Consider the following 144,179-nt stretch of genomic DNA (forward strand, 5'->3'; position numbering starts at 1 on the left):
GCCAGATGAAACCAATCAATTAGCTAAACTTAAGCATGCCTTAAGGACATAACAACTTGGATGTCCAGCAACCTTTTGATGTTAAACAAAACAAAACTGAAGTTATTATACTTGGCTCCGAACGCCTTCAAAATAGTAACTCTGAATGGCATTAATATGGCCTCCAGCATCACCGTAAGGAATCTCGGCGTTATCTTTGATAATACTAATAATACACTTTATTTGTATAGCACCTTTCATACAATAATTGCAGCCCAAAGTGCTTCACAGCAAAAACATAAAAACAATTGATAAGGATCTGTCCTTTAACTCTCACATGAAATACATTTCAAGGACTGCCTTCTTTCATCTTGTACGTAACATTGCAAAAATAAGACACATCCTGTCTCAAAATGATACAAAAAAACTAGTCCATGCATTTGTTACTTCAAGGCTAGATTACTGCAATTTATTATTATTATTATTAGGTTGTCCCAAAAAAGAGTCATAAGAGTCTTGTTGATTCAAAATGCTGCGGCACGTGTATTGACAAGAACTAGGAAACGGGATCATATTACTCCTGTGTTGCCTCCTCTGCACTGGCTCCCAGTAAAATACAGAATATAATTAAAAATCCTTCTCTTGACATACAAAGCAATAAATGTTCAGGCTCCAGTTTATCTTTATTAAGATATCATAGTACCTTATAACCCAACTAGAGCATTGCGCTCCCAGAATGCAGAGTTACTTGTGGTTCCTAGAATTCCTAAAAGTACAATGGGAGCCAGAGCCTCCAGTTATCAAGCTCCTCTCTTGTGGAAGCAGCTCCCAGTTTGTGTTCGGGAGGCAGACACCCTCTCTACATTTAAGAGCAGGCTAAAGACTTTCCTCTTTGATAAAGCTCATACTTAGGGCTGGCTCAGGCTTGCCTTGGTCCAGCCCCTAGTTATGATGCTTATATATGATGCCTAGATATGGGCTTAGACTGGCGGGGGACTTACACCTCTCTTGTCCTCCTTTCCCCATCTCTCTCTCTTCTATCTGTATGCATTCATGTCCCTTAGATGTGTAGCCGGTCTGTAGCTGACACCACGATCGACTCTGCGTTGTGTTGTGTGGAACCAGGAAATAACGATGAGGAGAACTTCTGCCTTTTCAACCAGCATTTATTGTCTCAAGGCTCGGAGAGAGGCCTCATCCAGCACCGAGCAACTCTTTACCCACATGCCTCCTCTCCTCCGCGGAACCCAAAAACAGTCTCCCGAAAGTGGCGTGAACACAGAAAGTGCCAGTTTTAGGAGTATCAAAATAAAAGCATATTTAACAAAATAAGACTCCTCGAAATAAATATACAAAAAAGGAGTATTATTACAATAAAATATGAACAAATGGATGTTTGTGAAATATAAAACATGTTATCATTTATACATCGGTTACACATGCATGTTACTATCTCAGCATCCGGAGCATCATCCCCAGAGTTTATGTGTCTCTCATCTGGCAGGTTGCCACTATTAAAGCTTACGTCTGCCCTGGTCCTGCCTGACGGCAATACGTCAATATTTATTTTTTAGAGGCACCAGGAAACTTTTTTGACATTCTCCTGGATCCATCTTTTTAATATATGATTACATCATAGTTTCTGTCACATCGATGTTGTATTTTACAATGTTGTTTTTTCTGTACACCTGCCATCTATTGCACGTCTGTCCGTCCTGGGGTAGGGATTCCTCCTCAGTTGCTCTCTCTGAGTTTTTTTCCATTTTCCCCCCTTTAATTGTGGCGTTCTTTTAGGGAGTTTTTCCTTGTGCTGTGCGAGGGTCTAAGGACAGAGGGACAAAGACATATCCTGTACAGTCTGTAAAACCCACTGAGATAAATGTGTAATTTGTGATATTGGGCTATATGAATACATTTGATTTGATTTAATAACAAAATGTCTAGTGTTCAACAGACACCATAATCATATTCTGGATTAGTAAATAATAAGTTCACAATCATAATATTGATACATATTAACGCAAATAATTCATAAATAATATAAATGCATTCTGCCTGTAGAACAGGTCCCTGGGCCTCTAAGCAGGACACAGTAATCCGTATAAAGACGGAATGCAGGTTGTTATTCATAGGCAGGTGTTTGTTGGACAGGTAACAGGCTGCTGCTGCTCTGGCAGTGATAACTGTGTGCTTTTTTAAAATGAATACAAGCACAGTGCAGATGTGAGCAGACACAAACGCTGTCAAAAAGTCTCTACATATGTTAAAGCAGACTAACAGCTGATCCAGCTGTGATCGCCGACATCAGAAACGGACGAGGCTTCACGTGACGCTTCACGTGACGCTTCACGTGACGCTTCAGAGGAGGGGGTGTCTCATTTCTCTAAAACCACATTTCCTAGTTTCCTCTCTTCGTATGGTTTCCTTGCGTCTCTCTATGCATCCCCCAAAAGTACGCAAGTGAGAGAAACGTGGATGCAATTCAAGAGACTTGGGATGTACTGCATGTTTCTACCGACAATTTCATATATTATCAAAAAAGGGAAATGAGATGTGAAAAAAAAACATGTTGTCCAATCTGAAATATGTCTATATGAGATATGAGTTGTTCTAAAGTAGCTTGACGAGTGTACAGAAAGAAAGAAATCCCATAATGGACGTAATGATGGGTAAATGCAGTTGTGTCAGACTCAGGCATTGTGAGGAGAAATCTGGTTCGTTTTCACATACACATTTTATTTTGCATCAAAGGATTGAAAAAGGGCCCAACTGTGTGTGGCTGCGTATTCCTGAGGGCAAACCAATCTGGCGGGTAAAGATTCTTCAAAGGGAGAGCCATTACCAGAACAATGATCAGAACAAAACCATCCAAACAAGTGGAAAAACATCGCATAGTGAATCTCATTGGCAGAAAATGCTAATTAACTGCAATTTAAAACTGGTTTTCAAAAAGATCTTCAGATTTGGCAGTTGTCAAGTCTATATATCTTTGTAAGGTGATCGTGTAAATCCATAACCATTCAACAGTGTAATAAATAAGAACAAATCTAGTTTATTTGATGTTTAACATCATATATACTTATCGTTAAACTCTGCATCCCATTTGTCTTCAGGTGACATGAGGACATTTTGGCCTGGACATTTCCCTTTTACTGTCATATTGTCCTTTCAATATTGCAGCGTCACTATGTCACTGTATGTCATTGGAAAAGAATTACCAAAACAAATATATATATATATATTTTTATTAACATACTCTTTTTTTGTGAATGGCAGGAAAAAGACACACCTATTTTCCTATGTCTTTGCTTTGGATATCACAACTGATGTGTTGCTTTGTCACCATAAAATAATGTTGTGGCAACCATTTGTTGAGAACCATTGTTAGTATAATGCATAATAGGATTCCCAGCAAGAAGTGTGAAACACAGCTTGTTATATTGGCATATTATTTCCAAGTCGTTATGTATTTTTAGCTCTCATAAATGAGTTTTTCTCAAAACAATTACAGCGCAGCCAAGTATAGTATATCTTCTGTTTAGGTTCTGTTTAACATAGACGTCCCTCTTTGCCATTATGATTCTCCTCCTCAGCTCAGCTGACAATGGGGTTTGTGCTTATTTTCACCAAAACGCTCTGTGCAAAGTACAACGATACAGTAGCTTCATCAAAATAAGCTAACAGTTTGAGCATTAATGAAAAATCATTCACAGTAATAAATCACAAAAGAGACAACATTGGGTTTGGCTTGCATAGCAAAGCAAAAGGAAGAGAAAAAACATTAAAAAATATATTTACAAATTATGCAAGTCCTTCTTCATTTTAGTCATTTTGTTGTGATTTATCTTCTTCATCTCCACTGTGTGATTCTTTGTACACGCTGTGACAGAAAAAAAGAAGCGGACATACATCATACGGTTTACTCTTTTGAAGAGGGGGATGAAAGTAACACTGTGAGACTGGTGTCTGTGTCTGTACATGACATTTACAGCTCTGCATTTTTATCGCGCACTCTGTTCCTTTGTCTTCACTCTGTCTCCTCTCCGTCTTCCAAACATCACTCTGTGTCACTCGCAGAGAGAAAATCTCATAGCGCTTACAAACAAGGTGTCCTGGGATCAGGGAGCAACTGCAGGGAATGATGCTTCACAAAGACTCTGGAAGAGCAGACACAACAAAAACAACAATTTAAAATTTGGATGACATTAAATTGAAAAAACTCTCAATGACTGCATTTCTTTTTTGCACAATCCCAGGAAATAACTGGATTTAAGATTAAGAAATTGTTGAGGTTCTGCAACTTTCCTTACTGAAAATGGTGGAGCATAATTCTACATTTTTGGTGTTGTTTTTCTTTGCATTTATCTCTATTGAGACTTATACCATTATATATCTGTACTGTGATGCTGTTACAACTGACTAAGATAGGCAATATCTGCCTCTCTTAGTCAGTTGTGACAGCATCGTCTTTCTTTACAAATTGTTAAAGAAGTGACAGCCACACATTTCAATTTATTACGTGCTCTATAATTATTAAATTGCATGGCTTCTCTGTTATTCTCTGTCAATCAGGGTAAATCAAAATCAAACTACAACATGTATTCTAATAATAGCAAAGCTTTTAGTAAAGTCTGCAGATTATTTCTCTCTGCAGATATAGGTGATATTTGCTTGCTTAGATTACTGTATATTATTCCGCAAACTCTATCCAGCCAGCCTTTGATAATCTGAAACTTGTATGAGATACCTTTCAGTAAGCAATTCTAAACTTTAAACCTGTTTTAAAACTAAAACTTTGATTTTCTCTAGAGTGAGGAACAATTGACTTCAGATATCCGCTTTAAATGGTACATTTGAACAATCCCTTATTTTAATACTTCTGGATTAATGATGGATTGAAGTTTACTTTTAAAACCGCTATATAGACAATTCATGTCGCAAATTGAGGATGCAACATTTGTGTAGGAACAGGTCCTACTGGTATTTACCATTTGATTGTAGAAGAAAGACCTGTGGAAGGGATCTTTCTCTCTGTATTGGATAATGGTGAGATTATTTATAGACATGCTCCTAACTCAAGTTTAACCGTACGAAAATGGACCTCCCGTGGGCGGCCATGAGAGATTGCTATATGAATGATCCTGTTTAAATCACTCTAAAATAAAAACCATTACAGCTAAAGCATTCATTCTTTTTGCAGCGGTACGTTACGGCTTCTGTCTTTCGATCCGTCACGTGGATCAAAAAACAGAGCGTTCGTGATGACGTTGTTACGTTTCGTGTGGTTTGATGTTTTGTGTGTTTATTTAGTAAAATTGTGTCCAATTAATATATATCTTTTCATTTATGATCAGATTGTAATACTTTTATCAATTATTATGGTATATAAGACTTAACTTTTTAGCTCAGGTTGCACAGATTTGAGTGATGTGAGGCATTTGAAGATACTCCAATAAATGACAACACAATAAGGAAAAAATACCAATGTAGGCACGGGGGAAATCTTTTCTATTGCAGAGTTTATACATCGAGATGCTTTCTATCAGCTCAGCTCTTGGATTTATTACTGGCTACCCACAGGGCACCCATCATTGTGTCTTGTATCAGAAGCTGGGCTGGCCCTCCCAGGCGAGATCAGCACTTTTATCTATTCATCTGCTTAAAAAATGACCATCTTATTTATTGTCACCCTGTGCCTAAGACATTATAGATATAACACCCGTTCTCAGGACTTATTTACAGAGTAAACTGAAACTTGACACACTGATATTGATAGGGCAGTTCAAAAATGTGGTTGTATTGATTTTAGGTTTGGCTATTTTTAATAACATGCTTGTCTTCTTATTTCCTTTTTTATACCTATGCCAAGGATATTTCAGAAATATTTTATTTAGAATTTGTCATGCTGTTCTCTAAATGTATGTATATTTAAATCTCACTATTTAATCACCATATTGTCATGTCGTTACCATCATTTAAAATGTTTTATTGTGTGACCTCCTGATTAAATTAAGTATATTTAAAACATTCATTATGTGTAATGTGCACATGAATATGTCCTCAGGGAGGATTAACACATACAGTGTTCCCTTTTCTCTGTGCTGTTTGTGGAAGGATGCCCGTTGTGGGAGGGATCTGTGCCAGGTCTCTTGTGGGAGCCCCTAGTCAGGGTGGCCCTGTTGGATGTTGCTGTGCCACTCCAGGAAGCCATATGTTGCCGCTCCAGCGTCGACACGGTCACCATGCACTCCTCAGAGGGGTCTGAGGCCGCAGCTGCCCACGAGCTGTGCATGCGGGAACCCACGCTGTGCAGGGAATTCATGGCCGGTGTGTGGGCTGCTGAGTGGATGGTAGATGAGGGTATTTGGCAAAGGATACAAATGAGACATCATGATAGAGGCACTCCTTTCTGGATTTACTATAACAGAGGATTCTCTGGCAAATATTGGCTGAGAGTGTAAAAGACTTCACTTACCGTCTGTGTTGATGTCTCTTCGTCTGGGCAGAGTCCCGATCTTTCCCGTCTGCGGTTTGAGGCCAGTCAACGGAGCCCTCTTGTGGCCAAGGCTATGTGTGCTCTGTGTGTGCTCTGCTGAGCCAGAGCTGTCTGAGCGACACTGCTGCGAGCTTTTACCTACACAGAAGGAAATAAAGGGGACATATAATGCTAATCTTTAGGTTCATACATGTATTTGGGGTTTATACTAGAATATGTTGAAATGCTTTAATGTTCAAAAAACTCTTTAAATACTGTCTCTCTGAATATACCTGTATTCACCTTCTCCCTTAAATGCTCCGTTTTAGCGTCTGTCTCTTTAAGACCATGTCCAGAAAAAGCCCAGTATACTCGGATTGGCTTGTGAGAAAAATAGGGCGCTTATTGAATCCCATGTTTTATAAGCTGGGCAGCCCACAAAAAAAATTGACTTGTCCTATTTCTCAGTTTGTGAGTTGGTAGGCACTCCAGATACACAAATGTATGTGCACAAGCACTGACAAAGTGAGTTTAGTCTCCTTTTGATGAAGATTTGATTAAGCGTGTCTGGAGTATTCAGCGTGTGATGTGGTTGTACAAAATCATCCAGTAGAAATTGTGTCAACATTTAAATCAACAGAACTAGATCATTACTAGATATTGTGTCTTGTGTTAAACATACAAGTCTGAATGTGACGTCTTGAAAGAAGGTGTGAAGATGATTCACACTGTTTCCATCACTTGTGGAACTAACTCCTTCATACAACTTAGTATAAATTCTAAGATAATAAAATTACTGAACGCTTTAATCAGAAGGCCCCAGTAATATTTTTTCTTTGTTGAAGCAATATAAGCAACCTGTTGTATGAAGTTCAAAACCTAAAACAGCATTTGAAAGTTTTGTTCAAATCAGACATCATAGACATGTATTAACAAACATCCTATTTAAAGCATTAATCCACAACTACACGATGGCACCCCCTGTGGAAATACTGCCACAACACTGGCTTTGTTCATGATTTGTTTCACTGGACTGAATATATTTTTTTCAATCTGCCTTAAAATATGTGACAGTTAAAAATGACAAGATAAAAATGTTTGCATTGCTAATGTTTGTAAATATTTTTAGTCACGCCGACCTGTTTTGCCCTGCAACGCTGTTATTAAAAGTGTTGAAAACACATATTCTCAATGCTCAAGTCAATCTCTTAACCTATCAAACAATGGAGTCTAAAAATGGTACACTTCTGTCCCTGTGGGAGAAGCCTTCAAGTTTCTCTCTAAAGAAATGCTTTCAGACAGAACCCTATTTATAAATGCATCAAATCTTAAATGTTAGACGTGTGGCTTTTCTGCAGAGCACTACTAAAGTTTTTAAAATATTCTATGTTTTGCATTTGATGTCTATGCAAGAATGGCTTCAAGTAACTTTTCACAGACTGTCTGAATATCTCTTTGAAAAAAAGTGTATATGATTAAGAATAGGATATCTGAATATTTATTAAGCCTATAAAACTTTTTACTTTACACAAACTATGGTTTCTACATTACCTTTGAGTGTCAATCACGATCCCTGCTGGCTACATCAACGTATGCCTGATCTACAACCCCTACACTAGTGTGTGTGTGTGTGTGTGTGTGTGTGTGTGTGTGATTATATGTGCTATTGTATGCCTTGGTCTTTGTACTCTGCAGTGTGTCCGTAGGTGATAGTTCAGCCAGCCAACAGACTGCACAGTGTTTGCTACCTCAGTGGTCCAAACCCTATTGGCAGTCAAAAACGTTGATATTGGACGTTATGGGTTATGTTAAAATTTGACGTTTTTGAACATTCCATGCCATGTTTCACATTATTTTTCTCCTGAAATATCTGTGCACGGCAGCTAAAAGGCTTTGTTAGGGAAAGCTTGTAGTCATTAGAGCGGCAACGATTAGTGGATTTATCAATGAGTCTATCGACAGAAAAACGATTCCCAAATATTTTTGATAATCCATTAATCGTTAAAGTAACATTTCATGCAAAAATGTCAATAAATGCTGTTTTCAGCCTCTCAGATATGGATATTTTCTGCTTTTCTCTGTTTTATATCATACACTGACAAAACACCACATTTGAAGACATCATCTTGGACTTTGAGAATTATTTTCCACTATTTTCTGACATCATATAGGCCAAACAATTAGTCCATTAATCCAGAAAATATTCGGCAGATTAATCGATAATGAAAAAGATATCGTTAGTTGCAGCCCTAGCAGTCATGGTTAAAAGAAACGCTATCATTATTGTTCAGATACATGTGCATCTACTACCCAGACCTCACCACAAAAACCTTACTGCATTAAAAACCCACTTCTTCCTGCACTGGCACTGTCATGGGAATCGCGTACTCCAAAATTGTCTAATATTAATGCAATTTCTTGGGCCGAGTGGCTGCAGCCTCTTCAGCTTCAATGTAGGAGGGAGGGAAAAAAGCAGCATGTCTGCACTTGATCTTTCCACAGTTATTTTACATCTGCATAATAACACATTTTCAGATACGAACATAGTTTAATATTGTTAAATTAAAAACTATATCATTGGACATATGTTTGCTCCATTTGTTAGTGATAATGAGAATATAAAACAATCCATGTGAGGTGCAAAGATATCGATAAATATGTCTAAATCTGCATATTCTGTACCTCCAACTAAATATAAGTGATGAGGTGAAGACTTTTATAAATACATCCTTAGATAGATAGCCATGTTCTTAAACGCATTGTCCTTTTAATAACAACATATCAAACTACAGCTGTTAATTAAAGCTGCAAGCTTGGCAGCCGTGGTGGAAGGAGTCAAATACCACACGATGTTAATTTCATGTAAATTGGATGATTCTTGACACATGAGGCTAATTATGACTTGATTTTGAAATGTAGATGTCCTCAGGTCTGTTCTTTTTATCATGCATGAGAAAGTTGGAAGAGATTGGACAATGTGTATTCCAGTTACAACAACTTCCTGTTTCATGGTGAACCAAAATGGCTGCCTGAACTTTTACTTTTTTTTTTTTACTTACAATTTATCATCTTTAGATTTTTCTGACCAAATTTGAAGTTGATATCATTCTTTCTCTAGGTAAAGTTGCTAAAGTACAGCGCCTTTTTAAATGGTAAAAAAGCACAGTAAATTCAAAATGGCTGACTTCCTGTTGCGTTTACGGTATTCCTTCAAGAGGCTTTTTTGTACTTCTCCACATGTTAAATCTGCCTAACAAATTCCATATCTAGGTGAAACGTACCGCGAGGGCTACTTTTATAGGGGACGCTATCGAGCCATTTTGCCACAACCATTTTCACCACTTCTGATGGGTGTGCAAAGTTTCATAACTTTTCAAGCACCTTTTAAAATAATAAAATAACTTCTTGCATTACACAAGGTTCCTCGCACCTGTATCTGCTCAGGCCTTAATTAAAAACAGTATGATATTTATTTTATGGTAAATGTACTTGTACTTCTGTAATCCACAACATCTTACCTACTTTTAAGGAATATGTTCTGTTGTTGGTGTTGTAGGTTGTAGGTATTGGTATATATTTATACATAATATATTTACACATTCCCATATCTGCTATGTTTGCTCCATCACGCCATCTATGGCCTTATTATTTATGTAATCTGCAGCTGCACAGGCCACTTTTCTCAAGGTTTCCTCATATTTTGTGTAGCAGAAAAGATGTGGTGATGGAGCCAGTCAATTGTGAGCCTGCCTATTTACCGGTAACGCCCCGGTGGTCTCCTCATTTAAAAGCAATGACTTCCATCAAATTCGTTCTTCCACATGTAAAACATACCTGAGCCCTCAAGGTTATCCACGCTGTGACCAGGAGTGTATTCAAAGCCACACAAATTCTTTGACACCATCGCATATCTTTCCTCCTCCTCCACTGTCCTCGTCATCTTCGGAAAGGAGAGTTGCTCCCAAATCAGATCCTAGTGTGGTGGACAGGAAGTCCATCGGAGGGACAGGGGTGGTGGAGACGTTTGGACTGCCCTTCATGTGCCTAATTAATTGTGGAGAAAATGTGTATTAATGAACTAAAAAACATTTTAAAGAAGCAATGGAGGTCAGATAATGGAGCGTAAATACTGTATAGCAGAATCAGTGCATATTCAGAAAGGTAAAGATGCAACGTGCAGACTATGAATGCCTGCAATGATTTCACTGATTACTTTCTCAGCACTGGTGTGTGTTGTGCTAACACAATTGAGTTGTAATTGGGCTGGATAAAGGATATCTGGATGGGCAAGGCTGTCACCAACATGCCTGTTATCTCCGCCACAGCTGTCCTCCATGATGGCTCACATCCCGCCATAGAGGAGATAGCATGCATAATTACCAACTCTATTTATCGATGTCAGAACAGCATGTTAGACTAAACCCAGTCATTACCCTCCAACACGTGTCGCCTCTGACTTGTCAAGTTTTCCAATGCTCCATCAAAGGTGCAATCAATGGAGAGCTGTGTTTATTGCTCGCAAGAAACGTGGACTGCAGGTTTGGCTGACACATGTAAATACCAGTATTATAAGACGCTCAAACATTGGCTATTGATATGCAAAACCCAAACTATCAACAGAATACAATGAATAAAATTACAGGTATCTCCACTACTAGTGCGCAGCAAAATTGCGATGCATACACACAAGATCATTTGAAAGCTTTATACTAAGAGTGCCACTAAAAGTTTTTTTTCTCAAAATATAATTAACTTGGCGCTTTGAAAGTTCCTTACCATGACTGCTTGGCCACCTCATATTGGTAAGCTCTGGTCAACTCATCCAAGTGGGCCTGCAATATCGATTGCATTTCATCATGGTGGGCCGAGCTGAGAGAGGAAGATGAGGGTTGGCTGAAGGAAGCTGCCGCTGGTGAGGAGGATCTGCCTCTCAGGGGAGGAGTGGGACCTCTCTCTTCCTCTACCTCATTGTCCAAACCTTGGTGGCGGTAGGTCTGGACAGACATTGGTGGGGCCCAAATGTTGCTGTCATATCTGGCATGTGGACAAAATGTTTTATGTATTAATAATCATCATTGACTTTGCTTAACAACTGATTGCATAGTTGAAGAGGATAGGAAATATGTAAAGATTTAAGAGTGACTTGACTTGGGACACGACTTGCTTTAAGTAAGGGCTTGAATGGACATAACCTAGGACTTGGATTGCCTTGCCCAAGAAAATATGACTTGGGATTTGAGACATGGACCTAATGACTTGAGTCAAATTTTTGATTTAAATCTTACTTTAGTAAATGGATCAAAACAATTATTTTCATTTTTTATTAATCACTTTATTATGATATAAAACAGAGAAAAGCAGGAAATCTTCATATTTGAGAGGATAAAAACAGCATTTTCTGAAATCTTTGCATGAAAAATGACTAACGATTGATCGTCAAAATAGTTTGTGATTGTTTCTTAGTCGATTGACTAATCGATTAGTCGACTAAACATTGCACCTCTACTTAATACAAACCTATTTTATTTAGTTTTTCTATATATAGACAGGTAGAGATCTATTTCAACATTGTATGAACTATTATGTGAAGCTCTTGTCCAAGCTCTCTCTCTCACACACACACACACACACACACACACACACACACACACACACACACACACACACACACACACACACACACACACACAGACTGTGGCCACAGGTGCAGGATATTGTGACCTCTATGCTTGCATGTGTTTCTTCTGTCGACGTGGGTTTTCTGTGTTTGTGTGCATCAGTTCCAGGGGCAGAGATTGATGAGATATGAATGTATCTTACCCTCCTCCGTGGTTTTCCTGGGGGTAACGGTCAAGGTCAACCTCGGTACCAGGGAGAGGGTGCATGGGTGGTGGAGGCAGGGGCATGTTAGCCCAGCACGTCCCATTTGATTTAGAGGCCTTTGTCCCACCCTTCACCTTCTTTTTCTTCCCAACCTTTGTACCTGGGGGGAGGTAAAGAGGGAATGAAGTTAAGTCTCCTCTACACAATGTGAAGAAATCCCTGTACACACAAACAGTATTCTACACCGAAAACACAAACACATACCTAGAAAACTATCTTTTATCTGAACTTTTTCTAGCCTGCCTCGCACCCAGTGTTCATTATTTCTCTCTTTTGTGTGTGTTGACAGCGCATTAGGACTTTTTATAAATGTTGACATTTCTTAAAGAGCCACCAAAACCTGCAGCAAATCACTTTTAAGTCGCTTCCCCACTTGCTCTACTTTATCTTCGGTAAGCCTGACATTTAGCTGAGCACACAGACTATTGTGCAAAGCCACAAAACGTACAGACAGAAATGCCTCTGTGACTTCACTAAATGTATATACACTGCATGAAATAACTTGGAACACTGAGGGATTTTCCGCCATCACTAATCAAGTTAACCCGAAGAAATGTGTCATGATTGGGTGACATTTCTGGGCTAGATGAGCTCCTGGGGTAGAATTGTGATCAAGACAGAACAGTAATTAAGAACATTATCCTAGGGGTCCATTTTCAGTGAATATGTAAATAAAATTCCTCCTTTTCATTTAGCTCTTTCTCTGGTTTAGTTTGCCAAATCCCTTCCAGTAATTTCACAGAAATAAACTACCTGTCATTTTATTGCTTGTACTGCTGCTGCTGCCGTCCACCCAGCACCCAAGAAACATACACAAGAGTGCAAACATCACACCACAAATAAATTAAAATTGATCTTCAACATGGCACGTACCATTGCCAGGGCGTCTGTCAGTTAGCGAGTACCCCAGGTTTGCCATTTCCTGCTGGGCTTGGAGAGAAGCCTTCCAGCGGGGATCTGGCCTGTCCACAGCCAGCTCATGGAAGCTGTTGGACTGGAGTATCTGAGTGGTGGCATAGGGGGTGGGCTGAATGCCTCGTGCTGGGCTGCTGTAGCCCGCTTTCCCCATGAAGTCAATACTGCTGTAAATGGCTCCATCAGACAACATGGTGCCAGTCTTTTCCACGGCCGCGGACGGTAAAACATCTGAGACAAAAGAGGAGCGCGACAAACAAGAACGGGGAAAAAGAGATCATGGAGAGATAAGTTGACATGAAGTTAACGATCTTTAAGGTCATTAACACTCCCTGCTGCTCTGGCACTCTGTATTAGTTAAATACAGATCTCAAATGGACTTGATATAAATGAAAGTGATTATATTCTACCGCAATTAGCATGCAACACGCTGTGGGAGCCCTGTGGGAGTGTTCACGAGAGGGATATTCAAACAGCGCTAACCTTCAGCTCTACTGTCCTGTACACATAGAGCCCGCAGCTCACCGGGGTTCCAATGAGCCGAGAGGACATGCAGATACACAATAAACACATAAACTTTGATCTCATGAAACCTTGAATAAAATTCACAATGGCAGGGCCTGAGAAAGAACGAAAAGTATATGAGAAACACCGCAAACTTAAGCAAAATATCAAGCTTGTCAAATCAAATTAGTGAGATATAGCCCTCAAAGGCTTTTTTTAATTTGCGTGCGTGTGTTTGTTTGTGTGTGCGTGCTTATGTGTGATGTCCTGTCACTGCGCTTCCCAATGGATGAGCATCAAAACTGTCTGACCAGGCATTGCTAAAACGGTATTTTCCAGACACACCAGCCTGTTTATGTTTCTTACCTCCTCGGCCAAAGTTGCTGCCGCCCTTGGGACTCCCTAAGCCCCCGTTAGCTGGGAGGCTCGTGGAGGGCCAGGAGTCAGCCAACCAGGGGAGGCCTTGGTCACCCGCTTTCAACAGCCCTGGACGGCTGTGAGAGTTGTGAGTTTGTAAAGAGAGATAAAGAGAAGAACATAGTTAAATATCCAGTCTGCACCGTAACAGCATTGCTCATTTTCTTCCTGCTGCATCGACAACAAATTTATTTGAAAACTCATTCAGCATATTCTCGCCTGTGGAGCAGCCCGGTGCACGGGCGACAATTAACAACAGAGAGACATAAAATGGCAAGTCTATAAATCAGACTTCTTTCTCCCCTTAACTCCACCACTCCTAACTCTCCCTGGAGAAACAAGGCAGGCCTAAATACACACTAAATCCACTTTAGAGCCTTAGCACAACAGAAATTTACATTTTAAATTGAGAATCATGGACAGCCTCTGGCAGATAGGCTACACTAGTGCACCGTCTCCATAGCAACAGAGACAGCAAAAGCCCATTAAGTGGTTTTGGAAAGCTACCGTGTCATTTTGTTTTAGTGAAATACAACGGTCGTGAATGCTGGCTTTGACTTCAAGGTAGGAAAGTTGTAGGCGGCAATTCAGGGAGGTGAAGAAAAAAAAAAGGCAATTCGTATCAGCTGCTGTAAAAACGGCAAAACATTCACATGCCTCGTGCATCCTGTCCGCATATGTTTGCTTAATGTGGAGCTACACAAGGAATTTTCCACTAAGGCTGATTCACCAAGTGCCAAGGGAATTGTTTCACAGCTGACTTGGTGATGGCTCAAAGGTGTTCAAACAATTACATCAATCATTTCCATTTTAGAATACACAAGCGTGTACATACATTTACATACATTTGTTTGGAAACACGTGCCAACATCAACACATGTGGGGAAGCACGCTCATGCACACAAAAGGAGCAAGAAACTGTTTATTTTTAGTCCATTATTTGCAACATTTGTTCTAGCTCTGGGCTTATCTGCCTGCTTAGGTGTGACAAAACGGAAAGAGGGAACAGGGAGACAAAGATAAATATATATATTTCTTCATTCACTTGCAAAGAAAATTTGCCCCCTTCTCTTGTACACTTTGATACTCTGTGGATACAAATGCAGCCTTCGGGCATCTTTTGAGACTGCTCATGGCCGCCAATTAGAGTCTCAAGGTCCAGCACTTTGTTACTCCATGCCCACATGCGCCCCATCGCAGTGTACTGGATACGCCAAGCTTTTTCAAACAGCACATTTATGTCCAACTCTCCCCTCCTCCCACAACCCCTTGCTCTGCCAACAACCTCTGATGAACTGACAGAGAGCCAGTGAATACAACCTTCACCTGTGGTAATCGGTGGGGCTCACTTCAAAGGGATGATTAATGATTTCATCAAGTGTACATCAGTGCAAATCGTACGCTGAAATTAGACAGCAGCGGTAATATTGAAATGTGTATGCAAATTACGTTCATTGTGAAAGAACTCTTCATTACAGGTATTACAATAGGCTCTCGTCATTGAGATGGCAGACCGAGCATTGCGCTGCGTGGCAGTGAAATGCCAGAGGGAAAGCTCTCGCTGTAGGTATTCTTGGTTTTAAAAAGTTAATTTAGATTCTTACCTTCCATTTCGGATCAGGCCTCTGTCTCTTTGGAATGTAACTTGCAGAGAAAAGAGAGAAGAGAGAGAAAATATATTTCAATTATTTTGTCTAAAAATTTCCTGGACCACCATCAGTTTGAATGACTGATGCATTATTGCTGTCATTAATGGGATATTGTATATGTGCAATGTAAAGACATACCTGCACGGGTAAAGGTGAAGGACTGAACTGTGAATTTAAAAAGAAGAAGAATAAAGTGTCAAACATTATACATGTTTATATCAAAAAAGATGCTGCCATACTGTAATGCTCAAGAACATTCAGCAGGTGCAGCCCTTTCATCTTTGCTTTGCTTGTTCATTAATCACTGAAGGTATGTCAGCACCGATCACTTTTAGACATTCCAGCATTTTCTGAATTACGCTGATTTGCCCTGAGGGATAAAGTTGAAATGAAGGTGACATAGTTGACCCCGCTTTGCCCTGGGGCATCTGCATTATCATGCATGTTATTTATTCATTTCTTCCAAAATACAAAATGGAGCATGAAGGCTGTCTTAAAAAGAGAAAAGAACAAGGGTTTTATTCTCAAGTTAAATATTTCAAATGTGACACCTCAGAAGACAACAACAAGAAAAAAGCAATTAATGCCATGTTTAGGAATTTCATCTCAAAAAGATTTAGCATTTTAAAAGAAGTCATAGAATATTTAGTATCTTTACCATTCCTGTAAAAAGATTACTATATTCTTCTTTAAAATGGAAATGTGGTGTTTTGGAATTAAACTCTTGAATTTGTTTTGAGAGAAGGGATCAGAGAAGCAGCACTCAATCATGTAAATCCCTATTGAATTTGGAAATCACAGCGCTCTCTCCCTGAGTCACTGCAACGGAAGCTGCAATACACATTATGATAATAGCAAACAGCTATATGCTTGACTCACGGAGGGATAAAAGAATATTCCATACGTAAACCCAGACGTGCCTCGTGTTAAAGTGCAAACAACACCAGCCGTGGACTAGTAATGGAAGGTGATGTTAAATTACTTATCTCGCATGAATGTATTAGACTTTGGAGGTGCGCTGCTGATGGAACTCACAGTTGATGCACATCAGTGCACAGTGAATTAAAGGCTTTTTTTTCCCATTTGTGCTGAATGTATTCCCCATTGTTCTGCATTTTAGCCAACTCAAATGGAGTCGCATGTGGGATGACTTCGGCTTTCGTTGAAGAGAGAGAGAAAGAGAAACACCGATTGTGCTTTGAGATTCTGTGTTGGTGCAGAACCATGCAAATTGTTTGTTTTCTTTACCTGCATAGTTGCTGAGTCCCTTCCTCTTCTTTCTCCTCCAGTAGAGCCAGGCACTGAAGCCCATGAGGACAATCCAGCAGGCCCCTCCCAAACCAGCGATGAACGCCGGCTGCTTCACCACGTCTGAGATGCTATTGTTGCCCTCCGATCCCGTCATAACATCCCTCAGTTCTGCACCTGGGGGCACCGCACACAAACACACAGACACAGACACAGACACAGACACACGAACACGCACATGCACACACACACACACACACACACACACAGGAGACACACATGAACAAATATTATATTTCAGTAGTTGGTGCACGTGAAAATTATTTGGGATGAATATGAAATCGATTTCATTTCCATTGTTGTCTACATGCCTGAAATGTGAACAAGAAAACAAAAGCATATGAGTATCTGATAGAAGAGGATATATGAAAGGAAAACAAACTGTTTGTCTCACTGTGTGTATGGGTTCATTGTTTTGGAAACTCAATATAGGAAAATATATTTTCAATAAAAAGCAAAATAAGCATTGCTCAAGTCAAATTATGAGCATGTATTAAAGACACATGGACCACAGGAACAGCTAAAAGATGAGGAAAAAAAGAAAACACGCAGGGGTTAAAACAAAAAAAAGAAAACACAATGGAAAAAAAAACAGCATCAGTGCATCCAATATGTAGGCAGAGTAAATCAATTCAGCAGTGCACTTATCAACTTGAGCTGCAAGACACGAGATTGACAGAGCAGCTCTGACAGAGTTTGATTTTCCTGTTGCGGCTACTGTGCTGTGAAATTAGATTCACAGTCTCGAGCAGGACCTATCCCCCCCCCCCCCCTCCCATCATTAAGCTTCAGCCCACCGGCCTGTGTTTCCCTTTCTCTGTGTGTTAAGGGTGTTATTATATATCAGTCAAAAGTCACAGATGAAGAGCATCTGGCCAGGGCTCCGATATTGATTCTGGGTTTATATACTCTGGGCATCCTTTAGGTATTTGATAAGATGTGATAGGCTGATAAGCTCGTACAAAAACACTGTCTCCTTTGTTAGCGCCAGCTGCACACATTTTGAAGAGGATTATTGATATGGCTAACAGTACTTGGCACAGTGTTACCAGACACTACACTTAATGAACCACAATTGATTTCTCAGAAGACGTCTACGTTGTAAAGCGCAATCTTCTTTCTTCAAGTGCAGTAAATTGATAAATCATTTTTCCAGACCCCCCAGTCTGTGATGGAGACCTAGGTCCCCTATTATGAGGTCATTTCAATTGACTCCAGGTTTGGTGTGTGTGTGTGTGTGTGTGTGTGTGTGTGTGTGTGTGTGTGTGTGTGTGCGTGTGTGTGTGTGTGTGTGTGTGGATTACCCAAGATGATGAGCTGGGGTTTGCTCTTGACCCCCACCCCTGCGCTGGTACCGGCAGCCACCTCCACATGGTACTGCACTCCAGTCTGCAGCCCCCCAACTACCACTGAACGGATGGTTGCATCCACAGACTTATTGACATGAAAGCGGGTTTCGTTGGCCAGACACCAGATCTGACAAAGACAGACACGCCAGACAGAATTCATTGTAACATTGCACAGTACATGACTAAAATATTCAGTTTGGTACAGCGTATCAGGTGCAGTTTGATCCTACCTTGTACTCCTGGATGATGCCGTTCTGTTGGTCGGAGGGAGGAGGGTCCCATGACACGCTGATAGACGTGCTGTTGTGGTTCCCTACTGTCAACACTGTCACTTGCTGTGGAGGCGCACCAGGTGCTGATGGGACAAGAGGGGGATCAAATGATTTAAAGAAACAAAAGAAATAAAGGAGACAAAAGAATAAACTGATTTAGCATAAGTTTTTTTAACAGAAGCTTTTGTCTTTTTATTTTTTTTACCTCAGCTGAGGAGGTCATATTTGTTAATCAGCATAGCATTTTCATGAAACAAGGAAGAACCCATTTAATTTTGGAGAGCATCCGTACCACAGGGCGGATACACAAGTTATGTTTCACTTTTGTTTACATTGAGAGACAGGACATTTGTGCTGGATGGATGTGGTGTCGGAATATATAGAAACAGCGATCAACGTGTTGTTTCAACACTCTGAGCAATACAATACAACACATTTTCTTTGTAGACTTAAAGCTCATGAACACACCAAAGTCGGAAAAACGACCTCCCAAATCAGGTAATGGGACCATCCTAGGAACCCATGAATGCACCATTGGCCTTGGCCGTGCCATTCTAGTTTTATCATGTTACAGAAGGATTTGTCTCACTCACTACCTCAACTTATATTCATACAGCAAGCCATACAACACGGCATTTTCTAAGCCAGCGTGGCAGATGGCTACCAGAGCACTTCATCTCAATTTCATATCTTAATGGTAGGATTAGTTTTTTCTTTGGGAGTTGTACTGGGACCTAAACATTTTTTGCCATTCTTTCATTATACTGAGTTTAATATTCTATTATCTAACTGGCATCATAAGTTATACCCACCAAGCATTTGATGTCCAAATTGTGCTTTACTAATGTGCTCATACAATGACCATTCCAAGCAGGCCAGCCAGTTAGAAATTCCTCAGCCAAAGAGAAATGCCCAGTAGCTAACATCACTCCCATAATGGACTAGAACTATTCAGACCACATATAAATGAATTCAAAGTAGCTGTAGTCAATTTTGCATATCATATCTGAATGAAAATGGTCAGTCTCCATGTCCTATAATGAGGCTTCTGAGATGGCCTGTCAACAGAAATGTAGCGCTCTGCCTCACGCTGCCAAATTCAAACTCCCTCTTTTAATGGGTCATATTTGTGTGTACCAAACTGGCCTAATAACCTGCAGGGACAGATTGCCGATTTGACGAGACTGCAGGCAGCGGGAGGCAAACACCATGTCTATGCAACTGAGCAAATCATCATCATCTCTCACTGAACGGACTACACAACCGCTCCAGGCACAGTTTCTCATGATTCCCATTAAAACTATCATTATGTTTTGACTGAGTGGATGAAATAACTACTCCGAACCCAATTAAGAAACGGAAAAAAAAGCGAACGCACTATCTTCAGTGGAGCCATGTAAGCAAGGCAGTGAATGCCACGGCAGTGCAGAGAAGCCAAAGCAGGTGGGCCATGACGGGATTGTCTGGTTTGCCACCTGGCCAGAGAGCAACATGGCTACTGTGACTTCTCCAGATGGGATTAGTTCTGTAAAGGGTTGGAGTGAAATGCAACGCACAGTGTCTCAGAGAGGCAAGCAATTGATTGTATTGGTAGATCAGAGAAATACAACCAGGCCATATTAGGAGTATGAGAAAGAGTGTCTGTGCCAGACCTGAGACTGACCTCTGCCAGTCTTCTGACAGCTGGAAAGCTCTCAACATCTGGCTCAGTTAATACATGATGGCAAAACAATAGATGTTTCTTTTTACGATGAAAAGATGAAACAACCCTCCCTGAATGATTTAACTTGTGCTTAAAAGAGAGGCTCTAAACAGATATGGCATGTCGGCAAAATATTTGACAGCCTCGCAATACAAAGGAATTTAATCTGCCATATGAGAGGCATTTTATTTCTATTACATTTAACAAATTGACTCAACCCAGTTTGAGGATATCTATATTCAGCCATTTGGACTGTATTGACTTTCTGAGGTAATTACTGTTAAACGGACTTGCGCAGATGTACTGTCACAATATAGTGAGGATGATACTTTTCAGAAAGCAAAATGATTATTTTAATGATAGGACAGCCAAATATAAAACTCCTACACTTATGATATATATTTATGCTGAGAAACCATCTGCCATGGACAAAAAATATCTTTGCTTAGCATTAGCCTGTATAAATGCAGGTGGACTGTAGTGGAGGAAAATCAACCTTTACACATATTTGGATTGCCTACCAACTCAGACTGTCTTTGGGGCTTTCTGACTCATAATTTCTAAGGCAATCCATCATATCTGTTGGCCACATTTCACAAAATCAAATTATAATCATAAATCTATTGAAAACACCCAATAGAGCACAAACTGCCACCAGTGTTGGAGCATTGTCCAGTTTAATAAAACTTTAGCCAGGAACAGCTCATTTACCATTTGTCTTCATTTGATTTTCTGAAAGAAAAGAAACCCACATACTGTACATTTTAAGCTTTTCAGCTGTTGGACTTTTGCACTAGCACATGGACACAGAAGAATAGCCATGACCACATTGACGACAAAACTATGCATTCAGTTTCGCATAGTTCTTCACACGATTACATTTTACTTTAAACTATGTATACATAAATGTTTTGGTTGGCTAAAGTCAGTAGAGCATCAAACAAGTAGGCTGTTATTTCAGTGGTGCCGTTTCAGCGAAATGATGGAGCTTTCCCGGCCAGACAAAGGTTTACATTAGGAGAAGACGGGAACCATTAAATGTAGTTCCGCTATTTCCGTTATGTAGAACAATCCCTGAGGATGATTAATGGCTACAATACCAGGAATGACTCAGGATAACATTACAATAAATAGTCACAACAGCGAAAAATGGTCAAAGAGTATGCTCTTAATAATGTGACTAATACTGATATTAAGACGGAGGAACATAGTTATTTAAAGCATTTAATGCTTCCAATGTCTGAGGGAATGTTTCAGTTTTTACTCACAGCTGTGCAATTAAACAAAAGGCACTTAAGCTGCTTAATGTCGTGCTAGGCAGAGTATAAAGTGGTAAACATAACCTGTTATGCAAATGAGTGCATCAATTAAGGTAATTAATTCATGAATTAGCAAACATTTCTATGTCAACATACCTGTCTCCATATAACACACGTGTAATGTAAAATATACCTCTCGTTGGATCGGGGAGTTCTATTCTACACAGGATGGCCTTGTCTTTTCTCGTCACTGACCCTCATGCCAAGTTCTCATAATATCAGTGCATCCCATAGACCAGGGGTAGCCAACGCGGTGCGCCGCGGGCACTTGGTCTATTTAATTGTTTTGCTGTTTTAAAAAAAATCAATAACACTTGAATTATTAAGTGTAATTTAACATTTAAAATGACAATATTGAATATAGAACTTAAAATCAAAAACGTTTGATGTATATATGAACTCTGACCCTGTAAGCTAAATCTCCATTTCCCTTTTCGCTGAGACAAGCTAGTGGGAGCAGCTACGATGGGGCGCTAGGTGTGTTTTTTACGCTAAACATGGCAGAAGAAAACAAACTATTTTCACAATGATTGGGAGGAAGAATTATTTTTTGCAACAGTGAAAGAAAAGTGTGTACGTCTCATTTGCGGGGCGACGGCAAAGCGGCACAATGTGGAGAGACACTTCTGTACGTGTCACAGAAGCTACCATGCTAACTAACTAACTACCCACCTGCAGCACTGCGGGCAGAACAAGCCGAGAGTTAAAGGCAGCTTTGGGCAGCAGCATCTCTTTTCACAAGGTCGGTGAACAAGTCACAAAAAGCATCGGAAGCTTCATTTAGAGCTGCACAATTTATGTTAATAGAGAACAAGAAAGCCTTTTCGGACGGAGAGGTCTTGAAAGGTGCAATGATGTTATTGAAAACACTGTTCAAAGATGAGAAGAAAGGTTCTGAAGTCATCTCCACTCTCTCTGATGTTACAAAGTTAGTGGTTTGTACAAACAGGATATGATTTGAATATGTGACAGTTAATGATTTCTTAATTTTTTTACAGAAGTGATACTTTGTAATAAAATATAACCAGACAGTCTCTTCACATATATTAATATTTATTATGATTATTATTATTAATGATAATATTATCATTAAAGGTGCAACTATGTTGTTCAGGAAGTTTGTATCAAACAAGTAGCCCTTCGTATTATTCAATACCCTTGAAGTAGCTCTCAGTATCACAAAGGTTGGTGACCGCTGCCATAGACTGTATAAAATATGGAAATAGTATCCGTAACTATGTCACCCATAGGTTTCTGAAGGGCCGTTGTGAAGCTTGATGTGGGTGGCGGTGACCTTCACCATCTTGGCAGTGCCGATGGCGATTCCGCTTAACTCCCAGCTAACCCAAAATTGGGCAAATAAGTAGATTGTCGGTGGAGCTGAGGCGGGCCGGACTAGCAATCTGTGACGGCACCCACCTGTCATTCAAAGTGGACATGCACTTAATTATGCATAACTTTCAGTCTTAATATAATGTGATGGGTGAGTTATATAAAAATGACGTCCCCTTACAGCTGTCATGAGCGGGGAAAGTAGCTATACAAAGACCAAAACCTTTTTTTTGTACCAGGCTGTAAACATGTTTATTTCAGCTGTAAAGTTGGGTATTTTAACATAAGGGGCTATGGGGATTGACTTGCTTTTGGAGCCAGCCTGAAGGGGCCATTTGAGAACCAGAGCATCTTCATCTTAACAGCTATATCTGCCTGGGACTTTGGCACACCATAGCATTTTCTTTGTTGGGAAGCCCAGAGATCCTATGGATGACAGTGTTGATGGTGACATCACAGAGTCCACTGCCTCTGGCCACATTACTCACAACAACAACTCATCGAAGGGATGTGAGGATCATTAATCTTGATGCACAATTCTCCTCTTGTATGCAGTGGGAGACACAAGCTGTTTGACCTCAGAGACCCCTAATATACCCTTTGCTTGGGTTTCACAAAGGCAGTGGCACATTCCCAATGTGCTTTTTGATGGATAGAGTGTTTTCTCTTAATTCTGCAGAGCAGCAAATTTCAAGGCTCACGAGTATCAGTAGATCAAGCCAATTTTTCCTGTTCCACGACACCTTGTTTCCAGGATACCAAGTAACGAGTGCATGCACCCCAGTGCACAACTCTAGTGATCCTTTGTGGCCATTTTAGTTGGGCTACAGTTGGGTGAATTTCTCTTTATATCCCCAGTTCATGGCCATCCTTATCATCCTACTGTGAGGAAGATGCATTAATGGCCTCATCATGACTCACTCTGAGTTCAGTACAAGCCACGTTCCACACAGTCCAGCTGGTGCAACACATAAATGCAATAAACTACATGAAGAGATCCCTCTGCCCAGCCAGCAGGCACAACACAACATTTGAAAAGTGAGTCTGCAAGTTTCCTCTTGACCTTGGAAATGGTAGTTTAAGAAAACTATCTCATCTCATCTCAATCTCTTTATCTCTCTTTCCTGAGCTTTCAACCTTGTCAAATGGAGCTCAGTTGTTATAGTGATGGTTCGGTTGCCATGAGAGTTGTTATGATGTCATCCATAGCACATTTAAGACCTTTTTTGACTTTGTATTTACTGGCTTTTTAGCATATTTGAGACCACATTTTTCTTGATGTTGGTAAACTGGCACCATTAAAGGCATGCCAAATAAGCGATTAGCAGTTCCTGCTTCCAATGTACCCATGGACAGACGGAAAACTATCATTGCATTACTTTGATACTGAATTACACTTAAAAAATGTGATGATTCTCAGGCAGGTTTTGGAGTTATAAGCAGCGTCTTTCTTTCATGGAAGTTTATTCATAGAAGAATGCAATTATTTGATGCAAACTGTATCATTTATAAAAATAAAGCATTTCTTGGCACAAACAGTTAAACTAAGAAGAATAAGTAGCTGATCATTCCACTTGCATGATAGAAGTACACCAAAAATGATGTGTGTGTTGGTAAAGGGGGGGGGGGGGGCATATCAGGCAGTTCTGGTTGGTGTGTGACGGAGACATGGCAGCAGGGGTCCACAGAGGAGCAGAGAGAGAGTTGAGCTTATGTCAAAGGAGACAGTTTGTGCCCTCCCTCCTATGCCCACCAACCCACAGAGGCCCAGGCTTGTCACAGACCTACTGCTGTGCTGTCTGCAAGACCTGTTTTCACACACACAGGGGACATGGCACTGCAGCAGCATGCATGTGTGGGTGGGTCTACTTGAAATGCCATTATCCATTACTATCTAGCCATGAAGCTATTACTAGCGGCAACTAAATATAAAAGTAGGCAGAACAATTTACACAAGAGCATCCGCTCAAGCACAAGTAACTAAATCTTACATTTCTTGCAGCATAAATTCGGCAGAGAAATTGATTCTTTTGTCAAAAATGTGAATTCATTTGTCGCTTACCTTCTTCCATGGTACGTGCTGTCATGGATTCACTGTCTGCACCCTGGAACTCATTGAAGTATGGCCGCACTTTAATTTCATAGACGATGCCTTTCTTCAGAGCGGAGAGAGTTATGTCCCTCTCCGAGGCGACCTTCAAGTCCTGTATCTGCCATGGCCCGGGGGAGGGCAGCCCTGACGTCTGCCGGTACAGAACGCGGTAGCCTTGAATGAACTGGGATGGATTCTCTACCTGAGAGGAGAAAAGAAGGAGAGAGAAAGTGGGATGAACACATGGTGTATTGTAATGCTGTGGGAGGTGACGTACATCTGTGTGTGGACTCTGTTGGAGCTGCGGATCAGCATTCAGTTTGTGTCCCCTCGTCGTCGGTGACAATGCACGCTTAGTTAATCATACAGTTTAATTAGCAGCAGAGGAGCAAGAAACCTCACGAAGAGAGTTGTAGTCTATTTGTCAAAGCTGAACAGCACCCCTGAGCCAGACCTTCAGCACAATTTGAACTCAAAATAATGCATCATAACAGTCTGACTTTCTTTTTCTTTTTTTGCTGGTGCATTTCAGGGGAAGAGTAAAATATTTAACACATACAACTCATTGTAATGGATTGTTAACAAGGCCGGAAGCAACAAAAGGCTTTTATAAGTGATATAAAGCAGCTGTTTATTATCCGACCAGTCAAAATATATTAGGATGGATCTTTCTCTCTCTCTATCTCTGTCCCCAGTCATTAACGGAAATGATTTGTGAATCTAAAAGCCTTATAAACACGAGATGTAGGGACACTTGTGTTTTTGTTCCTCTATAGCCACTTTCACACATGCACTGCAACGCTGAAAGTATCTAGAAATTACCCAGAGGAGCTGTACAGTATGTGGGAACGCAAATGTCCGAATCCAATGGACTTTACCCTGCCAGCTCCGTCGTACAAAGTCCATGAAACGTCTGATTGAGCCCATGTGTGAATAGAGTAGGTCATTTTCAGGAGGAAATGGGCATGTTAATGAGGCCTCTATCGCGGCTGGGTGAAACCGGAAGAAAACAAACATCCAAGGGTGAAGCAGAAGAGTCATTTAGATAAAAGACGCCATGGAAATGTCTAACTAGAGAGACGACATCTTTTTTCACCTGACATTTAGAGGTGTAACAGATTGTCCAACTCATTTGTGCAACTGTTCCCACAGGACATGCACAAGGCAACAAATACTTAAGACCAAACCCAACAGTGCAAACAAAACACTTTATTACAGACACCTTTTGCTTGACATTGGGTAGTCAATGAGAGTGTTTCCCTCAAATGGAGCCTGGTAGAATAACATCCGCATACCCATTCAGATCGACCGCAAACGCAGGTTTATCCTGTCACTGTCAGCCTGCAAGCAGCATTACAGCACATGGCTGTCCGACAGACAAGCATGAAATAGCAGACTAGTGTAAGCCCATCCGCGGTGTGTCATTAACCTACAGCAGCAGGCAGGAGGAACACCTTGCCAACAGACAGAAATAACATTTCCCAGATAAGGGGCTGACTGCAAACTGCCTCCAGAAGTGACACATGTAGCACCTAATGGTGATGCATTTGTCCTGAATAGAAACATCAGTCTTGATTCCTGCATCACCTCAAACCATTCTAAATTGATGGAGCACCAGCTGCTCAGACTATGAATGTGTAGCCGATGCCTCAATGTTTACTCTGTGTGTGTGCCAACTAATCCAAAACATGCCAAGTATAAAGTTCCCAAACAAGCTTAGGCAAGTTTAGTTTTTCTGCTCTGACGGTAAATCTACTATAAATCACCGTTCATTTAAAGAAGAAAATATTTTTTACTCACAGTCCAAGTGACCTGCACTGAAGTGGAACTAAGGACCACAGGGTTATGCATGCTGACCACCACATCTCCCAACTCCTTCTGCACGCGACGATGGTCCACTCCCTGTGCTGTGGGACTGATGTCTGGGGGGGAGACAAAGAAATGTCATGTGAAGTGGAATAGTGGTGCTTATCGCTAAGAAGTCATGACAATTCATTCTTATTTCTGTACCTTGAGTCCGGACAGGCTCAGACATGGGGCTGGGGTCCCCGAGCCCTTGAGCATTGACTGCCCTGATGATGAACAGGTATACAGTATTGGGCCGTAGGTCCTTCACTGTGAACTCGGTGGTCTTCACATGATCTGCCACTGTCTGCCAGCTGTTACTCACTGACTGACTGCAGATAGAGCAGGATTAAATGGAGACACTACAGGTTAATAGTGTAAACATTTGAACTAATATATATCAGCATGAAACTTCCCCTGTTGATTGTTTAAATTATGACTTTTTTTTGCATTACAAGTTTCCTGACATTTTATGTTTAACTATGAAAATGAGGCATTATCTAATTCTAACATTTTGGTGAACAAAAGGGTGTGGTAAAATAATGTTTTCTTTCCACTAGTCTGAAAGAAGAAGAATAAGCAAAACAGCCCAAAATGGACCAGTGCATGATATAAAACATGTTTTTGCCTCTAGTCTCTTGCCTTAAATCGAAGATTATTTGGAAGCATATTTTTTATTTCTATAGAAGTAATCTACAAAGTTTATTTGGGGGCAACACTGGTAGGCTGTGCTCCTAGAGACTGGAAGCAAAAATCACATGTCACACAGAAATGACATGCCAAACTCACTTATGAAATCTTTAGAAATATTTTCTGTCATCATCAAAAAGTGTAATTAGGGTAACAACTATGACACACGCTACGCCTTTGTAATGCTTTTAACAGGAAAGAAAAAAAGCAAATGCTCAAGTGCCAATCATTTTCTGCTTGAAGTGAGCTTCTATTTGCCAAATAATTAGCATTCAAATTTATATACAAGAACCTTTTTCACTCTCTCTCAGAATATCTAGCTTGAATATGTCCTGGCTTGATTGAGTGCTCACAGAAACACCCACAACTATTGCAGCCATGAAAGTTTGGGGTCACTAAATGTAGCTGGAGGCCATAGGTCACAGACGTACCCAAAGGCCTCGATGACATAGGAGGACACTGGGGAGCCAGCCTCTGGCCCCGGTTCCCATGACAACGAGATACTGCTCTTGGTAACATCAGTGACCTCTGGCTTGGAGGGCGGCCCAGGGAGGGCCGTCTCGTTGTGAGACATGAAGTCTAAGAGGTCAGTAGAGTCTGACAAAGGACGAAACGTAGAGAGATGAACAAATTAATACCTGCAAATGCAAAGCAATTCAAGCAATGCCATCCTTCATATGCATAAATGTTAATGTTTCATATTCATTATTTTTACTGAAACAGACCTCTGACATCCAAGTAGGCACTCCACGATGTTTCTCCGCTGGAACTGGTGGCGACACAGGTGTACAACCCTAAATCAGACAGCTGAGGAAGACACATTATGATGTCATTATTAAGGCTCAAACTATCTTGACAACTTAAACACTGATTTCAGAGTCGTAACAGAAACCAAATTCAACACTAAAAACAAAAGAGTTAGCTGAAGCTGTATGAACTTGACCCATAAAGACTTTCTGTGTTATACAGATAATACAGATTCTTCCAGTTTGAATCCAATAGTCTTTGTAAGTCTGATCCCTGATGGTTTCTACACGCTCTTACGTCACTCTGGGCTTTTGAAGGAGGTTCACAGTGTTAGTGGTAAGGAAAAATGCATTAACCTCCACTGGCCTGCATTTGGCTCGAGTAAAGCTAGAGTGGATGAGGAAACTTTAACGCCAGCCAATGAAAGAAAGAGCCCAGTAAGAGCTTACATTAATTTTCTTAATTGATTTTCCCCAATAATAGTCACCGCCTATTCCCAGAGCCATCAACATTATCATCATCAGTGCTGACACAGGGAATAAGAGATATGACATTCTATTTTATATTGCCAATGCCTTAGGAGCCACTCACAACTATGTTATCTCTCAAGAGAGCAGAAGAGAGAGTGACACAGGAAGAGCACTTTGACAGGACACTGTATATTGCACTTCCTCCATTATATTACCCCCTTTAGACTCCACTCACTTGTCCCTGTCCTTAAGTGTAACTGCTGCCTCAGAGATTCAGAGTAAATATTAGCGTTTAACAACTTATACAAATCGATACTTGCTATTCATCTTTTAAAAGCAACCTGACTGCACTTCCATTTGAATTACATTCTATTTTCCTTCAGGGCTTTCTCTCAAAGAGGAACCAACAATCCTTTATGTTATTGTTTCCTCTGTACCTGGTAACTGTGCATGGTTAGAACCATTGGCTGTGAAACTGCAATTGCTTGGATGATTTCAGGTACAGCAAAAATCTTGGTAAAAGCTTTAAGGTATAATATGCAATATCCTGCCACTAGGGGTCTCTCAATCAAAACAATAACGAACAACGTAGTTTGGTGTCGTCGTGTGGGATCATGGCAGTTTGTTATTGCAGTCGGCTATTCCCGGTTAGGATTCTTACATTGTTCATCATTCAGGAGGTTTTTACCAAACAAACGGACATGGAGAGTAGAGCAGTACAAATCTGTGTTTCTCATCTTAAGATCAGATAACTTGAGATCCAGATGTCCGATGACTAAAATCCTCCATCCGGTTGAAATATGTACCTAAAAAATGACCAAGATCTAAAAGTTGTATTAAAAAAAATGTCGCATAAAACTGGATAAAGTCAAATAATAACAGCTTCTGGCAGACAACCACAACAGTGGTGCATGTGCAAAGGGAATATGTCACCATTACAGGTTACCAAATTAAATGGACTTTTAATGGGTTAAAATGACTTTTTTCTCTAGATTTGAAAAATATTGGAACCATTGGGGATAATGAAGGTACACAACGCAACAACATACCGTGTATAACATTGGTCTAGTCGTTTTTAGACATTTTAATGTGGAAATGTTACAACGTTTAAGCTTTAAAGTAGCAAAGCTACCGTGTTTCCAGTTCTCAGTAATTACTTACAGTGTTATCAAATGCAATAGCAAAAAAATAACAATAATAAGGTTCAAATTGCAATAAACTAATCCTTTAATTCTATACAGTATATAGAGTATATTCTAGAAGGCCATTGTTGCACATCATGCTACATGTACAATGCTGCATGCTAACTCCTATATGTACGCACTTTCTGTAATCCACTATAACCCACCCTGGTACTCTGGATCTGAAGGCTGCCGTGCTCCAGCAGGGAAAATCGCGGGTCCTTTTCAAGCAGACTGGCCCCATTCTTTCGCCAGGTGACCGTGGGCTCTGGGTCCCCCGACGCCTGACACATAAATAGGGAAATACCTCCCAATGCCTGCGTTTGGTTGGATGGGCCTTGACGAATGATGGGTGGAGGGCGGTCCTTCAGGGCTAAGGATAATAATCAAGGAACAGGTGTTATTTTCTTCGAACATTTCTTGCACTGCAATTTTGATGTCACGGTCTTGGCATGAAGCAATGCCTCTCAATTCCAAATAGTTAGATTTTGCCTGATTTGTCGGAAGAAAAAAATAAACATATGACCTTATCACAAGTTGTTAATTCCTGATTGCAGTAATTGCATTAGTGACTGCAGGCCCAAGATGTTCAGGTTCAATCTGATGGATTTGTTGTGAGCGGAAGTGACTGTTTTGTGAAGCTTTTTCACAGCATGGCAGTGTGCTCATGGCACTGCATCACACCTTTGAGCTTTAATTACTAGGTGAGGATTAACGATGCTTCACCCGTGGTGCTAATTACCATACTTTCTTTATAACACCCCTCAACACATTTGTTCCTGTCCTCTCTCTTCCTACTCTGACTCATGGCTGTACCTCCCCCCCCCCAACACACACACATACAAAACTAAACTCTTAACATGTCAAGCAGAACAACAATACATCTCTTTTAAAGCTTTTTAAAGCATGTTATATCATCCAGAAAACAGCCTCTGCACTCTGCAACAGTAATTTCTGGAGTGTTGAAGCTCTCTCGGCCTTGTAACTACCACCCGCTTCCAATTTCCTCACTGCTGCTCTTCACTGTTATCAGGTCTGTCTCCATTTGTACAAGTGTTTACAGCAGATTCCCCCTGCCTTATCTTTCATCACACCTCCTTCAGCACAATGAGGAACACGGCAACTTAAGCAAAATGGCAGAGAAATCAAGTACAAGTAGGTGCAGGTACAGTAAGTCGAAATACATGTTATATTCAAGTGATTATGGAGTTTGTTTTATCATTCATGCGGCAATATAAACAACATCTATATTGTGTTGTCGACACGCATTTGTTAGGATTTCACGAGTGTTCTTAACATGAAATAAATGCTTCCCCAATCAGTCTTTCATGGGAAACTTCAGTTGAGCATAAAATGAGTTTCCATAATGGCTAAAGACTGTCTAGGATTTTTGAGGAAAACATTACACTCATTGTATAGCAAGCTATCATTTTCCCTAAGCAATTACAGGGCCAACAACAACATATTGCTGTTCATAATTTAGCTGTAGTCCTGTAAAAAATGGCTTTAGTGAAAAAGGTATTAATAAAATGTTGCTTTTCGAGATTGTTTATCACTTATCACTACCAGAGGCTGCTACGGCTGCAAAACAAACTGAATTGTTTCACGTCAAGTTTGCGGATAAAGTTTTTTTTTCTGGAGACTTAATTACTGGTTGTATGCAAGCGGCAACCTACTTTAAACCTGCATTCTTTCCAATAGCCAGCGACTTAAAAAAACAAGTCAAATTGTATAGAAGTCTATGAAGAAATGACCCTACTTCTTACTTTAGATGTATTACCTCAGTAAACATCGATCGTTTCAAGTCTTCTTCAATACATCATGATGTTCTTTTTGTAAATGAAGGTATGCTTTAGGGTGTGGATACCTTGTGATTGACAGGGCGCTACCACGGTGTTGGATGTTGTCCTGTTAGGGTGTTGTCTGTTGTAGTTGCATTGGATTTTAATGATGACCCAGCTTGACATACATATAAAATTGTCAAACCACTTATGCTGCATCTCTATTGCCCAGGTGTGCTCAGGTTCTTAACAACTTTCAGTAAAACATGGCTAAATACAATGCCTCTGTTTCAATCCTCACACACAACCTTCCTAAGCTTGCAAGCTAGTGTATGCAGTGCCATGTGTGCATTAGAGAAATGTCACATCAAGCTTCCAAAACTCCACTTGGTGTCATGGCACCTCTCAGTTTACAGCCATCAATCAACTGCATCGCTCCCATCCCTCGTGCTCTGCACCAAACATTTTGATATTGATCCATCTCCTCTGAGTGACAGAGCAGCAGTTATTTCCTCTCCGAAAAACACTTCAACACTTCAACAGATGTTAATTTAATAATGTGTGGGAGAAAAAGCCAAGAAACAAATGGAGAGAAGGGCATAAACAGCTCCCAGCTGGCAGCAACTCAGCACTTAATGCTGACATTAAAGCGTTGTCGAGAAAAGTATGTAAAGTGTCTCTCCATCAAGGGGACAGTTTTATTTTAGACAGTTTTTAGTCTTTTCAGACCATTCAGATTTACTAAAGTGAGGAGATAATGTAACAGATGATTGCGGGTGACTGGCTTTTAGAACATATGGATGCATCTTTGCAGATCTGAGCATGGGCAGACAAATAGCCTTTGATATATTCACTGTTTTATCAGGTCTGGCCAATGCTTGGATGAATGAAGCTTATGTTTGTGTTTTTTGTAGAAGTTTAAAGCACTGCATGCATCAAAATAAAATACATCAAATACAAATACAGAATACTATTGACGAGGCTTTCAAATCCGAATGTGTGTTGTTAGTACGCTACCCTGACAACATTTCTAAAACTTACACGTGACTTCAGGAAGCTAAGTAAAATATATTAAATGTTTTCACAGCCTAAATTCTGAATACAATTATTATAGAAACATGAAGAAGACATTATCAAAGGGGTTGTAAGTACAAACTGCTCTAAAGCACCTACCGGCTATTATGAGAAGTCCCTCCAAATGACACCATGCGGGGAAAAGTAATGGTTCATATGTGATAAAATTACCTGTGTATTGAGCCATACAATAGTGTTCTGTATTCACTAATACTGTGCATGAACTTTCCTGATGCATACAGTAATTAACCTAACAGGGCGTAACAAAATAATGTAGGTTTAAAATGTTAAACATAATTGCTTTTAAGTGCATGTTGGTGCTGTTAAATCACATACTGTAACTGACTAAAATAGGAGAGCGACTTTTCTTTAGTGTGTGTCCAGCCTTACCGTCTGCTACCTCAAGCTGGGCCTTGGCCATGATGCTGCCTGCTACAGTGAGGGCCTGGCAGATATAATACCCTGCATCAGAGCGTTGCACAGATGAAATGGTCAACTCTCCATTCACGGACACAGAAACACGGCTTTCTCCCTGTGTTGGCTGGCTGGGAAACAGAAGATCCTACAGGGAGAGAAAGTGGGAAGCAATGAAAATAAAATGGGATGGCACACTTGCTTGGTAGCCCAAAGGCATTAAACTCTTGGAACGGAGGAAAAAAATAAGTTGTTGTTTTTTTCCCTTTTTTTTCTTATTTAAAAGACTATTTTCCTTCTGAACTTGAAAACCATTCTGTAAAAATACAGTATTGAGCAGTTTTGAGCAGATATTGCATCTTCACAAAGCTTCATTATCTTCAGCATCATATTATTTGGACTATTATTAAAAATATCCGTCACATTGTCATCAACTTGAGTAGTTTAAATAATCTGTGTTTTACCCAAAGGGACCATTTTGAGTTTTATGTTTTTCTTAAATTACATGTTCATCCTTGGAGATATAATAAACAGGCACATTTATATATTTTGCACATTAAGCAGTTTATACCTAATTATATCTTCTTTTCCAGCTATATTCCTTCGAATAGTCCGAATCAGAGTTGATACTTTTGGTTAGTTTGCTATTTAGTCTGGTTCGGTTTCACAGTGCACAAATGAAAGCGGACCGAAAACATTATCAAACAAACTATCCCTGAGGGGCGTGTAGGGAGGATCAGGGCTGGATCCTTTGCTTGGAAACAGTCCGAGACCCCCTCTTGCAAACGGTCTCGGACACGTTGTTTTGGTCCACACCAGAGTACGATTAAAACGGACTAAATGTTGGCTTAAACTACTCTAAAGAATCACTTAACAAAATGTAGTGTTGATTTTTATCTTAATTGGAAGAAAAAAAGTTTAATGTATTTTAAATTTGCCCAACACAATTGACTTTAAAGGAATGACTGCTGTGTGCAAGACATGTCTTCAATTTGCTTACATATTCCTACAATTATGTACAATTCAGCTAGAAAATTGGGTCATTGTCACAGTTTACCCCCAGAGTGATAATCCTGCTGTAATAACCTGCAGTCATGGCCATAAAATTGAGGCATCAGCATTGTCCGTTTCTGCACCCCAAGCAGACACGCTGATGGGCAGGAAAGGACATTAGCCTGCTTTCATTATGTCTAATGACTCTAATGCTGCACATGACATTGTTTCTTGCTAAGTGAATTGGTCGGTCAGACTGGTGTAGATTGGTGATAAATGACCTCTTCATTATCTGTATGCGGAACAGAACCACATTGCACTGTCCCCTGGTATGATCCTTTTAGTTAGATTCTTGGCCATATCTTTTATATTTTACGATATCTGGATGCTGCAGAACTTGTGTCTGAATAGTAAGGTGGGCCTAAAAGAGAAATCCCCATTGAGCACACATACAATATGAGTAAATATTTTTCAAAATCAGTATCCTCACCTGGCTACCCTCTCGCTGCCAGAAGACAGTGGGCTGAGGTTTGCCTCTGGTCTCGCAAGGAAAGTTAGCTGTTCGTCCCTGCGCCACAATCTGGTCACGGGGTCGCACCACAAACTGGGGCGCCTCTGAGGTTAAAGGTAGAATAAATGATAACACAATAGAAACACATTTGCACAGACTTCCAAAATGCGTATTACAGAAAGACTAAAGAAAAGTGCTTTGACTGAAAGTCCAGCTGCAAGCTAAAGGGTTCATGCATTTGTTATTTTTCCAAGAACTATTTCTTGACTATGCCAATCACACAAGCCATTCATCCGGCTGCCAGAACATCAGAATGAATGATATCAACTAATTAGCACGGTGCCTTGACGTCTTTTTAATTTGGGCATATCAATCATACTGTATCTGGACCCCTTGAAAAGAAGTGAGGTGGTGAATCCAAACTGCCAGGGGAAGTCACGGGTTGATAGTAACAATGTAGATATGCATGTCCAATATTAGTTTGATGAAAGTGTTTGTGGAATGCCACAACAGTCCATGCATACGCGTGTGTGATCAAAAACAGAAAGAGAGCAACGCATGCACAATGGGATCAGCTCCTACTTACCAACGGGGCGAGCTGATGACACAACAATGGTGTGGGTGAGATTAACACAGAGAGAAAGAAAGCAGAGGAGTAGAATAGAGGGACAGAAAAAAAAGAATGAAAATCAGAAATGAATGAGGTGGAGTTGGGTTTCCATCCATGAAGGATGAAGGGGGGAGGGGGGAGATGTAGCTCAGTCACCAAAAGCAGGTGATGGCATGGGCCTCAAGGGAAATGGCACCTTGGCAACATTAAGGGGAAGGGTAACCATTGCGAAAAACCACTAGCTGAACAATTTAGCTGGAACACTTATGTTGCAAGAATAGCACATTCACACAGTTAACAGATCTCATGTAAATGAAACAGAGCTTTGACAAGGGGAGACTTTAATTAAATAGCAAATTATAATTATTACAAAATTCAAATCATTAAAATGTGGCAGACTGATTGTTGCACCTATCTCCTCTCAACATCAGACCAAGAAGAACTTTAATCAGTGAAAATAATCAAAAACAGTTTCACGTGCTTGTGCAAATGTAACGACACATGTCTACAGTGAGACATTCGGGTATGGAATATTTTGTTCCCTTTATCATTGATAATTTCCTTGTAAAAAATCCTTATGTCTCTCTGAAAATGTCCAGTGCTATGTTTACTGCCTTTGTGCAGCTTTTGTATTAGTGATCTGTGTTAAATCACTATGCAGCTTTTGTATGAGTAATCTGTGTTAACTCACTGTACAAATCGTATTATTTAATGCAAACACAAGCACAAATCTGGCTTGGATATATTGCTAAAAAATATGTCTTGTTTGAGTCCAACCAGAGCATTGTTTCTAGACCTTTTTTTTCAGGTGTGCAGAAATGCTTCCTGCTATAATCAATAACCTACTGTTATGCATAATTTCAATGTGACATGTGACTATTGTCTCTTTGATTATTCGCTGCTGTACAAAAATCATGTCACTGACAGCAGTTGCCTAGAACTCATTAATGAGGAGACATTTTATGTAATCTCTAATTGTGTAATATATGTGTATGGTAATAGCTTATGACAGTGTCTGGGCTGTGCTGAACATTCGGTAGGAGAAGGCGCATGTCGGAGATCCGCGCTGAAAAGACTTTAGCTGACTTTGGTGTGTAATGAATAATAAAAAAAACATTCAGGTTTTTATTTGTGCTCGGGCCCAAATTGCTCCCGTGGTTCGGGCTCGAGGTCGGGCTTGAACAGAAACTATGCATGTTCATGTAGGTTGGGTTCTGATTTTTGCACCTTATGATAGTTCATACTCAAACACCAATCTTAATATTGGGTCAGGACATCTTTTCATGATTTAAAACAATTCATGCATGAGTTATAGGAACAGTAATGAGAATTCAATACATAAAGTATAAAGTGTTAAAGAAGGAATGAAATGTTAACGTTATGAGATCTGTAATGTACAGTGTATGATGATGTATGATGTAATCCAGGTGTAAAGAATATTTTAGGAGTTGGTTTCAAGTAAAGTGTTACATATCATAAATTGTATGAACAATTGTTTTCACGCTCTTCAGTTAGAATGCAAATGCAAAGAGCAGAAAGCAACAGGGGAATGATTTGCCGCCTTATTTTTTTATTGTTACAATATCAACCTTTATTATAAAATAGCTTCCCCGCATTGACATGGTGTAAATATGGAAGGAGTGGGCTCGATCGAGAACGAGCCCCCCAGGAGAAATCGTAACAGTTCACTTAAAGCTGGTTAGATTGTTCATATCTGGAGCCTGGCTGGAGATCTGGAACAATCAACTACATCAGCCCCGCTATATGAAAGAAAAGCTGAGGCCAGGCCCAGACTTTCAGCAGGGGGGCAATAACGCTCGTAAAGTGGGCAATACATGACTGATTGTTTCTGTGGCCTGCTTTGGGAGACACAAAAAAATATCAGGGATGGGTTATGAGCTTTGCTTCGAGTGAGTCCACATGCAGTTACCCACCTCTGATAGTCAGGTAGGCAGAGGCCTCCAGTTTACCCACACGGTTCTCTGCAAGGCAGCTGAAGGTTCCCTGATCACTGACTGATGCTTTCTTTATCCTCAGCAGGTAGTCCTCTTTTTCGTATCTGATGTCGTACCTGGAGACAGCGACAAGTGTCAAGTGCCATCTCGGATTGATTTCATGACACGGGAAGATCAGTGACAATTATGGATATCAAAATGTTCATTTCAGTAAAGTAAACACAAACAACCAACGCCGCAAATGGTTGCGTAAACCTGTGTGATGTTTTAGATTGGAAGCTTTTATGGAGGTTGTGTCATCTTTTTGATAGACTAAAGACAGACTTTTGAAGACAATTAAGGCTCCCTGCTGCATACACTTGAGCAATTATGCTGAGATGAGGGAAAGGCAAAATGAAAGGTGCTTTCAGCTGGAACCCTGACTGTTCCACTATTTCAATATTTATAAAGACAAGCCACCCACTGAGGGGTGGGCTGTGCAGTATGCTATAGTGTGTGTGTGAGTGTATCTGTGTGAGAGATAGGAAGACAGAGGATAGACAAACAGTCTGAGAGTAAGGGAGTGGCACAGTCTGACTGAATTTGATGAATGAGCCGAGCAGTAAGAAATGACTAATTCATAGATATGTTCCATGCATCAGTGTGCATCCGCCAGTGCAGCATACTGCAAGGCAGCAGTGGCGCACTCAAAGTGAGAGAAACATCTCAGCTACCAGAGTTTAGATAAGCGCCTTAGAGGGGCTACAGACAGAGAGAGGAGAAGAGCAAGGAGTCAGGCTCTCCCTCTCTGGGGTCCCTTTTGGCGTGAGAGATCCTGTGAAATTGTCTAGCCAGCCATACTGATTCAGAGATAGGAGGCAAGTCAGGCAGAGAAATGGCACAAGGGGTGAGAAAAAGTCACATTTGAAATAGATGTTCCAAAGGGTGTGGGCAGAATATCAATGGGGGTTTGCGGGGTCTGTCCAGAGTCTGCTGAGGACTCCGTTCACTGCACATCTCTGACCCAGATTCAGCCGTCCCAGGAGGCCGACGGGTTTACGAAAAAGAATGAAAGAAGTGGAAGGAGGGATGTGAAGCAAGGCACGTCTGAAAGTAGGACATGTTTCTGGAGTCAAGAGGTACTGAGGTAGAGGGCACTACACAGGTGGGCAGACAGACTGCCAGACAGAGCGATGGACAATTACTAAGGTCAACCTCACAGTATATTCTGACACGCCAGAGTAGAGTTGCAAAGATTAGTCAATCAATCGATTAGTCGATGGACAGAACTAAAAAAAGGCAACTATTTTTGATAACCGGTTGATTGAAAAAGGGATTTTATGCTGTTTTCAGTGAAGATTTCCTGCTTTTCTCTGTTTCATATCATATTAAATTATATGTTTACAATAAAGAAATATGTTTGGGTTCCGGACACTATTTTCTGTCATTTTATAGATCAAAGAATTATGGATTTATTGGGAAAATACTTTCGGTTTAATCGGTCGCCGTTGAATCGATAATGAAAATAACCGTTACACTAGGGAGGATACCATTCAGTTTTCCTATAGCATGTGATGCTTTGTAAAAGGTGTTAAACTTGTAGCAGAAGTAAACGTTTCTCTTTTTGTAGGGAATTAAAAAAAATTGTAATCCTTTAAAATAAATAATCAATTTGAATCATAAGGTTTTGAGCATCACAGGCTTCACGTTAACTCTATTTGATCTGTTTGCTGATACTCTTGTATTTGATTTACGTGATGCTTGATTTGCTTAATAACGATTCCAGTAGTAATTGATTACATATCCAAGAACATATTGGTTAATTATATATACATAATTACATAGTTAATTATATACACACATTTCCATCAATCAAAAAGCAGAACAGTTCAGTGCGATGACTAAACCACTGAAGCAGTTTATAAGACCATATGGAAATGTACTACATAGTACCCAGTACTTCCAGTCTAATTTAATATGAAATTAAGTTATGCATCTTAATCAGGTTTCTCACAGTTAGACAAGGTTTATCCAGGTTTACCCTGGTTCTTTCTAACGTTATAGGATTCACATGTGCCAGTCCTTAAGGAATTTGCAAAAGCTAGAAAGAGAATTGCATTATTTAGTTTTTGTAATTTTCCATGATGTGTCTGAAATTGACATGGAAATAGTCAACACGTGCAGAAAGAGTGTAACAGATTGCCTGCTTGTGTTTAATTAAATTAAATTGTTTGTTACAAATTGTTATTTTTTAAATAAATTGGATATATTACTTAATGTAGTCTTAAAAATCTTTTAAAATCCACCTTAAATCACATTTTGTCATCCTTTTTGCAGTGTAAAATAATGGCAATGTTTTAAATCTATTGTTAATAGTTTTATATTATTAAAAGACAGAAAAAAGGTCTTAAACTTATACTCAAACCTAGCAAAGAAATTAAAAGGCATTGATGGATGTCCAGATTGCATAAGGAGACATACTGTAATTAAAAGTATAAAGCGCTGAGCAGTACAAATTAAGGCCCACATGACAGGCTAATAATGACTTAAAAAATAAGTGCTCTAATGGGATTGCAAGACAATTAACATGTGCTTATTATGTGTGTACACGAGGGTGAACAAAACCACACACCTTCAAATACGATGCAATCTAATACAACATCCTCTCAAAGAAAGGACCACAGAAATGAATGAACACTGACAGGACATTATAAACTTTATCTAAGTGCTATTCCTTGTAGGGCGACTATATTGGATTGCTTTTTATTGTACATATGCTCTTATCTTATCTTATCAATCTCTCTTTATATTTTATTGTCTAATGTACACACAAACACATAGTACATTGGTACCAAAGCGGCAACATCTGGGTGTGAAAAATAAGGCCAATGTGGAAGTGACTTAAACTTGCATTCTCTCTATTAATCAGCAGGAGCAACTCCAAAGGTTGCAAAAATAAGTCTGATTGTATAGAAGTCTATGAAAAAATGACCCGACTTCTCACTTGATTTCTTACCTCCGTGAACATTTCCCCACAAGTTTTTGGTCGCAATTGCTAGTTTCAAGTCTTCTTCAATACAGCATGATGTTCATTTCGTAAATTATGGTCCGATTTAGTGTAAAATATGTAATAAAGCCGCTAACTGTGTGTAGCTAACATTTTCAGCACATTTTAATTTTACGATTTTGAGATTATACAGTACGGGTAACTATGATCATTTTGGTCTCTATAATCGAGGTATGAAATGTTCATACTGTTTCATCTCTATTTTTAGCATAGTAGTTTAAACAGCAAATGCTGATTTTTGCTACACTGATGAAATATATTTGTTTCTAGTGAAACTCAATAGCTTTGCGTCAGCATTTATCCATTTTGACTTTTATTGCATAAATATACACAAACAAACACTTATCCAGAGACATATGCACAACACGCATCCCTCACCTGCCCCGGGGTATGTCCACGTCCTCCTTTTTCCAGCGCAGTGTAGGAGGTGGGTCACCATGAACCTGACACCTGAACTCCACAGCCTCATCAACTAAGACCACCTGGTTCACAGGCCGTTGCACAAACACTGGTCTTTCTGGATGTGGACAGCACACATAGAACAAATGCTAAATATACTTTTGACAGAGTGGTTAATACTGTATGTGCCAGTGTGCAGTAAATACCTGAGAAAATAAAGTCATGCTTTATTCATTTTTGAGCCAGGCAAAGAGAGTTTGTCAGACTTCTTACCAAACACAGAGAGCTGAGCTTTTTCACTCTCCCTCTCTCCAACCAAGTTGGCCGCCACGCACACATATATCCCCACATCAGTCTTCTTGGTATTTGAGATGGTTAGCTTTCCTCCACGAACCTGACAAAAACAATTCATGTACTTACAATGAACCAGTTCAATATGCTTTCCATTGTAGTAGTGAAACAAGTAAATCATTGAATATGTGATTCAGAAAACAAGGGTCATGTAAAAGGCAGAAGAGAGTTCCCTGGGGAGTAACTCACCGTGATCCTGTCATCTTTGAGGTCAAGACGAGCTTTATCTTTCCTCCAGAAGGTGGTGGGTTCAGGATGCCCGCGTGGAGACTGACACTCAAGACTGGCCGTCTCCCCGACCGCCACCACCGCATCCTGTGGGTTCTGCCTGAAGTCGTCGCGTAACACTACAAGATGAAATCAAGGGAGAAGGGTGGTTATTAATCCAACTGTAGCAGCGGCTCATTCAGTTCATTAGTGAACTAGAAAATCGCTCCGAGTCTGAGCTCTCTTGGGTTTACTGAACTCCACCACCAGTCCAGAAATCTCTCTGTCTTTAATAATACAGCCGTCCCCCCTGAGGGCCTAGGCTCTTCTTTGATCTCAGTAAATAAATGTAAGAGCGTATAAAGCCAGGTAAGATTAACAGTACAATATATATTGGGAAAAGAAAATCTATCAGAGGAGAAAGAAACATAAAAGGAAACTCCAAAAGTGATGTCTAGAACAATAAGATAGATCATGCATTACATTAATTCTACAGCCGTATAGTGTTGTAGCTTCCTAACACAAATCTCATCCCACATAGGGAAAGTCACCAACTGATACTGTTCTTAAGTTCATAATAACACACATTAACGTGAAACACTACAGGAAAAAGACATTGTTTTTTCATGCACTGCTCAATTTTGAGAGTTTTTGGTTATTTTGCTTCCATAATATCTTCTTCCAGACAAGTGAAAAGAAAACATCTTGTTTATTTTACTAACTGTCTATTTGCGTCTGTAAATTTCTCCTAAATTCACCAAAAGTTAGCATAAGATAATGCCACATATATATATATATATAATTTAAGACAACTTGTAATACAAACCAATGATTGTCTTAATGTATGGAATTAACTGGCAGAAGTTTCGTTAGGCTTACCATAGCCACATGTAGTGTCTTGCAAAATGTATGGAGTTTTACAATATACAGTATATCGTTTAAAAGCCGTTTTCTCACACTCTGAGCCAGACAGCTTCACTTCATTAGCACTTATGTACACAAAACCTTCCAGTGTCATTCCTTTCTATATTCTGAAGGTTTTTTACCAAGGGCTTTGTTGATGTATCATTCATAGCAGCAATGATGGACAATTTGAACTGAAGTTTGTGCGAGAGGAAACTTTATGTAATCAATAATAGAACAGGTTCATCCTCTGGGGAGTATGAATGAGCTAAGTCCATTAAAGTTAAATTAGTGTAGTGTCTTGTGTACAATTGCAGTATCGGTTGTAACGTTTACAACTATTGGCCTGATGATTGTGCTGTAAGGAAAGTCAGAGGGTCACCAAGTAATTAAAATGTATCCTCTGGGAACATGGAATAACATAATATTATAAATACAATAAGCAATACAATCTACTATACAGTATCAAAAGCTGCACTGTGGGCTCTAAAATGTCTAATTTTCAAAGTTGTTATTTCTACTCATAAAATATACCAGTTTTACTGAAAACAATCTTTTTGTGAAACCTTGGATGAAAACAGCAGTTTGAAGATGGGTCTGTACTTTGTCGCTATTGGCTGTAGTAATTCTTTATGAAGCATTATGGATTAACAAGGGAACAGGTGCAAGGTCTCATTTAGGACCAAGGGTAAAATGGTTTCAAAATTTCACATCAACAGCAGCAAATGTTACTGAGATGTTCTTGGTTGAGGGTTATTCTTTTGTTCCTTTTGAAAAATTTACTGAAAGTCCATCACAATGTTCCGTAGAAGAATCAATACGGAAGAAGGGCAGACTAAAATCCTGGTATTATGACAGCTTCTTGAAATACAGTTGGTGAAATATGCCAAAATTGCTCTATTTAAAAAAATGTTTTAACGTACACAGCTTCAGCTCATTAGAATTCCATTTATAAGCAGTTGTTTCTACATTCTTCCACTGTTGGACAAGCGTTTTTATTTATTAATGGCAGGGATGTCTGTACTTGAGTTTGTATGCTCAAAGGAGCGAGAACATCAAGAATCGTCAAGCAATGCCTGTAAAAGACATACTCTTGCATTTTGAGGTATGAGCTAGCTGCTGCTAAGTTAAAAGGTCAAAGCTTCTCTTCCTAATTCTGTCACAACTGTTATCCCACATATCAAATCAAAAGCTACTGCTTTAACAGGAATTACTGTACTGTAAGCCATCACAAGAATTATGGTTAAAAATAGAGATTGCGATTTGGATCCTGCAATGAGTTGTGCCCGCTTTGCATTAATACCTCATGACATGTTGTTTTTGTGAAAAGCCTTACTGTCGGCCAATTTTGCATAATAAAGTGTTGAGGGATATTATATGAAAAAAAAAAATGTTTTCAAAGAAGATCTTATTGTGAATAAATTATGGCTGCTAAGTGTCATTTCAGATTTCAGATACAATGAACAACGGAAAAAAATAGTGACACTTGCTGGATTTAGATAACAATTTCAACAACTTTCTCTTTTCAATTATCCCATTTAGGTACACCTGCTAGTAAAAAATAGCAAATGTATGGTGCGTAACTAAAACTAATTGATAGTTTGCAAAACTCAGCAGCATAGAACGAAAACACCGGCTCGGTGTTCAGTTTGCTTTTCATCCTCATTACAGCCATAAGCTGATATACTGTAGCATGAATTCCAAGTCCCAGAGGACACCTCTAGTGAAAAAGGAAATCAGGAAGGAGCCAAAGGCCCTTCGGCCCAGCTGTCAATCACATCCAGTCTGTGCGGGAGTAAATGAGTCTCAGTTGCAGTTGCTACTTTGGCACAGACATATGCCTGGCTGGCTGTCACATGGTACGGTACGCTTAGTGACCCATTCCATACAGAAAACACTCATCCAGTCACACAGCTACCATCCTGTTCCTGTGTTGTCACATTAAAGATGCTTCAGTAACAGCAAAGCTTGTCTCAGGAGATTGTGAAACCGAGACACTCGCAGGAAAAACTGGATAATTCAAGTGAAAAAGCCAATTACATGAAAGTAAGGCAGAGAGTGAACATTGTTTAACTGAACAATAGAGTGTATGTACAGTAACTGTGACACACATCTAAAAACCTTTGGAGGGCTGGGCGATATGGAGCAAAATAAAAATAAAAAGATCTCAATTTATTTGATCAAATATCTCAGAAGAAAGACATCACTTTAGTGTAATGCAGCCTTTTAAACCAGGAAAATACATTTAGGAAATATTAAGATCTAAGATCAAAATCTAAGACGATCTCTACTCTCACATCACGATATCGATATATTATAGATATATTGACCAGCTCTACCCCTATGCTAACGAAATATTCAAATATATTGTCTGTTACATGTATTAGTGTTCAAGGTCTCAGACATTTGATCAAAAAGTCCTCAAATTGTTCATTTCTCCTGTTAGTTTTGATTATTATTTCAATTTCAGGGATATTTCCAATTTGCACATCACCCCCCGAAAAAATGGACTTTTCATTTATTTTATGATTGATGGTGTACATAATAAATCATGTCTAAATAAATTGGAAGTGACTAAGTAATTATTTACAATCGCTTGGTAATAGGCTACTGCAAATTTGAAAGGGTATGGGGGTGGGGACTTTGTCCAAATACATAAATACTGTCGCTTCTGTTGTTGCAGTTTATTCACTCCCGACAGTATGCATTACCCCTCTGCAGTGACAGCTATCCCACACCCCCAATACTGCTGTGGGTGTCTCCTTTCCACTGCAGGTTTCTGTGGCTGGTGTTTATCAATGCATGTGAGCTGTAGGCTCTCAAATGTGGAGCCCCTGCGGAGGCAGCACCCATGTGTATTCTGTTGGTGGGTGGTAATTATTTCAGATGACAGGGCCGCCTCTACTGCCTAATGTTGTCTGATTGAGTACTGCTCAATTATTCAAACAAGCCATTCAGGAGGCTCACTCTTTTACCAGTTTCATTTATCAAATCAGAAGAAGAATGATTTGTAAATGAGCTTCATTTCATGGCACAATGGGTGGTAAAATAATGTGACAAGGTGGAAGTATCTGAATACAAATAACTATACAGGGACTCATTATATGATTAATAAGAGAAAGGAGGGGTTGTGTGGCTATTGTACATTTTTAGATATTCCATCGAAGCATCCTGATTTCTTGAGACCCTCTTCAGTAGCACTCTGCAACTGAATTTCATTTCACCATTTCACCAGCAGATCCATGGAAATCCTACTTAAAGCATGTCGCTGAGCACGAAAGCTCCCCGAATCCTTCAAATGAGGACTATCAATATGTGACAAATACATGGATTTATAGCAGCCTGTTTATTCCCATACAGTGGGTGATGTTTCGAAACATTGCAACACATTTATCAGACAACGCATTTATTATCTTGTCTGGTACACTTAATGTCTCGTGTATCCATAAGCTTGCATACATTTACTGCAGTGTCTCTCTTCAAGGATGCAAGTCAGAGTTGCTGAGTGTTGTGACGCCACACGGCCATAAACCAGAACCGGCATCGAGTCATCCCCAAGGCCACGCTAAGTTGATCAATGACCCAACACAGTGGATCCGGATATACGTACCTATTTGATTTCATCACCAATGTGTACGGCTAAATAACTTACTGTTAACTGTTTGATCTACAATGGCCAGAGAATAGGTTGGAGATAGGAGATAGGTAGGAGATAAATTGTGGAGGAATCCTACTGACTTTGGTACTTTTCCTCTATTGTTACCATGAGATATATTTTCTTTTTTATTGACACGTAATGCCAACTATAAAATGGATTATCTTTACATTTGGTACACTCATTCATATCCTCCTGAATTGCAATAACTGCACAACACCTGGTTGAAATGTTAATTTGTCCAATTCTTTGGTGTATTACCAAATACTGAAACTACATTCCCATCATGCTCAGCAGCATTCTGTGTTTAGTGCTAATGAGCACATGTTAGCATGCTAATACGCTTAACTAAGGTTTGTTAGCATCTGACATAAAGCCTCACTGTGCGTAAGTGCAGCATTACAGAGTGACAAGCATTGCTGTAGACTCTTAGTCGTGTTTTATTTTAATTCATTTTAATTAGCGAGCAGCTCAAGTGAGACTGTTTGGGTTCACATCAACAACAAGCAGGTTTCTAACATGGTTCATAGGAAATTGCATCCCGATTATAATTTCTTCCTACAATGTGCTATATATACATGACCGCCTCACAGAAATGTCAGTGGCCATTAGAATCCATTGAAATAGTATCAATGTATTGGCATTAAAAGTAAACTACATAAAGCAAAGTCATAATGATATAGTATGTTCCATGTGTATCCATGTAGTTCATGCATTTGTGAAAGAAACAGGAGATGCAAACTCTGATGCGATTAGTTGATGAGTTCCATTTTTAATCATTTTTGACCTCTTACTTTAGCACTAATTGAGTCAATTAAGAGCAATAATTAATTGAAATAGACATGCAGTCACTCTATAATAAAAATGGTAAACAAACAAGGTGTGACAGACAGATGGTGACAAACCTATGCCCTAATTAACCCATGCAGCATTTTGTTTATGTTTTTAGCGATCTGCTTATTTGCATGCTTGTGTGTGTCTTTGTGTGAGTGTGCCTGTGTAAGCAGGCTGGTGTTCCGGCAGGGGAATATATATAACCCCACCCAAAAGAAAACTGTTGTGGTAGTACTGTGAAGCAACACTGCACAGGCAAAAAGAAACAGAATTTTATATGAGGAAAGATGAAGACACTAACACCTTGCGAGTTGTTGCGTGTAACAGATGGCTGCATTTCCATTCGGGAATCACAGATGCAATAAAGAATTTATGTGCTGCATGTGGACAAAGCTCGCCACATAGCAGGTTTAAAACAGCAACCAGGTGGTATTGTTTTATATAGGTGTACTTATATTTCTATATTTTATATTAGCCTCTTGTCAAGTATTGTGACTCAAAACTAACAATAATACTATTGTAAAGCTTCACCCAGTTAGTGATCCAGTGTCTGACAATGCATTACAACAGCTAAGTTATTTCTTATGACAGTGGTCTGCTAAATTGTGGTTTGGAGTTTGCTGAAGATTCTTTTTGAGCACAATAGCCTGTAGGGGTGTGTCACTTTCTCAACGGCAGTCAAGGATGTCCCATATCTGTCACATGCATAAAATGCACACTGACGCATAAACACACACACACACACACACACACACACACACACACACACACACACACACACACACACACACACACACACACACACACACACACACACACACACACACACACACACATGCATAAACCAAAAAAAAACAGCTGCCCTGTTCTTATATCACAAACTTTGCTGATGACCACAACATATCATCGCTGCTCAAGAGACAGACACAGAAAGCAAGACAGATATGCCGACACAAAATCCGGGGGGAGGATAAATCTAGAGTGGAGAGGGCTGTTTACACTGGGGATTTTATTTTATTTTATAAATAAACAACTTGTCTGTGCCCTGAAAAAGTCATCAGTAATCAGTCAGGGCTGCGATCAACGGGGCGATGGGGAGTGTTTACACGATGTCCCTCGAGGCTATGAGCCCAGCACAGACGTTCATTACCTATTATAATCCTGCCTTACCAACAGCAGGACACAACAAGAGTACATCACGGCCCATTTTCACAGAAAGGATATGACACCCAACATTTCAATTGTTGGCACGTATTTGGGGTATGATGTCCAGACAATACGCTTATGGAGAAAAACACAAGGGCTCCACAGGTAAATCAATATTGGTTTGGAATGCAGGGTAAATTGAATCCTTACAGTGATTTAAGTCTCATTATAATAACTCATTAGTTGTAGGATATAATTCCCAACTCTAATTTACATTACTGGCCAGTGCTTGAGTGTTAGTCTGATTAAAAATGTCTCTTATTTTATTCACACATATTTATCAATCGGTACCACCTATGGACCAAATATGACCCGAGTTCATTTACATTTTTAAAACCCGGCATGAAGTCTAATCTCCCAGACAGCATGAGATCAGGAGTTCCATGATCACCAAAGTTGGCAGTCTCCAAAATTATAAGCAGGCGGCTAGAAAACCTAGCACCGCTTTACTTTTGCTTTTTTGGCATCATTAGTGTCGAGTACAATTAGCGTCAATATGAAGGTTGGAAATAGATGCGGAGTGAAAAGTGGGCTCGCCTCTGGCAACATAACATTTTATTTTAAATGCAAGGTAGCTTCTATAAACGGGATGACTATAGCTAACAGAGACAGAATTTAATGTTTCTTTTACAAAGATTATTGTTATCTTTGGTCTTAAACATGCAAATCATTTTTCTTGTTTCCCTTTCAACCAAATGTGTGTCACACAAAACCATAGGTCCCATTTTATGCATATCTTACCCTCTTTCCATGATATATTAAAATGTGAATTTACACTTTGGGGTGAACTAAAACATATTTGCTATGCATTCTTTGGCCTTTGAGTTAGGAGCCAGTCAACCACCATGAAGGGTTAACAATAAACGCCCTACCATTGTCATGTTTAATTAACCTCCATTCTCCTGTCATGTAATGTAAATTGAAGTTGTGGATGGTATAGGAGGAGGGTTCTCCCTTCCCCCCTCTTTCCACCATATCTCCATTTCCTCATCGCTCACTTGCCATGCCTCTAGTTAAAGAAACAGCATTCCCTCAGACCACATTTCCACATCTATAATTAATTACTCCTGTCTCCATGCATTTCTTCACAAGAACACATTCCTCTCAGACTAACCTTTGTAGATCTGCCTGCTCCCCCAACTATCTCATCTACTTACAACTGTAAACCCAGATGCATATTTGTGTGCATGGCGCTATGCAAACATTTTCACATGACCTTAGTTCATGATTTTGCATTTAAAGATGCTGAAATCCTTATTAGTGTAACATTCTGTCTTTTATCTTCTGGAGTATTTAAAGGAATCTTTCCCAAATCTGACTGTGAATCTGGGAGGCACATATGAGCCGTGTTCATAAACCTGGACAATGTTCTGGTTCTTATTGGATGGCTATGAAGAATAAGGAGAGAAAAAAAAATGTAAGAAAGCAAAATATAGAAAAACACAATCATATTATTTCTCTTCCAAGACCATGGATATCGTAGACCCTCACAGCAATATTGTGGAGATGCACAGCATGAGCTGGAAAATGAGTCAGGGATCAGAATCTAGCCTTTTATCCGCCTTGTTTCACTAAAGCAGCGGTCACCCAGAGAGAGGGAGCTTTCTTGTATGCGCTCGTCTTCGCTAACTGAAATTATGCACGCTGCTGTGTTTCACAGACATCGTCATCTTCATCATCACAATAAAATGATGTGGATTAAAAAGAGCTAAATGTGTTCTCGCGCAGAACTTTAGAGGTTAAAAAGGTTCAACCTTTTTTTCTACACATTTCCTATAATTCTCTATAGGATATATCATATTTTCCCATTGCCTTGACTTTTGTGGGCTCTAATGCAGGAAAGTGATGTTAGAGAAAGCAAAGAAATGTCAGTGATAATTTGTGCATCTGCACCATCCTGCACAATCAAACACAACTCATGATGGCCACCAGAGATGGTGCTACTAAGCTGTGTTTGCCACAACATTCTGGTTATACCCTTCTTCATATGGGTACATACAGATGGCCCACAATATGTGCATGTTTGGATAGTATATAGATATGTGTGAATGCATTTGAATAAATGCTTGGAGCTATGAAGCAGGGCCCTGCACCCCCACCACTGCTGGCATTCGGCACAAAAGAAAACTAATTAATATGCTAATTTCATGCTACCACGTCATCTGATAATATATGGTACGCTTTGTTTGCACTGATTTGACCTTTGATCTCTAAATGAGAAAATTAACCAAAATGATCAAATGTGAGTGTAGTACACAAGGTGCATGTGACCTGCAGGTGACACTATTCATATGCAAATAATACATAATTCCCCACCCCCCGGGCCCATCTACCATGTTACACACAGGTCTGACATAGACTGGTATCAGGAAGAGTCAATAAAAACATGACCAATACTTGAATTTTAAGGACACTGATATGCAAGAGTTTAAAAACCTGATAATGATAGGTTGTTTGAGATTCGTTTTTTTTAACAAAGATCTTGTCAGGGACCCCTTGAATTTAGTTTTGACCGAGTAATGTACTTCTTCGGACATTTTACAAGAAACGTTAACATTTCTGCACTTTCTTGTCACAATGGTCAGTTGTCGATGATGTGGAAAGATTGTACTACAGGTCAATCTTAATTTAGATGAATAACAGAATAACTCGATGACCGTGAGTTCACTGCATCCCAAACACATTTTCTATCGTCCCCGGGACAATGTTAGTCTTGACTCGAGCCCTGACATATACCGTTAAAAAGGAGTACCGTCTCTTTTTCAAATTTTGGCAATCAACGTGGTACTAAGTATCGGTTCTCATGAAATGTTTCAGTAACCATATAAGCTCCTCACATCTCTACCCCAGCCCCCATCACCAATGCTCCACTGAGCAGCTTAGAAGATTATTCACCCCAAATCTCTGATAATCACATCTATGCACACCCCCTGGTAAACCCAGGGTCACCCAGCACAGCTCCTGTACATACATAGGGAGCAGCTGTCGGTGGCTGCCGCTGACCTGCTGCTCTACAACACCTTCCCAGTTTCTCTTTCTACCTCTTCCATCACAGAAAGAGTCTAAGCAGATAAAAAAAATCCCTATCCATCAGAAGAAAGACTCTGGTGCCACTTCAGAAAATGGCATCATTTTTTTATATATGACATTTCCATATGACGGATAGGTATGGAAAATCAGTCCGATCTTCCAGCGATCGCCCATCATGGGGTGATCAGTCTCCGCTGAGAGAGCACGTCGTTCCCCGTGTGAACACACACATGCATATTCATGCACTCGCCGGTGAAGGTACACACTGACACACACAGAGGGAGGTACGTGTGCAAACACAATCGCACACGACATCTCTTTCTCTCTGTCACACACACACACACACACACACACACACACACACACACACACACACACACACACACACACAGAAGATAAAACTGCTCAATCCATCAACATCTTTATGCCGCATAAATTCACGCTTCAAGTTAATCATCTATCCCTTCATCCTCTGTCAGACGTCCTCTCTATTTTTTCATCCATTCATCCCTTTTATAGGATATTTTGTGAAATAAAGGAGGAGGCTTCTTCCAACTCTGTTTATCCACATACTTAGATATCAGTCCCAACCATCATTCTCCTTCATAACAATCTACCCTGTCTAAAGCCACCACACTGCATCTCTGCATCAATCTCTCACTAAAGAGAAAAACACATATGCAATGCTTTGGAGTGAATCTAATGCTGAGGTCCAATTTAATAAAAACAAACAAAAAAAAACAGGAATTCAAATATAGCATTTTGTTATTTGAGCAGAGTGTCCGGTGCGGTGGTTGACAAAATAACTGTAAATACTGACATGGCTAATCTCAGCACAGCTGTTAGTATTAGGTCCTTTAATCCTGGTCCAGATCGGTGACGTGCTCACACTGGCTTGAGGACAGATGAGCAATAGCCACCAGGCTGCCAAGTGGGCTAAAGGCAGCAGACTGGCCTGACTCTCACTTTTAGACACGATAAGCTGTGAATCTGCGGGTCCTGGAGAGCAGCTCCAAACAGCACAGTCTTTTTGTTGCATCATACAAGCCTTTTGAATAAGTGTGACCTACTCTGCTGCAATCTCACACCAAAACTGGGGTGGCTGACAAAAACTGAGAAAGCAAATTGATTCATTGAAAATATGATAATAACAATAATAATATTACACTTTGTTTTTGTTGGAACCAGCGATGGAAGGCAACAATAAAGCAAAACTACAGATGAGAGATACTGGTATTTTTTATGGAAAATATAAACAATACAAACTAGAATGGCATTCTAAGAGCGGAGAGCTCCACCAAGCCCATTGGTGCATTCACAAGCTTCTCAGATGGTCCCATATCCTAAACAACACGTTGATATGACTGTATGTCTGAGTTCTTGTTCAGACTTGAGGGTGTGTGATTTTCCCAGTCAGGACATGACTACAACACATGAATGCAACACAAATTCCCTATATCACAAGGTTAGGAAAGTGTAACATGATGTGTGTATCTGCCCTGTGATTCTGATCTGCTCCCTGCTGACAAACAGACAGACAAAATGAGCCGACAATATTTTTTTAATAATAATAATAGTTATATAGTAATAGTTCATGCAATGACAAACTGTTTTTCCTAAACATTTGTGCTATATTTTATGGAACTGGTATGTCTAAATGGTGAACTACTATGTCTGGTACATCTGTACCAGTACACTGTCAGTGCTCAACTGAGCTGTTGCTACTGTATAAATAAACTATTGCTGTGATGTATCAGCTGCTTTTCTTTGTCTCTTTCTTCCCCTCTTTATAATGGGTTTATTTAAGACTCTTCAAGCAAACGCACATATTGTGTGTATCAACACAGTTTGCTCAGATGTTTGCTGTATAAAAATGATCTAACCCTTTTGATTTTCTAGCCCAATGATTCATCTGATTTGATCAGGATCAAGTCATATTCGGTGATGCTTTGATAACCTGTCAATCAGAGTTCTAATTTATATGCCAGCACTCATCACAGAGAGCTGCCCCAGATGAAATACAGAGCACAACACAGGGATAGTTTTCTTTTTTCTTTGCAGGCAATGTGATAATCCTTTAAATCATGGTAAAAATGAGTGAGAGGCTGACTCTGCTGTGCAAAGTGCTGCACTTCTCTGTTGCTGACACACTGGAGCCAGTCTGCACTGCCTTTACTGTCTGATCTGCATACTACGCCATGTGCCAAACCCAATTCCAGTCTGTAGTCAGATGAACGAGAGAGGAAAAAAGAGACAAGGAAACATCTGTGTTACGTATCAGAGAGAAGAAAGGTCAGAAGTGTAAGACATGTAATAAATGACTGACAGATGCAAGCGCATGCATGCACGCCAATACATATTCCCTCGGTACAAGGCGTAAGGAAACTGACAATCCTGTTTTAATCTTCTGGATAAAGAAAACCAACCAACACTCCCACAGCATGCAAACAGACAAAATACCAAGTTGGCTTCCACAGCCTGTCCGCTTTTTAACTCACTATCGAAATTCAAAGATTACTCATTAACTTGAAACTATTTAACAGAATAATGCTACAGGGGGTCCTGTAGTTAGCTTGAGTTAATTTCATGCCACCAAGTAGGCATTATACTGACATTTAAAGGAATTCTGCGATTCTGAAATGGGATGACATTGAATAACCCTTCAACAATCTTACTTTGTATGTGCAGGGAGCGAAACGCCTAAATGATTCAGGCCATTTATTTAATTGGCTTTTAAAAAACAGAAAGTTCTAGATATGCGAAAACAAATTAAAAGGTTATTTTCCTTTCTCTGCTAATTATTAAATCTTTGAATCTACTAGGTAAGCACCCAGATGCTTTCAAATCCATATTAAAAAGGACAACAATGAGAGGATGTTTTCTGCTCATTATAAGATGGTCGGCGGTGTTTTTAAATGTGAAGTACAAAAACCGAGACGCTCTGAAGAAATGGAGGAATGAAGAAAGGGTCAATCAATAGAAGTTGGCTTTTCATATTTAATAAAGTTGTATTCAGCCTTTGCTCTCTACACTACAAAGACTGCACTTATTGTTAAGTTGCTCCAATTACTGGCTGGCAGAGGCATTTGAGAAAAGCACCATTAACCCCGGCAACCGAATAAACAGAAAACAGCAGGGTGTTTTCTCTCAGGGAATGTAATTGATGAGACACCGTGGAACAACACACCCACTGGAGCATCCAGTCCCACGGCAAATTATTACTTGGCTTACAGTAAGTGTGGAGTCTACCTGGTTGCTGTTTTCATGATGGCACTGACTATAGCATAACATACTGTGAATCAGAGCTGTGGAATAAATACAGTACAGTCAAAAATCTACTTCTGAATACAACTTCTGCTTTCCTTTTGTATAAAAATATCAATCATTTAATAGTAATAATAATTTTTCGGGGTGAATATTAACATGTAAAAAATGTACGTGCATTTCAGCATTTCCCTTTTCCTGGCAGCAGTAATGTGCGGAAAGTAAATACAGCTGCATTCAAAGTGTTTTCAGTAGACAGCCTAATCCACACAGAAGCAGAGGAATCATCCTTCAGACTGCCAGTCTTGAGCCCCCACACATCACAATGCTTTTTTTCTAGGGATGCACAATATTGGATTTTTGTCAATATTTGATATGCTGATATTTCCGACTCATTTTGGCTGATTGCCAATACCGATACATATTTAGTTCCACCTAAGTGCAGAAATCATCAAATATCTCCTGTAATGGAATTAACAAATACTACGTCCGCTGTTATCGTGGCGGTCCACTCGCAGATGTCGACATAAAATACAATGCTTTTCAAAATGTACACATTTACTGGGCATAATAAGAGAACTACTTCATCTTCGGTTAAAGTAGTTTCCTTTATCTGCTGACACCAATGATGTGCTGAGGTCATCGTGCATCCCTGCTTCCCCCCCACCCCCCGCAAACTCTCTCTGAATCTAAAGCAACATTTAAATTATTTCTGTATTGTATGTCCAAGTACATTGAAGATTAAGACTATTGGGGCAGCACAAACACTAAGTGGAAAACACTGTCATCAAACAGCAAGAAGGTCCTGCATGTTCTCCCTGTATCTGTGAAGGTCTCCTCTGGGTGCTCTGCTTTCTTTCTACAGTCCAAAGTCATGCAGGTTAGGTGAACTGGAAAGTGGAAAATCGCCAGTAGGTGTGAATGTGTTTGTACGTGTGATAGCCCTGTGAAAGATGGACGACCTGTCCAGAGTGAACCCTGCCTCTCACACAATGTGTGACACTCACATCCCCCTCATTCACTCTGGTGATTTTTGGTGTTTAGTAAAATGTCTCAACGTCTATGGGATAGACTGTCATGTAATGTGTTGCATCATTGATGTCCATCTCAAACATAATGTGGTTCATCTTGTGCCATCATCAGGTCAAAGTTTAAATGATTTCCCCCAACCCTTTGATTCATGACATTTTATTGAAATTCCCATCAGACTCACTTGTACCTGTTCGTGTTTGTGCTAATTACCAAATGTTAGCATGCAAACAAAACTAAGATGTTGATCATGGTAAACATACCCGTACACATCAACATGTTAATATTGTCACTGTGAGCATGGTATAACGCTGATGTTAGCATTTATAGCATCATAACTTCTCCTTGTTAAATATGTTTCAAAAGTGTTTTTTGATGACTTAGATAACAGCCATATAGGCCCAAACACAATTATCACAATCTCATTTTTCAACAATAAAGGTTTCTAATAGATAGTAAATTACGTAAATAAATGTAAGTGTAAAAGGGTTTGGTATTAGTGACTGTCAATTTGTTTGCCAATGTTAAATAGCAAAGGGTTTACAGTAGTTACCTGCAGCTGTCTGCAGAAACAAGATTAGTTAGATAGTCTGAGTCTGGAAACATGAATGTCACACTATGAGGTAGCAAATGTACATGATAAACACATATCCTGTAGCATAGGCACCTGAGCGATGAAGCAAGTGGAGCAAAAGTTTCCCCATTATTCAATTAGGAGCAAAGTAATCATTTTGCTATCCCACTTTTTGGCTTTTAAAAAATAAACATATCATCATACGGTCCCCGCCATCGCGTGATTATATTTAAGCAGCCTATATCAATGATCATTTTACTATTTTCAGCAACTGACAAAAAAACTAGGAATTAAAAGACATCATATTTAGCTGTGGAGAAGGGACATTTGCGAGGAGCCAAATCAAAGAGTCTACGTTTTTTATAAATGTAACATGTCTATTAATATTTGGCATTAGCCACGTCGGTTTGCACTGATTCCAATCGTGTCATGCATGTTTCTCATAACACGACTGGTAGCGCAATGCAGCTTCAACTGTTGACACTTAAACCTCATGCTTTAACTGAGGTGACAGTGTGTGAAGTGTCCTTTTGCAAATTGAGGACATTTTATCAGTAAAAGTCAGGCACAAACTATTCATGGATTTGCTGGGGTTCAGCATGATAGATGACTGTAGAGCTTTAAAGTTTCCAATATCTGGAATCACATCTCTGCCCCCATTGGCTTAATGGACTGAATCCTAAGGGAGCCTTCACTCCTGTGTCACTCTGCTGCACCACTTCTAGCTCAACCAAATGCTAAAAATATTACAGTGTAGAGGTGAGTGGACTCCACATTCCCTTCAAAATGTTCAGAAGGCTGTGATTTATCCTGTAAGTGCGAGAATCTTCTTTCAGAGCATGCTTAAGAGCTTGTGGAATCTCATCCACCTCGTCAGCCATTTGGTGTAGGTATTAAACCACCCCCCTCATAATCTCTATGCTGTGAGATAGGGGCAAAACATAATCAGCTCAGATAACTAGGCTATCACAGAGGTGTAGGCTTCCCATATCCATCATTTCTGCATTACATTATTTTAAAAGAAACACTTTTTTTTCGCTACAATTGTTTCACTTAGCTTGTGTGTCTTCATCCTATAGAAGCTGTCAGAAGCAAACAGGACTTCTTTGTTTCCTTATCATTTAATTGATCAGCAGAACGATCTGTAATAATAAATTGTTTCCGAGCAAATTCCTAAATTACAGAGCGCAGCATGTAGTAACAACTTCATTAGCTGGGGCTTGAGGTTTTATTAGAATAAAACGTTCATTTGAGTATTAGATTGCATTTCCTATCTGGGATAGCAATATAAAAATGTACAGCAATATTTTATTTAAAATCAACATATTCCTTCATGAACAATTACAGCTGGATACATTCTACCCTAGATTGTTTTTACTTTGACTTCTTTGTTTGAGCAGTATATGCATGAATTAGTAATAAGACCAGTGATCCCCTTGCTGCTAAATAGGTTAGAGGAAAGAATATATAATTATGTATGAGGAAAGATGGGGGTTGTGAGAGACAGCTCTACAGATAAAAAAGAAAAGCAGAATAGCAAGATGCTAAGGGGGATACAATGTGAGAGTGTTTATTCTGGATGGGTAGCTGTATGGTTTCAACCTTGGTGGGTGTGCTGTTGAGCACTGCATGGCTGAATTGAGCTGCAGTGCAACTCGCTGTGGCTCAGTCTCGAAACCATCACCCACAGAGAGTTCCCCAACTGTCACATGCCACTGAACCACAGTAAACAACACACACATACACACGCTCACACGCGCACACACAGCAGAGCCATTTTCATTAACAGAACCACTGGCACACTCAGCCCAGCTGGGCTCTGAGTCGACACTGGAACTGCACATCTGGTGTCGTTGCTCTGTTAGAGGGAGGCCATCTGGTCGGATGGAGGGAGGGGGAGACAGGAACAGAGACGGGGAGTCAGAAGAGATTGGGGAAAATAGGACTCTCATCGATACTTGTGCCATTGAACACGTTCACATAAAAAATGTATCTGTTTGTAGGATGTGCTGTATACTCTGCGTGCATTAGTCCTCTTCTGAGTAAGAGGATTAGATGTCAAAGTCAGGTTTGCACTCTGCGCATTTGGAGCTAATGGCAATGAACAGATAGCATGTTTAATGGCTTTCAGCAAAACACACGTCTTCTCAACATGAATAATGCTCCCTCTGTGTTGTCCTTTGGCTTCCACAACGAACTTAATATTACATAATACATGGAAATATTAATAATTCCTCAGTGTTTCAATGTGACGTTGCTGTATATTTAAACTTTCCCGTTCTTCGTTCTGTAATATATTATGTTATTTGTGTGTTGCAGTGCCTACCAGCCTATTTGTATTAGAGTGCTGGCTGTTGAAGGCATGCCTATAGAATGCATGCAACGCTCCAATTAACCCTGTTGAGCTGCGTTTATACTTCACTGGAAATTGTACAAGCAGAGCTGTGTAGCCGTGTATTGTGCATGGTGTCGCTGAGAGGCTCCATCTACAGCTGCAAGCATAAAGACAATGTGTAGACACAAGAACAAGCCATGGCAAATTCATCTTAGTCACCTATTGATGCACTGGCACAAGCCATAGACTATAGGAAGTGGACGTAGTCACCATGACGTCATTGGTTTGTGGACTACGGTGTTGAACCCTCGAGTTTGACATTTTGGCCGTCGCCATCTCGGTTTGTGGCCGTCGCCATCTTGGTTTTCTGAAACTAGAATGGACACGAGAGGGTGGAGCAAAGCACAACTGAACGCCGATAGTTTTAGGAGATAAAAATGATACGATTAACTTTCACAAATCTGAAACAGCCAAACAACAGACAAAACATAGACAACACCTAGACCGGAAAAGGCCGTTGCAGCGACCTGTCATCACAAAATGACCACGCCCTAAAGCATACTCTGCTTAGTTGTCGGGAATGAATGAGTTCAAAAACTCGTCCGGAAAATAGTTATGGGTTATAAATCAAGTGAGAAGTCATTTTCTCATAGACTTCTATACATTTTTATTTTTATTTATGTTTTGCAACTGGAGGATTTGCACTTTTCGCTTCACTTTTCAGACATTGGAACAAACCCAAAATGAAAAGTGTATTATATATAATATTATATATACAAGTGACTCATGTATATCCTCTTGTTAATTTTTACTGATCACAGTTTGACATTGAGACACTTGACGCCCATATAGGTCCCACATCTCTGAGGAAAAAGGTCAGAAACCCTTGGATGCACCAGCAGTAATGCACTTAAATTGTACGTTAAGGCGCATGTACACATACACACATGTCTGCAAACACACACACACACGAAAAGTGCCTCTTGCTCTTATTAAACCTTGATCGGAATTCGAGCTAGGGCATTATCCACTTACAGTTATTAATGCTGCAGCTCTCTTGGGAGGGCAGGGCAGGCAGTGAGAGAGGGACGCACGCCACACATACAGATGCTGGCATAAAAGCTCTATGACTGGAGGTAGGATTGTTTACATTACATGCATGGATGGCTGAGGTTTGCATTGTTTCAGTGACCAGAAAAATGCTGCTCCTGTTAGGTAAAGAATGCACATCCACTATGAAAAGAGAAACAAAAAGCACCCAACATAATCCTTTCATAGACACATTATCATCAAACCAATCAGGAAAGTGGTGAGTACCCAGATAGGATAACCCTGCACTAGATGCTTGATGAGACATAACAAAATTGCTCCTAAAATCCTAGCCTCGAGGGAGACAAAGAAATGGAGATTCTCATTTTACTTTTCCAGTATACTTAAACCTCAGCCTCTGTTAATTAGAAAACCAAAGAAATTCCTTCTTTTGACAAAGTTAATTAAAAATGTGCACACTTTACCACTGCTATGAAGTATGAAAGAAGCATAAGAGTACGAGGAAAGTGAATGAGAAGGAAAAGGAAGGGAAATTAATGGAGAGTTCATGTTGTGCATACATCAATGGCCGACAGGAAGGCAATTAGAAGATGTTAAGTGGTTGGCTGATTGAAGGTCTTGTTAGATCTGTGAAAAAAGATGGAGAGGTATATAAAAAAAAACTAAATTATATAACATTCATACTGTATATGTTGCCATGTTACAGAACTTAGATGCATTTGCATGGCTTCCACCTAACCTAAAATCTTGATCTCTTGTTTAATCTGTAGTTTGACACTATAAGCAGAAACGATGAGTTGATTAATCAATTAGTCAATCTACATAGAATCTGCAAGAATTTTGATGCACACAAAAATGATTTATGTCTTTTTCTACCTTCACAATTTTGAATATTTGCTTGTGTTTTTAGTCTTCCATGAAAGCAAATTGAATATTTTTAGGTTTTGTACCGTTGGATAGCCAAAAGAAGCAATTTAAAGACGTCAACATGTCATTTTAGAAGATCGAGATTTTTCACTATTTTTGTAAATGTTATTGAAAAAATTGTAAATCAAGAGAATAATCAAAAGATTATTGGTTAGGGACATGCCCAATTCACCGTGTACACTAAAACCGCAAACTCCTGCATTGGCTAATAGCTTATTTTTACCTATTTACCTGTTGAGATTATTCTCTTCTCTTTGTTGTTCTGCTTTAGATGTGTGGCTTTGATTAAAGTTCCTCTAATCTGTATTGTTGTTTATGAGGGAATCTGTTTACCATGGGGGACAAAGACTACTTGGAAACCAATTTAAATTGTGGCCACCTACACAGATGCCTTTTAATTGGATAGGACTGCTAATGATGATGTTTTTGTTGTGGTTTGGGGAAAAACACATTTTAAGAATGTAGTGTAATCTGCATCAGGGCAATCAGTGTTCACATAATCACAATTACAACTGAAATGGCACTCGGAGAGTGGAGACCCCCGCCAAAGCAATGGTGCATATACATGCTCCTCGGATGGTCCCATTTTTCAGAGTCCTAAAATTGTTCTTCCGACTTTAGTGTTCAAGTTTAAGTGGTAATGTAAAAGCAACATGGACACTACAAAGAAGAGTTGTTGAAAGTGAAACATCATTTGTATATTCACGCCATGATTCGGATCAGCTCCAAAATGTAATGGATTCTTCCTTGGCCGATGCTTCACCCTTCAACCAAGTTTGATGAAAATCGGACCATTTGTTTGTTCATAATCCTGCTGACAGACAAACCGAGCCAAAACTACACTGGCGGAGGTAATCATAAGATGGCTAGGTATAGATAGAACTTACTTTGAACCCCTAGCCAAAGAAGATGATATCCATCTAAGCTCATGTGTTATTACTTCATTCAATGTCTGTTGGAGGTTTTGCACATTAGATGATAGTGACTTTGTTAGCTAAAACATGTGGTTTGCACCTGTAGTTTGCGGTAAAATGTCCTTCCCTTCAGTGCCAACTAACTTTAGGATTTGCACTTTTAGCAGTTTGAAGTCCTTTCTAATCCTTAATAGTCCTTCCAAGAGACACAGCACCTGTACGTACAACCGTCAAGCCGCTAGCATTTTCTTCCCGGGGATGGTAGGATACCAGCAAGGTCTTACTGCCTGGACAACACAGTGATACAAGGGGAGCGGTGGCTGTTGAACACAAGCCAGACCAGCTAGTCAGGGGGAGGGGAACACATGCTGGGAAAGGAAAGCGACAACTGTGGCTTGATCTGGCTTTGATGAGGAGGCATGAGAAGAGGGGAGGCTCAGTCTTGGAGGGAAGCAGGTGTGTGAGGAGGTGATAAGGACGCTGTGGCAGGCACTACACACACACACACACACACACACACATACATGCAAACAAATAAAAAATACTCCAGCAAATACCACTTGCTGAAACCGTTCAGTCAACTTCAACAACCAATTTAAATGGTGTACCTTCAAATAACTGAGTGGTGCAGCGTCTAAGTCTCCGTGTTTGCTCGCATCATAAAAAGACAGACAGAGAATGATGGTGCAAGAAAAGAAAATTAAAGAGTGGGATGAAGATGACAAGAAAGGGAAAAAATTGGGAGCGAGGTTGATTTAAGGAGCTAATATTGTGGTGAACACTTCTATTCTGGGGGATAGGATGGGTGTGTTAGCTGGTGCCTACTTCAAGTGCTTGCACACATATACCACACACATATACATTAATGTGCGAGAGTTAAAGCATCCCAGGGGAGTGCTCTGTGGCAATGTGTGGTACGAACAGAGAAAAGTAATTTATGGATACAATATTTTTTTGGCAGGCTTATTTCAGAATCCATTAAGATTAATTAAGTGTTGCTAAATGTGGTGCGATAGAGTTCAGATTTCAGATGCATTCTAATCATTAGCTCACCGTTTATTCAGCCAGCTTAACAGCTGCTAATAGCCTGAGTAAAGCCAGAACAAAGTGTTCTAATGGTTGGAGAACAGCAAGTACGGCTATTGGACCGGTGGACGGTGAATTAGTGATTGAGAACGTCGATTGCGGCATTAATGTATAAACCATGGTGTGTGAATATAAATCTAAACGCCACACGCATAAACATAGCATGCACCTGCCCATGCTTGTTAATCAAAGACAGGGAGAGAGTAAGTGAGACAGAAAGGAGGCAATTAGACACTCTGTCATCAAATATTTGATTTGTTTGGCAGGAAGACTGCATTAAACAGTGAAGGAGACACAGCCAAACACGCTCAGCCTACTTCATATCCCCTGTTTGAGATAGACCTTCCACAAGTAATTAGCTCCAATCAGGGATTAATTGAGCTAACACAGAAGGAGAACGGTGGTTTTGGAATTGTTCTGCTTTAGCTTTCGCCGTAAGTCCAATTACAACATCATTTCATTGATTGCCTGTCTGTTCACTATAACGTGCATGCATTTGTCACAACACGTGTATATGTTTGCTTGTCTGCATATATGCCTTAAATCACCTCACCGTTCTTCAGTTCCATTAAAACGGAATTTAATACAAACTGCCGATGATACTGTACGACGACAACAACAATGATAAAGACAATTATTTGAGTGGGTTAAAGTAAGGATAACTAGCACTGGCATCTAGGTTTCCTCAGGCAAGGCATTCCTTGAAAGAGCCAGATAAGGACCTGATCACCTCTGATCTTTAAACCAGACTTCAAGATGGACAACAGAGCTGTGCCTGATCATATGAAATTGCTTTGCTAAACGGTTCAAATCTGAGAAATAGCTATTAATAGCTAATATTTTATAAAATCAGGTCAGGCATTTTCTCCACACAATAAGTAATGACACAAATTATCTTTATAATCCACTCTTCAGCAGAGTAGTTAATAAATTCAAACATGCCTACTCATAAATAAAACTAAATGTGTCAAGCTTTAAGAATTATGTTAGTTATTTAAAATAGTCCATTGTACCGAGCCTGGGCAAGATTATAAATTAATCTATTTTAAGAGGAGAACTAAATATTTACAAACTTTTCTCTTTTTGTGGCTCTCAACTTAGTCTTGTACCAGTCTTGTAATAAAAAAAGCTAATACTGTAAATACTTAATGAAAACATGAATTAATTCCATAAAATATGCAAAACAGACACAATAAATGTCCATATTTGATGGTGAAAAACATCCCATGTGGATCATTGCATGAGGATCAACTTGTGTTCAGAATTTGGTTCTCTGAGGCGATGTGAACCGAGCAGGGAGAGAGAAGGGATGGCCTCTTTACAAGTGCACTCACATAAACTCGTACCCTGAATTGCAAATTATGTGACATTACTGTCTGTACCACTCAAGCAAGCCTTTTTTTTTCCTAGACATTCTGAGATTTTTATACTAGTCATGTCAATTAATCAGTGGCCTATATTTATCATATTTCATAGGCTTTAAAGAAATGTTTTTCCAGGATCCATGAGTCATGATCATCTGTTGCGTCTTCTTTGTCGGCTGGCTGTGGACTGCATTAAGGAGTAAACAGGACATTAAACTGGCACTTTCAGTTATTTCTCAAAAGAAAGTCCAATTTTAGTAAGGAAGGTGACCATTACATTAAATGGATCAAAGAAAATTATCAAATCAACGCAGCACTATCTGGCACTTGGATTGTGACTAAAACTTACTTTCTATTTTTCACACAAATAAAAGGTACAAAACAAAGCAGCATGTCTGCTGTCTCCCTGCATTACTTTCCTATATTGTAAAATATTATATGAATCATCATGTCAAGAAGTCCTATGTAGTAAGGTAGTCATGCATCATTTTCTTTTATCTGAAGTTTATGCTCACGTTTCCACTTCAACATACACAAGTTCAAGTTTTGTCTATAATGTCCTTTTGGCTGGTAAAAGATTTCCCCAATTATATGATGTTATGTGGAAATATTGTCACATTTATATCTAACTGAACATAACAGATTAGAGTTCAATTTCCTCACAGATAAAACAGAGATGGATAATATAGATTTTCTTTCCTTTGCAATTCAAAAGCAGAACATTGACCTTCATCTATTTTCCTCCCATCCTTTCCCTTTAGCTATTGGCAATTTCCCCACACTATGAGCAAGCAGGTTACTAACACACCACTTAAATTACATGAATGGAGTAATTTTGTTAATCTTCTCATCCATTTTCCACTCAACAAGTGGCACACCTTAAAATACAAATTCATTATGTTAATAGCTCCCCCAAAAAAACTGCTTCTAGACATGGATGCTAAATTAGATTCTCCATTTCAAAAAATACTAAAAAGCTGCAACACTAAAACGTTTGACACTAATATTAGCGAAGCAAGCACAAGCGGACTGTCTCAGAGTTTAATATGTATGACTGCAAATGCTTCAGCTGTCCAGCAACAGTCAAAAGAGACGTTTAATTCCAAATCAATAGAACAGAAGGGTGTTAATATCTTTATTGTAGAGAAACCCCGATCATGTTTTTTCCCACCGATACCGATTGCCGATTGACGATGGGCCATGAGTTTTTTTGTTATGTTATAGTAGCTGGTATACAAGGCTGCAGACCAACTTTTTCACAACCATGCTCTACCGGTACAGAAAAATTATTTCAACCGCCCCAGAGTCCTGCCCACCCTCAAAAATTCTAAATGTTATCCTTTTAATTTGTTATTGTCAACTATGGTGATTATTTACATTAAAAACACATAATACAAATGATTATGCAATACATTATTGTATTAAAAAGAAATCTTGCCATTAGCAGTTTTAATTATGTATCATAAGCTGCTTAGAGCTAGTGTTAGGAAGTTGGAAAGCTCATAATTCCCTCTTTAATATCTATTTAATATTGCTGTGAAAACATCTCATTCAAACAACTGAATTTATTCAAGTTTTTCGCAATTTTGTTTTTGCTTGAACGCATCATAATGTAACATAATACAACTTCCATTATCTTTAGCTTAGCTGTCAAGCCAAGCAGGACTTGCGAAAAGCTAACAGCTAACCACTAATTACATTACAGGTAATTTAGCTCTTATCCAGAGTGACTTACAGTGAACTAACTATAGGGACAGTCTCCCTGGAGTAACTCAGGGTTAAGTGCCTTGCCCAGGGGCACAATGGTGGCAGCCTTAACTAATGTTAACTAGCTCTCCTTGTGCCGATTTCTACACAGATTGTGTTGTTATCAATGAAGCATTATCAGGCATCGACAACTAGAGAGCATTAAAGCCAATCTCCCTATCGCATATTTTTACTGAATATCGGCCGATATCGATCGGCGGCTAATGAATCGGGGCACTACTAGTTAAATGTCTTGCTATTGAAAGGGAAAAGGCTCATAAGTGTAGATCAAATTGTTAGGTTCATCACAGAGGGCTTTATGTAAATAATTCAGTCATTCATCCTTACTTTATAACTATTCAAACCACAAGATTGCACTTGTACTTGTACAGTAGGAAGCATTGTTATATGTATTTGATTAACTTGTACACATTATATCAAACACAATAACAATAACAATATATATATATATATATATATATATATATAACAAGTCAGGAAGTAGCCCTACAGATCCAAACATTTTAGTTGATACATTGGTCATTGTGCAATTACCAAGTGCACTTATTTGACACTCAGTGTGGAAATATGTAGTCAATCGTGGCAAGCAAGAGCTGTAGAAATGGTTTGTGCAAAAACTTTTTAAGACATATTGTTTGGTAGACTTAAATGCAGTTAGTTGAATGTGTTGGATGTAAGTCAAGTTCGGGAAATTCTTCACAACAGCTTTCACAACAGATGACTGCATGGTCTGAATTCTCTCCATTAGATATTTCCAGGAGAGTTGTTTACAGCTTTAGCAATTACAGTAAGGGAAAGAGACAGAGAATGACTGTTATTCTTTTGTCAGTGGTGTTTGTGTAAGATCGTGATCACAACTATAGCCTAGGGCAAGGCTAAAAGAACACTACCCCCCCATAAATCGCTTCATCTGTTAGTTACGGAAGGGCCTGCTACCCAACAGGCAGAGAGGATGCGGGCAGGCAATGCAAACCAACAACCCCATTGTTTCAGGGGCTTCATGACCCCTTGTGGCAACTGCTTCCCTACAAAACATCCATCATGGGAAATGATGAGGTGTGTGTTTGTCTCTACTTTATATGCATTTCTGCACACTCTGACAGAAAGCTGTCAGCTGTGGGGCTAGAGTGATTTTCCACTGGCATCCATGGAGAAAATCCTGGTTGGATTCAGAGCTGCCTGGCTTTTCGGATGTGTAAGAGTGCTGGAGACAGGCCTAGCAGGTTTAAGCAGATTAATTAGGGTGTAGCAAAGACTGTGAAGAAATCTCTCTTCCATACATGCTATATCCACTGACACAGCTTTGCATACCGGCAAGTCCCTGAAATGTGCACACTACCCCCCGCATCTCGCTCTAACTCTCTCACAGACACACACACACACACACACACACACACACACACACACACACACACACACACACACAACACACACACACATAGAGGAAACACTGTTGCAAGGCAAAAAGTCTGCCATGGCCCCCATTCATCCTCCCTCTCTCCAGGGTAAGTCCAATAATTATACCTTTCCACTTTCCCTGAATGTGTTTATCCTCCCAGTTTCCCTCAAACTCTGTTTTGTGCTTAGAACACACTTCTCCTTGTTAGCGCACTTGCAAGTAAAACACTATTCTAGTAGGGATGATTTTCACTTCCTGTCTCTTCATCGGAACATGGGATTCATCCCATACCCTTAAGTCGCCTCCTCGTTTCCCCCACTCTCTTCCTTCGCTTCTTAGCTTCGCCCTCGTAAGATGCGAGCGTTACTTTTTTACCACACTAATAAGGACTGTGAATTATGATTGATCAAACTGTTTTTTAAAGGGTTAGGGCTTACATGTTTGGGCTTTTCATGCCTTTATGATAGTGAGAAGTGCAGATTGTGAAAGGGGGAGAGAGAGAGAAGGGAACAACATACAGCAAATGGCCACAGGTTGGAGTTGAACCAGTGGCTGCTGTGGCAAGGACTCAGCCTTTATATATGGGTTGCCTTTGCTAAATTCAAGCACATTTTACCACTTTGATCATAATTTTACAGTCCAGTACAGCCACAGTAAACAGTACAGAGGGCTGTGGAGCTGGGGGTGGAGCATTCATACACCTGTAGCGATAACACTTTCGCATAGGCTGCACACGTGTTTCCTTGCTACTCCTCTGGAAGCCTCCTCTCTCCTTGACTCCGCATTTAAGGAATTGTGAAGTCCTTCAACATGTCGTGTCTCAATCAATTTCCGGGCCAAGAGATCGAGGAGAGAGGACTGAGGAGTCGAGGAGGGACATTGGGATGAACCCACAGTGTTCATGTAACATGGTTGCCCTTGTAGTGAAACACAAAAACTATCCAATGTGGGATAAAACAGACGAGGGATTAACATCTGTGAAAGTGGTGCAGTTTAAAATTCAAAACGGATGCACAACACCAATAATAATAAATTGATTCTTTAAGTAGCAGACTGGGTGTTTCTCAAGAGATATGGAAAGTGAAAATGAGCCCATCCAAACTGAAACCAAAACTTGTTATTGCTTCTCCACTTTTCTGTGAACATCCATTATCTTCCATCTTATCTCACTGCACTGATTGATATTGAAGAAAAGACAAGGGCAGAAAATAGAAGCACCACCTCCCAGCCCCTCCCTGAATCCTCATCACCATCATCATTTTCATCATTACATGAAATATGACCGAGAGCATAATCAAGAAGACACCAGAGATATACATGCATCATCTGGCCAGGAGAACTTCACTTGTGGGGAGACAGACAGAGGCCCTAAGGAGGAGGAGAGGCGGAGAGGAGGGGTGGGAGAGTGTAGAGAAAGTAGAGGTTAGAGGACTAAAGGGTGCAAAACAACAGAGGGAATTGAGAGGGAAGTGAAAAGAAAATGAGGTTCAATATTAGATAGGGAAAAACTGATAAAATAAGTGGGATATTCACCATAGCACAGGCAGGGAAATAATACAGAGGCAATCAGGGAAAATGGAGGCATAATATCCCAGTGCTGCATAATCTCCACAGATTCAAGCATAATGCATAATCTCCACAGGTTCAACAATACACCATGTGCCCTAATTCTGAGCCAATTACAAATGGTGTGCCATTTGGTTGGTTTGCATGTGTATGGATTTGACTGGGAGGAGCTTGAATGTGGATTTGAGGTGGGTGTCTTCAGACAGCTGGGGTCCCCATGCATGCACCAGCCCTCCCCTTTGCCTTCTGTATTCTCTAATGCCCTTCACTGACCAGATTAAAACTCCAAATAACAAACGCACAAAGGCTGGAAACATCTGTTCTGGAACACACTGTCCATCCCTCTCCATGCTGAGCACTGTTGGTCACTCCTCAGTTCCAGTCCCCGTGCGGACAACATCTGCAGCAATGGACTATTGCACATTAACTACTGGAGCATGAGACCAAGCTAACTCAGCAACCATGAGAGCATCATCCTTTACACAGGAACACAAGTGCTTTATAAAACTGCCTTCCACCTTGTTGCCTTCTGTACAATTAAATGTTTAAATGTTTTGACTTTCTCAATATTGTCATTTTGTACGATAGTCAGTGCAGTCAAATGCTGCTATTGTGCAACATCCCCTCAGCCTTGCTGTATCTGCCTACAATAACCCTTTTTCCTGCCGTATATAGCAGCCGCACTCTTGGAAGAGACTTTTGCAACTCATTGGTTGTAAACGAAAGCCTTTGGCAAAAATTTTAAAAGTTTCACTTCTACAACAAATGCAATTACACGGCATGCCATCCTTCATTGTGAACTAGTGTAAAGTGTCTTTAAGTATGAAGTTAAGCCAGTATAGTCCCTGTAGCTCACGGCATGTGCTTTCTATCACTTTTAATTCAGATAAGGGATTTTTACAGCTGCAGCGAAAGGACTTAAGAGTCCTCACAGCATACAGTAAAAGGAGCATAGTAGCAGTGCACAAAGGCACCAGCTACATACTAACAACCTAGAAACCCTTTGTAAACGCTACAATGCAGAGTAAATATCTAAGCTATGAGATCACAGATCTCCAGGTGACCAAGTGGTCTCAGACCGGTTGTTTTGATCCCCGCTAGAGTATGATTACTGATTTGATTAAAGTGACCTAAATGTCGGCCCTGAGCGATCAAAACGGACTATTTGTTGTAAAGAACAGAAAGTAAAGGCATGCGGTGCAGGGTGGTTAGCAGCTCAAGTACAGCACATGGTACACTGGCTCTGAATCTGCCATACAGTCCTCTGTCCTCGCAACACCAACAGTTACTATTGCTTGCTTTACAGAAACAGGTGAAGATGGAATCGGATTTTCTGCCTTGTTGCGCTTACATCCTGTACAACAGAGAATGAATTGACACACATTGGGGAGCATAAAAGGCAGTGATGGGCCATATAACGGTGCTCACTCTGACTTATATAGAGCATTTATTTATGAAATAACCTAACCCAGGTAAAACGCAATGCAGAAAAACATGCTGAGTGTGTGGGCTTGGATGAAAAAAAGACACTACGTTCGGTGGATTTCATCAATTAATCAAGCTTCCGGTATTCCCTTTTTGTTTTATTCACTGGGCTGTATACTGGGGAAGTCTGATGTCATTTTTTGTTTTTTTTTGCTCAGGCACTCTCCACTTCTTTGTGAATCGGAAGATACGATGGAAGGAGTTGTTGACGATTTCTGGGGGATGTGATGTGATGGAGGTGAATGAATCGGCAAACAGAAGTCTGGAAGGTGACACTTAGCAGATATAACAGCGCTTTGGCCTAGATTGGTAGAATGTTGGATAGGCTACATGAATAATAAACCAACGACAGAGTCCATCTTGCTGGCTGGTGATGTTCTTTACTCTCATCACCCCCACCAGACTGGAGACCACTGAAGGGAGTGGATAAGCTTAGAGGCATTAACACCATGAAAAGCAAAATATATTTCAACACAATGACTAGCTTCCAGTGATGCTTAAAATACCAGAAAAGAATGAGCATTCTACATTATAATACTACTGCTTGTGATTGTGCAGACGTCCCTTGGTCTGTTCTTTTTTTTCTTCCCATTAATAACACATTTGCCTGAAGATGCCCTCTTACCCACGTACCCCGACAAGTCTTTATGAACAGATTGCACATCAATCACTGCACAGCAACAATTATGAACCATTATCATTTTGCTGAGACACATGACTTAGCTTTGTCACACTCAGATGCACACACATTTACGAGAAAAGGCACTCATGACCCAGACATACATGTAGTATGTGCACACGGGCATGCTAGGGGTCAGTTTGAATATTACTAATGTTATTTTTTAACAATTATCATTTCTGTTCATCTTAATATTGAAGCTTGACTTCATACAATGGTTATAAAAACATGGCTGGATGTAGCTTTCAGAAAACAGAAGGCTACACCCAACAGATGACAGTGGCAATACGTTACAGCTATATCAGTAATAGTGTGAAGGCCTCTTTCAAGGTCTGCTAATGGAGAAGCTTAAGCCAGCGCCAACTTCATCTAAAAGGAGATGTAAAGCCATATTTCAAATTCAAATGTTGAAACACGACTGCACTAAATTATAGCCAATAATGTGCTGTGTATGGCATGACAATATACTTCCTTGAAAGGTAGACAGCGGCATGGAATTAATCATTTTGTGATCCGTCATATTGAAAATGGATTGTGTGTGTTTGCCAAGTCTCAGCTTAAACGTGTACACAATGAAATGATCAAATGTTTTTGTATATATTGCACGGCTGAATGTGCATCTATTAGGTATGTTTCTAACAAAGAGGGTAAAGTAAATTATTTTATTGGCTGTATTTAACAGAAAAAACACCAACTTTCCAATACCTCCTAGAACCACCATGGGGTGAAAAACTAAAAATGCAATAGCGCCTGTTCAACCATTTAAAACGTGATATTGACCCTAAGTTAAATCACGAACATGTTATAAGTATTTAACATTCCCTCCTCCTCCTTCCCTACTGACCGACACACACCTACAGTCAGAGACAGAGTGGAGGAAAGGAGAGAACTCAAATAAAATACCCCCCACCCGTCGCACGGACCTCTTCAAGCCTCTTCTATACAATATATACAGTAGGGGGTCCCTGCACCACGCTACACCAGTTTGGGGGTCCTTGGCCCGAAAAACGTTGAAGACCCCTGCACTAGATAATAAATAAACTCACTTTAGGAAAAGTCATGAATTGAGAGATGCAGGGGTTTCATTTTATGTTGATTTGATTTTTTAATCAAAACACAAGGGTGGTCAAAATGACACCTAGACAGTTCTAGTATTGAAATACATATCTGAATGCATTTTTACCACAATCTTCGCTTGGACTTGTGCAACTTAAGCATTAAAACTCAAGGCTAGTCTGACAGTGAATACATTTTATTTTCTCACTGTTTGAGAAGCACTATCTGTCAGACAGACACGGAGTAGCTGGCAGCTGAACCCTTCCACACTGTTTTGCTGGCGGATTTTCAATCTGTGGGCAGGACATCTCAGGCAGACAGGAATATTTGGTTTATTCATAACAAGGATCCTCAGTCATAGGCTATGACAGGTGCATGGGAGCAGCTTGACCCAATATGACCTTTACCAGAGTTTCACCAATGACTTCCTGAACACAAGCACTGTTATACTAATGGATGGCAATGACTGCTGCTGTCATTAGACTGGACTCAACAGTGAATACAACCTAGTCTAGTTTCAGCTACGCATCTTTGATTTTATAACTTTTCATCAGGCACTAAGACAAGTTTTAGTTATGTCTTTTGAAGGAATTCCAACAAAAGCCCTAAACTTGATGATGCATTTAATAAAACAGCATATCCAGAAAGGTTAAATCATTTATATGAGGGCAAATGAAAAAAAATCAAATCAACTGAGCACAACATTGAGCCAAATTATATAATTGAATTACAAGTTTTGCTTAAATAGATTATTTTCTATTGACTCAGTGCTCTAGTTTTTGCAATTGAAAAATGCTGATAAACAAATATCTTTTGTCATAATTTTGCTTCACAAAATGATCATTGCTTCTTAATGGGGGAAGAGAGGTAATGGTGAATTGGTTATTGAAATTGAAATACAAACTCAATATGCACGTTACTTGAAGCGGAGACTAATTATTGAGCAATATAAGAAGTGAAATGGAGAAAATTTAAATTAAATTCAAATTAAAGTCAAGTTGCCTATTGCCAAAGTATAACCACATATTTTAATTGAGGTCAGATAATATGATTAAATAGAATGACATGACCACCTATAAAGCATTTAGCAGGGCATAATAGACACTCAGTGGCCACTTTATGAGTACAATACAACAGCCCCGGCAAAATAAAGCTCATAATGTTTAGTTTTTGCTGATATTGTCTGAAATGTGTAAATTCAATTATATGTTTATTATTGAGGTCATAGCTAAAGGTGGGTCTGTACTGAATTATATCAGGGCAGGTTTCAACTTTTTTCATCTGGACCATTAACATAAATGAGTGGGTCAAAATATTAGAAACAACTCTCAATATAATGCAGTCCAACACCATCACTGAGTATGACCTCATAACAAGTCAAATTTAATCAACACCTTAATGACAGTGTCAACAAAATCAATATAGGCATCATAAACAGTTGTATTGGACTGCATTCGACTGTACAGGTGTACCTAAACCTAAATTAAATCAATTTTGGACAACACAGACAAAACTAAATGTATTAAAACAATACTAATTGACTCTAAAGTGTAACATGTTGAACTGTATCTTAAATTTACACGTACATACGGTTGCTTCTTAAGAGAATTAGAGAGCTACAACAAGCTTCGACACAGTACATCCAGTTAGTATGCTTCTTCACAGGCATATGTTTCTTCCAACCAACTGTAAGAAAGTGCACCAGAGCTCTTAAAGGTGTTTGCATGGTCCAATTAACACCAGATGCTAGCCCTTAGCTAACTTACCAAACATCGTAATGCACAGACCTCCAAGGAGTGAGCATGGTCCAGTTAGCACCAGATGCTAGCCCCTTGTCTCACTGTCTTCAGCCAAAGAAATATGCATTCATTAGTTCCACTTGGCTGCTCTGGCCACCTCTATATTTGCACTGTAATATGCAGAAAAACACCTTAAATCTCTTACACACTGGTAGTGTTTTATTATTGTCTTACACTAACAGAAAGACAGAATAACAAATGTTGAGCTATTTAAAAGGTTGTATTGTCATTTCATCAGCCATATTAAAGGCAAATATGCTATTCATTGTGGATCTACTAGAGTACTCTAACTGGAATGAGAAGACAGATGGTAATGACTGTACATTTTTTTTTTACGTATATTTGACTTCCTGTGTGACCTCATTGGAAGCAGCAACCCATTGTCTTAGGTCTAGTCAACTCCAACCTTCCTAACATTTCCCTTATACTCACAGACAGAGTTGCAAATTAATCAGTCAAGAGCAACGGCATTGCAAAATGATCATACGTCCCAGCACACTACATTATAAACAAGAGGCTGTAACTGTCATCTCTTTGTTAAATCATGGAGTCCAAATGTTTTTAGCACTGGACTGCACATTTTTCTGATTAATTGTAAAGGGTTTAAAGCATTACGTGTGTCTAAGTGCCCTGAGTTGGAAAAAGTTCAACTCTGAACAGATAAAAGCTCTGCAGCTTTTTCTCTGCCGCCTAATCATAAGAGCCCAGGGGGTGTCCTCCTCTACTGCACTGTCAACAACAAAAACGGAGAAAAAAGCTAGTAGTGCTTATTACTGACCACCCGGAGCTACAGTAACTGATTAAACGGACACAACTTGCAGTGACATAAACAACACACATCAAGCTAAAAGGAACATTAGTGGGGCACTTAAACCTTCGGGTACATTTTTTTGATTGCCTTATCGTATCTGCTGTAAATAGTTATGTGTAGCTTGCTGGCACACAAGACACTGATAGCGGATAATGTGCTGCCCAGCTACAGCAAGATGCCACCACTGCAAAAAATGCCTCAATAAGATTTGGATCAGATATATAAGGGATCGACACCTAAGACGTTTAAAGAACCATATAGATATTAGTCTCACACATTTGAGTTTTTCTTTGCTTTAACCAAAAATCCAACTAGACACCCATGATTTACAGCATAGAAAATGGCAATGTTCATCCCACTGCACTTTTACATCCATTTGCTTCACCTAATCACGGAGGTTGAAGCTCCTTCAATGATTTAGCTCAAGGGAACAGCTTTTGTTCTTTTTGATAATGGTTAAGGCAGCAAGAAAATAAGGAGAACTCAAACTTATCCTCAACACCTTAACAGCTGAGAAAAAAACGCTTTGATTTGCCTGGTTCACAAAACTGCCAAACCAGCTTAACGAGAGCAAAGCAGAGAAAGGCAAACAGGGGATAAGTACACAGGAGGGCTGTTGGACTGGCAACAGATGGTGCAATGTGGCCAACCTATCTACTCACAGAAAACATTGACAATCTGCCTGGGAACACACAGGGCTGGCAGGAACTAACTTTGGATGTTGTCAATGGGTAAGAGTGAAATGCATGATTGATGGCAACTTGCCACTTTCCAAAACACTAGAGTGCCTCCCAATACAATCCCTACTGAACCTTACTGTAAGTGGTGTGCTACATTTTCAGAATCTCCCTACTAGCGCTAACTAAGCATCTAATATGTTAATGGCTGACCACAACCAGAACCCAGGCCTGACCAAACACAAATACTTTCTAATCCACTGTGCACGTGGTGCAGGCCAGTTTCAAAGCACAAATACGGAGGTGGGGATAAATAATTCCTTCCATGTGATGCACTTTGGAAGAGAACACTATTTCATGCCTGGAGAAAGCATGGCTTTGACTCCCAAATTATGCCAATTAGGCTAATGTTGTTTACTGCGTAGTCTACGGCACTGAATGGCTCAAAGGAATGCCCATCACTGAAGAGAACACAGTGACAAGGAAGCAGGGAATGAGGGCGCGGATGATTTCTCAACAGGGATGAGACACTACACAAGATGAGGTCAAATTTAAATAACTTTTATGGCCTAAAATGAATAATGTTAATAAGTATCTAGATTAACATTTTGTTTATTCACATGGGTATTTTGCATATGGTGAAGTGTTGACCAGTTTATAGCAACACATAAAATACATATATCTTCGCTTAAGAGTTGGATAGATAAGAATGGGACGATGTCATTCTCATCACCCACAGTTCCTAAGCATTGGTTATCCTTCACTGCTAATGTTTTCTCCACTGGTGTTGGCATGAGGGATCACTCAGCTGTTGGTGCCCCGGCCGTTTCCAACGGTGGTTGACATACTAGTACTTAGTATTTCCATTTTCTGCTATTCTATACTTATGCTCCACTACATATCAGAGGGAAATATAGTTATTTTTACTGCAGTACATTTATCTGACAGCTTAAACTACATGTAACATATAAAACACATGATCTGATGCACTACGGTATTACTTATCCCCCCAGTAGGAGACAAAGTAACTATAATTGGCTCCAAATTGACAAACTACGACAATACAATGCTACAACGTCTTTTTATTAGTTAAATATTTACAATATAATATAAGATTTGGTAATAATTTAACAATCTGAAAGGAGCCATTCTGCATGATCAGTACTTTTACTTTTGATACTGTAAGTACATTTAGCTGACAATACTTATATGATTTTATAAAGGATCTGACTTCTTCGACCACCGCCTGTTTTACAAAAGGGGTTTGCGAGCACTTCTTCCTAGAGATTGCAGTTTGCAAATTACAGATACATTTGTGAGTGCTACAGGACTCTCGAATGCTCATGCATGGGTCGGTAAATAAAATAAAAAATATTGAGGTAGCCGGACTTTTTTAGCCGAAGGTGACCATGTCTGTCTGATGGTTGGTCTATATCAACAACTATTACATGGATTATCATTACAGACGTTCATGATCCCCATATGATGAAACCTAATGACTATAGTTTTCACGTATCTTGTGAAATACCTCAACATCTACTGGATAGATTGGCACCTAATGTGATACAAACATCCATTTAGTGTCATCAGGAGGTTAACATCAGCCATCAGCCTCAGCTTTTACTTTATGTTTAGTGCTAAGCAGCAACTGCTAACATGGCGAACAGTACAGTTTCACAGAGACGCTGCAGACCCGTCTTTGTTTGGGGATCTTCTTTGGCCAGTTTGAAGATATGTTTTTGTAATTCCTGCTGCCAATCCCAACACCTACATCTGCCCAGTGTATGCTGTGTTATGCTCCAACTGAACATTGCATGACCTCCCTTTTGCTTGGCAAGTACTAGTAGCTTGACAACAAACTTTGTAACAATTCTCAAGTTATGTTTTATATTACAGGCTTCTTTCTGTAGATCTCAACTTAAGAGTTCACAACTGTACTCATAAGCTTTAGTTCCACTCATTCTACTAAAATCTCAAATAAATGTCTAGCATGTTGCACCTCTCATCAAAAGAATTACCATAGTGCACTAAAGAAACACAATGCAGACACTAGACTTATCTAGCAGTGTGGCTCCGTTTGAAGGCCGCCTGTCACTGGGAGGATTTAATTGATCATCTGTCTGAGTGACTATACTTCTGATTCACTTAGCACAGTCGAACTGAGGGGGAGCCATCTTGCTCATGGGTTCTGTATTAATGAACACCCTTGCATCCGCCGCCCTTCTACCCACACCTCCCTTCAACACATCACTGTTTATTATGTCTTTCCGTCCCTTCGTAATAGTTTACGCGAGCTTTTCTAATTCCATCAACAGCCACTCACTCTGATGATTAGTGCCAGTCCACTGGTGGCCTGGAGGTCGCACAGTTGTTTGTTGATGTGGCTCTGAAGTAGTGCTCAGCTGCAGCGTCTGAATAAACAGACTGATGATGTGAAAAGCTGGCTCTGTGGTTGGCCACGTATGATTGTAAACATGGACAGCAGGTGACTGTTGATTATTAAAATTACATACTTGGATGTGAGGAACAAGTAACATGCTGCAACTGTGCGAGAAACACAAAGAGTCTTGTTTATCAAGCAACAAAAATACAAGACCATCTAATAATAAACAGACAGAGCCTCATTTCTCTGTGAAATGGCTGATGTTATCATTTGTGTCAAATATGCACCCAACGGTACAGGAAATATAATTTCAACAAGGGTACTCTATACTCAATACTCCAAATGTGTGGCCCAGTGATGGTCTATCAGCTGAAGCAGTGCATGTTACCTTACTGGTCTTGGATCACATTTGCTAATCTCCAGGGTCTTCCTTTTGGCTTTCTCATTTGCAGTCTGAGAAAAACATAGATTTTAGAATTCTTATTTAGATTCAGTCATTTTCAGCTAAAGTAAGATACGTGCTCAATGTACAAAGCACTTCCCTTGTAAATCCTCCATTCTGGAAAATATCTACAGCACACTACAATAATTAGAAAAGATGAATTAACTCTGCAGATGGAATACAAGTATTTTCATATTGTTGTAACAGACATCACAGTTGTATTGAAGTGAGCCTGAAGTTGGATCATTAGGCACGAAAAGAACAAGCGTAACTGTTAGAAATAATCTCAAAACTGACATTTGGAGTGTATTTTCTTTTGGCATACTCCTTTTTTGCAATCTTACCCACAGTCAGTTTAGAAGATCAGTACAACACAAGACATAGAATATGATTCTGCTAGGTTACTGTCTATTGATTATTTGTCATGAGCTCTACTGTGCAACGTGTATGGAAAAAACACAGTGTAGAAATAAGTGTTGTTTAGTACTTGGTTAATTTATAAGACAAACAACTGTTATGAGGTATATTATTTGTTTTTGCCAGGCTGACAGATGTAGATTTCTTGCATATCCCCATCATTTACATATTTTAAGCTTTGCAACCATCTTAAACAGCTGAAATGTTTTGCAGCACATGGAATGAATAATGCCCCTTCAAATTTCAGTCAGACTGAAGCTCATAAAATGCATGACGAACCACCAAAATTGAGCTTGTACAGCACAAATGTGCCCAGGGGAGCAGCACCCCTAAAGTTAGCTACATTTTCTAAGCTACTGGTTGAGATACAAGACTACAGCCCATTAGAAAAAATGAGGATGTGTGTGGACACTAAGGAAACAGAGCATTTTGAGCTAGTCTCACTGTCAGAGCTTCCCCACCGCACTTTCATCTACCCGCTCGCTCCCACCCGCAGCATCGCATGACAACTTTGGCTGCAGCAATACTGGCAGGATCCTGCAGCCCCTGAAGGAGTCATGCGATTATGCATCCCTATAGCCATGTTGTTCTGAGTTACACAAAGAAGACTAGAGGCTGCCTTGGACAGACTGTTTTGTTTATGTAAGAGAAGCTCCAGAAAATAACAACCTATTGACATGGTCTGCACAAGAGGAGACAACATAAAACAAAATAGGTTAGTGTCTGTTATTTCGACTGGAAAATTGTGCGTAAAGTTTTGAACAAGATATCTGGATAGCTTCAAAAACTAGGAAGTGACCATCAAAATACATGAAAGAACGTGAGGCAATTGGGATTCAAGGGGAGACACTAGAGGCAAGAATACTGTTTTTTTTCATTAATTGCCCAATGTTGAGTCATGGCTTCTTTCAGACTAGTGGAAAAAAAACATCCAAAATACATATTTTGGTGTTTATTCAACAACTCTTTGTTAGGAATTTAGCATTAGATAATGCTTCATTTGCATAATGAAACATAACTTTTCAGAAAGCTTGTAAGACAAAACATAATTGGATTAATGTAAGTATTCAGCTGGAGATGTTTCATTGTGATATCTATTATGTATGGAATTTTACAAAACACATCTTTAAGACCTTTTTCTCAAAATTAGTTTTTTTTTTCTCTTTATCTGAGCCACAAATCTCCACTTCAGTAGCACTTAGCCTAAATCAAATAATCCAGTTTCATTATTATCTATATTCTGAAGGTTTTCAAAGAGGTCTGTTCATATATCATTCAGAGCCTTTTATTTCTAAAAACATAGTAAAAAAATATATTTGTTATGGCTGTTGACAGAATCTAAATGTTGAACTTGGCTTTATCCAATGTTCATATGTCTGTTCTGGAAATGTATGCAAATGAACATATATAAGAGAAAACTTCATTTCTATATTTAAACATAACATTTTAGAAAATCTTTAATACAAAAAAAGATTTGTCTTAATGTAAGTTATCATGTGGGGAAGATTCATAGTGATATTTCTTAGTTTCAATCTTTACCCTACTCCCCTTAAACTCGACCACTAAATCAAAGCTTATTTATGCTATTATCCAGTTTCAAAGGAAAATTAGACACATTAGTCAAATAGCAGATACTTGATATTTAATGTACATTGGAAATGGATTATTTAGGTCCTGTGGTTGGTCTGCTTAGTTAAAAAGCAGCCAGGGAATATAAAGATTTATTGAATTATGAGATGCACTCCACTGTGCAAACACTAATCCCTCAGACCGCCCCCACACCACAAGATGGCACCGCCTCAATAATTATAGCAAAAGTACATACAAATTCATGAAGAGACCTAAATAAGGCTTCAAAACAAACGATTCAAAATTCTACAATACATCATTCAAGACTATGTGACAGCTCCTGTGGAGTTCAAATGAAAGCCATATTCCTGATATTTAGATTTAGCTCCTATATGTGTGGTATTTAATATTTGATTGTTATTTTATCCTCTATATGTTTTGCTGAAACATAGCGTACCTCTCTTCCAACTATAAAAAGAGATTTGTCAATAATAATTGCAGCTTCTACGCTTACAATGAATGTGACAATTAACTGAGAAAATAAATTCAGAATGCCCGTTTGAGCTGCGGAAATACAAATGAGCTTTATTGTATTTAAGGAGAGGGAGAAAATCCCCACAAAATCACTCTGACACAGTCATTGTGTTCATGAAGTTGGCCTCTATTCAGTCAAGGAAATCAGCGGAGCGGCTATAACATTTGTCTCTTGACACTATAACGACAGTTTTGGGTCTCTGGTTTCCTTATGAGCGAGAGAGTCAGTCACTATCTTTAAATACAACTGTGCTGTTCAAGATGTATAATGTAAATGTGACATATGGTGCGGTGTAAATAAGTGAGGCAGAGAGACTGTTATAGTAGCTTTGGTACTGGATAGTAATCCACTAGAATATCAAACGCCACACTGTCTCATTTTAAACGTAAAAGCCAATACTGTATCCTGACACACACACACACACACACACACACACACACACACACACACACACACACACACACACACACACACACACACACACACACACACATTCCTTTTTTTTCAAGTGTCTCCTTAAGCATTAGTATTTCCAGGACAGTTCACCACTATTGATTTTTGAGGAAGGAGAGGAAACAGTACCAGTAAAATAAGACAATAGAAATACAAGTGTCTAATGTGGAGAAGGCAATAAGACAAAGGAACGTTGTGGCGCAGAAAATGACACAAAGAGCTCAGATAATGCCTCGACTTTGTTGCGATAGGCTCTTATCTCAGAATTGTTCTTCTTTTTTTCCCACTTCCTATTTTCCCAAAAAGCCAAATACAGGTTCCAGAGTGGGTGACAAACCAGCGCAAGCCACAACAGTTTTCAACACAACTGTGAAAACCATAATCCTGAAGGTGAGAGTCCAATTTCTATTACAACAAACTGCAGGATACAAAATAGTCAAGCCATTAGGTGCAAAAACTCCAATATTTTATGATTCAAAAAAGGCATGCAAATACACTGTTTGCCTGGAATTCCCTACTTTCTGCACCTCAATGAGAGTGAGAAACAGAGAGCAGGAGAGACAGTGTGGGTGTTTGTGTGTGGATGCATGTCTATCTGTGTGTGCGTCCGAGCGTGTGTGCATCTTGTTCATGGCAAGAAATCAGCTCAGTTTAGCACATAATGGAAATGTGAATAGCCCAGAGCGCCTCTCTCCCACACAGGGAGAGAACTGGCTGGGAGCAGGCTGCATCTTTCCAAATCCAAACAGTGAGCGAGAGTTAGCAAGGTTAAAATCCTGCCCCCCCCTTTTCTCTCCCGACCCCGGAGCGATTCACAGCTCTGCCCATACATTACTCAAACAGGTCATCCAAACAGGTCTCACTAGGAGTCTGTAAACATATTCACACACATATGCGCACACATGTTATGCACACGACGAGGCACTCATACTAGGTGGAAAGGTGACGTTGCTCATATTATGAGAGATGACATCTTGTATATGGATCTCTCGGCACAGCAGCCCAGAAATGTTATGCTTAATTTAACATAAACTAACATTTTCAGATTCAACATTACCACTTCAAACAGCCCATAAAAGGTTACCAACCTCAATACAGACTGCATAACAAGTTTTCCATTGTATTGTCATGCAACAGTGAGATTCCTTTGACCAGAGTCGTACCTTTGCGCCCACAGGGATATGAGGAAAACTCAGACTTACGTGCTACTTCTAGAGATGCGTTCCGGCTTACGGCCTCTCCTATATAGTTTCGGGCCACGCACACGTAGCTGCCATCGTCGGGCTTGCTCCGTCGCCCATGGATGATACGTAGGAAGAAGAGAGACCCGCTGGGCAGCAGCATACGGTGGGAGCGGGGGTTGTCGCGGTCCGTCTCAACACGCTCCCCATCTTTGTACCATTCCACCGTGGGGGTTGGACGGCCCTCTGCCTTACAGTTGAGAGTGGCTGGTTCCCCTTTGGACACAATGAGGTCAGAGGGGTGCTCCACAATGCGGGGAGGGAAGTCTTCCTGGCGAAGACGAGACCCTAGAGAGGATACAATAAATACATACACATAAGTTATGCATTTTAATTTTGCTGCAGCATTGACAGCAGTATGTTTGGGAAAACGATACATTTACATACATATTTAGTTCGAATGGGCATAAAGAGTGCAAAGGGCAGTGCAAAAACTGCACCCGCTTACTAAATATCCCCAAAATAAAAACGGTACATGAAAGGGAATTGTTGATTACCAGGCTGATTAAAATAAGATGACAGAAAGAAATGTGGAGTCAAATATAGAACTGCAACATTTAGTAAGCTAATTGATTAGTCGATCGACAAAAACATTATCGGCAACAATATTTGATTAATCGTTAAAGTAATTTTTTACGTGAAAATGGCAGAAAATGCTGTTTCCAGCTTCTTAAACATGAAGATTATGCTTCTCTCTCTTTTATATTATATTCAAATGACGTTCCTTGGGTTTTGGACTGCCAAAACAAGACATATAAAGACATCACTTTGGACTTTGACGAACTAGGATGGACATTTCTCACTATTTTCTATATTCTATTTTCTGAAAATAATCTGCTTTTTAATAGATAATAAAAATATTGGTTAGTTGCAGCCCTAAGCATATCTCTGAAAATAGGGAAAACTTATAATAAATGCTTTATATAGTTCACATCTCTCCCTAACATAATATGGCCATGCTTTTTAAACAGGAAGCATTATATAAACACATTTGTTAATGTGATTGGTAGACTAAACTAAGTATAATTTGATGCCAGACCTTGAAAGGAAAGTTGATTAGTGTTGGGTTGGGTTCTGGCTGCACTACATGTTGTGTTACTACACTCAGGCTCCCATATTTACTTCCACAGACAGGAGCTGAGGAGTCATTACATCTCATTAGCTTTTTCATTAACACGTTCAATCAAACACTGACATCATCAAACATGTTGTCTCAGTGGGTGTCGAGCAGCGACTGCTACAAAGGATTGTTTTCACTTTGTATATGCACATTTTACAAATTCTCCTTAAAGGCTTCATTATTATACGAACATGTATGTTATTTAGATTTTAACCTGAGTGCTTGAAAGTCAATCCTCAGCAAATGTCAGGAGAATAATCCTGACTATCCTGATGAGAATAAAATAATCATCTGTGTAACCACAACCCAGTTAACAAACTCTGCTCACTCTTTATATTTCTTCGGCCACTTAGATCACTTTCGATGCTGTTTCGTGAATTCTACCTCTAAATGTCACAGATGAGTGACCTTAAAGTAGTGGCACTGTGTTTGTTTACAGGCACGACAGCATCACAGCTCTCATCTGTTTCATGGTGTATGAGGACATTATGATATCTGTGTTAAAAGGTCTTCCTTTTTGCATTGTTTGCATGCAAAAACAAACCTAGAAAGTGATTTTTGAGTCGCTTAAAAATACTTTTTGGACTGTCATAACGCAAAGAAATAAGTAAGATATAAATTAATGAAAATGATTACATGGTCTTTTGCCTATTGGCCTTTGATGGTGACAAATCCTAGACATTGCAGAGGCAACCGTGATGATTGGCTGCTACCACAGCAACAGAAATAAAGCTGCAAATGTGAGTAAAATTGACATGACTGTCTATAATGTTAAGAGGTTTGTTGACAGAAAGCATTCCATTAGCTGGCACCAACATACCAAACAGTGGCGATACTACAGATGGCAGGTTTTTTATATGCTTTTAAAAGCCTATATCTTGGGTAAGTAGCATCTGTGTGTATACACACACACAACCACACAGTCCGAGGACAATACTGACTTCTTCTAATTGGTTGTCCCATTACCCAGTCCCCACTGTGGCTAATGTACAATTTGACTTGTGCTGTGAGACAACATAATTGAAATTAGATGATTTCAGTTGTGGGTGGCTAGAAGGCTTGGTGTTTTGTACTGTCAGCGAACAAGATGCTCCCGTGGGGTCCTGACAGTCTGTTTGCCCTGTGATGGACTGACAACCTGTCCAGGGGGTTTGCCTGCTTTCTGCTTAATGCATGCTCCAGCACCCCATGACCCTGAATATTAATAAATGGGGATAGAAATGACTGGATGGGTTTTTTCTTCTTCTATGTGGCTCCTTTAGTTGCCATTTTAAGCACAGGTTATACATCTTTTGATGTTTTGAAAAAAGATTCTTGGTATGGATACATTTAGAAAATGTTCAACAATGTGGCTTATATTTTAGCTAAGGATGCACAATATTGGATTGCTGCCGATATTTGACTAATTTTGGCCAATTGCTGAAGCCGATACTGATACATGTGCATATTTGTTTTCCACCTAATTGCAGTGAACATGAAGTCTCTCCTTTAGCGGAATTAACACATTATTATGCCGTTAACGTGATGGTCCAGTGGCAGATACAGACATACAATACAATGCTTTTCAAAATGTACAAATTCATAGAGCAAAATTAGAGAACTACTAGGTTACGTGTAAAAGCTGCCGTATTTATTTTTATGGTAACATAACGGCCTGTCATTTCCGAGGACATCTTCTGGAATATGGATTTAGAGTTCATCATAGCACAGATTGGCATCAGACAAAGGACTTGTCTCTGTTCTTGTCTTGTTAGTCAGTTGCTGCTTTCGACACTGTTGATCATGACATTCTACTACAGAGACTGGAACATTATGTTGGCATAAAGGAACTTCACTAAGCTGGTTCAAGTCCTATCTATCTGAGCAATCTCAATTTGTAAGTGTTAACGATAAATCCTCCATGACAGCCAAAGTCAGTCTTGGAGTTCCGCAACGTTCTGTACTTGGACTGATTCTATTCACCTTATATATGCTTCCTTTGGGCAATATTATAAGGAACCACTCTATAAACTTTCATTGTTATGTGGATGATACCCAATTATATCTATCAATTAAACCAGATGAAACCAATCAATTGGCTAAACTTCAAGCATGCCTTAAGGACATAAATACTTGGATGTCTAGCAACCTTTTGATGTTAAACACAGACAAAACTGAAGTTATTATACTTGGCCCTAAACGCCTCCGAAACGCATTTTCTAATAACATAGAAGCTCTGGATGGCATTAACTTGGCCTCCAGCACCACCGTAAGGAATCTTGACGTTATCTTTGATCAGGATCTGTCTTTTAACTCCCACATAAAACAAATCTCAAGGACCGCCTTCTTTCATCTACGTAACATTGCACAAATAAGTCTCAAAATGATGCAGAAAAACTACTCCATGCATTTGTTACATCAAGGCTGAATTACTGCAACTCATTGTTATCAGGTTGTCCCAAAAAGTCGCTTAAGACTCTTCAGTTGATCTAAAATGCAGCGGCACGTGTATTGACAAGAACTAGGAAACGGGATCATATTACTCCTGTATTAGCTGCTCTGCACTAGCTCCCGGTAAAATACAGAATAGAATTCAAAATTCTTCTCCTGACTTACAAATCAATTAAAGGTCAGGCTCCAGCATATCTTAAAGATCTCATAGTACCTTATAAACCAACTAGAGCATTGCGCTCCCAGACTGCAGGGTTACTTGTAGTTCCTAGAGTCTCTAAGAGTACAATGGGAGCCAGAGCCTTCATCCATCAAGCTCCTCTCCAGTGGAACCAGCTTCCAGTTTGTGTTCGGGAGGCAGACACACTCTCCACATTTAAGAGTAGGCTAAAGACTTTCCTTTTTGATAAAGCTTATAGTTAGGGCTGGTTTGCCTTGGATCAGCCCTTAGTTATGCTGCTATAGGGTTAGACTGCCGGGGGACACCTCCCTGCTCTTCTCCTTCCTCTTCGTTCTCTTCCTCTCTCCTCCCCTCCCTCTCTCTTCTTCTCCCTCTCTATCTGTATGCATTTATGTAAATGTATGTTACTAACACAGCATCCGGGGCATCATCCTCTGAGTTTCTGTGTCTTTCATGTGGCAGGTTGCCACTGATAAAGTTTACGTCAGGATCAGGAATCGTGGCTGCGCCTGCTGACCTGGTCCTGCTGGACACCGGGATGCCTTTTTGACATTTTCCTGGATTCATCCAAACTTTCTCTTTTCTCAACACAACATCATTTTTGTCAAATGTTGTATTTGTACTATGTTGTTTATCCTGTACACACAACATCTATTGCACGTCTGTCCGTCCTGGGAGAGGGATCCCTCCTCAGTTGCTCTCCCTGAGGTTTCTTCCATTTTTTTCCGGTTTCTTTTAGGAAGTTTTTCCTTGTGCGATGCGAGGGTCTAAGGACAGAGGGTGTTGTATCCTGTACAGTCTGTAAAGCACACTGAGACAAATGTATAATTTGTGATATTGGGCTATATAAATACATTTTATTTTATTTTATTAATTTCTGGTCGATGCCGTGTTTCATTTGAAAGCCTTTATCTGCCGATACAGATGATGAGCCGATATCATCGTGCATCCTTACTTTTGGCCTAAGATTACCTAAAGCTGCTAAGCATCGAGCTTTGTGTACACCCAGTCTGTCTTTTTTTCTCAGCCAAAAAAGTATGTTTGTGGGGATCTGTCCATGGTCCTGAAGCTGAAACTCAAGGTCTGGCAGAAAAAGCTGGTCAGGAACATGTTCGGGCTTGTAAGCAGGGACCACTCTAATAAAAGTCACTTTGAGGTGACATCTGTCTACTAGTGGAGTTCAGAGGAACTCAATTTTAGCTTTTATAACCAAAATATTCATTTGATTGTCAAGCAAAATGCACCTGTCTTTCTGGCTCTTTGTCGTTTTAAAAGTAAGTTTTGCATGTCACAAACACAAAATCTGTCTGAGCCCTGCAAATTCCAAATCAGTAATATTTGTAAAAGACATGGTGATGGATGGATACAAATAGTGAAAATGGGCACACAGTATGTGTAATATGGATTGTATTGGGGACAGACTGCAAACCCTCAGCATTATCTTCCCTAATAGATTACAGATTTACAGTTTTGCCAGTCAGACACCAACAGTTTGGATCATTTGTGCCTCTTTCTTAACTAATCAAAAAGGCAGAAATGTACACAGACTAACCTGACTACACATATCTGCATAATTGATTACAAGCTGCAATGGCCCTGCAATCAATCTTAATTTAGTTTTTTTGTTAGACTTTTTCAAACTGATTTAATACATGTCAAATGGGGTGGTCAAAATATTAGAAACACCAGCTAGGGCTGCATCAAACAATTATGTTCATTATTAATTAATCTGCATTAATTAATTAAGTGTTCTACATTAATCTATTAATTTCATATATAAAATGTCAGAAAATTGTGAAACATGTCCATCCCAGGCCAGTTTCTCAAAATCCAAGGTCAGATCTTTGAATATCTTGCTTTGTCAGTCTAAAACCCAAAGATATTCAGTTTAATATGATATAAAACAGAGACAAGCAGGAAATATCCACATTGAAAAGGCTGAAAACTGCATGAAAAATGACTAATGATTAATCTCTTAGCCAAATAGTTGCCAATTAGTTTTCCATCGATCGACTAATCCAATAGTTGAATACTCTAATTAAAGCCTCCAAAATAAAAGAGTTCAATCAACACTTCCCTGTATTTGTCAACAAAAACAGATCACTATAAGCGCCACTAAGATACTGTAAGTTTAATTGCTCAGCCAATGTATTGCTTTGCTTTAGATTGCACAGATGTGCTGTACCAAACACACTGGCAACACAGCAACTCCAGTGTCCTGGAACCACCCAAATCCACACCTGCACTTCGTTTACTCCACTGACACAGATTTATGTTATATGGGCTACAGGGGACAAAGTGGTACAAAAGAACACTTCATGATAAGGACACTTCCTGTCAACAAGCTTTGATATATATCTCTTAGGTACAGCTGCAGTTGTACATATGCACAGTAGCTCCATGTATTGTAGACACAAACAGTCCATAATATACACTATGAGTAAGCAACTTCTTTATGGCACATTAGCCATTTCAGCTACAGGACAGCTCCTTCATCTGCCTGAGCAACCTTTTGCATTGTAGGCCACACAGACTATGACTCAAGATAAATCCATTACAGCCAACTGTGAGCACAGGATACGTTTGCAACACTTTTGAAGCACTGTAAAATAGGGCTGACCCCGCTTAGACTATTAATTGGTCATTTTGTTCTAAGATTTCTTTAGACAATCAGTCATTTCTTATGCTTTTCTTTTCATGCCGAATTACTTATTTTCAATAAACTTCTGAGTAGATATCTGGTAAACAAATTATTGAAAAATTGTGCTTTTGCAGGATTCTTTGTGGAGAAACCCAGTTTTACAGCCGACAACATCTTATGAGTGTGAGTCGACTTTCCTTAGTCGAGGACAGCCCGACTATACCAGTGCAAGGCAAACCAGCATATGAGATTTACGGAGGTGAATTGATTAAATAGATAAATGAATTAAGGTCTTTTTTTTCTTTGAGAATACAAAAAGTTTAGTGTGGACTGCCAGCACATATTTCAAACCACAATACTTGCTAAAATACGGGCATTTTTTTCTGCCAACAATTGTACCCCAGTAACAAATGTGTTCATTTAGGGCAGCCCTTATGAATAAATGAGCAACTTTTGTCTAGCCATTAAGCAGTTGGTCTGGCACAATATCTTACCTCAAGACTGAATGAACCTTTGTGATATGGCGCATTAGCATGGTGCATTTATGATTTGAAACACGAATTTCAGAGTAACAGCAAATACACTGTACATCCAAATACTCGGTATCTTTTTGATGCACTAGAACTAACAAGACCATGAAGAATACGCGTCAGGTTGCAGCCCGGTGTTTCTTTCTGCAAGACATCATTTTTACAATTAGTAATATATGTATTCATAAGCTTACCGTCGGTTTGGGTGTACAGAAGTCCACAGAGAAATAAATACTGTGGAGGACCCATTCTGGCATATTGGCCCCGTGAGCTATCGGCGCATGAATTCCTCCTCAAGCGAAACAAACAATCAATGAATCAATTAATCCTGTTTCCACTTGTACGACTTTGTGACAATGTACTGTTTGTAAGTTAGTGAACAAAAAGAACCGAATCAGTTATTTGAGCCGCTGAAATAAATCATTCACATGTTCATTCTTCCTCTCCAAGAGCGCACCAGTAAGCGGCGAGTCGACACGTTGGAAATTTCTGCAGTCACCAATTGCAAAATTCATCACCGACGCCCAAAGACACTCCGTTTACTGACGGGTTCCACGTCCGACCGCATTCTTCTGACACTTTACTGGGTCCGACCGACCGTAGGACAACGCATCCATTCTCACGCGGGACAAGTTGAGAGATGAAACGGTGGAGACAGGATTCAGTCAGAGGTGAGAAGCTGCACGGTGCAGCACAGCGCAGCAGCCCCTCCTCTCCACTCCGCTGCCCTGGGAGAAACTAACAAGCGAATATAAGATACACAATAGATCCAAAACTCAGCAGCACTTTGCATTCTGGACAATTACATGCTGATAGTGGTGCATGTCCGTGTTTTTTTTCCTTTTTTTTCTGGGAGGCAATTGAACGCAGCTGCGAAATACACACATGCAGAATAATCAATATGTATTTAAATGCAAGTATGGCCATCTTGTTGTTCAGGGGCTTTTTCTTTCAATTATTTCTTGGACAGATTAGATGTCTTTACATCAGCTCTGGTGTGGTTTTTAATCATTATTTAACTGTATTTAATTGCGTGGCTGTTAAAAAAAACCCTCATTAAATGTCCTTGTTTTATACAGAAGTGCTTTTCATCTCTTCCTTACATTTAATCAACACAGCATCGAGAGTAGAGCTTCAATGGTTAGTTCCATTGTCAGAACAACAACCAACTCTTTTGATTTTCAATAATCAAGTCATTTTTCATGCACAAATGGCAAAAAATGCTCTTTTCAGCCTTTCAAATTTGGAGCTTTCCTGTTGTCATATTAAAGTCAATATATTTGGGTTTTGGACTGACAAAAGAAGATATTTAAAGAAATCACCTTGGACTTTGATGGGATGGACATTTTTCACTATGTTCTGACATGTTATACTCTAAACGACTAATCGATTTATTTGACACAAATGATCTGCAGATGAATCAATAGTAAAAATAATGCTAAAACCTAATCGGTCCGGTGCACACATAAGGGTCTACCAGGTTAACTTTTACACTCAGCAAATCAGGGCAATAACAAGAAAAAAACTCCCCCAAGTTAATACAACATGCAACATTGCAACTGTAACTTGATAATGCAGTTTTGTCACTGGAGCAATTTTGTTTGTCCAACAAACAAACAAACACACCTCCTCTCTCTTGCAGATCTGACCTCACAGAGTTGATACATTAGTTCTATATTATTATATCTGTCCTCCTATTAACTAACCCTTGTGCACCACGATCCTGTCAAAAAACACAATGTGTCAAGTGAGAGAATTTAAACAAAGACCCCCAGTTTTACCAGGTAGCATTTTATTGTCATGTTCATGGTTGAAAAAGCTTCTACAAAAAGGTGTACAGCATGAACAGAAATGGCACTTCATTCCCGCCCACTGCCCCAGGTGCGGCCTCGTCGTCAATACTGCTCAATATTGTCAATAGCATTATAAATGCAGCGCCTCGTCGGGAGACGAGAGTGAGATGGGCTGTATCAGGTGTTATTGATCCAAAGGGTGAAATTAAACCATTTTTGGCTTTGGGTTCATAGCGGTACATTGAATAGTAATTTTGGACGATGGCTAAATCGGGTCTTTTTGAAAGATGGTGTACACAATCATTTTAATTGGATCAATCTCGTCCATTGGAGAATAATGTTTTTAATATAATGTTCCTGTCAGATTGTCCTTATGTTAGCTCAGCTCAGGTCATGGTGTTGTGAACGCCTCTTGCCTCTCAATAATGTATTTATGCTTCAATAAATGAAAGCCTTTAAAAATACACAAGTGCTGGGATATTTAGGTGGCAGTATTTAAAAAACAAACAGGAAAAAAAGGATTGTATTTCCATTCCTGGACAATGCAGTGGAGGATTGAAGTAACTTGTCACTAACTGTTTTTCATATTTTATGTAGAGGGTGACCTTAACCAATTGCACGTCCTGTCTTTCAGAAGTGCAAGCAGATAATAAATAGGCTTTTGAAGAAATTAATAACCTCACAAAATCCATCAAGGTGAACTTTAATGATGTGGGTAGGAAACTTCAAGAACAAGTGCTAATTGTACCAAATGACTTCATGCACAGTGACGCTGCTATTCATCATAAGCACTTACTGTTGAAAAAAATATTGATATCAATCTCATATCTCCTTCCCACAGAGAATTGGGAGAGTAAGTAATAGACATAGCGGAAGACTGCTATGGAGCTAAAGTCAAAATGGCAATGTCAGTGTCTAAATGCAAGAGAGATATTAAAATATTCAGTCTAGACGCTGATAAAATGTGATGATTAATGAGCATACTGTGTGTGGGGAAGCACATGCTATCACTGCAATCATATATTAGTTATTGCTAGTATTGTATGCAACATGGACTGCACCTCCTGTAAATAACAAATAATAAAGGAGAGATTTTAGAATAAAGCATTAACATGTCATGGGATTTAGTTACATCTGTCAGGCTAGGCCATTTTTAGCTTAGTGCCAATAGAGCTGATTATATCATGTCATTGTTTTAATACAAAGCAACAGTGCGGCTGTTGAGCTGAGATGTGTTTCACTGATTGTGTGTTTATGTTATCCTTCTGAGAAAGCCCCGATCATACCATACATTAAAGAAATGACAGTACTATATACTCAGAGAGATCTTTAACTGAGCCAGTCTTACTGGCAATAAGTCACACATTAACTCCTTCTAAAAATATGTATGATGTATCCAGGAAAAGCAGCTTCATATATATGTTTCTATATGTTTGGGAGATTGAAAATACAATTAAAATGGATAAATGCAGGAGAAAATGGCAGGTGGTCTGAGTAATTGCGTGATGACATTTTATGTCTATCATTCGGTAAAAAAAAAAAAAGAATGTACATTTATGGAGTGAGGTGATTTGATGTTTATCTTTGAAGTTGAATAAGAGAGGCAGAGAAAGATCTCTCATCACACACTGAGACAGACATGTTTCCAGGCAACGTGGAACTCTGCTGCCATTCTCACACAAGCCAAAATCAGAAGGGCTACTGACTCTCATCAATCTTCCTCTCTCTCTGTTAATCAAACATAGGAGACAGTGTCAAGGTCACAAGTTTTGTCCGCACCATTACCTACTCATAACCGTGTTTGTCCAAGCCAGGAGTGTTGGAGGTAACAGATGGTGTGTGTTCAACACCAGCCGAGCTCAGCCTTAGTGAGAGTAGACAGAGTAGACATGTGTCCTCACCACAAAGCCCAAACCTGTGTACAAGTGATAAAGCTCTGTCTAACAGCGTTGGGTGTTCAGTCCAGTTGATGTCCGAAACAGTGCCTTGAAATATACACCAATGTGTTGAGTATTTTTTTGTATTGTACAACTAGAGAAATGAAAATAAAAGTCACAGACTGTATTTTCTGTCAGAGTCACACTATAAAATGTAAATTGCAGCATCAACATATTTGAACACTGTTGTTGTGGTTGTGCTTATTTCCAAACATAATAATTGAATGTGGGCAGCTTTTTGATTTAAAATGTGCTGAACCAGTTTGAATTTCAGTGACAAGCTGATAGCACTTGAATACACAACGTATTAACAGTATAATAGAAACGTAACATTTTCACCTTGCTAGCCAATTTTCCATGTTATGACTTATAGCATAAGACATCTAATCAAACCATATATCGTTGAAGTACCCTGGCCTTTTCCCCTTCACATCAAGAAAAAGTCCATTTCTGGTGACCTACTTTTTTAATATATCTGCTCCCCTACTTTTATTGGACTCCAATATCTTTTTTCATCGAAGACAGACATCAAGTGACTGAGGTAATAACTATATATTGTTCCACTGGGACAATATGGTCCAATGAGCAAATACTTCTCACATAAACATTAAAATCAGTTAATCAAAGCATTTATACTACAACCAATCCTACTGAGGGTGGTTTCAGCTCCTCATTTTGGATTGTAGAACACTGAGTATCTCTAGTCAAATTGATCCATATGATACATAAAGTTTAAGTGTATTGAATTGTAAATTGCTCCATATGAGATCAGTTATGTTACAATGCATTGTACAACCCATCAGTTGCAGTGTCTTGGGCCTTTGCTGACTGTAGTTAGTTTTTGTCTTGCATCTCTCCCTATTGTTCAGATTGGCTGAGTTCCATGAGTTATTAGGATAATGTGTGGGGGTGTTTTCATGGCTGTCAGGGAAACTGTGCTTCTCTATGAATGGGTAGCAGCGGCTGAGGAAAGAAAGACAGTGTAAGTGGGACAAGTCCAGCTGACTGTTCAAGGACCAAATCCCTGTGGGGGATTTCCTGCTTGAACAGTCCCACACAACCCCCCCACAGTAGGCTAAACCAAATCATGAAACTTGATGGTCACTTGGCAGATCATTGTACTTGGACAGCATCACTGTAATACTGTAAAGCCCAACATGTCCTCATACAAAAACGACGGCATAGTTCGATTGTCAGTGACTCCTAAAACAACGACTGCTCTATTTAACGTTGTGAAACGGCCGGCCCAGTAATACGGCCTGGACCAGCGTATTGATGGTGTGTTGGCTCACAGCAGGAACCGGTAGAGCAGCAAGTGGAAACTCTGGGCATGATACTCTCCACAGAGCTCCAACTGCAGGATCTGGGTCTGTCTGTCGTGGGCGGGTCAATGCCGGAGGCCCCACTGGAGTCTGAACTGAAGGAGTTTCTGGTGAACTTGCATGATTTCGTCTGACTTCGTCGGAATCGGACCCCGTGAAACCGATGCTTTCGGAATGACATCATATAAATAATCTCAGGAAGAGCTTGGAAGAGACCATCGGCACCGGAACCACATACATGAACTAACTTTTGCTTTTGATAACACACGTGATTTAGATGTCTTGATTAGCCTACAGAGTTCTTATTAATTAGAAAAAAGGTACTGAATTCAAATGATTAATTTGAGAGTTGTAAATATGCAAATACATTTGATTTTATTTGATTTGAAATATAGTGTAGGAAGAAGTATCATGGATTTCTGCTCTTTAAATCTCAGTCCGTGCCATACCTTTTGAAGTAATGTACAGAGGACTCTTGAAATCAAAGCTAGACATCACAAGAAGTCTCTTCTGAAGAGATGCAGCTTTCTATCTTGGGGATGAGTGGTGTTGTCAGTGCATTGCTATCACTTTATTTTCTTGCAGTGGACACATTGCTTCCTCTGTATACCTTCACGCTCCACAAAACACCATTGAACTCCTGACACACCTTGGAAGAGTGGAGAGAGAAGGACCCAAACCCAGCAACTCCATTTAAATGCTTTCAAGGTGAAAAAGGCCCCATTCAGCTTCTTGAAGTGGAAACGGTACTTTGGGGGACACTAGCGATATAGACGTGCTGGAGAAAAGAAAGGGCTTCTGTTTAATCAGGCGCAAGGGCATTTACACCATTTGTTTTTCCTCTGGATGAGCAGGAAAAAAAAAATACAAAAACAAGGAAGAAAATGCTGAGAGCAATATGAGAGAAAAACTCACTGCTCTGTTAACATTTTCAAAATGGCAGATAATAGACTTCTCCCATGCGTGTAAACATTGCATTTCTATAGAAATGGCCCCTTTCTGTGCCTCAAACGGGTAGTCATGGGTGAGAGAGTTATACAGCACTCATCTCTTATTCTTGTTAGATGTTTATAAAACCGCACCGGGTTTTAAATAGGAAATAGAAAAACATGGAGAAAGACAGAGTCTAAAAGAGAGCATGTGTTAGCAGTTTGAAAACTACTTAAACAGTATTGTACTTTCAATCAATCAAATTGATCTAAAAACAGGCTGCAGACCTGATGTCAAGTTTAATTTACCTCCTTTTATTTCAACGTATTTACTAATGTTCCATTTTAGAAATTTGTTTAAGAGACTTACATTATAGTCACTTTTATATTATCACTATAAAACAAGAAGTTTGATGTTAAGTTTATACATATTCATAATTCAAATCCAGCATTTAAAATACAAAATGTACAGCATGTCCTCTAACAAATGGCTTGACTAATTTGATAAACTTTTTAATCAACTTTGCTGTAATCTTGCTTTCTGATTCTATTAAAAAAAGCACTTCCTTTGCATTCTAAGTTGATAAATAATAATATGAATGTTAAATATTGTGTTTTTTTGTAGGATTCATAAAATCGAAGAAGCCCAGATTTTATAGATACGTAACCAGGATATGTATTCAAGAGAAGCTGGTACTACATGATCCTTATGAATAATTAATTTTATTGCACATAAATATTTGGTCATTTTCTAATTGAAATACCATTTTGTAATCAGATAACATGTTTTTATGTAAATTAGCACATCAACCAAGGCTAAAGGAGTGTTATTCAGTCACATTTTATATTATTCGATTGTTTCATGTTCATAGAGAGAAAAAGATAATAATAATTTTTATTGGATTTCAATGAAGGTTATCCCACATATATTTTTCCGAATTCATTTATTGATGATAATTGAAGTGAGTGGTGGCAATTACAATGTGGAGATTCTTATTATTTTTACATCAAAGCCATTTCAAGGTTGTTTTTCATTGAATTCTAACAATGATCATTTATACGTTTTAAACATAGCCCTGTGATTCCACTTCATAAGAAAAACAGAGCAAAATGTAATGAAAAATGTATCTCATTTTAGAGTGGTGTGGGACTTTATGCCATCATTTCGGTATCCCTCTGTGTAGGCACAGTTTTAATAACTCATAATAACTCAAGAACAATACATGCCAGAAACCTAATATGTACACCACAGGTTTCCCTTAGAAACCTGTCGTGCACTCCTCCACAGTCGATGATCTGATTAGATTTCGGAGGATTTTTGTCACATACATTTGCATTTCTGTGAATAAAAATACATTCATTTTAGACTACTGCCAGGCAGGCAGCACTTCCATTTCGGAGGATAGGTTCTCTCCTGAATAAATGGTGGGATGCTCCATGAACCAAGCAGAAGAGTTCAGGTGTGTCAAGGAGTGTGGGGAAGGGGGACAGTGAGTTTGGCCGGCGATTTTGCGCATCACTTGCAACTCCATGTTTTCTGGTCAGTCTTCCATGTGTCCCTGACCTATGATCATGAGGTTTCTGGGCAGTGACCGAAAGACTGACATTGTGGATGCAAGACCTCAATCACTTGATTGCAAACTTGAGTTTACAATTGAAGGGTGGATTGACCCTCCTAAATATTTGATGTTCTGAACCATACATATATACATATATATATATATATATATACATACACATATATATATATATATATACATATATACATATATATATATATATATATATGTATATATATATATATATATATACATATATACATATATACATATATATATATATATATATATATATATATACATATATACATATATATATATATATACATACATATACACATACACATATATAGAGAGAGAGAGAGAGAGAGAGAGAGAGAGAGAGAGACAGAGAGAGAGAGAGAGAGAGAGAGACAGAGAGAGAGAGAGAGAGAGAGAGAGACAGAGAGAGAGAGAGAGAGACAGAGAGAGACAGAGAGAGACAGAGAGAGAGAGACAGAGAGAGAGAGAGAGAGAGAGAGAGAGACAGAGAGAGAGAGAGAGACAGAGAGAGAGAGAGAGAGAGACAGAGAGAGAGACAGAGAGAGAGGAGAGAGAGAGACAGAGATAGCGAGAGAAATCAAGCAGAACTTTGATTATTTCGACTTTTAGAATCATCGCGCATATCTATATCTATATATATTATCTATATATAAATATAAATATATACATATAAAATAATATATAAATATACAAATATACATATATTATACATTATAAATATAATATATATACATATACATATATAAAATATTAACATTATACATATATCATATATAAATATATATAGATAATACATCATACATAATTAAATATATATACATATATACATATATATATATATATGTATATATATATATATATATATATATGTATATATATATGTATATATTGTATATATATATAGTATATATATACATATACATATATATATATATAGATTATAGATATAGCTGCGATGATTCTAAAAGTCGAATAATCAAAGTTTCTGCTTGATTTTAATTGTATATTGTTACACTATAAATGCACGTTCATTGTCATTGTAGTCGTTGAAATCGGAAGATAGAAAGTAAATAAACTATACTCATTTTAAAAGCAATTCATGTGTTAATCATGTACTGTAGCTAGTAGCAGTAAGAATGTGATCTAACTAGTGTTCACCTTCACCTGATTTGCATTGTAGCGTTATTGTTAAGATGTATTAGAGCGAATACATGTCAATGGGGTGCCCTAATATGAATTAGTAGATAAATGAGGATGCCTGCTGGAGTTTTGGTCTCATATACTTACACTAAACACAGGTTTGCTAGGTTTACAAGGTATTACATTTCAACACCAATGACCTTTTAGAAAATGTTTTGTTTTACATCTTGAGTTCACACTAGCCTTTTTATTGCAACACAATGTAGGATTCGATATTATTGCAATTTAGTGTCCCTCCAGTTTTAGATTGGACAAGTTTGCTAACACAGCCAAACATCAAGCAAGTGCAACAACACAAGCTCGGCTAACTGAGCTAACTGCTAAGTAGCTGACGGAAGCTACTGTTCACAGCGGTTAGCTTTACTTTAGCAACAAGTTAAGCTTTCTGTCCATCAGGAAAATCTAAATCAAAAAGAGACAGATTAGCTGGAGGACATTGGCAGAAAAAGCTAAAACATTTCCTCCATAGAATATTATCTAGTTTTGCCAAAATCTACTTAGTGTAGTAAAGCCTTAGCCTACTCACTTCTCCCTGGTTTCATGGAGAAAAAGTGTTTGGGGGCGCACAGTGGGATTGACACTATTATCCCTATCACAAGTTATCAAAATAATTTATGGTAAAATAGTTACATACTGTTGCTTTAAGATAGCATCTTGGTGCAATGGATACAGTAAGCCCTGACATAACTGTAGGTAAAGCATTACATTAGAGTCTTATTCCCAGTGAGAAATGAGATGGAGTTTATGTTAGCGGTGACTCACGTTTTGTGTGAAGAATTCAATACTCCCGACTCTCAACCTTGTAAAAACATTGTGTAGTACACAGCCAAGGACACTGTGTTGTACAGTGTTGCTGTGTGTGAGACACATATCAGCAGACCTGTACTCACATGAAGCCTACTACATGTGCTCTACCCTAACATTACTCAGAGACTTGCATCCCCACAACATTGAAGCCAGTCATTTCTGATTGCACCAGTCTTAACAAAATGGATTGATGGGCTTCCAATAGAACTTTGGATGCTATATTTTCTGTCCACTTAAAAGCAAGTATTGACAAGAAAAGTGTTTGCAGAAGGCTACATTCTGTCATACTGTCGCTCAATTAAGTGATGGAAGGTGATTGTGAATTTCACATACAGGAGTTCAAATATTCCAAGGGAAGGGTTACAGTTGGGGTAAGGGCATGACAGCAAGGAAGATGTCATCTTCAAATGATCTGTGTAATGTTTTTAATCTCCCTGGCAATTAAGATGGATAATGTCTTGCAATATATCGCTAAAGAAACCTTGTACACCAACACACAACCCTGAAGTCAGTGGGTTTTTTTGGGTGATTATTTTTTATTGCACGAGTTGTTTCCACAGGTGGAAGCAGAACAGTTCACTTAAATATATCGCGTGGAAAGACCATGCCAGGATGTTTATTTTATCCGTTTCCGAACACAATCATTCCTTATCATTGACACTTGCTGAATGTCTGTGATTAACATTTGATTTATTTTGCCAGACAAGAAGTTCATGAAAAAAAAAAAAAAAAAGCAGAAATTTGACATAAGGGCCAATAACTATGAAAGGTTTGACAGATTGTTAAACGGTATCAACTTACCTTACAGTAAGGCTCCTTTTCTCCTCCTCGTGGGATCTCTCCTGTTTGGGGGAATGAATACCAATGGAGCTCAACCATGAAAGCGCTTAAAGGTGGTGGGCAGTTGGAAAGAAATAGACAGGTCTTGGTAGATCTTCATTAAAGAGATCAATGCCCAAAGAGAAGTACATTATTTGGGGCTAAATCAGGTAATAAAGTTAGATTGACAGATGAGTGATTAGCTTTAGAAAGAACAGTACTTGTGAGGCTGTAGGGCTGAGAACATGCACATGAACGTGAGACATTTAAACAGCACATAAATACGCTATGCATACCTCTGTTGGTGTTTGAAACTCAGTGATGCGCATCTTTGCTTCTGAACTTTGTTAATGTTAGAATTTCATTTGTCATTTCTAATAGTAGACTTAGCTATTGTGATGCCCCCAGGTGTCACTGCAGTAAATCAGCCAAACTATAGTTCTTCCACTATCCGCTGATGCCAGAAGAAACGTGAAGAGAATGGCAGAGGCAGCCTCTATCGTTGGCCTTCGTGATAGAGAACGTTGTCAAGTATTGTTAATGTTAAATGTCATCCGTAATACTGTACACAAGATTACATATTGGCTGAGTGAAGTCCTCCAGTAAATTATAGCGTATTACATTTATTTTCTTCACATACATAACTATGGATTTGTATGATGAGTGATATTTTTGGACGCTGCGTTTTTGAGGGATGATGATAATATGAGCAGGCATGATGGATTATTCCTGCTGTTGTCATTAGCCTTCATTTTGTTTTGCTGTGCTATATTCAGATAAGCGACCTGAAAAGCTAATCAAATCTCAGTGCTTGGTACACATTACATTGTCCTACTCTTTGAAAATATGAGAAATACTCTTACCCTTTAATTACGTTTTAAAAACAGTGATGACATACTTGTCAGCACAGGTCATAGTGTGTGGCTGGTATTCCTGAGGTTGGCATAGAAAGTACACAATATATGATATATGATGCTACTGGCTGCAAATGTGCCTCCCTATCCTTCATCTATATAAGTGTTGAATACTATTTATATATTGTGTAATATGTGAATCTAATTGAATATCAATATTAGTTTTAAGGGCAATGGTAATGTATCTAAAAAGCTATTAGGGGAGACAATGTGCTCCCTGTGTTGATACATAAAGCATGTATGTGTTGTAAATGGGCCTTATGCAGATTTATAATGACAGTACTCTTACAGAGATGTGTGGTACTGAGCCATCTTTTTATCTATTGTTTATCTCTTGTTTTTTTGCGTTTTCTAAACATACCCGGCATTTGTACTTATTACTTTTGCATTATCGCCTGTTTTTGGAAGCCATATTTCATATTTGTCCAAAGTCAAACAAGCAATCATTCAATTCTATTTTGTACCTAATGGTATTTCTGACTCGCTGCAGTTGTCATGGTTGTCACTGGATTCAAATGTTTGCTTGTTGGTGTCGCAAATAAATTAATACAACTACTGCAGGACTGCCAAACAAGTATTACTCCATGCCCATGTCCATGCACTGGTTGTGGTAATGAGGCCGCTTGTCTTCGGAGGGAGGCAGATGTCGTGGTTGAAAGAGTTGGAAGGATTTATTTTACCCTGAGACAAGATTTAACCCCTGAAGAACTGGAAGTGCTGACGCACGACCAGTATTGTGAGTAACCTTTGTAGATAGGCCATTGTAACTGTTTAGGGGCGTTGATTACTTCTGTTTGATTTTCCGGGTTGAAGGAATTGGAAGGAGGTTGTGGAATTTTAAGATTGTTTGGATTAACTGACCTGGATAATGAACTGCTTTGTTACAATCTTCTACTGTACCAATAGAGAAGGGGATAAATTACTATGTGTACATGTTTTGTATGTTGTTTTTTTTTACTTGACCTTGATACTTTTTCAAAGAGGCATTTGTTTATTATTAATGAGGAATTTTATTATAATTGAATTTATTTATTTTTAAGAAGCCATGTTATTCATTGTGAAAGCACTTTTTTATTTATTTTATTTTTTAATGTATTTTATTTTTCTGTTGAACTGGTTCCCAGGTTTCATCCCAATCAGCTGAAATCTGGGGACTCAGTACCACCACAACTGAAAATGTAAGTTTCCCTGCAGTTTTTGACCTCTAGCAGCACTGCAGAGCTGTTTGCAAGTGGGTCCATGTTTTGTAAAGCTTATGCAAGTGGACGCAAATGAGCACAATACACAGTCCTGTCAATGGTTTTACCTATTTAACTGATCAACATCCTCCATATGCTACAATGCGCCAGCTAAGACAGTAAGGAAGAGGACTGCTAACAAGTGGATTTCAAAGACTTAATATTTTATGAGGAAGGAAATTCTTTCAACACATTTGTCAGACCTCAATGATACACAATGTGTTTTGGTGAGTAAAACGTAACGAAAAACTCAACAGAGCATCATTTTCGGGTGAGCACGATGAATCTTAAAATAACTCTGCACACAGATCATCCTGAACAGTAAGACTCAAACATTAGCTAATGATGTTGAAGAAGAAGAAAAAAAACACGTTTTTAATTGATTGACACCCCTTAAAGTAATCTGGAAGATTTTATCGCTGAATGAGGTAACACAACGGTTATTGAGCGTGTGGCCCTCTGATGAAAGCCCTTGCATTTGCTGTATTACTAACTGGGTATCTGTAGAAACATTCCCCGAGAAACATCACAAGTGGTGATCTCTGGGAAGTGAGATCCAAAAACACCCCTGCAATTATCGCTCATCGCCACAGGTTCCTTGTTAGTTTTAGAACTCAACATCTAGATTACTTGCATCAAATCCCCCTTTGGTCACCCTTGAGCCACGTGTGTCAGCCATACAAACCTGAGAACAGGAATCTGGATGATCCCTTGTGCGCAGATGCAATTTGATCGACATATTTCCCTAGAGCTCCAACTAAAATGTTTACCTCTTGGTTTTTGTGGTAGTTATTTTTCTGCAGACAGGTGGAACTTTTCAAAGAAATTTATAGTAGGTCAGCTCTGTTAATTCAGGTTTTTGTTTTATTCGACTGTCCAGGTCTCCACCATGGTTTCCACTGCAAAAATAAATCTCAAATAAATTGTTGAGAGGCCTCCTGAATGTGATGCTTACACCCGTGAGAAGCTACACCTCATTATACACCCTGTGTTGAAAACTTTCAGCTGACTGAGCTTTTGTTTATTTATCTCAAAGGTGGAAGAGATGGTAACTAACGTCTGTTGTGTTCGGTTCATCATTGCTGCTACAATTCTGAAGAGACTAAATCAGCTCTTGACTGCCTTGGTATATGATAGAAAGGGGAAGGATGTTTTTTCTCCCCTTCAGGCTGGATTTGTTCCCCGTGAATACGATCTTTGGCAGTGCCAATGTTGATCTTGAAACCGACTGATGAGCCAATGGTACAGTGAGCACCCTTTGTAAATATTCATTTTAGTCTGATCTCCGGGGTTTAAGTCTTCGGTTGGAACGGCGAGGAAATTCAGAGTTGTGTATTTGGTTTGGATGTATTGAACTAGATTTAACTCAACCGTTGAACTGCCATCTTATTACCTCCACCAGCTAGGTTTTTCTGTTTGTTTGTTTGCCTGTCAGCAGGATTACAGAGAAACTCCGGGCCCAGTTTTCATGAAACTTGGTGGAAGGGTGTAGAATGGGCCAAGGAAGAACCCATTAATTGTTAGAGCTGATCTGTATCAAATAACAAATTTACATTCACTTTTGTTAACATTGCAAGATATGGCATTGGTGCTGCATTCATGTGGTGTCAGAATAATCTGAAAAAAGGGTGCCGACTGGGAAAAATCTTGTGAAAAGTTTGTAACAATAGATAAATAAAAATACAAATAAAATACAACATCTTCTTTGAGAATGTGAATGCACATTTGGAGGTCTGCTCTTTCAAAGTGTCATTAGTTAGCCATTAGTTCTTGGTTTTGCTCTTGAACTGTCTGCCAAAAATGTTTAATATAATAATTTTATATGTGTAAAAACTAAATTGCTATTCTGTTACTTTGCTCTTATACTCTATGTTTTATGTAGATTGATTTAACCTTCACATATTTAGTCAAACAGACTGCTAAAAATGTAGGGTCATTTTCTTATAGACTTCTATACAATTAGACTTATTTTTGCAACCAGTGAAGTCTCCCCTGCTTGACATTAGAGAGAATACTAGTTCTGCATTGGTTTCACTTTTCAGACGCAGAGGTTTCCGCTTGTGGTCAATTTAAGCTGAGGTCAGCAGAGGATGTATTTCAACACAGCTAGATTTCCTATCATTCTGTCTTGCATACAGTATACTGTATGTGAAAACATTACTAAAGCACCACTGTGCGTCTATAGCACTTGAAGCATGTTTGTGTGAAGCACTGAGGATTTTAGGAGGTAATCAAAGAGAATGTGCCACAGCTGTGGGTGCCGAGCATATGTTGAAGTACTTATTTTAAATATTTGTCTTTGCTATTGGCTTACAATTCATCTTTGGTTTTTTTTCAGCTTTGTGTCCAGAGCAAATCATATTTACTAGTCTGCGTCGAGATTTCTAAAGCAACATATATTTATAACCAAAGAAGCAAAATATTTTCCCAGCTTTGAATATGACGTTAAGTCTGGTAGTGTAGCTGTATGAACTATTTATAGTTTTAAATTGCACCGAATACCACACACTACAGTATGTTTATCCAACCTCTGCCACAAGCATCTGCCTTCTCTGCCACCGCTGTTTTTATCGCCTTCCCAATGCAGCAATTAACAACAGAATCTGTCTGTACTGCACTGCTGCCCCCTACTTATGGGCTGTGGTAAACAAACCATACAGTAAAGGGGAAATCTGACAGCCTTTTTGTGAATGCAATGGGAATGAAAGACATCTGCTTCTCCAAAGGAACACTTTTGGTGCCTCTACCCCCCCAATGTTCACTAAGTTGTACAAAATAGTGTAGAAACTTTGTTTGTGCTTTTTACATCTGGAAGCCTTCTCACATATCTTACCATTTGCATAAAAACATGTCCATTCTAGTACAATGTACACAAGTAAGAATGACAGAAGCCGTTTCCAGAAGCCTCTAGACACTTGTTCCATCAGTGCTGTTGTTTTGGGTGACAGACAGGAGAAAAGTCGATTCATAATATACATTAGATGGCAGTCTCAAGACTGCGAAGATACAAAGGAATATATCCAATGCATTTGCATTAATTCCCGGGAGAGCTGCTACTCACTGTGCATCTAGCTGGAAAATCAGCCTACTCTTCTGAAAAACATGTGCCTCTCTCACATATATAGAATGTTGTCTTGTCCTCAGGAACAAGAAGTACTTTGACCTTCAATAGTGGAAATAGTATATGGACAAAATATGCAATTATTATTATTATTATTATTATGAGCAGGCAGCTCAAAATAGTTTTCATTTGAAAAACAAGTATTCTGCTTCAATATACTTTCAGGTAGATTTTGAGAGGAAAACTGTGTTTAAAGAGCTTACATGCTGGACAATCAATAAGATCTACTTGCATAAAACCACTGGTGTTAACATGCAACTCGAAGACGGGGAGGGAGCTTAAGGGGTCTGCTTGAAATGATCAGTGCACATTGTCGCGTCAAAGGTAAATAGATGGGTGGCAAATAGAGGAAAAGGGGGTAGTCTGCTGAATCTACACAGCAGCCAATACTAATAAGGGAAAGCTAAGCCGTTAGTGAGGCTTAAAGCAGCTTACAGATGAAGAGAGTCTCAATTTGGCTGCAGTATTTTCTTTTTTTTTTTTGCTCCAAAAACTTAAATCTTGCGGGCTTAGTAATTTCTTCACATATACTGTATGTCAGACAGAATGAAAGGAAATCCAGTTCTGTTGAAATGCATCCTCTGCTGCCCGCAGCTTAAGTTGAGCACTTAATATGTAGTAAAGGGAGCTTAATTGGAAAGGAGATGTAGACACTTTTACTCCTGGCTGATATTATTTTAAACAATGTTAACATTAATGCAAGTGAACCATCCATAACCAGCCGTGTCTTTGTGAGATTTAATTTTCTCTAGGTGATGTATATTTGAATTCAGATGAAAGTTGGCGCTGAAAAACGTGCATTTTAGTATGAATCTGCAGATGAGCGATCTACTTGTAGAAGAATCCAATCGTGACAGGAAATGAATTAAAGATGTAAAGTTATGTACTTTTCTTACACAGTGTTATTTGGCATATTCTGTCCTGTGCAAGATATCTCAATGAGGTTGCTTTCATCTGCTCACGTTTGGAGTCATTGGCTAATTTGGTAGATGTCCTGATGCATGTTGCATACATTTTAGCATCTAAAAACATTCTTAACACTTAAAAAATATGGGTCAAGCATATTTAACTTAATCCTGCACTGGAATGGCGGCATATAAACAAACTGTGCAATACAAAAAGCAAATGAGCACATTCTTAATCTTCTCATTCCAACCCAAAGCAAGATTTTTTATTTAATATTTATGTTGTCAAAATTCATAGCGGTTGCAAAATGTTATATTTCCGCGTAGTTTCAGTCTCATGTTTGTAATGTTTGCATCACATCTGGCTGTGTCTTAATTGGCCCTCCTTTATCTTCTACCAGCTGTTTACATCTTTCTTATCAGCTAGGTTTGCAGCATTTTGTCACATCCTCACAGCCAGTGGATCTGCATATCTAAACAACAGCACAGACAGATGTAAGACCTGTCAGCTTAACCAAGCTGCTCATCATTTTCTCTTAGTGTCTCTGAGTAAGCCAGGTGTCTCTCTCCTTCACTCCTTTTTTTCATTTACTTTAATATCTTGCAGATTTCCCTTTCCGCACCAGTTTTGCTTTATTTTTAACATGAGGATTTCATTTTTTCATCTATTAATGACCTAAGTCACAGCCATGCACATTTATGAAAAGCAATCATATAGCTCGAATATGAGAAATGCATTTTTACTGTACTCCAATTGGGATTGTCAACATTGTTTCACCAAGCTTGAAGTATGCTTTTCCCCCAACATCACCATGACTTTGGTTTTGAATGATATCATGAAAATTGTTGAACGCATTACCATTGAATTTCGAGCGGCAACATCAGGTCAACATTTCAATTTGTCCAATACTTTGATTTTTGACCAAATACCTGCCAAACTAATGACATCCCCATCGGTGTCGGCTGTACTTTATATATATATATATATATATATATATATATATATATATATATATATATATATATATTTATAAAACGGACATGTCAAATCAAGCAATCTGATTGGTTCTTAGCCGTGATATAATGAGCATATATCACTGGTAGAATTGAAGTTACTTTTCACAACAAGTCAGTATCCCTCAGTGTCTGAGAAAAAGCTACAGCTGTTAAATTACGTCTGTTTGTTAATTGATTAAGTACAATTACACACCTAGTACAACCTTACAAACTTGGTACACTGTTCTAAACAAGTCACCACGCAATACAAGTGTTGATTTACATACCGTCTTGCTTCCATTTTAATTAAATCCGCTGTGTGTATATTCGCCCAGAACAAAGGCGCTGTTTCGCGGGCTTCCGGGAGGGCCGTAAGTGAAGGTACCGTAATGAATCAATATCTGCTGTAAAGCGCAGAGTCTCAGCTTTCAGAAACCGTTGAAATCTTTTCGATTGCGCAAACTATGACATAATTACGGCAATCCAAAATGTTGCTTGCAATCGCCGACACATTCGGTGTTAAAGGGAAACAAACTTACAAAGCTTTACTATGGAGGAGTGAATTGATCAGTGCCTATCTCCAGAGAAAAAAGCCCCTAAAAGACGACATGCAGAGCTACGTGAAGAGCAGGTACACCAAATAATCGATCAACGTTGTCTGTCTAATATGTTCGCTAGCTGTTAGTGTTGTTGCATAGCAACCACCTCGCAACTATGTTTTGTGCAGAAGGCAATGGAGGGACTATTTTATTTCGCGTCGGGCCGAACCATGCCCCTTAACTGTGATATAATGAGCATATACCACGGCCTGTCGTGAGCTATTGCTTAAATATATATATATATATATATATATATATATATATATATATATATATATATATATATATATATATATATATATAGTGTGTGTGTGTGTATATATATATATATATATATATATATATATATATATATATATATATATATATATATATATATATATATACATATATATATATATATCTATCTATATATATATATGTACAGCCGACAACTTTTTTGTTTTATGTATACGCTTGGCCCTATATCTCAAGATTTCATTCATTGGCTAAACGTCAAGAAGTAGAAAATACTGAATGTGTCGATAAAGAAGCTTATATAGTCTGTATGTTTGTTAAAAAATAAAAAAAACATACATTATACAAACAGAGAAAAAGTCTATAAAAATGATAGGAAAACTCTTTCCTGATGCAATTCAAACCAAATAATTTGCTTGAAATTACTCCTAATTGCTAGTTTTACACAGACTTTCTGCAGTTATTGCGTTTCCTGTTTGAGTTTATTATACAGTTTATCAGTTGTTCTGTACTGTTATTGCTATGCAAGTATCCATAGTCACTTAGTCAGGTCTCTTCAGTACTTAGTTTACTCAATGATCGAAAAAGAAAAAGGAAAATGGTTGGGAATCACTGTTTTATTCATTTAATTATAGTGTAAATAGAATACTTTACTTATCATTGAATGGGGGTGTTATAGTAATGTGCAAAACAAGAAAAACAGAAAGTTCCATGTTATTCATTCATGGTGGAGGGTGATGAGGTGGAGTTGTAGATTCTCGCAGTGTTTAGTGAGAATGAAGTTAGTGCGAAAGGTACAAAAGGTAGTCTGCTAAACAACAGCTTGTTAACATTGTCATTGTGTAAAGCTGAAAACATCGCTGTGCCTTAGTACAGCATCATAGAGCTGCAAGTGTGGCTTTAGACGATTAGTATTGTTGGGACACATTTTACTTTAGACATCTCATTTGCTAAATTGTCTCTTGAAATGGGGCTTCCAAAATGCCTCAGGGAGAAAAAACAAACATCACTGCAAGGACCTTGATTGAAAAAAAGTATTTTTTTTAAGCTTCTGAAGAGCAAAAATCACATACAAAAAAATACAAACATAAGTGGCTGTAATGTACATGCAGATAGACAAAGCGTTCAACTTAGTCTCAGGCTGCATTACAGGGACCTAGAAATAAGAAAAGGATGGATAGCAAGGGAAATGACTTCAGCTCTCCTTGGACAGACCACATATTACCAGGCACTAGACAGATGAAACTCAATATAATAAACATTAAGTAATAGGAAAATGGAGAGGAGGATTGTACTATTAAACACCAGCATTCACCAACCTCCTCCAAAGTGCGTCCCTTGTTCCACACCCTGCCAATTTGACTCTCCCATCAAGCGTGACAAGCTGCTGGATATATGCTATCAAAGAATTGAACTCATGTGACCTGCTATCCCTAAGGATGAAGTAGCACCCTTACAAGCTCACTTAGAAGCACAAGATAAAGCCCACCACGCACCCTTCACAGCAGGGCACGCAACAATGCTCCTGCTCCCCACAGCAGCAGCCCCACTGCTTAATCTAATCAGTTCGAATTAACCTTAATACACACTGTGCCCCAGGCTTTTGACTCTGCTGTATCTCGCTGACACACCTTGTAAAACTTCACCACATTCCCCGCTGAATGACTGCCACAAGGCCTAACTTGGGCTGACACGCGAGGCTTGAGAAAAGTTCATTTGCAGATAACTTTGATAAAACAAAAAATCAGGGAACTCAAGTAGTAAATTGAAATATAAAATTATAACATATTTTGATTTGCAAAAGTATCAAATAACCATTTGGGGAGGATCGTTAATTCTTAGAACTTATCATTGCTGTAAAAATGGAACAAAAACATCCAATTTGAGTGTTATCCCATTAAATGGCCATTATCGGTTGTTATCACTACCATTATAATGCTTCTGATGGGAAAACACTGCACCTACCCACACGCGTGGAAGTGAATGGTTTAAATATGGTTTAAAACATTGTGAATTGATACAAAACCACTTTTAGGAAAAGATCATGGTTTGTGTTAAAATAAGTATGTTTGTTATGTAACATACGTTACGTGGCTTACCTTTCCAACGGGACACAAACAGCGGTCCCCTGGGTGAAAGTCCTGTTTTTGTTTGACCCATCCTGGATTCTACCCTACGCGTACTTTGTCCCTCTTTATGCTACGTCACCTGACTTCCTTTTTTTGCAACTATCATAATTACTAAGGCCATTAGAGATCAGACTAGTCATGTCTTTGTCTTCTTGATCAATATATTAATAATAATAATAATAATAATAATAATAATAATAATAGTAATAATAACAGCCTTACAAACCTATTAGTAGGTGTAGCAATGCCCATTCTAACCCATGTCTAACTCATGTCTATGAGTCAGATACATCTATCATATCTGATAACCAGTGATAACACCAATTCAATGGGCTGATAATATTCAAAGTGGGTGACAAAAATCATGCTGAAATGACATGTATTTTGGCCCAAAGTGTGGGGGACTAAAATGCCCACGGGTTGCCCACTTAGAGATACCAACAGCTAAAAACATTCACTGGGTAGTATATCGGGTACATAATTACATTATATTGCACTCATCTTGCACCAGACTGGACACCCCACTGACCCAGAACAGCCTGACATCTTCAGGGCAGAGTTTCATCTAATTATTCCTGCCAAAGCACTGCACAGATAGTAGCAGGATGCTGGTCATTTTATACAATGCTGAGGTCAACTCACTGCATGCTCATGACATTCATAATGAAATATTCATCTAAGCACAGCACACAGTGGTCCGTTTAACATTAAAACTTGGCCGGCAGGCTGCCTCTAGTCTTCATACCACTGATGTTGACTGTCTCACAAAATGCTGTTTACCATTTCAAAAAGTGCTGCTGGACTTCTCTTGCTCTACTGAATAAGGACGGAACTCAAACTGAATAAACTATAGTGTTCTGAGTCCTGGAAAAGAGAGGAATATACATGATTTAGTTTGTCTTTTTTGTTTGATTTAGACTGTTTATAAGATGTGTACATAGTCAGTATGATGACATCCACTGGAGTTTGGCATTTTGACTGAAGCCATCTTGGTTTAAAGCCGTCACCATCTTGGTTTTTTTCAATTAATAGTGACACGAGAGGGTGGAGCAAACTACAACCAAATACTGAAGAAGACATTATTAGGGGTGTGTCACAAGTAACTTTCATGAAAATAAAACACGCAGTGGAAGGGTTCATTTCTTAAGACGGTAACATGGTCGACACCCAAACTGAAAAACGCTGTGGTCACAAGGTAGCCACACCCTAAAGCGCATGCTGCTTTATCATCTATTTTACTCTAAATGGGACCATCATTTATCAAATAGACATCATGCTGCTATGAAGAAGACTTTAAACTCACGATTTAGAACATAAACTCCTCAGAAAAAATATTTACTGAGGTAATAAATCACGTGAAAAGTCGGATCATTTTCTCATAGATTTCTATACAATCAGACTTCTTTTTGCAGCCAATAGAATTGCCGCTTGCTGGCAATTACAGAGAAGGCAGGGTTAAGGCACTTCCACATTGCTATCAGATTTCAGACTCAGAGGTTACCACTTGTTTGATACTGATTTGCCACTAAATAAGCAATGCACAGCACTGTATATCTATTTATTTTATATATTTAGAATATTGTATCTATTTATTTAACCCTGATTCAATGCTCACCACATAACATAGCTTCTATTGTGTATTGTGTTTTAATTTGTTGTAATGTGCCCCTTTTGACAGCAGATTTTACATGCAAACCAAACACACATTTTTAGTATTTCAAGTATTTTCTATTTCTATTATGAATCCTTGGCACACACATTCAGTGACACAGTTGGAAACATACACATATAATGTTGTGTTTTACTTTTACTTTAATATTCTTTGTTTTACCCAATGAACAGCAGCTGCAGTCCTCTTGAGGTGCTAGTGGACCCTATTTTGCCATTTGCTCCTTTCTCTTGGTGTATCATTCGAGATGTGTGTCTGTACAGTGCATACATGTGTCCCTCTTTATATATATTTCAAATAAATTACTGGTTGCCTTCATGGAACATGGGGGACATTTTCCACCACAAAGCAGATTTGCTTTAATCATTTTAGGCAAATGCGGATGCCCACAGTTACACTGCCATCAAGTGGCGGAAAACAGTAATCTGGTTTAGGATGAGTGTCTCCATGTGATTCAATACATGTCTTGTTCTTCCCAGCATATTATCGAAGGTTTAGGGAAACCAGAGAAATATTCCACCAGGACAGAGGAGAAATATATATAAGCAATTTGCTTGATCTTAATTTATATCTTTATGGTGCGTATTAGGTAGTAACAGATCATTCATGGTACTCGCATACATTTGAATACAGTGTATTTTTAAGGAATGAAAGCTGAGGCATTCTGAGTTTCATAGGCTGTTGGTGAAAATGTAAAAAATAATAATAAATGTGTTTATATTAAATCATTTAAAAGTGGCATCAAACCAAACATGGTGTGTGGGTGTACGTAATACAACTCTGAGTTGTGACATTTGATTTACAACACAACAGTGAATGGATAAATAATGCTGAGATCTGCCATCATACACCCACAGCAGTCAAACAAAGGGAGGAGAAAGGATTTTGTCACTGAAACTAAGTTTTGCTTCCATCTCCTGGTAACAAGGTATCATTACATTTCAACAACATATTTGCCTCATTTAACACAATTCACTTTGCTTTGAAAAATAAGCTGTTGTATCCGACCAAACCATCTAAATCCATACATTCATGCGCTACTTTTGAAAATGAATGCATTTTTACCCCATAGTTGGATAGTCCTGAGTTCAAGTGGCTGAAGTGAGTTACTATAGAAACACCAGATTAGTGTCTTCATTTTTAGGGATAATCTGAGGTAAAGGTTACGTTATGAATGCACAAACACCTACGCTCTCTCACCTGCTCATTATCAGCACTTGAATATCCTAATTTGGGTACATTTTTTGCCATCTTATCCTAACTGCAAACCATACCACAGCTTAAAAACGCAATCATTTTAGTGCCACTAACAGTAAGGCTCTAAGGCATTTTACACAGGAACAGCAGCAGAATTGTTGTGCAGCAGCAAGAGTCATTGTTTAACTCTAAAGAGCGCTATGATGACAAACCTTGCAGCATTGCTATATTGAGCTTTGCACACATCTTGGATCTTTCACTGGCTGCCCACAGAATTCAAATGATGTGAACTTTAACCTTTCTTGCTGTGCACTGACCTTGCAAAGCGTGTCCGGTGAGATTAAAGCTGACCAAGAGGCTTGAACATGAAGAGAATATGTGAGTTTTTAGAAAATATTGAGGATAAATGTAACATTACACTGCAAATAAATTAATGTACATCATGAGTGTTCATACTGACTGTGCCCCAAACCAACGTTTACATCCTTTTATAATTTCAGACAGTTTAGAGATGCCAAGAAATCTTAAAAAATGATGTTGTTGGTTCCTAACAAATCTTTTTTATAGTGGGGTGTAATGAATATTGCAGCATCTACAGACCGCGAGTGGGACTTTACTATTAGACTCAATCATATAGCCCTGACCTTTCGCCTCCGATCTTTTCATATTGTTTATCGCTGTGTCAAGTTGGCTGAGACATGTTTGGTAAAGGCTCTAAAGATGCTGGGGGAGTTCACTTCAGGGCAGTGTTCATAACTATGAGGTTGATCGTTGTTTTGTGTACATTTGTTGACGTTTAATTGCCTTTAAACCCATGTGGGACACAGAAGGTAATTGGTTTGGATGTAAGTACGAGGGGATGGGGGAGAAAGCAATTGAAACTGACAACGGCAAAATACTGCCCTATTAAAAATGTTAGAGCAGTAATATACAGAGTTAGACAAAAAAACGTAAATACTTCATGGAAGAACTACAGGTGGACCAATACTCCTGCAGTTGACCACAGAGGTTTTGGCCTTTTTGGAGCTCATTCTGTTGTAACATGTAAATCAAAGTGTTTTATTGCGTTTAGTACTTTATAGTTGACATCTGCCATAGCCAATTTGCATTTAACCCAGTGAGACTTTGCTGCTGTGTTTAGTTCTAGTGATTGTGACTTTACGGTTGAATTCCTTGTCTTTGAGGTTTTAATGTGACGTTCAATCCCTGTATATAATTCAGGATCTAACGTAAAAACTATTCATTATACTAGAAAAAAAATAAAAGTTTAATTATAAAATGTACCTGCTTATATGGTGTCTGCACTTTTTACTGCTATACAGAAGAATCCATTGCATTATCATACTGCTGCTATTGAGCCACACGCAATTTAGTTTTACCATAAATATATATGGTGCTATATTTTATTTTTATTTATCTTCTCATTCCCAATCCTAATGTTCATAATACTACTATTTTCTGTTTACATGATCTCATTTTATATTATAACTTATTGTCACTTTATCTCATCTTTGTTAATGTAATTTTATATAACTATTGTCTGTTTCTTATTTAATCTCTTTATATGACTAGTGCTCTTATATGTGTTTAGTGCTTTTACTGCTGAGCGTTGTCGTTCTCTCGTCAAAAACCTTTCATTGAATCGTTGACTCTGTGTTAACCTATATATGACTTGTAAAACTAAACCATGAAACTTAAAAACAATTAAAGACACTGTTAAATTGAATATTTACGTCACATAAAAATAATAATATAATGACATGCTTCAAAGTAAGCAAACCATCATCTGAACAATCAGCTATTAAAACTGAAGATACGCACAGCTGGCTCCCATTAAGTTCCACAGCCCACTCAGCCTGATTCATTAACCGTATTGCATCAAAACAAACAAATTAGGAAATGTGCCGAAACATTTATAACACCGACGTGAAGTTATCAGTTAAATAAAAGTTTCCTTGAAAACAGCTTAGGACTGTGTTGAAATTAAGATAGTAATCATGACACATGTTCTCTTGTGAGCAATGTTAAGAAAAAGATGGCTCGCACACTCCTGTTCGTAATGCACAATTTACTCTGCAGAAACTGTTTCTTGTCATCTGTAGTAAGAACTCTGAACTCTGCTTCTTAATCATTCCAGAAATATACCGTTCTCTGCAATGATTTATTGAGCTTTACGTTTCTGTGAATCATGTTGATGTGCTGTTATGTTATACTGTAGGTGTCTATGTGCGATGTTGCTACCACTGAGCTGAACCTAATTTACATGCTGCTGCAAAAAACAAATTCCAATCCACTCTGGTCCAAGAAATGTGAAGTGACCACAAGGTCTTTGTCAAGGCACAGTAAAAAACCAACAACAAAGCATTAAAGGTGCATACATTATATAGAGGTCAAGGAACAAGTATTTACAATCAGGAATATGGAACATTGGAAAGGCCCTTCTCATAGATAACGCTTAAATACCACCGCCTGTGTACAAAGAACTTCCATTTAAAAACCACATCAAGAAGCAACTAGGACGGCACTCGGAGAGCGCACACCTCCACCAAGGCCAATGGTGCATTCAAATGCACCTCGGACGATCCCATTTCCTGTGTTAGGAAGTCGTTTTCCCAACTTCGGTGTGTTCGTAACGTGGAAACAACAAGAAGATGTGATGGATTTGATCGCTATCGCTTGTATTTTATATGTTATGTACCAACATTTTTGCTGCCTTGTTGTTGTCTGACTGCTGACTTTCCTATTATTTCGACACCACATGAAACCAGCACAAATGACCCTATCTAAGAATGTTACATATAATTTGTGTATCCGGCCCTTGGTTCGGATCCGCTTAAAAATGTTATGGGTTATTCCTTGACCCATGCTATACATGCTTTCACGAAAATCGGGCAAGTGCTTTTTCCGTAATCCTGTTGACAGACAGACAAACTTAGCAGAAAGCGTTACTTCCTTGACGGAGGTAAACGTGAAAGCAGCCATTGATAATATACAGTACATTAACACCCAGGAAATGATTTACATTCCCTGTTATGCAGGTTTGAGAGGCTGAACTCTGGCATGGTATGCCTTTGGCAACAAATAACATAATACAAAAAAAGCTATTTATCTCACAGGCAACTGGCTTGCTCAGTTCAATTTTAATCTCATTGTTTAGTTTTTATGTCGATGCTGCAAAAAACCTAATGGATGACTATCCCACACCCAATCAAAGTAATTTCCACGGAGGAAATGATTTACATGGGAAGGAGTACATGTGAGTGGCTGTTAACTAAATGGTGTTCCTGTTTTCATGCAAGATTATGCCATACATTTAGCTATCATTAGGTTATAGAGGTTGGAAAAACAAACTCATGTCCAGGTGGTTGGTGATTATCTCATCTTCATCCGCCAAGCAAATGTTTCCCTCATTCTCAACTTCAAAGAATATGGACAAGATAGGCTAACATTTACTTTGTTCATGTGAGCATTCAAGTTATGTTTAAGCACGTCCAAATACACGTACAGTTGCAATCCTAAGTAGTGGTCGTGCATGTTATAGTGTACAACTGTAAAGCCTCACATCGCTTCGTAAACAGTGCTTTTTTTTTTTTCCAGGTCAGGAGCCATTTGACAAACAGTGACATTTTCATGTCTTTGTGCTCGTTCATATCACAACTGCCTATAAATCCCAAACAGTGTTACCCAGCCTACAGTAAACAGGCAGCATTAGAGGGGAAGAGATGCTATTGTGCCTTCTCAGCATTTACCAAAGGACAGTGCTTCCCTTAGGTCTTATACTTTAATGTCATACTGTAAGTTAGTGTCTCTGTAGTAAAGCAAAATGCTCTCCTGCTGTTATCTCGATGACAAAACGATATCAAGCTTTATCTTTTCTGTCATCATAGTTTCTGTCTTATTAGAAAACTTCAATGCCGTAATATGCTTAATTAAATTTTACCATATTTGCATGGATTATTTTAGTGCAAATTAGGAAGAGCCGTTTCTAAACCTCATTCTCATTGCTGTTTTAAATAAAATAAACTATGTGACGATCATTTTCAAAGCACAGTTTCTTGATATATATAAGAAGGGTTATTGAGGATTGTTTCTTTAAAATTCAGAGTGTGGGCTGGAACTGCTGATAAACACGTCTCATTAATTTATGGGAGGGGGGGGCTGTCAAATGGCTTTTAAGGGTTGTAAATATCAGGCTGGTATCATTTCAGCTTCATGGAGCAGGTTAAGAAGAGGGTCAAGAAGACAGGAAGGTATTATTTGTTGAGATAAGGATTTCAAAGTTAGTGGTCCGGTAATTAGGTTTAGATTCTGGGTTTTGGTTTGCTGTAGTAATTGAGCTCATATTCTCTGCCCGGAAGCCTGGACTGGAAAATATTTTATTCATATTCTATTCATGCTGAAGACAAAAGTGGGACAACACAACCGTTGTTTTACCTGTAACCACAGCCACTATCATAGTGTAGCACAGTTGTGTTTGTCCAAGCAGGAGTTTTTAGCCTTGTGTAGGTAAAAGGTGTGTTTTCCCAACAAAAAGAATGTAATAATTTCCTGAAAATGTAATAACGACTGAAAATGTAATAGAATTAGCACTTGTGGTAAAATGTAATAAAACTCAATAATGTAATAACTTGATTTATAATGTAATAAAATATCCTGAATGATATTGTCATAACATTAAAATCTTTCTTTTTAAAAAGGCCTCGTCTTTTAAAACTAAAGGAACTGTCACCAAACATCATAATCCAGGACAAAATCTCCATGAAATGTTCTTTTTTCATCTGAGTCAACAGTGATGGTTATTGAATGGACTATTTTGTGTAACGTTAGCCATCTTCTGCAGCTTTTATCTTCTGATATTCTAAAATCAACTCTGGTCTAATGGACTGTGCTTGCACAACATTATATCCCTCAAAATTGTGTGATGACCCACCTGAAAGGTATTCATTTTATCAATACAAATGTTATTACAGTCAGGAGATTGTATTACATTATTGGTCAAATTACTACATTATTGGGTTTTATTATATTTTCAAATCAGGTTAGGTGCGCATTTTAAAAAAAATTCAGGAAATATTTATATTATTGGGTGCTACAGGCATCAAACAGAATAAATAAATCTGTTTGCTGAACACAGGTTTGCTACAAATCCCAAATTATAATTGGCTGTTGCCGCATTAGCTGTATTAAACCCCCAGTGCAGTTTATCTCCAAACGACGTGTCTTCAGCAAACAAAGAAAAAAAGACATAGCCAGGAGTTTTTATTATTTTTGATTAAGGGGAAATCTCAGCAACAATAAATGACAGTGTAATAATAAAAGCCCATTATTGGTCAGACTCTGATATAAACATAGCTGGAGACAGTAGAGTAGCCCCTAATGAGGGGCAAGAAAGCATAAATTCCTTTCATGGTCAAACAACTGCTGAAATCAGTTTGTTGAAAAACTTAAGTAAAGTGTCATCTGGAGGGGACTAAAACTGCACTCCGAGAGATAGGAAGACACACATGACTACAAATGACAGCGAGTTATTAACCAAAGCACCTTTTATGGCCTCCTCCCTTACTGGTGCACACTTGAGTTAACAGAGGATACAGCACTGCCCTGCTGGGGTCTCATTCCGAGCAGCATAAGCAAAACAGAAGCTCCGTCAGGCTCGCTCGAATATCTCTGCTCTCCCAGGCTCAGGCTTCTTTCTCTTCCAATTGTCTTGCGTACAATTGTCTTGTATGAGCTTGTGTGCTGAGAGCTTCTACCCACTATCAGCTCAGAATTAATTTTCATAGAAAGCCTGTGGGTGTGGGTTGACTCCTAAAAATGAAATAGTTTAATGGTGTGTAGTAAATATGTTTCATAATGACTTTGGAAATTTAAGAAAAGGATAAGTGACTCATATTTCTTAATATTGTCAGTATGGTGGGTGTTTATGGGCACAGGAAGAGGGTGGACACATTTTAATATTGTCAATATGAATGCAACAATATGTGAGTAGTATTTTTGCTGTTGTAGCGGGGACAGGCGGAGCTATTATTACCAATTTTATATCCAGAATTAGACTTGTGGTTCCCGAACTAGGGGTCAGGGACTTTCCATAGGGGTCACAAGAAAAATCTGAGGGTTCATGACATGATTAATGGGAGAGGAAATAAGGAAAAACAGAGCCATGCTACACAAATTTGTATTAGTTTTTTTTTTATCTCTTAACTTTGCTTTTTTGTGATTTATCTGGTTGATGAAAAAGATTAAAATGTATTACAGCTATAGGCATTATAGTATACTATGATCCTTGCAAAACACTCAATGAATGACCATTAATTATGAAGTATTAAGATACATGAGTTTATGGGTCATTATATAATGCTTTATAGTAATAAGCATAAATATTCCTAATGCTTTATAGCACTAATCATAACACATTGGTGTTATGATTAGTGCTATAAAGCATTAGGAATATTTATGCTTATTACTATAACTATAGTGCTATAAGCAGATTATAAAGTGTTTTTAACAATGTTTAGAATACATTATAGCCTTCATAGAAAGTGTTACTCAAGTGCTTTACAAAGACAAAAAAAAGAAAGAAAAAATGTCTGAAATGTTTATATTATAGCATGCTTACCTAACAGTCATACAAATTCATAAATATTGCAATCACATAATGTTATGTCTGTCTGGGGGACAACAAGAAAATACTGGCTCCTCTGACAGCTCCTAGTGTGTGCTGGTGAAAGGAATCATTTCATTGTTTATCCACTGCAAAAGTTGATTCCTCATAATAATACGGGTATTTGATTGTCCTTTATCATCAGTACTTATGTCTGCATAAAACAATTTGTTCAAGTTATTTGTTTACACTGTCATGCTCCTTCTTTTTCTTGGTTAAGGCATCTTTCACATTCTTGATGAACACTGAGCAAACAGAACATCAAGAAATTACAGGGCGGCATTAACACTGACTAACACAGCATGGCGAAAAATGGGAGAAAGAATTGCCTCTCAGCACTTTCACAGCCCTAGGAGATTTAAATAATAAAAAGCACTGGGCCTCTGAACAAACAGGATAATTATGGCCTACAGTATTCCTGTCGCACGTCTGGCACGGCCAAGCGGAAAGAAACATGTTATTACCACTCAAAGGTTCTGCAAGGAGAATTAGGAGAAATAAATGTTTCATGTAGAAGGATGGCTTCACAGTGAATCCCTCTGACCAAATCAACAGCCACATATTATTGCTTTCATGCATTATATAGTGACAAATCGCGGCCATATGAGACACACATACACTTTAAAACACATTTGTAATACTGTATTTGAATAAAACCATCCATTTAGTCTGATCAAACACAACCATTATAGTCTAACACATATTAATGCTCCAGTATGATTAATGTGTGCCTTTGTTGACTCACCTTTTACTCAATATAATACAATGCTAATCAACACACTTTGTGCGACAGAAAACACATCAAGCAAAGGATTCAAAGGACTTCCACTGATCAGCTTATCTAATTGGATCTTTGTTATAGAATCAGTGGTTGTGTCGGGTCTTCTCGGAGCACGGGGACACGGACCTTTCAGTCTGGTTTTCTAGGTCTCGCTCCAACATGTGTGCAGCTGCCAGCAGTACTGTTCAGTGGAACAGATGGTGTTGTAATGGAAAGAGCTTGTCTCCATTAGCTGCTCTGCCTTTCTGTAACACGGGTGTTCAAGGCAGCCATCGCTTTCTGAGTACCACGCTTTTCAAAACGCAACGACGGCAGCACAACACTGTGTGACCTTTATGTCTGATGCTACATCACGTGCCACATACTAAATGCAACACGTCACCACTGATCCATTCCTTCATTCTTTCTTCAGTCTTTGCCAATAAAATCTGTTCACAAAAAAAAAGAAAGAAAGAAATTGCATTTTAGTAATCCTTACAAAACCAGACAGTGACATGTATTTTTATAATATTTTTTCTTGGATCCTTTCCAATTTCCAAAAAGACTTTGTATCATGCAGCTATGAAGTAGGGGACAAGGGTCAACTGATTCTTCCATATGAAATAATTCTCCGACGGGCTTTAAAAGAGTTCTTTACAATAAAAAAAAAGGGGAAAGCAATCTGTGTGATTTCAGCACTTAAACCTTAACATTTGTAATATGAATTAAGAACATTATCTTATACCAGAATGTTTAATACAGAGTGTTGGACAACCTAGATGATTTGTTTTTAAGTAATACTTAAACAGGGCTTAGAGTAATTTGTGGTGCGAGATGGTCACAGATATTTGAGAGACACTAAGAAAACCTGATGTTTGTAATGAGGTTTTAAGATCATCTTAAGGTCTTTCAGTCCTTTACATTTGAAGACAAGGATGTGCGCAGAGAAATAACGTCTGGCCTCTATACTTTAAATTTAATGAGAGCTGCATGTCCTAATTTAAATGTCATACTCTGGCATGTCACATTTTCATCTTCTTTTTATATTTAGCTGGGGTAATGCAGGAAGACCTTCACGTCAAAAAGCCACCTTCCACTACACTTTGTGTATTAATTATGAATATGCTTTCAGGGCAAGGCCATCCAGATGTCTTGTGGCAATTGGAAAACCTTTTTGCTCCTTCGCTTATTTTCTAATTCAGATCGTGGAAATCCCAAATGGAACTCAGGAGGCCGTTTCCACAGTCCAATTAGCATCGCAAGCAATTAGAGTAGAGAAGAAGCCCATGGTAATTTTCAGTACTGGCAATTTGAACCTAGGGTTAAAGCACACTGTGCAGTGGAAGGCTTTCGTCGAGAGAGCAAACATGCAGGCAAAAGCAAAGCAAATCTAATTTGCACTGAAGAGGAAAACCATTGAAAAATAATATTTATGCTTGCACTCTGTGTGTCCTTAAAGCAAGATTAAGCAAATGGCATACAGTGGAGTGACAGATATCCCATATTCACCATTCAACTAGATTTCCACCATACTTTTGATTTTAGTGCTTATTGTCTTGTAAAAAGTCGTGTTATTTTACTTTGTTTTCAAAGCATAATGGGGGTTTTAAGTGTATGTTTTGCCTCTCCACAAATCACACCCTGCAAATAAGAGTATATTAAATTGTGTGCACTGTTTGTAATCTGCACTTAAAATCATGCAGAAAAGAAAAAAAGAACACAACAAAAGCAACCCGCACTCTGACTTTTCATAGAAACACTCAAAAGCTCACCAAGTTGCACATTTTCATTTATGTTGGACGTTTTAGAGGAGCAGTACTGAAAAACAACTGCATGGGGATGGTTAACAATTTTAAAGTAAAAGCAAATAGGGCATTTTATGTAATGGTTAGCCATATCTGCAATGAATGTTTGCATTATACAGTGACACTGAATGCTTAATGAGATTTACAATCAAGCAACTTATGGTGCCTTCATGGAAACTCCACATTCATAAGAGGGATATATTTCAATAATTATAATCTCTAAATAATTATAACTTTCTTCATGGCTTCCCACACTGCAATCTAAAAACATTTCATGTTGTTTCACGATAATTACTTTTTTGATAGCCTTCCAGCGGTGCAGAAATAGTCCATAGCAAAGCAAATTGAAGACATGTTGTAACTAAATTAGTTTTTTTACTCAACAAGCAACAACATGACAGATTTCATAAAACACAGATGTGAATCCGAGCTCTGTTCTTAAACAGAGCAGATAACACTTGATAAATGACCCGGCTGCGACAACAACATTGTGTTTTCTTAAGTTTATAAAACACATAAAAACACACACGGCTTTCATATAATCACATTTTGATTATTTCATGTTATAGAGTAATTATAATGAGTGGATGGGCTAAATAAATAATATTGGTCCATTTATCCCAATTAAGACTATAATAACTCTGAGATGTTATTGCATAACACCAGATGCTCCGAAAAATCATATGTTGACTTTGTTTACGTTTTTGTTTACAGTTCCTCGCTTTCACAACGGCAGAAATGTTTTTTTTCTCACAGCCTTTTCTTTTCGTGGCATCGCTCCAATTCTTGGGCCATACGCCTCCAATGTATAACCAAGTGGGATTCATCATTCAGCACACCTCGGTAAGGGACGATTTGGATGGTTAAGAATGTTTGGTGCATCTGGAGTTGACTTCTCCCTTTTCCCTTTAGAGAAAATTAAGAGAAGATATAAGAGCAATTTAAGAGAATGTTGCTACACGAGGACGCTCCACTCTGATCGACTTAGACATCACTGGGCCAAAGACATCTTGTGCTGGCTAGAGTATGTTGTCTCTGTGCGCCCTATTTAATGCCAATTAAAGGATTCCTCCTGGATTGGCAAGCGGCTTGCATTAAAGGACTAGGACTAATCTGTGCCAAGACTCTCCTGAAGAGATGACAGCATTTTGCCACCAAATGCTATACTGTGTCTGGGGGTGTTCCATATGTCACAAAGGTATTTCACATCTCCAGACACAATTGCAAGGACACATAACTACAAGACGAGAAATGTTTTGCTTTTGTCCCCTGTCGCTCGGACTCGGGCTCGATACTTTTAAGGTATCAACAAAAATAACCCAAGTACCATCCGAACTTCTCCAGTCAAACGATACCTGCTTGTATGTTTTATGTTTGCAGCCAATCACCGCAAGCGTTCTTCAATTTAATGCGACGTGTGATTGGCCCACCGCAGCAGCTACAACCCTTACAGTCTGTGGCGTGGTGAAGTAGAGCGCGGTATAAATAAATAGTGGTGGCCTTTTACGGAACTTAATGCTTCCATTCATATCATAGCTATCAAATGAAGTAGGAAAGAAAGGTATCAAACTAAATACTCTATCGGTATCACTTTGAGGGTACTGGTATTGGTACTGGTACTGGTACTGGTACTGGTATTGGTACTGGTACTGGTACTGGTACTGGTATTGTAATTTTACGATATCGAGCTTTACTCAACGCTAAATAAACCTTTTTTTTGTTACCAGATTATGCTCTTTATGCAGAGGATTGCACAATCACACGCAGACACATGAGAAACAGCCACAGTGGACATAACGGTGGGAACAGTTTATTTATAAAGGCTACAGGGTGATGGCTATGAGATAATTTGATCGGTTTGCTTCTTAAAATCGGGATTAAAAGAGATTCAATGGAAATGTATATTATATTATATCCAAGAGCTCTGGGGAAAGAGTTAGACACTGCTTCAAATCCATAGCAACAGCGCAGGTTGAAATGCACATGGTTGAAACGTCCTTCCAACAACTCTTAAGAGACAGACTAATCCTTAACAGAAACATTTGTGCAATTAAATATTTGGCTCACACACTCTGCTTCCCCTTGCCACTTTGCACTCACCAAATGTTCTCAAAGGTAGGACATACTCATGGAAAACAATCTTTACACCTTTTTAGATGATTTTAAATACTGACTCGAATCTAAGGATTACAATCTGTGCATTCTAATGTATTTTATAATATATAATTAAACTGCCATGCACTGTACTGGTCAGTTTCTGTATGAAATCTATTTTTTCTTTTTAGGTATTACTTCATTTGCCCAATTTAAAAATAGACACAAGTAACAAAGATAACAAATGATATGCCGTGCAGGAAGAGGCAGAAAACCCACTGAGTTTATTTGAAGCCTCAACCTAAAGAAATGTAACAATGTTATAAAGAACACAAGATTATTATACAGAAGATAATATGACTACATGATAGTGCTGGCAAACTATTAAAGCAAGATACATATAATGATAACTATAACAATAAAGACAAGCAGCAATGTGATTGTGTAATGTGCATGAGGGGATATTGGTTCATACATCTGCATTGACTCTGAGCCGTAGACAGCAGAGATGGGAGGGGGGGCGGGGGGGGGTCTGATATAACATTTTTATGAATACAAGCCTGAAACATATCTGTGTTTTTTTTTTGCAAAACTTGTACTTTAAACGAACCAAAGGATATTGGCCACTGTCACTGACTGCTTCGATGCAATTTGAGATATACCTATCACGGACATTGTTTATCAATGTTGTTTGGGAACCATGAACAAACTATTTGGTGTGTGTGTGGTGAGGCATTTGTCCAAGTGAAAATTAAACATGTATACACGGAGAACATTACATGAAGAAAAGCAGTTACAAAAGAGCAGTTATATATTCTTTCAAGCATTTTCTGTAACTTTTTTTAGAGCAACATTTTTTTGTTAGGTGTGGAAAGCTACTCTATTATTTGGTACCCCATCTTTGTTGAAAATTGACCTGTGCAAGTGAAAGATGTATAATATTATAAATGAAAACACATATTTGAGAAATATCGATGTTGAGAATAGTAAAAATCTTGATTTTCTGAAATAGAGGAGAAGATGAAATGTGTGACGACTTACAAAACGTTTCTGGAGGAGCACAATTTGATGCAGAGTAGGAAAACTCCCCCAAACTTTATTACAATATGAAATATAGGGTAGACTTAGATTGTAATAAAGAGTAAGAAGACAGTTTGTGGTGACAAGATTTCTTCAGAAATGTCTTCATCCCGATGTACTGTAAAAAGGCCTGCTATACATTGGTGGATGCAGAAGAAGTCCTGCTATAAATAGGAAAACTGTATGAGATGTGAGTGTGTTTCATCAGATAAAAATGGTAAGATTAAGACTGAGTGCTGAAATGATGGATGTAAGATGAGTGGCTTAGATGGAGAATGCAGATGGCACATTCCTCCCCTCCTCAGTCCCCTCATCCTCCGTCCACCCTGCACCATGTTGTTCTCAAACTACATTTCCTGCCTCTGTCCCCCCTAAAACAGCCTGCGCTATTCAGAGAAAGAAGCTTTTAATTGCATTTTCATGTAGGTGTTTTCTGAGGGTGTCGTTCCCAAGGCAGAGGGAAGAGTGCTCTGAGACAAGCTTTACATGCTCGCCAGTGCAGTCAAGCCCCCACCAGGGGAAGTGCATCAGAGTGGAGAGGTGCTGGAAGTGCAGACAGCCCTGTAGGGACACTTGAAAAAGCCATAACAGCTAGAGTATAAATAAATGCATGGGCAGAGCATTTTTCCTCATGGATGAAAAGCCTTTAACCTTTTGGTCCACATAAGAGCAAAAACCGTTCTGTGACATTTAACTTGCACATTCCTCTTTCTTTCCAGAAAGATAGTTTCTAGTTTTTAGAGGTAAATCAGCACCGCCTTATTGGATTCCATTAAAACATTCTCAATCTAACAGCATGCCAGGGAATTTGAATAAATTTGGATGCTCCACGGGAGCACCTGTGAATTTTGAGATAAAGTCCCTTTGCCCAGTTTGTTCAGCATTAGTGAACACTCACCACTGTGTCCTCCTGTGTAGAAAAGAAAAGATAGAAAACAGTTTTCGCCCCAAATATGTGATGCCACACTGATGCATAATTGATTTGGAAAAGGACAGAAAAGGAGACTGTGACTGTGAGTTTGATGTTTAGGGTAGGCTTACTGGTTTGAACAGATTTCACACAGATAATACTGAAAGTAGTAGTGTAAACATTCTGCCTTAATTGGCCACTGTTGAGAAAGAAGACAGGTGACCGTAACATTTCTAGTTTGAATCCAAAAACCTGATGAAAATGCTGAGGGAAATGTCTGAAACATGTTATATTCAGCCTTCATCCCCACTGGAAAATGATACTTGGTGGATGTACACGTTTGAGGAAAGCATACAGATGGCTGGGTTCAATGTTGCATAACCACCAAGTCAACATAACAAGGCACAACAGGGCCTAATCAGTTATTTCTGAGTGTAGTTTCAAATGCTGATTATGATTGAGGTGTTTGACTTTAACTGCATGAATATAGCAATATAAGGTCGGTTTTCTGCAATGTTTACAATATTACTGATGCAAACAATCCTCTAATACCAGCCTGAGCTCACTGCCAGGGCGTCAAATCTTGATGCTTGGGACAATGGAGATAGTATTAGGAGTGCAACATTCTGAATGCTAAGAGAGGAAGGGGAGGGAGGAACAGACACAGGACATCACCTAGGCGACGTTAGTGTCCTGTGTGAAATCAAAAGTTCAGTTATTTTTAATGACAACGTTATGGTGCTACATCATGAAGTCACATAACGTTACCGCCGTAGTTTGAGTTACATAGCAAACATACTTATTTTAACCCAAACTGATCTTTTTCTAACCCTAACCGAGTAGTGTTTTGCCTAAACTTGACCAATAGAGGTGTTCAGAGACGTCCATTTGTGTCTGTTCAGCCAACAAAATGATCTGTTTCTGTATTAGTATTCGGATAGAACAACGAAAGTGTGTCAGGTTTATTGACATAATTAACTACGGAATATATTTTTCCACATCCTCATTTTGTAGTTTTCATCATTTTGTTCTTTTCTTTTTGACTACACTAAGTTTTATAAACGGTCTGAACCCCACCACCACCACCACCCATTTAACTGGGAGACATTGAACATCAGAAACTGACTTTTTTTATTGAAAGCTATGGATGTTACATCCTAAACTGATGAAAAGATATTTTTTCAATATTTGACTGGGTTTTTCAAATGGAGGAATTTAACGCATACAGCTACAAACTACATGTTCTAAACGTCATGTTGATGTATAGGTTGTGGGTCTGATGATGTCATTCTGCATAATTAGCCATGTGCTTCTGTTTGTTGCAGGAAGAGTGCCATTTTGGGAGCAATTGGGCAGGCATTACTTTTCGGGATAAAGGGCTGTTGAGCAAATAGGCTTTTGGTACAATGGGACATTTTTTCGGACTAATGGTATTCTGTCATTGACTGACTGCTGTGACTCGGTGGGAGACTGGGGTGGACTACAGAATATATTTAATATTGTGTAGTAGTTAAACAACTAGTTAGTGAAATGAAAGAGTAACGTTGCAAACAGAATGGGCATTTTCATCTTGTGGCCATCTTCAATGATATGAATTGATTTTAAGAAACTTGACTGATGTACAGACATGTTGATTGTGACATTTTGTCCCCGAACAATAATGAGCAACTTCAGTTAGAAGAAATATCTCTTTCCATCACATTATTTGTGCTTTCCCGAATAACGCAATTAGATTGTGGTACATCCCACCTAACCAAGTACATATATAAGTTTATGTGTATATGTTTATATATATATATATATATATATATATATATATATATATATATATACTGTATATATATGTAGTTATGTTGCCAATTTCACAACGTGTGAACCTTCTGCATCAAGATACTAGGCAAAAGGCTGCCCCCGGCGTTATTCGACTTCTTCCCAAGCCGCAAAATATGACGAATAGGGAGGGGATCACATTGCTAATACTATCACTACCTACAATTAGTCATTAATAATTTAGAAGCTGTCCAACATTGGTATCAAAAGACAATCAATCTGACAGTGATATCAGGGTTTGAGGTTTTGACATTTAGCAGTGGATCAATCCTTTTGCTAACATCTGAATCACAAACCGTCCCTTCAAACACTAAAGCGGTGAAGTGCAGAGGTTGAATGATCAATAGTATCACACTTTGGTTGTACAAGGCAGCCGTGGGACTCGAGTGCATTCACGCTGAACAGTAGCATGTGTACTTATTCAGGTTTTACTGGGTAAATAATGGTTAAAAAATCCACCCAGTCAGTTTCCCACCCATTGAAGTAGAAGAACAGCTTGGGGCTGTACATCAATGTGACATCACAGATCATAGACGCGGATCTCTGAGGGCTCATTTATAAAGCTTGTATACACTGAAGATACATCCGAAAAACTGTGCACAGCAGCTCCCAATCTCTGGTGGAGATTAAGAGAACAGGAATGTGCCCTTATGTATCTGTGGCGAGGGAATAACACTTAAATACTGAATACAAAGAAGTGGCAATCTGTAAAAGAAAACATGGAAATTAGGGTAACACTTATTTTCACCATTTAAACTTGTACTAGCTGGGCTGTATTATCTACCACATATGACTTGTTTGGCATATAAGCAACATTTAATTACTAGATTTTTAATGAGTCGGATGAAATGGTCTCGAGTGCAGCAGACTTTAAGGGACCACAACAGCCCTGATGCAGGGTTTTGAATGTTCAAGTTTATAATTTCATATATATAAAGTGCACACATTTTTCATTTATGATATGCAAGGCAATAAATGGAAGGGCTGCAGTTATCACTCTTTACATTTATTTCATATTATAACCTGAACTAGTCAGTCTTGCTTTCTGCCTTTTTATTGGACAGTTTTATGGTATAGAGATGAACACGAAATGAGGGTAGAGAAGCGGGGACATTGCAGGCCACATAGTATGCACCAGGGTGCCCCCAATCTCAATTTCGACAAGAAGAATAATTTTTTTGCTAATTTAAATTAAATCAGTGGTATGCTGAATAAGGAATGAATATGAATACATATATAAGGAGTACTAAAGTCTTCATAGTGTATGTTAAGGGTGTGTTGTGTGTGTTGTGTGTTGTGTGTTGTGTGTGGTTATTATAGCTGAGCTACTTTACTGTAAAATTTAACATTACTGAACATTTGTCTGATAGGCATATTATACAATGTGTCCAACTACTACAGCACTGTTATAAAATGTGAAGTATTCTTGAGAGAAATGTGGATGTGTTGCCCGTTAATGCTGTGCACTCTTTCCTGTATTATTGGTCAGTCTTTAAAGCTGGTTCGTATCTTAATGGTGTTGATGTGCACACAGTTTACTAATACGTATTTTGGTTGTACTCTCAAATAAAAAACATTAATATTTAATGCTTAATTTGACTGTGAACCAAAGGAAACTTTGCATCTAAATTTGCTTTTTTGTTTGTTTGTTTGGTTGAGAGTTTATTTTTATATTTTTCTGTCTTCTGATGCAAGTTCAAGACATCATAATTCCTGTCAAAGTCACCAGAGAGGGATTTTGGCTTTTTTGATGTTTTTATTTGGGTGGTGATAAATAAAGGGTAATTGATATTGAATAATTTTACTAAAATGCTGTCTCTCTACACTAAAGGTTCCAACAGGCTTCAGTGAAATATGAAGACTAAATTAACATTTTTACACATAAATGCTTAAATTTGCCCTTTTTGACAAATTGAGCTTTACCTGTAGAAACCATTTGACTAACCGGCAAAAACAGGGACAGCAAGAAGAGTCATTTAAATCTGACCAGGTTGCATATGACTGACATTTGGGATATTATAATGCAATATGGGAATATTTCATGTGAATTATAGTCTGTGATCTTTTCTACCAAAGCAAAATGGCAATTTTACATTAAAAAACATGGAATTGAATGCTAATTTACAGAAACTATCTGCAGTACAAACATGACATGTACAGCAGTAGTGTGTATTCATAGTACTGGATTAAGAAATGGGGGGGGGGGGGACATTTAAAGAGACAGCATAACATATGAATATAAGGAGGAAGATAAGAATATGGCTTTTTGCAAGTAGTGCTAGGTTAAAGATATGTGTGGGAATGTATCAACATGTGCATACAAATTTACAGGAATTACACTCGATAGCTACATAGAAGATAGAAAATCAAATAAAAAATAATTAAAATAACATCCTTCCTTCCTAGTTTCATCAAAGTCAAACCAGTGGCACTTCAGTTCTGATATTTGAAAGGTTTGAAAAATTGACCTTGAAATATTATGTCCCCGTCAGGTACATAAGTGTACGTTATTGCCAAAACTCAGTGCCAAAAATCATCATCCCTTCTGCTTTAATCAAAATCACAAAAGTAGTGTCTGAGTGATTAAGTTGAAGTCTTGAATCAGTTTTGCCAGCAAGTATTTTTTGGAATATTAACATTTAGAATGGATATAACTTATGCTGTATTTTCTTTTCAAACTTTTTTTCATGTACTTTACATCTTGATTTATATCTATTTACTTTAATTATATTCAGATTGATAACTGTATGACAGTACAAGATATCCATGTCACTTATGACTGACATTTTATTCCAGCTCTAAGCATTAACTTCACCGAATCATTGAATAATATATTATATTGGATAGCTCAGGCACTCAGCTCAACTCAGCTGAAACTGCAAATACATCAATGTTCGCTGGTTGTACTATAGCCTACCCTATACAGACCTAAGTGTGCAGACAAGTTTGCTAACACAAAACGAGTGTTCAGGACAAACACAATTACTTTCTGCCTACCTTTGGGAATGACTTCAACTCTGGCTGGCTGCTCTCCACAAAATGTGGCTGATCAGCCACATTCACAGGAATTAATCATGAATCAAATGAACCGGCCCTGAGTGTATTCACTGCAGTTGGACAGCTTGCAAGAATTAAAAGAATCATCTTCCCACTCTAATTCCAGTCACTGGGGATTCAAAGAGAAAGCAACTTTCATCATCATCATCATCATCATCATCATCATCAATCAATCAATACACGAAGTAAAGGGGGTACATTCTGCAGACTCGTGTCCAATTTTTCAGACGTTCATTGTTAAATTAAAAATAAAGTACCTCATTTCCACACTTGGCTTGTGAGATATACAAGCTTCCTAATTCTATGTATTTTTTGCTTGAATCTATATATCATACCCAGTGTTGCAGGCAGACAGGGTAACAGTAACTCATTTTACAATTTAAATTCTGAAACTTGGACTCTTTAAATCAGTGGCCCATGAGAAAGCAGGTTTTCATTATAACCAAAGTGAACGACTTCTATGCACTTTTATTGATCTGGAATAATTTCAGGAAGAATTGCAATTTGCAGACTATTGGACACTGAGGATCACTACTCTTATCAAATACACTTTTAGTTATATTTGGAGGTTACACATTTTGTCATTACAATGCATCACTAACAACATTTTCTGTCACTCAGAATAGATTGCTCAAGGGATGAAGTTGCAGGAAATAATGTTTAAACTCCAATGACATGCTCAATTTGGTAATATGAGCTGCACCTGGTCACTTACCTTCTCTGTAATGCTCGCTGTTTTTCCTCTCTCTGAATCTTCCTCTGCCTCCCATGGGATGAGTGTATTGACAACCTCAATATGATTCTCCAAAAATGTATTTTATTGTTTTGATCTTGCTATGAATTACCCATGTATAGCGCTGAGAATGTCACGGGAGTGTATGAAATAACAATGCAGTTCACAGTGTGCAGTCTTCTTAGCTGTTCTCTCCTCTTGTCGCCTAGCTCTCGAAGTGTCTGCCTCTCGCTTTGATGCCTGTATTGAAAAACACTAAGACATACATTTGTTCTGTTTTTGTGCTTCGTAGGAATGGCTTTTTTTTTTTCACAGAATGTTTCAGAATGCTTATTTTCCAACTCCGTGTTGGAAAAAAAAAAACTGTTGAACAAATGGTAATACATGTGTGTTATTACTGGATAGTGTAAATAAGTCACACTGGTATAAGCCTAATGTTGTTGTTGCGCTGTTTCTCCGGCTTTTCTTTGGTACACCAAGTACTTTTTTATATCTGCAAATGGTTAATGGTTTCGAGGAGGCCATGTTGGTAAAGGCAACTACACACCCATTCCTTGCAAAGCCCGTATAGCCAGAAGGGAAATGTGTTTAAACAATCCTCCAATACTAATGACATGCTCTCTGTGATAAAACTTTATTATAGCCCCGACTCTTATTCCTCACAAGGTCTTCTCTTCTCTCTCCTAGCCTTGCCTGCGGGCTCTCTCATTCTTCCTTACACTGTTTTACCAACAGCCAGGAGGAAAAGCAAACAGCAAATAGTTTTTTTATTTCAACATTACAATTGAATATTAATATAACTTATTTAAGTATGCTAATAATCTGTGGTGTGCCTACAAGGACACAAAGACTGTGGATATATATTCATATTCATATATATATATATATATATATATATATATAAAGGTGGGTGGGTGGTGGGTTCCAGTAGAAATATTGTGGAAACTCTGCAGCAATGTCAATAAACGTTCTTATTATCTGCTCTGAGTCTACTCTACTTTTAAATGTAACATTTATCTTCAAGGATATTCATTAAGTGCAGAATGCAAAATGAAAAATAAATGTAAAAAATGTATACTCGATAAATTAAATGCGTGTAACATATATTTTCATGTTTAGACAACATTGAGAACATCCTGCTTCATAACATAAACCTTTTATGATTAGATTGCAAAAAAGTCACCCACAAAAGTGCACATACAGCCATCAGTAAATCACAACTACTGGTAGTGTTGGCTCACAGCTGTACTGTGTATATGGAGTGCACATTTCCATCCAACTATATACTGTAGTAAAACAAAGAATTCACTGACAATATAACCGAATACAACTTCAGACTACATACAACAACAAAAAAGGTCTGTCCTAAGGCATCTACTAGTTTCTGACTGAAAGTGGGAAAAACTACTGTTTCTCTGAACTATTGTATCTCTTTAAGCAAATTACACACATTTATGATTTTGATAACCCTGAAACCCCATGGAGCCCCATGGAGCCCCATGGGGTGGTCCGCCTCCAATTTAGAAAACCTCTGATTTAGAATTAACACAAGTTAAATAAAGCCTACTCTCCTAAAAAATCACGTTCTCATACAACAAAACAGCATTTTTTTATTATGTTTCGAGGGAAACACATTTTCTCCCGGATAACGTTTGTTTTTGATGTATCACAAATATGTTTACAATCAAAGTGTGCGTCAGGGTGGCTGGCTGGGTAAAACAAACACAGGACTTTCATGCAGGAAACTGCTGTTCATGTCCTGTATGGTACAAAAAGTAAATGTTCACTTATTATAATTGACTTAAATAACCTAAAAAACATACTTATTTTAGGCCGGACCATGATGTTTTACTGAAGCTAATCAAGTTGTTGTTGTTTCTTCTCTTTTTGTTTTGTTTTGATTTGATTTACAACGAAACAAACAAAATGTTTAAAACTGAGCGTGATCCGAGAGAAAATATCTTTTTTTCGAAACAACAATTGAGAATGCAGTTAAGTTGTATTGCAATGTAATTTTGTAGGAGACATGGTTGCACTGTAAGAGCTGTATGAGCCCCATCATCTGCAACTATTAGTATGTAGTATTATAGTAAAGTTTTTATTTTTGTAATTTAGACTTGAATGGAACAAGAATACATTAACTATTGGACACTTTGTCAGTTCTCATGAATAAATAACGTGGAATAAATTAACCCAGGTGGTATCAGAATCAGAATCAGAAATCCTTTATTTGTCCCACCATGGGGAAATGTACCTTGTTACAGCAAAAGAACAATAAAGTAAAGTGGCGAATACACAATAATGAAATAGAATAAAGTAGAGTAAAAGCAGTATAAGTACAAAGCGGTTGATAAAAAGTTGTAAAAGTGAATATTGCACATGGCAGTGATAATTGCACAACAGTGGTGGAATAGTGTGTTCTTGGTGTGGTGGTCTACCAGGGGCCGTGGTGATTGTACAGTCTGACCGCTGCAGGAAGAAAGGACCTATGGTATCGTTCTGTGAAGCAGCCTGTCGCTGAAGGAGCTGCACAGTGTGGACAAAGTGTCCTGAAAGTGTCCAATAAATGGTATGGTATGCACACATTGTGCAATACACAACTATGGATTTAGTTTTTTGATTTCCAAATATTTTTGGGAATGTGTGTAACAGCCCTTTACAAATATTTGCCACTGTATCCATAAACAGCTGACTATCTAACTCTTTATCCAACAAAATGACTGTGCTGGCAGTTTCAGTGCTTGAGCATTTTATTTTCAGCTTTAAAACATTTCCTCAGTCTCACTTAAAATTGCTTTGTAAAATTACATTGAACCATCTCCAATAAACCTACCTGGAAGACATTGAACACAGTCAATTACAAACATCTTCATTAAGAATAACCTTATGCTATGCAGTGCTCAATTTGTTTAAAGTAGTAATTACAGTAATTACACTCCTTAGTGTCGGTTTCTTCTCTCTTTATTGTGACTGTGTAAGTGACAAAATGACATTGAAGCACAAACAAATCCTGGCCTCTCCTCGGGTTCAAGTGAAAAGTCAAGTTACTTTGAAAGCAATATTTTTACTAGTCGTGACAGCGACGCAGGTATTGTTTACACCTTGTGGGTCTGTCTGTCTGTGTCTGTGTGTGTGTGTGTGCCTGTTGACAGATTTTTGTGAACGCAATGTTACAGTCATGAAACTTTACAGGTATGTAGTTGAGATCAATATGAAGTTCAGGTTCGAAGAAGGGCATGGTCCAAGCTGGGGGGGCGATGGGGCTCAAAATGAAGGCAAAGTTTTAAGTTCAAATTCTGGCATATTTTACACATTGTACCTTTAAAACATTAAAATAAAATAAACTAACATTATCAACAGAATGTGAAGAGGTAACAGTGTTGAGATTATTTCAAAGACGTATATATTGTTTTGCAGAGATATCTACTGAAATTAGCATGCTAACTGACTAGCCCTGGCCCCTCCTGTCTTGTAATACCACGTGTTCCTCTAGAGGTGATAGTGAGTCACTGTAGCGCCAGTCTGCCCTCTTGGGGGCGAAGGGAAAAGAAGTACAGCTGCCTGACTGAGGCATCCACGATCCCTGCATGTTTTAATAGTTTGTCTAAATTAAATCCAAAGTGGCAGAAATAAGAAAACAACTCGCACCCTCGTCTTGTCCCCGCCGCCGTCGCCGGGAGGCTGGTTTGCCGGTGTGTCGTTGCTACCGTTACACAGCTCCACCAGCCCTCTAAAAGTCCTGATGCTGGGTATTTTCAGCAACTGAAGCTACCACAGCTGCTAACTAAATCTTCTTCTCCCATAGCATCTTCACGCTCCCCTCCCGGTGAAGCACTATGTCTGCGGGGAGGACAAAACAAAAACAGAAGTTTCGTCTCTGCCACCCCGGACCCAAGCCCATATACAAACTATCAAAACGTAAATTTACACGGACTGTACAGCCCCCAGTTAGTGCCACAGTAAACACACAGATGGCTAAACCACACGTGCAGATTAAAAGATACCAGTTTGATCGAATTTTGCATATTCTTGCCCACTGACTGACAGGCAGGCAGAAAGGGAGGCATTACACATGAGTAAAAATGACACAGAAAATATATCAAAACTAGAAGAGAGAGATATATAGCTATTGAATACAACACACAATATAAAGAATACATTAGAATACTCTTAAACTATAATACAATAAATATGCCAAATTACTAGAACTAGGAAATGTAAACATGGGATATGTTTATTTCTTTGGATTGAAACTTTACATTGCACCTTTAAGCATCCAATCCTGTACCCAGATCCAGAATATTTATTTATTCGTTCTGGTCTATTAGTGAAAGCCATATCAATAAGTGTTTGTGAGGAAGTGGTTATCCTGGTCGGTCCTTCAATAACCTGTTGAAAATGGTGGACTTCTTGGAACCCACCTTGAACCTTCGCTTGTTGGTTATATCATTGTTCATTATTTTAAACTGTAAATGTTCTACTTGATTTTTATTTTATTTTCACTTTCAGAATCAAAGGAAACAAATGGTCAGCAGTATGCGTTATGTTCACTGGGCGAGGTGCAACACACAATGGAGAGGCAAAGTATCGGATATATTTCTGAAGGTTTTACAATAATATTACCCTGTAATATAACATTAATATTTTTTCATTATAATAGTATTGCCCATAATTAACCTCTACCTGAAGTTCTTCCCCATTATTAGCTTTCTACATTTTTATTCTTATGTTAATGCTCCATTATTACAAAAGTAAAACTTACAATTTCTAACTTATTATTATTATTATTATTATTGTATTATTATTATTATTGTATTATTATTATTATTATATTATTTTTATTTTATTATTACCACTTTATCCCCCCGTTTTGCATTATGTATTATGTTAAGTACCATCAATTATTTACCACAATATTTCCTGCTTTATGTTATAATTTTTCTAATTAGTTTATGCCCCTCTTCATATTCATTCAACAGTAAGGACAAAACTGAGGAGAAAAAAAATGTTTTTAGTATGTCCTGGGAAAGGGTATTTATGCAAACTGAAGTGTACCAAATGTCCTTGGGTTTACTTAACTCACTCAGTAAAAGGAAAAAACAAATTAAATATTTCCACCTTTTTATTTTTTTCAAAAGATTGAAATGTGGTTTTCCAGCTAGATGAATATTTCAAGCAGAAAGGCTTTGATAGAGTGCATTTGAGAGTTGTGTCACTGTACAATGGGTTTGGTAGGCTCCATGCTTGGAGCACTTTGGCTGCAGAGTGGCAGAGAGAGAATGGCTGCCGTCCAGCTGAGATAATGGAATTGGTGTGTTCTCCCTGAGCTGCGCTCCTGGCTGGAGTTAATTCTGTTAATAGCAGAAGCTTCTCCAGTCAAAACCTTTTCCCTGGCTTGGGCAGCAAAAAAAGGTGGCTGCTGTAAGACGGGTGATGGATGGATAATGGATTAACTAGAAAGTGGCACATACAGTTTACAATTGTTCTTAAAGCTGCTAATGTGTAATTATAAAAAGACATGGCGCTCCATATTTAAATCCACGTGCCATTCATGCAAGGGCAACACCACCATGCATTCCTGCATTGAGTGCATCTCTCACAGCCCAGGCAGGAGTAACATCAGAAGCTTTTCAATCTCGGAACCTGCGGCATACGGTCTGATAGTTCTCTGGGGGGAATGGCCAATATTTTGGGGTTCCGGTGTAGCCAGCGGATCACCGGGCCAAGAGCTCCTTCTCCGTGCACTGCTCATTATTTACAGTATGATTAGTAACTTGAGGCGCGAGAGTTGAAGTTGAGACACGACGTCAACAACCAAATTATTTCACAAGTAGCCAGTTTAAATAAAATCTATTAACTCAATTTAAAATCAAAATCATCATCAAACCATAGCCAATGGGTTCCGAGATTACATTTCGGCCAACGCATTTGGCCTCTTTTGTTCTCCACACGGACTGTTTGCAATTAGCCAAAGCGCGCTCAAACGTGATTGGTCAATACTTTACAGATTACAAATGGAGTCCAGCAGGCTTCTGATACCAAAGCCTTGTTCCATTGCCCACAGCATTCATATGCAGAATGTGTTTATAGAGAGCAGAAGCTTTTGGACGAGTCAAGATTATTTGTATCAATTTGTATACAAATGTAATGTCTCATCTCCCCTTTTATAGGCCAACATCAGCAACAGGTGCTCCCCCAGCCCATGCTCTCTATAAAACAGGGACAATTCCTCAAAACCCTGAACTCATGAAGAAAATGAGAAAAGAAGCAATTTCAAGAGATTCCCTTTCACAGATGGCTGGGGATGAAAGCAGTGCTATAGTTAACCCTTTCAAAAACCCCTATTCAAATCAAGTCAATTTTACTTATATAGCCCAATATCACAATTACAAATTTGCCTCCAGGCGCTTTACAATCTGTACAACATAAGACACCCTCTGTCCTTGGAACCTCGCAGCGGAAAAGAAAAAACTTTAATGGGGGAAAAGAAATGAAAGCCTCTCCTAGCACAGACAGACGTGCAATAGATGTGTGTACAGAATAACCAAAATAGCTATTGATGTTTGTTTACCCTGACAACATAATGGCATTGATTCTTGACAGTTAACTTCAAGGCTTAAGCAAGTTTCAAGTAGGATCTAACTGTGTTTGAATCTTTCTCATAAACTCAATTACTGTATATATATATATATATATATATATATATATATATATATATATGTTTTAATTATGGCAGCCAAATGTATATATACGCTTGAAAAGCATCTTCACTCAAATTAAATAAAACATAAAAAAAGTCATGCTATGATATTTTAGAGTGTTTGATAATATCCTCAGATTATTTTAATGGGATTTTATATCAATCCAAAAAAAGCTGAAAACAATTGAGATTAGCAGTTTTAACATTTGTTGTCTGTGTAAATGGGTCAATTAATGATCAGTCAAAGGTCATGACCATTGATTGGCCCTCATGGCAAAAATAATTGATCGGGCCCCCATCGCCCGACAGAGATGGGACCCCTCTTCCATCATGTGTCTCTGTCAAATAGGGCAGGCTAAAACTCACTTTGGTTCAATTCAGCACACGTAGAAATATACTAAAAGAAACTAAAACAAAAGATTAAAAAAACACAGCTTTAGTTAAGCAGGCTACATGCTAACAATGTAGATATTTTTCTGAATTATAATTATACTACGTGTAGCTCTTTCATGTGGGTTGAGAACAAATGTTACTGAAATGCATGAATGTCTCTCTTGGTTTGAAGTGAAAAAAAGATTGTTGTATTCATTGATGGTTTTCATTATGAATTTCTAAACAACAGGGAAAAAACTATCCTTTAATACAGAAACGCACAATTTTTCAATGGATGCTACTGGAAGTTGTTTTACTTAACCGAAGTCCAGAAGCACACAAGTTCAACATACATGAATATACAGAGAAATGAAAGAATGAAATTCACTCCCAAATCATATTAGACAACAAAACCATGATCTGTTACATTGTCTTTTATATGTGTGTTATTCACGCATTACAATATGTTATGTTAGTGTATTGTGATGAGTAGTGTGGATGTGTATGTCTGTATTGTCACCATATAAACTGTGTTGAGCCCAGGAAGAATAGCTGCGACGCAAAAGCTAACGGGGATCTAAACAAGCAAACAAACTATAATGCCGTGTTAAAAGAATATATATGTGATTTTCTTTTTTTTTGTCTGTGGATGCTTTTTCTTGTGTTTGATTTGTTGTTTAAATGCAAATGCTTTGTTTATTCTGTTGACATGTATGGGTGTTTTTAACACTATTTTTGTACTAAGTCAGTCAAACCATACAAAGACAAAGCAAAGAGAATTGTGCAGCTGAGCAAACAAAGACATTTCTCTCTATGTGAAGAAGTGACAACCATGACACCTTGACATATGATTACTTGAATATTGGCAGCTAATAATATGGACTCCTTCAGTCAACCTGGTTCTTGCAGCAACATTGCAAATCCCTCCTTTTGTGTTATCGCTTCTAATGTAAAAGTGCATTAAAATGCGTGGTGCGGATGCCATAAATACATATCAATGACGAATGCCAGCCGGGTAGATTAGTGTGCAGTTTTGATCGCTGTCAAAATCCATTCTCCATCAGCTGGAGCAGAAGCTATAAATGAGGCTCATTGTTTTGGGCTTAGGTCAGAATATGAATTCTGCATGATGTGTACACACTAGAGAAGAAATCTCCTATAATCTTCACCTCAAGTTTAATTACTGCAGACAAACATTACGGATCGCCAGAGACTCTTATCGCTGACTGCTTGAATACAGAGGAGATTTGCCCCACATCTGATATGATGTTAAACTCTCAGTAATCTTTGCAACAAAACAATCTGTTTGCCCTATTGTCAAATGTATCACTTTTTTCCATGCGCCAATCTGAAGGAGATGGATGTACATTCTCACTAATTACAGCAATTATTACTGAGCGGTGATATAACAAGCTTTCAAACCCCGTTCTCCCCTTCCTCTCTTTCCGTCTCTTCCTCCCACACAGTCTCAGTAGAAGTATTTCACTGCGCAAATATATGTTTGCCATTTATTCCAGCTCATGAGGAAAAACTACAAGCATATCATTCGTTATAGTGCACACCAACATAGAAACTAAACAAGACCAGCGCAGGGAGCCAACTCACAACCTGCTAAGCACAAGATGTTGGAATGGTGACATTCTCTATTATGCCACAAATGCTGACTAAACCTCTTCTTATGCCTTCTATACTCAGAAAAAAAGTACTGACTGAAGTGCAGACCTTTAACATACTGTAAGGCTATACTGACTCCACTGGCACTGCATAGGCAATGTTCAATAATTCTTATTCCTGATTTAAAAAAGCTTGTTTACGAAAAATGCATCCCTATTTTCAGCAACAGCTATGGGGGAATGTGCACATTCACAGCTGGGAGCTACCAAGTACAAAGTAGAACTACAGCCTTGTCTTGTTGGCCTCCGAGGAGATCTACTGCTGCAGTTTCTCCATGCCTTGTTCAATGTCCTTCTCAGGGCCATTTCAGCTATTGCGGAGGACAGAGGGGAGATCACTCCTCTATCAGTTAGTTTCCTGACCGGATTAGCTGCTGCTGAAACAGTACCATTTCTTAGCACATGCTTGTCCTTTGACACTGACCACTGCTGTGCCATGCATGGGTGAAGAAGGAAAAAACCCCCAGCTCAATATGCACTGTCATCTATTACATTTTGACGTGGAGAGATGTTTGGAAAACAATATTCAAAAAGTGATTCCTCTCAGAATGTTTTGGACTCTCATCAAAGTGCTCTCCTTCAGTCAGCTTCTGTCTCCAGCCAGCATTCTGTGTGCCACATGGCAGAGGCTTTTGAGGGCCTGTGGGGGAGTGAAAAGTGAGTACAATGGACAAAGGCATGTGTGGCACCTCACATCCATTTCTTCTCTTCCTCATAGCTATTATTGTATGAAAGTGCTGTCGACAGCTTTTGCACTGCCCCTTGCATTCTCAAACAATAGGAAACTTACCTGCCTTTTGTACATGGAAATGGTGCTTGCACAATGAAATAAAAGATCCATATCAGCAAGGATTAGGAAAGAAACATGCCCTTAGATCTTTAAACTCACTTTATTCTAAAATGACTTACTTATGTCTTGTTTTGCAAGATATTTTTCATAGCGGATGTACATTTTGACCTTAGGATTGTACAATGGTGCTAAAACCCCAGCTTAGAATTCCCATGTCCAGTCAGGTGATTGGCAATTACTTCCTCATGAGAGGAGTATTATCGTCATCCTAAACAACACACTTACATATTAAAATGTAATATGTTTTGCAAGACAATGCAGGTAATCTGGTAATGTTAAATGCCATAATGGGAGCTATAACTTGGGGCTGGAATTTATAATTATTTGTATTTTATTTCATTTCATTAATTGGGGTTTTTTAGGTGAAAGATTAACCTTTGAGTCCATAAAATGTACAAATAAAAAATTGTGAAAAATACTGAATACAGGTTACCATAGCCAAGAGGGACATCTTTAAATTGTTTAAATTGTCTTGCCAACAGTCAAACACATCAAGATTTTACAATGATAGGAAAAAGAGAAGAAGCGAAGCCTCAGATTTCAGATGCGGGAGCAAGTTTGGCATTTTTTGCTTGGTAAATGTCTGAAAGGGGATATATTATGCTAATGTTCAGGTTCATACTTGCATTTTGGGTTTCTACTAAGACATGTTTACATGCTTTGATGTTCAAAATACACTTTCCCTGTATTCACTCCTCTGTCTGAAACGCTCCGTTTTACCGCCTGTCTCTTTAAATCTCCCTCCAGAAAAATCGCGGTCTGCTCCGGTTGAAAGGTAGTTTTCAAGCTGTGGGTGGAGATACTCAGATTGGGGGTGGTATATTCAAATTAGCCTGCGTGTGACATAGGAAGTGGAGCCAAATCTGAATGCCTTGTTAAATCCCATGTTTTTCTAACATAGGCCGCCGACCTCAAAACCTTTTATGCGTTGGCAGGCATTTCAGATACCCAAATGTATGAGCACAAACACTGGAAAAGTGAGTTTAAATGACAAATGATTGAACGGAATGTAATTGTATATAATTTCTGTCAGATTCCATAAGTATTTGAAATGTCATTGGGAATTACATCAATAAAACATATTATTGTAACTCCTCCAGTGATACTGAAAGACAAGAGAAGATCATTTTCCTAAGCTTTTATTCCTTGTCATAATTCTTTCATTCAACTTTCCTAATATAACACACGTTTAGTGGATTTAGTGGGTATAGCTGTACTGGATCTTTGAACCCAGATGGATGGACAGCTTCATTTATCCTCTTGTCCCAGGTTTATATTAACCCTAACCCTTTATATCAGCCCAGATTGTGAAGGATTAAAATATTTGCCATATGGCCTTCTTTCATCTATCAAGGTTTATTTCTCATGTTGCACATGTCTCTAATGTTGGCATGGAGATCATATCCTTTTTGGTATCTTCATTTAATTAAATAAGTTTCTGCTGGTATATTTATGTTAAAACTAATATGGCGTAATAGTAATATGGACGTTATAATACATTTTCTATGGCCATTGGATGTCAAGATGTAAACTGCTGTCGGAGGCCATGAGATTCACCTCCAGTCTAATCACACCATCAGTGTTTCTCCCCCTGTGCAGATGTGCCTGTTGATGGGCTGTCTAATGTGAGCGCTGTGGCCGGGCCTGGAAGAAGTCATCCACTCGCCTCATTTGGTCGCTTCATTGCACTCTGGGAAATATTTCATGAGGTCTAAGTGACTAAAACACACAGTGAGCATTTTTTATCAGATCTTTACATTTTAATATGGTTGAGATATTTAAAAGTTTGCAGTTGAGGAAAGAGACTTGCTCTCTTGAAGCCTTGCATCAAGGCCCTGTGATCATATGCTTGTGACGTCAAAGATGATATATCATATAACCGGAATTTATTAAACCTTTGTTAGTTTATATCTGTTTTATTTTGGGAGAATTTGGTACATTTTTAGCTGACATATTACAGTCAAATGATTTTACTGAGGGTTGTTTTTAATATCTCTTTAAATCAACATACATTTTGAAAATACTGTACACAGCCATTATGCTAACATGCCATGTTTTCAGAAATAAAATATAATATAAATCTGGAATGGTGTATGAATACAGAAAATAATGAAACTGGAAGGTTTGGTGTATGTAAGCACTATTTAAGTGGAAATATATGGCTCAGACTATGAGAAAAGAAAACTAATACTTTAAGAATATGTTCTTTTTAAAGATATGCATTTTAAAGTCCATACATTTTTCAAGACACTTCAGGTGAATAGGGTAAAATAATTTAACTTTTAAATGAATACATGAATCTTCCCCAGATGATTACTTACATTAAGACAATTATCTTTTGTATTACAAGTTTCTGAAATGTTATATTTAAATATGCAAGTGAGCCATAATTTAATACTTACTTTTGGTAAAATTAGGAGAAATTAGGAGAAGACGCGAATAGACAAAGTGTATGATGTGTTTTACCTCGGGTATCTCGTGATCTGCAAAGTTGTATAAATCTGAATACAGAATGTATTTGCAAAAGGTTCACAGACAACTCAAATTACAATGCAACATTCACTTTTAGGAAGTAAAGCATGCTGTTTTATGGTTATGTTGAAGCTCTCACAGCACTTGCTTAGGGCTAAGGAATTGGAAAGATTGTGGTTAAATATTGAAATCAAACTACATGTAAATAATGAAATGGGGAAGTTTCATGGTGATATTTATTAGTTAAATTATTTTACCTTATTCATTGTGCAAAATATATGGAATTTCACAATACATATCTTTAAAGGCAGTTTTATTTTTTTGGCACTCTGAGCCAGAAATCTCCACTTCATTAGCACTAACTGTACATACACCAAACTTTCCAATTTAATTTCAATCTGTATTCTGAAGGTTTTTGCACATTCATAGAACATTTTATTCTTAAAAACATGGATAAAATAGATTTGTGCGGTTGTTGAGAATATTTTGATGAAAGATATTAAAAATTCCCTCAGTAAAAACCTTTGACTCTAATATGTCAAAAAAATGAAACAAGAATTTTGAACCTGTTCAGATTTCTGTTCTGGAAATGAACACATATTTAATAAGATAATGCCTCATTTGAAAACTTGTAATACAAAAAATAATTGCTATATATATATATATTTAATTTCTATGTGTGAAGGTTGTTGTTTGCATTCACCACTTTGGGACTCAAGGATACTGTAGTAGGTCTTATTGGTAAGCATGAGGTTTGACATTTAGTAACTCCAAACCTGCGTGTTGTCAACTTTTCAACACATTAATTCCATCCTTAGGTGACAGGGGTTACTCACTTAAGCCGTGGCTTCATGACCCTATTCGCCAACCTCATCACCTTGGGAGCTGCCCTTTAGTGAAAATAAAATGCATGGACATGCTCCATCATAGACAGCAGAAAGGGCTGA

General features: G+C 38.6%; 1 protein-coding gene across 1 annotated transcript; it reads right to left on the reverse strand.

Moving 5' to 3' along the window:
* Positions 1-1,799: 1,799 nt before the first annotated feature.
* Positions 1,800-89,338, reverse strand: LOC115019125 (roundabout homolog 2-like). The gene is given in 28 exon segments (XM_029448497.1): positions 1,800-4,136; positions 6,061-6,315; positions 6,455-6,613; positions 10,289-10,379; positions 10,381-10,498; positions 11,231-11,488; positions 12,275-12,437; positions 13,211-13,483; positions 14,123-14,250; positions 15,778-15,817; positions 15,961-15,987; positions 17,071-17,247; positions 18,435-18,606; positions 18,710-18,834; positions 25,167-25,398; positions 26,997-27,118; positions 27,207-27,373; positions 28,163-28,328; positions 28,457-28,538; positions 30,297-30,502; positions 33,375-33,546; positions 34,882-35,006; positions 37,447-37,583; positions 40,892-41,030; positions 41,186-41,306; positions 41,453-41,610; positions 81,882-82,208; positions 89,017-89,338. Coding segments are annotated over 28 exon segments (4,197 nt in total). The 5' UTR covers positions 89,072-89,338; the 3' UTR covers positions 1,800-4,134.
* Between the last annotated feature and the right edge of the window lie 54,841 nt (positions 89,339-144,179).

The sequence above is a fragment of the Cottoperca gobio genome, chromosome 14, assembly GCF_900634415.1.
Source record: "Cottoperca gobio chromosome 14, fCotGob3.1, whole genome shotgun sequence".
Lineage (NCBI taxonomy): Eukaryota > Metazoa > Chordata > Actinopteri > Perciformes > Bovichtidae > Cottoperca > Cottoperca gobio.